This window comes from Balaenoptera borealis, assembly GCF_965194805.1.
Source record: "Balaenoptera borealis genome assembly, chromosome: 15".
NCBI lineage: Eukaryota > Metazoa > Chordata > Mammalia > Artiodactyla > Balaenopteridae > Balaenoptera > Balaenoptera borealis.
In genome coordinates this window covers 36,571,474-36,715,272 of record NC_138871.1, presented here as the reverse complement: position 1 = coordinate 36,715,272, position 143,799 = coordinate 36,571,474, and the positions used below count along the sequence as shown (strand labels likewise).

Below are 143,799 nucleotides of genomic sequence, written 5' to 3'. Positions count from 1 at the left end.
TCCTTTTCAGTGTTCAGGTTGTCACAATCTGGCCAATGGGAGTCCCAGAGATCTTTGCAAGCATTTTTGCTTTTTCAAAACAGTAAGATTTTCTAACCCACTTCTGCTTTCTCTGCCCCAAACATAGAATAATAGACTCAGCTACTCTCCAAGGAGCCCTGGTTCCTTTTAGCAGCAAGTCATACTAGAGACCATAATCTGGGTGCTTTAGGGATGGATACCAGCTTGCTCCCTAGGAACACAGGTGGAGACAGCATCACTACTAGACCACTTTATTGACAGGTAGATTTGGTGTATCTTTAAAAGATTTCATTAGTCAGCATCCAGTCAGGAAGACAGAAATCACACTAGGAATTTCCAGTAGGAGAGATATAAGATAGACGATTAATTACAAAAGTGTTAGGTAGCTGGGGGGAAAAAGGAAAGAAGGACTGCTGAGGTAAACCAGAGATTAATAACTGAGGGCACAGCTGCCACTGGGCTGGGGATCAGAAGGGAAGGGGTGGTGTTACCAGAAACCAGAATTGCAGAGGAGGGCTGGGCAGGCCTGACACCCAGACCTCTCCCCACAGGTGTGCGCTGGGTCCTGCATGAAGGCATAGGTGGGTGGGGCTCTGAGTGATGAGGAAGACGTGGCCCCGCTGACGGGGGCACCTCCAAGGGGCTGCACGAGACTGGTGCTGGGACGGTGGAAAGAAGCTAGAAGCGGAGCTGGAGCTGTCCAGGACTGCTAACCATCTCCCGACAGGAGGCAGGAACAAGAAAACAGGCTTCTTTTCCTTTCTTCCACCCTCCCAGTCCCCACCAGAACCACAGGAAGCCGGCTGGCCAGGGAAACTGGGAAGTGTGGCTCAGCCCGAACATCACAGAGAGGACGGTGGCCTGGACTGGGGCACAATAGTGGATAACCAGTACAAAGGTCATGAGGTCACCCGGACCTTCCAATTAAACTCCAACTTCTTTTTTTAAAAATTGAATTATAGTTGATTTACAATGTTGTGTTAGTTTCTGGCGTATAGCAAAGTGATTCAGGTATATTCTTTTTCATATTCTTTTACATTATGCTTTATTACAAGATATTGAATACAGTTCCTTGTGCTATTATCTATTTTATATATAGTAGTGTGTATCTGTTAATCCCAAGCTCCTAGTTTATCCCTCCCACTCACCCCTTTCCCCTTTGGTAACCATAAGTTTGTTTTCTATATCTGTGTAAACTCCAGCTTCTTTAAGTCCTCTTTTCTAAAAAAACAGTCTTGTTTTGGTATAAAATATTTCCTGAGTTACTAGTTTCTCCAAATTTCATATCATTTCTTATCAATTTTAATATATCAAATATATACGTACACACTGTCATATAAACCTATGTACTTAAATATCAATATAACATTAATGGACACTATTACTTACTAGTATCCATTTATATTTTACTCAGAGTCTGACCTAGGCTGGAATTACATTCCCTTCCTCTCTCTCTCTCTCTCTCTCTCTCTCTCTCTCTCTTTTATTGTGATAAAATATACATAATATAAAATTTACCATCTTGGGACTTCCCTGGTGGTCCAGTGGGTAAGACTCCGCGCTCCCAATGCAGAGGCCCCAGGTTCTATCCCTGGTGGGAGAACTAGATCCCGCATGCATGACGCAACTGAGAGTCCGCATGCCGCAACTAAGACCCGGCGCAGCCAAAACAAATAAATTTAATTAATTAATTAATTAAAAAAATAAATAAATAAAATAAAATTTACCGTCTTAACCATTTTTAAGTGTACAGTTCAATAGTGTCAGGTATATTCACACTGTTGTGCAACCAATCTCCAGAACTCTTTTCATCCTGCAAAACTGAAACTCTGTACTCTCTAAACAATAATTCACAATGCCCCCTCCTCCCAGCCCCTGGCAACCACCCTTCTACTTTCTGTCTCTCCAAATTTGCCTACTCTAGGTGCCTCATAGAAGTGGAATCATACAATATTTGTCCTTTTGTGACTGGCTTATTTCACCTAGCATAATGTCTTCAGCGTTCATCCATGTCGTAGCACAGGTCAGAATTTCCTTCCTTTTTAAGGCTTTTTAATATTTTGTTATATATATATGTATACACACCCACACCATTTTGTTTATCCATTCATTTGTCAATGGACATTGCTCGCTTCCTCCTTTTTGGCTATTGTGAGTAAAGCTGCTGTGAACATGGGTGTACGTTTCCCTCCTCTTTTGTAATCTTCTTATAGACCCTGATTCTATAGGAGTGACTCTTAACATGTCAGACCTAGCACTTTCTCTCATTCTAAAATGAAGTTCATAAGTAATATAGCCTGTCTACCATATAATTTCAGGAAAATCAATATAATAAAGTATCTATTTCATTGTGAGTAAATACCTGAGAACAGTCACACAGAGCACATAACAAAATAGTCAAATGTTTGCACGTTGCTCGCGGTGGACACAGCCACGAACGTTCAATGTCTCAGGAGCATTGCATTGGAGATTTGAATACCACAAGTACCGTTGCCTGGTGGCATGATTTCCTAATAGGGGTAACCAACACAGTAAAGTTTGAAACAAAGCAATCTTTTTTCAATGTCATGGCAATTGTAATCATAGAAAGGCAGTGCATATTTATGTTGGACAAAGAATACTTGATGTTTCTGTGTAAAACAGAATTAGGTTCTTGGCTCAGATCATTTTAAACAGATTATTCCCCATATAGGGCATTGAAAATTGGTGAAGAACACACAGGATGATTTGTCATGCAGGATGGTCCAGTGATTTGCAAGACATCTAGCATCTTTAGCCCATGCCACTAAATGCCAGTAGTACCGCTCAGTCATGAGGACAGTCAAGGAATGTCCCTAGACATTTCCTAAATGTCCTCTAGGAGGCAGCACCACACACATTAAGAACTGCTGCTCTAACTTAGGTGTCCATCGACAGACGAATGGATAAAGAAGATGTGGCACATACATACAATGGAATATTACTCAGCCATAAAAAGAAACGAAATTGAGTTATTTGTAGTGAGGTGGATGGACCTAGAGACTGTCATACAGAGTGAAGTCAGAAAGAGAAAAACAAATACCATATGCTAACACATATATATGGAATCTAAAAAAAAGAAAAAGGTTCTGAAGAACTTAGGGGCAGGACAGGAATAAAGATGCAGACATAGAGAATGGACTTGAGGACACGGGGAGGGGGAAGGGTAAGCTGGGACGAAGTGAGAGAGTGGCATTGACATATATACACTACCAAATGTAAAATAGATAGCTAGTGGGAAGCAGCCACATAGCACAGGGAGATCAGCTCGGTGCTTTGTGACCACCTAGAGGGGTGGGGTAAGGAGGGTAGGAGGGAGACGCAAGAGGGAGGAGATATGGGGATATATGTATATGTATAGCTGATTCACTTTGTTATAAAGCAGAAACTAACACACCATTGTAAAGCAATTATACTCCAATAAAGATGTTAAAAAGAAAAAAAAAGAACTGCTGCTCTATAAGTAACTAGAGTCTCTGTGTCTCTATTGAAGTCTTAACCAATAAAGCTGTGTAACTGTGGCAAGCATGAGGAAAAAAACCTTGCAGACTTATTGGGCTCTTTGGCCAATTAGTGTGCTCTGAAATCCACTGCCAAGTTTATGCCAAGGCCATGCGTCCCACAGGTTGCTCCAGCTAATGGCTGAGCACAGTGGGATACTAAGGCCAACCTGTTCCTGGAAGGCTTGAGACTCCTCTGACAGCTGACTTTGCCTTGAGGTTCCCCGGTAGCCTTGCTGACCTTTCTTGGCTGCACGACAGGCTAGGATGTTTCCACCCAACCTTCCTTCCCTCTTTCCTTCACTTGGGGTCAGACTTGCATCGCCCTCTGACAGCTCTGCTAGTTCCACTCCCTCTCTATTTTCTCTCAGAAGCGTCTCCACAATAAAATCCTTGTACATTTTATCCTAGCTTGGCATATGCTTCTTAGAGGACTTGGAGTAACATAGTAACAAAGAACCACAAAACCCCCATGGCACACAACAATGGGAGTTTATTGTTTGTGTTTCTGGGGGAAGGGTTGGGGGCTGCTGACTAGACAGCTCTGATGATCTTGGCTGGGCTTGCTCCCATATCCGGGGTTGACGGGCTGGTAGTTGATCTAGGATGACCTCCCGTATGATGACTGGGGACTCAGCTGGACTCCACACATCTCTCATCCTCCAGCAGGCTAGCCCAGGTGTGTTCTGATGGCAAGGGCGCAGGCACAAGAGAAAAGCCCAATGTATAAACCTATTTCAAATTTGTGCTTGCCTAGGGTCAGCTATACCCACTGGTTAAAGGAAATCATATAGTTGAGCCCAGATGGAGTTGTAGGACCCTGAAAAGTAACATGACAAAGGGTCGGGATACAAGGAGAGGTGAAGAATGGGACTATTTTTGTAATCTACCACAGTGTCCCTGCATTTTTCTTATGAATGAAGTACCACTCTTCAGTTTTTTAAAAAAAAAATTGTAACCCCTCTTAAAATAATCACATCATTGTAGAGTCACTTACTGGTAGAAAGGAAGCCTGAAATTTCTGAGTATTTACCAAAAGACTCTGAGTTATCCACACAAGGCTGTTTAAACTGGATAAGATTGCCATTACATTCATTGTCAAGTTAAAGCCATTTTCTCCTCCCTGCAATGACCCGATGCTGTGACTGCCCGTGACAAAGATTAGATCAGTTATAGATAGCAAATAATCTACATTTTCTTTGTACTTCAGAGTGATTTATTGAATTTTCAAACACCTTCCACACAAAAGTAGAGAAGTTCAGACATTATTTTTAAAATAAATTTGAGTAATTCAAAATTATCCCTAGGATAATATCACTTACTTGCATTCTTTCTTAAGTAGGAAAATCTGTTGTGTTACAGGTTGGTAGCCAGGAACTACATCTAAGCCGAGGTGCACCTGTGGCTTTGGGCATTGTGTATAAGCATCATTCGTCATGTGTGTGGCAGCAGAGAATGAGTGGAGAACCACAGTGCTAGCCCACAGTGACCTCTCTGCTCCAAGCCCCTGTAACCCATACCTTCCTACTAGGGTTGCTCAATCTGTTGTGCAACAAAGTGAAGGATGGAGGCTTTCCTTTCCGTTGTTTATTCTCTCTTGCAAAAAAAAAAAAAATGAACGTTTCGTAAATTTGAAAAAAATTTGAGCCTACAGAAAAGTTTCAAGAACAAAACAGTGAATCCATATGCTCCTCACCTAGTTTTACCAGCTGTTAACCTCTTGCCTCCCATACTATCGATACGTTCTCTCTTTATATTCACGTTTCCCCTCTACCAAGCCATCCAAGAGTGGTGTGCAGGCACCATGGCACTTCACCCCTAAATAACTCTCCATCCTTTCCCAAGAATGAGGCCATTGTCCCAGTCCTGAGAACACTGTTGCCACACCTGACAAACTCAACATTAAGCTCAACATACAGTTTACATGAAATTTGCCTAATTGTCTGAAAATTATCTTTCAATCCAGATCCCACTGCATTTAGTTGTTATATCTCATTAATCTATTAACAGGAAGAATAAAAAATAGATGCCTGGGTCTTACCCTAGAGCTACAAAAACAGAATTTCCAGGGTTGGAGCCCAGGAATCTATCCTTTTAAAACTCTTTCTGATGACTCTGATGAGAGTCGCGTTTGGGGATCACTGAGTTCTACCCGGAAGGTTCATTATCTTTTCACCTGTCTATGGCTGTTTTCCCAAACAGATTTCAGTGAATTCTTGTGCCAGGAGTAATAAATTGCTGGGAGAACTATAACTCATTCTAACTGTACCCTAACCATTGCCCCTCCCCTCTAATCCCACCTGCTTCTTACCCCTTAACATTATACTCAGAAGAACTTGAGTGGCTGGTTTTGAAGCCCCAGCCCTAGACCTTATCTTGGACTTCTCTTTAATTCCAAATTCTGTTAATTCAATGACCTTATACATACTTTTGAATTGAATAATCTGGGGTGGGGGTAGGGGGTGTGGGAGGGAAGGATGGGCTTGTGGAAATGCAGATTTCTAGGCCCTCCTCTGGGCTCAGGAATATGCATTTTAGTCAGCTCCCTAAGTAGTCCATACTCCCTTTTTTTGTATGTCATTCTAAGGGCCTTTCAGGGTGATTTATTCTTAGCAACTCAGTAAACCTCTGGTTGTGTCGTTGAAATAAACCTCTATGCTTAGAACCCTTGGTCACAAAACAGACAGCAAAAGAACTTTTCTTCCTGTCTTTTAACTCATCTCTTTCAATGCTCCTATTTGACCAATTCTCTCAGAAGAAAATGTCCTTCACAGAGCCTTAGCTTTTCTCTAAAACCATAGAAACAGGAATCTTATTTCTGCCTCACCCTGCCTTTTACTCCCACTCTGACCAAATTCCCTTTTAGTGTTGACTCAAATTGTTTATCTGAGTTTGTGCCTGACCTTTTGGTTCTAGTGACATCTTTATGGCCCCTTTTTCCCTTTTTTATTTTTTCTTTTTGGTAGGTAGAGATGATATGGAGGGGAACCCAGAGGATTACAGATTGTAAAGTCACCCACACTTTGATTCCAGTATGCCACTTTGAACTGAGCTGTCCATCATGGGAGAAAAAGAACTTATTTATTATTTTGGATTTTCACCTTGCTTGCTCTGTTTGCTAGGTAATCTGATCTATGTGAAAAGCAAATATTCTTTTTTTGAAAATCACATTGCATTTTCTGCAAAGCTGTGTTTTTCTAACATGGAAAGAATTGAGCTGAAGTTTAACCTTTTTAATATAGTCGTTTTAAAATATCTGGTGTCTCTTAGTAAAGGTAAAGAAGCACTCTAGAATCCAAATTTGCCTGTGATGAAGAATACAATTTTCCTTTTTCAGCCCATTCATTGGCAGAAAATAATTCCTGCCAGATGCTTGATGCCACTAGCAATTCTAGTGAAATAATGTGGAAAATACGAAACTGTCATCAGATACAAAGTTAGAACAGAGATAATCTCTTTACCAGAAGAAGCCAGCATGTGCGTATGATGCCGAATCCAGCCTCTGTACCCCGACACTGAGTTAAATCTTGGAGACAGAGTTCTGGGTGACGTAGAAAAGAATAGGTTTATTACTTTGCCAGGCAAAGGGGGCCGCGGCAGGCTAATGCCCTCAAAACTGTGAGTACTGACCTGGAGGGGGTAGTGAGGAGTTTTATAGTAATGGCTCAAAGAGGGCGTGATCAGCTCGTGGACATTCTTCTGATTGGTTGGTGGTGAGGTAAGTGGGAGTCAGCAACATCAACCTTCTGGTGCCAACCGGTCTGGGTCTACCTGCTTGTGGGCAGCATACTGTTAACTTTTCCCACCTGGTGGAGGTTTCAGTATCTGTAAAGCAGCTCAAAGATATTGTTATGTGTATCCCTTGAGGGGGAACCAGGACCCTGTCCCAAGGCTACTCTGTAGTTTCTTGACTATTCCTCCCTTGTCTCCACATCCCCTCCCTTCCCTAATTAGCAACTGTTTAAACCTGCCCTAATTAGCAACTGTTTAAACCTGCCCGTTGGAACACAGGGAAGGTCATGGAGGCTGAATGAAGCCTATTTCCTGTTATCAAGAAATGGGGGACCCAGAAAGGCTTTTGTGCCCAGGAGCCCCACAGGGTCCTGCTCGGTTTCATGTATAATATTCATCGATACACGAGTATATTGGGAGTGATAAACAGTCACTTTGACAAGGTAGGAAAAACACCATTCTTATCACCGCGTAAGTAAAAAATCCATATCATTGCTTTAATGAGGGAAACTGATTCTTCTTCACGAAGAATGAGATATCCAGCCAGCCCCAGCTGTTCTAACCACACTAGCCTAGGTGCCAGGAGTGTGAATGAAAGAGTCATTTTGGACAGTCCAGGCTCAGTAGATGCAATGTGTAAAAGAACCAAGGATCCCAGTGAATAGCCAGAACTGAGGCCACAGGCATATGGCCCCAGTTGAGCCATCCCAGCCGTCTCCAGGCATTAAGCCACCCCAGCTGAGGCTGCAGTCAGCATGGAGCAGAGATGAGAACCTCTGCTATGTTCTCTCTGAATTTCTGGCCTACAAAATTATGATCATAGGGCTTCCCTGGTGGCGCAGTGGTTAGGAATCCACCTGCCAATGCAGGGTCATGGGTTCGAGCCCTGGTCCAGGAAGATCCCACATGCTGCAGAGCAACTAAGCCTGTGCGCCACAACTACTGAGCCTGTGCTCTAGAGGCCATGAGCCACAACTACTGAAGCTCGCGCACCTAGAGCCCGTGCTCCGCAACAAGAGAAGACACTGCAACGAGAAGCCCGCGCACCGCAACAAAGAGTAGCCCCCGCTCACCGCAACTAGAGAAAGCCCACACGCAGCAACAAAGACCCAACGCACCCAAAAAATAATAAATAAATAAATAAAATAAATTTAAAATATATATATAAGAAACTTGTTGTTATTTTATGCCACAACATTTAGAGTGGTTTGTTATGGTAATAGATAACTGGAATAGATGTTGAAGAGAGGATTTGTATTACTTGGCTTTTGCCACAGTAATGCATGACTCCAAAACTCAGTGGGTTTCAACAACAGTATTTATTTTTCTGACTCATGGGGCTGTGCATTGTCTGGGGTGCTCTCCTTTTGGCTGTGAGGGGGCTGGGCAAGCTCAAGGCTGTGGGCTGGTTTGAGACACACTCTTCTGTCTTTGTTCTGGTGTCAGGATGAAGGTGAAGCATCTACCTGGGGCACACTGGGTGATGGGTATTCAGGAGTCCAAGTGCAACTCTGCAAAAACATTTTACTCCTCTGCTTATTTTATTGGCCAAGTAGGTCACATGGTCAAGCTCAAAGTCAAAGGGGTAAGTACACTCCCATCCAAATGGGAGGAAGAAGAAAGGAGATACTTGCTGAACTGTACTCCAACCTATTGAGAGATTCAAGCATCAGATGATGGTGGTGGTGATAGTGAGTGGTGTCAGACTGGCCCAGTTTTAAGGTATTTCTGTAATTTGGTACTTATACATCTAGAACCCAGAGAGAACACTTGTGAGTGTACTGGGGGAAGGTGTCTAAATACAGGGATCAATAATTATTTATTTTATTTATTATTTCATAAATAATGTTTCTATTAATAATATAAATATTATTTATTTATCAATTTATATGACTTATTGATACGAAATCCCTACAAGCAGGAGGCATGTAAAATTATGAAAAGACAAAGAAAACGTAATAGAAGAACAAAAGGAGAGGGATTTAAAAAAAGAAAGGAGAGAAAAAGAAGGCAGAAAATGAAACCCTTTACCAGCTGTTGGGGAGGCCAGGAGCAGACACCTGTTTCTTGGTTTGCCTCATATGTAGGCGGAACTGCTACAGGGCAGCCAGTGCCTGAAAGAAGTCCCAAGAGACCAGCTCCTCCTTAAGGAGAGGTTTTGCTAATTCAATGACAGATGCATCCGGCATGGCATAAGGCACCTCCAAACACTGCTCTCCCACTCAGCACCATACTTACAGCCAATGAAAGTGCCAAAAGTGCAGGGAGTTCCCTACTGCCAGTTGAGGGTTAACTATTAACGCAGCTGTGAAGTGCGTGGGACCAGCCCAAAAAGCTACGGGCAGCAGGCAGAGTTAGAGAAAAGAGGCGTTAAGAAAGGCTTTGGGAGAGAAGTGGTATCTGAACTGGAACTGGGTGCAGAGGCCAGAAAATGTGGAAGCAGCACAGTCTCATTTTTGTTGCATGTATAGAAGGCTGGAGAGTGAGCTGATCATGGTAAATCTTGAATGCCATGTTGAAGAGCATATTCTTAGTTCAGTGGGAACCCTGAGAACTTTTGAACAAGAAGTAATCTGGGGCTTCCCTGGTGGCGCAGTGGTTGAGAATCCGCTTGCCAAGGCAGGGGACACGTGTTCGAGCCCTGGTCCGGGAAGATCCCACATGCCGCAGAGCAACTAAGCCCGTGCGCCGCAACTACTGAGCCTGCGCTCTAGAGCCCGCGAGGCACAACTACTAAAGGCTGCGGTCCACAGCTACTGAAGCCCATGCACCTAGAGCCCGTGCTCCGCAACAAGAGAAGCCACCACAATGTGACGCCCGCGCACCACAACAAAGAGGAGTCCCCACTCGAGACAACTAAAGAAAGCCCGAGCCAATCAACGAAGACCCAACGCAGCCAAAAATTAATTAATTAATTAATTAATTTTTTAAAAAAAGAAGTGATCTGAAGGAGTTGTCCTCCAATATCATTCTTTCCTACTTCTGTGGTAACAGAAGCCCCAGTTTTTAACCGGGTTTATGCCTGTGCAAATTAAGATTAGCTTTCCTAACTTCTCTTGCAGCTAGGTGTGGTCATGTGACTGACTTCTGGTGAATGAAATATAAAGGAAATAGTGTGTGCAACTTTTAAGAAGTGTTCTCAAAGGGAGAAGGCATTGTTCCTTTTTTTTTTTTTTTTCCTGCTGGATGGAAGCCCAACCTAATCCTAACAAGCATATTATTCATGAGGAAGATTGGCCTGGGGCAAGGCAAAATATAGGATGAACACTGGAGGTGGGACGATCTTGATAGTTGAGGTAAGAAGTGTGGAAATAAGAACTGAGCCAGTATAGCAGCTTTGGGAACGGATGGGAGGGGAGTATGGGATAAATATTGCGCAAGGAGTGTCTGTGGGACTTGGCAATTGGTCAGGTGAGAGGAGACACCAGGAAGAATCAAAGGTCATTCTGAGGTTTCAAGCAGAGTTGACTGGGAAGTCAATGATGCTGGTAACAGAAATAGGGGAATCAGCAGGATGAGCAGGCATGAGGAAGGCCACCAGGAGTTCAGTCTTGGACATGTTGAGTTGGGAATGCCTGCAGAATACCCAGATGGAGATGTAAAGCAGGCAATTGGAAATGGCAAATCCTTTGCATAAAAGTGGTAGTCAAAGTGAAGGGAGGGGCTGGTTGGCAAAACAGAGAGTGTGTCTGTAGAAATTCCTCTTTCTTCAGTGCACACAGAAATAAACTTTGCTCTGCAAAACCAGATAAAAATATGTAAGCTCTTCACCTGATTTGTACCCCCCTCCCTCAGAAAAACCCTACAAACTCCAGTCAACAGCTGGCTGGCTGGCTTCAAGCGATGAAATCCTCACTGTCTCAAAATGTGGACATCTCCTTAAAGTTCTTTACTAAGGCATATTGATTTGCATAAATATCTGTGCTGACATGTTTTAAGATGACTCCTTTTCAGCAAGAGATCTGTAGTAAATTGTCTTCCTCCTTAATTCAGGTTGGCCACACATAAGAAGGCTTCCCTTTCACAAAAGTCTTAAAAGAACAATTCCTTTCAAAAGCAGAATGAAAAAAATATGAAAATCTAATAAATGTGACAGTAAAACGACTCTGCAGAGGTTTCTCTCATATCTGCCGTGACCAGAGCAGATGTTAAAATAAATAAAATTTGAAATAAAAAGTAAACGAATCTAATGTGAACATTAAGGAACTTTTTTTTTTGGCCAAGACACGCGGCTTGTGGGAGGGATCTTAGTTCCCCGACCAAACCCAAGCCCTCAGCAGTGAAAGCTCGGAGTCCTAACCACTGGACCGTCAGGGAATTTTCTAAGGAACCATCTTTTCAGGCTGGCTAAACCGCTGTCTGCACTATTTTCATACGATGGCTGGGGCCCAGGGGATGGAAAAGGTTAAAACCCAGTGGCTTGTGTGTTTCAGCTGAGGTTACAAGGTAGAAACGCGACTGGAAGTGGTGGTAAGAGCTCTGTTCCTTCTCGAAGAGCTTTGGTCTTCAGCTCACATACCGCATACAGCTTCTTGGCGACCCAGGGCCTACCCCGACGGCCCCAAGCCACGCGCCTAGGAGCGCGCCCAGGATCCCCTCACGCGAGGACCCTTCCTAGGAGAGGCGGGCGGGCGGGCTCTGCGGCGGAAAACGGGCCGCGCGGGGGCGACAGCACCAACCTTGTTGACAACCTCTCCCTTCCCCCAACACCCAGGACAGGGAACGCCACCGCGTTCCACATTCTCCCCGACCCTCTGACCCAGAGGGCCCAGACCCCGGCCGGCCCGAGCGGCCCCGGCAGGTGCCAACGAGCCCTGGCTGTCCCTCAGGCCCCGCCCCCTGCCCCCCCACGCGGTCGTCGGGATTGGGCCTCGGTTAGAGGGGCCTCCTAGGCTGCGGGCGCCGGGACTGGCCGGCTACACCCGCGCCCCAGCGGCCTCAGTAGGCGTCCCCGGCCGGGCCGCCCCTCCCCCAGCGCCGGTGGCCAGGAGCCGGGCGAGGGGCTCGCGGAGGAGACTCGCGGGCGCTGATTGGCCAGAGCCGAGGGGGCGGGGCGGTGGGTGTGAAGGGGGCCGGCCCAGGTCTCACAGAGCTCCCCCTCTCCTCCGCATCTGCGAGCTCCCTCATTACATCATCTTCAGCCCGTGGTCGCCGTGCAGGACTGGGCGCGGCGCGATCCACTCAACCCGGGGCTCCAGCCCGCTCTCCCGCGTCTCTCCTGGCCCTCCCCGCACCTGCTCCAGGGCCAAGACCGGGAGAGCCCCGCGGGCTAGCTCCCAGAACCCGCTAGGCTACAGCTAGCGGACCTCGGCAGCTCCGCCTGATCCATTCATTGAGAGCCGCGTATTTTCCCGGAGCCCCAGTCCCCCGCCTCCTCCAGCTCGGAGCCGCGGGTAGCGCCATGGAGAAGAGCAGCGAGACCAACGGCTACCTAGACAGCGCCCAGGCGGGGCCTGCAGCGGGGCCTGGCGCGCCGGGGAGCACGGCCCGACGCGCGCGGCGCTGCGCTGGCTTCCTACGGCGCCACGCGCTGGTGCTGCTCACAGTGTCCGGAGTGGTGGCGGGCGCCGGCCTGGGCGCGGCGCTGCGTGGGCTCAAGCTGAACCGCACACAGGTCACCTACCTGGCCTTTCCTGGAGAGATGCTGCTCCGCATGCTGCGCATGATCATCCTGCCGCTGGTGGTCTGCAGCCTGGTATCGGGCGCCGCCTCCCTGGACGCCAGCTCTCTCGGGCGCCTGGGCGGCATCGCCATAGCCTACTTCGGCCTCACCACGCTAGGCGCCTCGGCTCTCGCAGTCGCTTTGGCGTTCATCATCAAGCCTGGATCTGGCGCGCAGACCCTTCAGTCCAGCGACCTGGGTCTGGAGGAGACGGGGCCCCCACCGGTCCCCAAAGAGACAGTGGACTCATTCCTCGACCTGGCCAGGTAACGTCCTCCCTCCCCCGCCAGCCGACACCTCGCCGAGTGCTCAGTGGGAGACGCCAGCTCTCTACTGCACTCTAGTTCATACTCATACACCCTCATGTACTCCTAAGAGTTCATTCTTAGCTGGCTGCTGGTGGCCTTTAACATTTTTTAAATATCAAAATAACGTCTGGAGGCTTTGCATATTGACCACACCTTTGCAAACGTCAGCTGGGGCGCACCTGACATTCTCAAGGATCGGTACTGCATCTTTTAGCAAGAACCAGTCCTACCGTTGGGTGGGAATGTGTTAGGGAAGAGGCAGCGGTCTCACCTGTACTTTACTCCTTACATTCTCTGGCTGCCCACACTAGGAAAAATGTTCCAACCACGCCCCAATATCCTCACCCAATTTTCTCCCCCAACGGTGCCCAAAAGCTTCTGGGAGCATTGGTTAAATTTTGCCTGTTGGACCATTCTCGCCTGTAATCTATGGCCTCTGTTTCAGCCCTTTGGCTGGTAGGAAGCTGGCAATTTTTTGAAGAGTTGTCAGCGGACCCAAGGATAACAAGGCTGGAGTTAGTTAGTGCAGGGCTCGTTGCCCAGAAACATGCCTCTCCTGGGAGCTTGGGACAGGTTGCTGTCAATCCCCATAGTCAGGACCATGGTACAGTATTGTGAGTTTTAAGGGGCTTTATTTGTGGGAAGATGTGAATTCTAGAGAGGAGAGAGAAAGAAGCATCTTCACTTAGCTTTGCCTGCTTTTTGTGACTCTTAGAAGTTGCATTTCATCCCTTGAGATGTAATGTAGTTTTTGTGGATTGGCCAAAGCCTCAGCCTCTTTTGGCTTCTCCATTAGCCCAGAGTTCGCAGATGGGAAAACTGCAACCTAGAGGCATTTACTGACATGGCCAGGTTCAGCTGAGTGAGGAGCTCAGCTGGCTCCCCCTCCAGATTTCCAATAATTCTGGATTCAGAGCCTTGGACATATGTTTTGTCTTGAGTCACCGAAGCAAAGCTCCTCATTGCTGAGGCTGTGAAAAACAGCAAACTCTGGGCAAAGTGACTTGACTCCCTGCTGTTTCTATTTCTCCTTCTGGAAAATGTGATGACTGTCTGCCACTTAAGAGTGTTCATTTAATTACAACAGGAATTCCCTGGCGGTCCAGTGGTTAGGGCTCTGCGCTTCCACTGCAGGGGGCACGGGTTCGATTCCTGGTCAGGGAACTAAGATCCCACATGCTGTGTGGTGCAGCCAAATAAATAAATAAATAAAATTACAACAACAACAAAAAAAAAATCAAAGGAATTTACATTGAAAAAAGCAAAAAGCAAAACCTCTCTGATGAGGGGGACCAAAAAGTTCTTACCAAAAAGACAGGTGGAGGTGGCCTATTAGAACTTTGATGAGCTACAGCGTTTGTCTAGTGTCTGGCAGCTTGATATTTGGAGGCTTTAAAGATCCTTAACGTTTGAGGACTAACTTTTAAGTGGGTACTGAAAAAGTCTACTGAGGGTGAGAGTACCTTTGGCTTATTACCTTCAGCGTATCAGTCAGGGAGGGAGATTGTGGGGTTAAGGGAGTCTTTTTTGCAGGGATTAGTGGCTCGGAGTGTGGATGCTCTGACCTGCTGGTGGTACCCCGTAGAGACGCTAGTAACATTCTTTTATCTCCGAGAGAGGCAATGGCCAAGAAACAGGGGGCAGGGGGTGGGGGTGAAGGAGGGGTTACCTTATTCCACCAGCCCCAGAAGGGACTTATTTCCTGATCATGGTTTTCTAGTTTTAGATACAAGCCCCTTTAGCTCCTGCTTCTGAAGTGAATGACCCATCCTTATGGCTTAGCGGTCAGTGTAAGTACAGACTTTCGGTGACTCGGGCCACAAATACAGGGAAGGACCAAGAGAACATTTGTCGTAGCTTGTTGGGGGTAGGTAGTGTTTCATAATGCTTCCAAGGGCCAAACTTCTTTAATTCAGCAGCTCACGGTTAAAGGTAGGGCAGGTGGTATGAGGAAACTGAGACAGAGATTAAGTGATTTGCTCAAGGACACAGAGTGGTTTGTCAAAAGAGAGATTAGAAGAACTATGGGTCTCATGCCCCCTCGTTCAGGGCTCTATTTCTCCCACTCTTCCCTTCCCCAAGTCAACACGCCATAGAAATGAGGCCATGCTGGTGGCCCAGTCCCATCTCAGAAATGTTTGCTCTGATGCGGATGTAAGGGTACCAGGTAAGGGTATAGTCGGCTCGGGGCAGACGCTCACTTCTTGTAAGCAGAGGAGTTGAGCCTCTTCAGTGAAGGAAAGCGAACGTGCAGGTTGGATTTGACTTTCTCACTGAGCAGCTTTTGAGGGGAAATGGAGTCCTGAGCCATGTGGAAATGCTTCCTGGGTCTGGGGACTCTCTGGGTAAACATTTTAAAATTGCTTCCATCAAGGAAACCTCACGGATGCCAATTTTATGTGACTCCAGGCATGTTCCCTGGCAAAGGCAGGGCGCAGTCCTTTCTGCCTGTGGGCAAGTGAGTGAATATGAGATTCTGTGGGCAAACACCTCAATGATCCCGCAGGCCTGCCCCTGGTAACTGCCTAGAACTTAAACGCCTGGAAGGAGTGGGGAAAGTCTCAGATGACTGCTTGCAGCTGCCGCCAAGGCTTTGCTCAAGTCCACAACCTTTCCAGATCGTGGAGTGCCCCCAAACTCCCACTGCGTCTCTCTGCCATGATTTCTAATTTAGTTTTTCAAGATGGAACTACAAGTCAGAGAGACATGACGCTAATAGACACTGATTATGCCTTTTAGGAAATTCAGAATGCCGTTGCCAAGTGGTTTGATTTCCCAACACAGTGTATTAGAAATAGCATAGCAGACTGGGGCATGGGGGTGAGGCTAGAACAGGCCCTTTGAGAGCTGAGAAAGGACAGTGGACGGCAACTGGCGGGTGGGAAAGTCACGGTCTCCTCTTGAGCAGCCCGAGCGCCACGCTTTGGAACCTGGAAGAGTACAGGACTCAGTACTGGGTGTGACCCAAAGTGGCTTCTAAGCAGGTCTTCAGGAACCCAGTCATTGTGGAACTTCTTGGTCCCTAACAACGCTTACTGATTGTGGGTCCTAGGACATGTCCATACCTTTCTGTGCCTTGGCTTCCTCATCTTTATAATGGGGATCATGAGAGTGCCTGCCTCCCAGGATCGTGGTGAGGGTTAAATGAGTTATGTCTGTAAAGCTCTAAGAATAGGGCTGACCCAACAGATGCTTGCTCGTGTTATAAATGGGGCAAGATTACAGAGCAATTGTGTTTTTTTGGTTCACATGAGTTAATGGGGATGGCTCTCTCTTCATAGTCTGAAATAAATGAGAGTGAGTGGGAAGAAAAGGATGTTTGGGACCTCAAGATGACTTGAAGCTAATGTAGCCTTTAGGTATATTGGGAATCACATGCAGCCTGGAGAAAAAGGTTAACAGTGACTATGGTTTGGACTAATATAATCAACACTGTAGGAAATTTGGAAAATGGAGAAAATCAAAACTAAACACAGAAGAGCCTTCCATTCTGAAATGGGGCAGAAATCCTCACATATTCTCCCCAACATCTCAGTTTCTTTTTCCCCTGCATGACACGTGTCTGGTCTCCAAAGGTGACCTCAGTTTTCTTCACCTGTCAATGGAAAGGATTCAGGCAACTGACCTCAGACATTCCTCTGAGTGATAATATTTGTGGTTTTCAAATGGAAAACCAGAGGCTTATCTGCCAACGAGGCAGGTAGCTCCTGGGCCCGGGACACTGTCTACACTAGCAGCCAGAAGAATGGTCCTGGGCCACTGTCTTGCAGAAGGGGCTACCATGTGCCTGGTAAAGACAATTGAGATTTTACCTGTCGCCCAGTTTTCTAGACTTTATTGCTTTTCTTGTGCTCATTTTCTCAACAGTGGACAATGTTTGGAGCCTTTCCCTTCACACAGGGGGGCGCTGGGGACTTACTTTCCTTCCCAAGAACTGGGTGAATATGATGCTTCTCAGGCTGCAAAGAACACATTTCTTCAGTAGGCGCGAAGAAACCTGTAGGCAAGATGAAGACTCTTAGTGAATCTAACATGGATCCAAATTAATGGAGGTTTCTCAGCCTAACTATTCACTAAAAATGGCAGCTTAAAATATTAAAAAAAATTTTTTTAGCTCGACACCATGCCTGAATAGTTCAGAAAAGAACATAAACCCAGAGAGGTAGTGTGGATAGTGATGAAGAACAGACACTGAAGTCAGCTACCCGGTTTTGAATCCAGCTCTACCACTTACTAGTTGTATGGACAAGTCACTTAGCCTCTCTGTACCTCAGTTGCCTTATCTGTAAAATGAGATTAATAATAGTGTAGCTACTACCTAGACTTGTTATGAGGATTAAATGAGTTAATATTTGAGTGTGTTGCTAATATTCTAGGGTGTCCCAGCCTCTCAGGGACAGCTGAGGGCTACTTGATACAGGCTACTCTTAGCCTTATTTCTTCAAACGTCCCCCACCCCAGGGTCCCAGCATTAGCCTTTCAGGCTGGAATCTAAAACTGGATGTGGGCCTCAGAAAGAGGATAGGTTACTCCCCTACCCCCCACTGTCTCCATAGTGTGAGCCCATCACCCCCAGCCCTTCCTCTGCTCCCGGCCTTGTAGGGGGTACCAAGATCTGAAGGGGCACATCCCTGTTAACTGAACCTGTAACAATAAGCACTAGGGATAATAAATATTTATCAGGTGTACATAGAGTGTCGTATCCTGTTCCGAAGAGTCTTTGAAATTTTCATAAATTCAGTAAAGAATTTTTGAACTTAAATGAAAGGAAATACTTTTGGAACAAAAAAATACACGAAGCCAAAGTAAATTGTTTTACAGTCTTCTCATATGGAACAGGGAAATGCATACCACCCTTGACAATAGGATCAGAAGAACAGCACCAGATGTATGAAGAAGGAACATTTCTGAACTTTTTCATGGTGTGAGCTGCACGAGTCTGTACAGTACCACTAACAGAAGTTCTGCTTTCAAAACTTCAGGCTGAGCTCATACCAGTTTTTCTGCCTGCTTTAAGTAATGTGTCCAGAGGTTCCTAAAGCACCGGAAAGGCTCGTCCATTCATTCTCTCCCAATTTGGTCTGACTTGGGTCTCTGGATTTAGTAGTACAGTCTTGGCATTTTTTGCAAATGTTTCTGACTTAGACCCACTATGAGAAATACATTTTAAATAATGACCTATCCACATACAGACACCTTCACTCCCACATATACAATCTGAAACACAAGTCCTACAAAACAACGTTTTAAGTGTGATACATGCTGATCTTTTCTACTCTGTCCAATGTATTACATCTTTTATAAAATGCTGGTTAGAGCCAGGAAATTGATTCCATGGCCAACTAATGTTTGAAAGACTTTGGTCTAATGTATATCTGGTATTATGTAATTCAAGGAAATTTCTCAGGGTCAAATAACAGAAAAATGACATATTTGAGAATTTAAATAAAATGAGGAGCCTCAATGGTTAGAAGCACCCTAATACCCAGTGAAATTGAGTGCTGTGCAGAGGTAAGCTTGAGAAGACCATTTGATCCTTCTGATTTCCAGACCGTGGATCTCACAACTCCAGATCTCTACTATCTAATATGATAGACACTAGCCACAAGTGGCTATTTAAATTTAACTAGTTTAAATGTAAATAAAATTTAAAATTCAGGGACTTCCCCGGTGGCGCAGTAGATGAGAATCCGCCTACCAGTGCAGGGGACATGGGTTGGATCCCTGGTCTGGGAAAATCCCACATGCCACAGAGCAACTAAGCCCATGTGCCACAACTACTGAGCCCATGTGCCACAACTACTGAAGCCCACACACCTAGAGCCCATGCTCCACAACAAGAGAAGCCACTGCAATGAGAACTCTCCTGAATACAGGAGAGCTCAGGAGTAAGAAAAAGCCCGAGTTCACAGCAGCATCTTGCTTAAAAGTCAAAGGAAAGAGGGATAAGCAGAGAGAAGAACAAAGTCAGAGGACTGACACACCTGACTCTAAGACTTGCTACCAAGCTACAGTAATCAAGACAGTGTGGTGTTGGCAAAAGAATAGACAAATATGTCAGTGAAACAGAAGAGAGCCCAGAAATAGACCCACGTAAATATGGTCAACTGATCTTTGACAAAAGAACAAAGGTGATACAGTGGCACAAGAATAATCTTTTCAACAAATGGTGTTGGAACAGCTGGACATCCACACATAAAAAAAACGAATCTAGACACAGCCCTTGCACCATTCACAGAAATTAACTCAAAATGGATCACAGATCAGGGCTTCCCTGGGGGCGCAGTGGTTGAGAATCCGCCTGCCAATGCAGGGGACATGGGTTCGAGCCCTGGTTCGGGAAGATCCCACATGCTGCCGAGCAACTAAGCCCGTGCACCACAACTACTGAAGCCTGCGCACCTAGACCCCATGCTCAGCAACAAGAGAAGCCACTGCAATGAGAAGCCTGCGCACCGCAACTCAGAAAGCCCGCTCGCCGCAACTAGAGAAAGCCCCCGTGCAGCAACAAAGACCCAATGCAGCCAAAAATAATAAATTAAAAAAAAATACTTCTTAAAAAAGAAAAAAAAGTGGATCACAGATCTAAATGTAAAACACAAAACTGTAAAACTCCTGAAAGATAACATAAAATGACCTCTGGTATGGCAATGACTTTTAAAATACAACTCCAAAGGCACAAACCATGAAGAGTAGAGAAAAATGTTTTGCCTTACTCCTGCAGCCTTGCAGCCTTGCCCCTTGGCGGACACAGGGGTGTGCTCCTGCCCCTGCTTCTGGCCTGTGGCGACCAGGGGAACTGAAGGAAAGGAGTATGATTCTGTGGGTTCAACTCACTGCCTGCAGGCGATTCCTTCCAAGGGATCAATATTTGAGAGCTGAGTAATGTAATCTAAAAAGAGTTCAGTCATCCCATTGAATGTACATATTTTTTTTTGGTTGTCAAATCTCCTTTGCAGTTAGCACTGGATCTTTTGTCCTAACTTTTTAAGCAATTTTGAGATATGATTTACATACAAAAGATGCATCCATTTCAGGGGTACAGTTCAATGAGTTCTGACAAATAGATAAACCATTTAATCACTACCACAATCCAGACACTGAACATTTTTGTCTCCCATGACCCTTCTCAGCAATTCCCACTCTTCATCCCTGGCCCCAGGCGGTTTTGGATAGAAAGTTTTGCTTTCTATCACTATGGATTAGTTTTGCTTTTTCTAGAGTTTCATGGTGATGGAATCACTCAGCATGTACTTTTCTTTGTCTGGCTTCTTTTGCTCAGCACGATGTTGTTGAGATTATCCACGTTGTGTATATTAGCGGTTGATTCCTTTTTATTGCCAGGTAGGATTCCATTGTATGTATTTATCATAATGTTATTTGTCCATTCATCAGTTGATGGACAATTCAGTTTTGAGCTATTATGAATAATGCTGTTATTCATACAGGTCCTTTTTGCAGACATATATTTTCATTTCTCCTGGGTAAATGTCTAGGAGTAGAATTGCTGGTTCATATGGTAAGTGTCTGTTTAACTTTATAAGAAACTGCCAGAACACATCATGTTCTTAGGAACTTGATTTTTTGGCAGGAGTCACTGTTTTGAGTCTAGTATTGAATATACCCCTCTGTTCCCATTGGATTTTGTAGACTAGATATTGTAGACTGACTGTCTGAAAACAGGTTGACCAAACAGTGGCTGTTTGGTCTAGAAGTTCTGGGTTAGGGTCCGTTCTGGGTGAGACAGTATTGGGTTATTGCTTATGCTGAAGACACCAGGCAGGTCAACAACTCATTCCTGAAGGATGCGAAGTATTTGCAGGGGAAATCGTCCCCCATGGAGAAGACAGAGGGCTTCTAACCCAGCTCTTTCCTTAACTTCCCTGTCTTCTTAGGGAGAGAAGCAGGTGGCCAGCTCAGTCTGAGAACTACTGTGGTGGATGCAGAATGGGCGAAACCTGGGCTCAGGGCCTGTTTCTGCTTCTAACTAGTATAGCAAATGGAAATGAGATACCAAACTTACCCCTACAAGACTGAGAAGGGTGCTTTGTAATGGAAATAAGAGGCAAATGTAAGTTGCTATTCATCTACACACTAAAGAATAGTCAATGCAAATGCCTAGTCTGTTTCTGCCTTTCTTTTAAAGTAAATATGCTTGTAATAGGAATCAAACTTCAGATCACCATTTTGCAGTGGTTAATTCAACAGAAGATCACATTTTGTCTGTTTAAATACAGGCGTGTACTTTCGGGTATTCTCTAAGTATGTTAAAAGCAATTCAGGTTTCATAGACAAGCAAGATGGGAAAGGCTGAGTTGCAGTCTCTAGATGCTGGCTGTCTATGGAAGCTTCCTGAGTGTTCTAATGAAGTCATTTTTGTGTCTCGTTAACCCTTTTGGTGGGTGTATTCATTATCTATTGTTGTATAACAAATTGCCACCAATTTAGCAGCTTAAAATCACACATATTTATTATGCCATAGTATCTGTGGTATCAGGAATCCTGGCACGGCTTAGCTGGGTCTTCTGCTTCAGAGTCTCTTATAAGGCTGCAATCAAAGTGTTGGCTGCAGCTAGGGTCTCATCTGAAGGCTCAACTGGGGAAGGAGTCACTTCTGAGGACTCGTGGTTGTTGGCAGAATTCAGTTCTTTGAGGTTCAGACTGGGAGCCTCAGTTCCTAGTAGGCTGTTGGCCAGAGGCCACCCTCCATGTCTTGTCATATGGGTCTTTCCAATATGGCAGCTTGTTTCATCAAATATGCAAGCCCAGAAAGCAATAAAGAGTGTCTTCTAGCAAGATGGAGGCCACAAGTTTATGTAACCAAATCACAAAAGTGACATCCCATCACCTTTGCTGTATTCTGTTGGCTAGAAGCAAGTCATACCCATCCCCCACGCCCCATGACACACACACTGAAGGGGAGGGTATTACACAAAGGTGTGACTACCAGGAGGCCTCTTAGACTCTGCTTGCCAAGCTGGGCTACAGTCAGACCTGCCTACCTCTGAAACCGAGCACATGCAAATAGTTGCCTAGAGATTCTAGTGCTATGAACAACTCAACCACAGAAGTAAGAATTAGTGGATAAGGTTGGCACAAATTGTAAAGGATGGTCTTCTACTTTTCTAGACTTATTCTTATAGGAAGTGGGTAGAACAAACGGATTATCAGTAGGATTTTCTTGTATATCATGACCAGCATCTGTACAATATATGACCCAAAGGAGGCCCTCAATAAAAACTGTGTGCATGAATAGATTTTGGTTTCAAAATCTAGCTTAACTGGATCAGTTCTATTGCTCTCCTTTTATAACAAATATTCTATACTATCCTTCATCCTGAAATGAAATCCATAAATAGAATTTACCTACACACATAATTTCAAACATCAATATGACCTGACTGTAATATAAAAAACCCACCAGCTTGGTGGTTGCCAGAGGCGGGGGTGGAGAGTGGGATAAATAGGTAGAAGGGGATATTATATATTTTTAAAAATAGAAATAATAATGTAAGTATGCTATAAAATTTTTAAAAAGAAAAAATACTAATGGAGAGTAATTTATAATAAAAATAATGTCAGGATGTGAATGCTCTAAACCAAAATGGTTAGGTGCTTGCTTCTGAGTTTAGAGTCACCATTAATGGGACAGCTTTACATTCAGACTGATATTTAGCAGAACAAATGGCTGGGACCTGGCACTTCCCCCTGAACACACTCCCCCCGTTCCAGGAGTGCCCCCCAGTTATTACAACAACAAAACACTCCTTTGGATTTCACTAGTGGGCAGTGCCACTCCCCGTTGAAAACCACTGCACTAGGGCTTAGCCTCTAGGGGAAAGGAAAGTGATGCAATTATTCCGGTTTCCTTGGACACAGCTTACCTAAATATCCAGGGGGAGATGAGGATAAAGCTCAGTGCACTCAAAGTATCTATTGGGGTCCTGCAGCCGAAACACAGTTGGGTGCTTGGATCAAGCAGAAGATGGCAGTAAATACTGGACGTGGGGAAAGAGGGAACCCTGTGTGTCAGGCTGTCAGGAATGGGCATCTTAAAGTGGGCACTTTGAATGCCGAATTTTAAGAATACTGACAAAATGCTTTCTTTTCCAACAGAAACCTGTTTCCCTCAAATCTTGTGGTTGCAGCTTTCCGTACGGTAAGCTTGATGCTTTGCTAAAAATATGAAACTTTGGGGAGGGGTGGGTTACGTATAAATTACTGCTATAGAGTTAGGTAAGGTGGAACAGGGAGGGTTGCGTTGTTAACAACACTTAGTATCATTGGCCTAAAATTTATAGATATACCCCTGGAGTGAAAACAAACAAAACAACAAGAAACCAAAAATTTTTCCAAAATATCCCACTAGTTCCAGCATCTTTTCGTATCACCTAATACTCTCAAATCACATTTTTGGGAGCTCTTAAATATTTTAGATTTTTTTTTTTTTTTTGCTGTACTGTGTGGCTTATGGGACCTTAGTTCCTTGACCAGGGATTGAACTTGTGCCCCCTGCAGTGGAAGCACCAAATCCTAACCACTGGACTACGAAGGAATTCCCTAGAATTTTTTTAAAATACATTTTAATCTTTTTTTTTCTGATTATAGGGATAACGTATGCTCCTTGCAAAAAATAAAAATAAAGTGCAAAAAAGTAGAAGAAAATAAAAATCACCCATAATCACTACCTAGAGCTACCCATTAACATTTTGGTATACATCCTTCCAGTATGTTTTTTCTATACATGTGCACATTCACATGATTTTAAAATAATTATACTACATAACATTGTTAGTATGTACACGTGCTACACATATTGTTCTGTAACCTGCTCTTATTGTTAATATTTTCTCATGTCGGTAAATATCCTTCTGCATAAGTTATTGGCTGTATTCCACTGTATGAGAGTATCATAATTTTACTCAACCAGTCCCTTGTTGATGGTTGTTTCCAGTTTTTCACTAATTTTAGCAATTCTTCAAGTAACTCCCCTGCAGCCATGCTTTATATAGAGAAAGAATATAAAGGTCTAGATTAGATGGACTAAACTGATTGCCTTTTTCAAGCCAAGACTTTTCTGTTTCTACTTACAGCCTCTCTTTAAAACAAACAAACAAACAAAAACCCTGCATATAAACATAGCTGTGACTTGTATGTATAATGTGAGCTAGGAGAAAAATACAAGGTTTGCGGGGCTTTCAGTGCCTGGCACAGAAGGTGTGGGGTGGGTTTTGTTTGCCCTTCCATCCTTAATCATGGGACAGCTGAACATCTCTGCCCGTCTGAAAGCTTGATAAGTCAAAGCTGAGAGAGAGCAGAGCTCTTTAAAGGCCAGTTCAAAGCAAGCCTCTGGGTCTGAACCCTCTAAGGGGCTCCTCTTAACAGTTCAGAAGCCAGGTGTCCTTAGAAGGGTCAGGAAGGGTGTCTTATAACAGAGTCCCCTCAACGATAATGCATACTGCCCCAGGGAGACAACTGTGTGCTTCAGGCAGAAGTGTGTGAAGTCAACTGCAGGACCAAAGTTGGAGGGACGTTTCACCTCTGATGAGTGGTCTCCCAGAAGACTCAGCCCGAAAATGCTGTCTTGCCTTCCAGCCTTTGCTTTGGGGAGTGGAGGCTGAAGGCAATTAGAAACAGATGCTGAAAAGCAGTCAGGCTCAAATAAGTTCTGGAACATAGTGGAGCATAAATAAATGAATGAAAATAAAATAACACATCGAAAAGTATACTTCGGCATTGTGGAATGAATTCCAAGTTTCCCCAAATAATATGAACTCTAAACTGTTTGAGATATCAAACCATCAGCTTGAAAGTGTGCAGACCTTCTCCAAACCAGTGACCAGGGGACATAGGAAATTCTCCCCATTTCCTTGGCTTCCTAAATAACCAGAAGTCTGGAGTGCATGCTGCCTTGGTCTTAAGTAACTTTTGTACAGTCCTCAGAGGCCCTTGTCAGGCCAGCCAAGTGAGGAGTGCCCAGAAGACCTGGAATGAAGAAGGACAGAGTAGCAAGAGGCCCAGCATTCCTCTCGGTTCCTCCAGGTGGTCTTCAGCTGTGAACTGACAGGAGTTTTTCTTTCTCTTGTTCACAGTATGCAACCGACTATAGAGAGGTGACCCACAACACAAGCACTGGAAACATAACCCGTGAAAAGGTAAAACTTTTTGTGAGATCACTTGTGGCAAATACTTATAACACAAATAATGCTTCATAACGGAAGGAGCATACACGATGCCTGTTTTTCTCAGCCGGACTGAAGACTTTGGGGTTTGAATGGGCTGTTTGAATCACACGGGTTAGGTTTGCTCCTTTGGCCATTTACCATCTTTAGTGGATCCATTTCATTGAATTGGAACTACTGCCCCCTTTCTTAAAAAAAATAATTTTATAACACCCCTTCTGCTATTCTGAAATATAATTAATAGGTGATTTAACCTACCCCTGCACGTAGAATTTGTCTTGGGGGTTTAACTCACTAAAACCATCATTCATTCACAAGTATTTTTGAGTACCTGTTGTTTACCAGACACTGAGCTAAGTCCCAGCCTTCATGCTATATAGCTGGAAGGGACAAGGGACCTCAAGAATTATTCAGTCCAGCCACGGAGCTGCCATGGGGAGAAGGAGGGACTTTGCCCTTCCCCACCCCCTAGCACACCTCTCTAGGGCTTGAGTGGCTCTGAGTTCTACCAGCCTTTCTTTTTTTTTTTTTTTTTAATTTAATTAATTAATTAATTTATGGCTGTGTTGGGTCTTCGTTTCTGTGCGAGGGGTTTCTCTAGCTGCGGCAAGTGGGGGCCACTCTTTATCGCGGTGCGCGGGCCTCTCACTGTCGCAGCCTCTCTTGTTGCGGAGCACAGGCTCCAGACGCGCAGGCTCAGTAGTTGTGGCTCACGGGCTTAGTTGCTCCGCGGCATGTGGGATCTTCCCAGACCAGGGCTCGAACCCGTGTCCCCTGCATTGGCAGGCAGATTCTCAACCACTGCGCCACCAGGGAAGCCCCAACCAGCCTTTCTTTGATTGAAAGAAAAGTTCTCCTTTTTCAAAAAAGTCGAAAGCTATTAGTTTAGTCCATTTCACTTCATCTTGGAGATGCAGCACCTGAAGCTCAGAGACGTGATTTAGTATCACAGCTGGGACTAGGATTCAGACTAGAAAGCTGGTAAAAATGCTCTTTTGGGTTTTACCACGCTGACATGTTTCCTGTTCAGAATTTCATAATGTGTTGTGATGGAATAAAATGTTCCTCTAACATATGCTTAGAGTATGAGATTCAGCACTGCTGGAAAAAAAGAATACATTATACCTGTACATTTTAAGTCAGTGATTTAGGAAAGAATATCCTGAAAATAGCCATGTTGATTCTGAACATCTTTTTTGAAATTCGTCAGTGAAGAGACTATGGTAAGAGCCTAGCAACAAAGAATTTGTTGACATTTAGGAGGCAAAGTTACAATCACTGACTCTTGATCTGAAGGACCTTTTCACCAATCAGCTCTTCTTTTAAAAGCAACCCTTTGAAGTGATTGTCCAACCTCTAGTTGAATATATCCAGTGATGACGAGCACTCTACTTTCTGCTTCAACCTATGCCCATTTTGAACAGCTTTCAGAGTTAACAACTAGGTGAAGATTTTGTTTGTTGACTTCCATATCCTCAGACTCCATCTCCCCTTGAGTTTCCTGCCCCTTGATTTGTGAAATCGCTGAGGGTTAAAGAAAATATGAGCCTTTCCTCCTTCCAGGCACAGTGTTTCAGTCTGGCAGAGACAACGAGCAAATCCATTCTTTAATTCTCACTCATCCGTTGTAAACTTAGATCCTTTGTCCCTTCTGATCCTACAGATCCCCATTGGCACCGAAATTGAAGGTATGAACATTTTAGGATTGGTCCTTTTTGCCCTGGTGTTAGGAGTGGCCCTAAAGAAACTCGGCTCTGAAGGAGAAGAGCTCATTCGTTTTTTCAATGCCCTCAATGAGGCGACGATGGTGCTGGTGTCATGGATTATGTGGTGAGTGTCACCCTGCCACCTGCTCTCTCTCTCTCATTTCTCCTGCCATCCAGAAAAGAACCTGACTTAGCTGTTCTAGGTCACCCCTATGGGACCACCTGGCCCAGTTCTCTGTATGTGGTTGATGTACCACAGGCCAGTCTTGGTACAAGGGGTGAAGGACCTCAGAGAACCAGGCATGTGTCATGGTTACCAATCACTTCCTCATCACCCACAGTGACCCCTGGGTTTTATCATTGGAGATTTATCTATGAGTCCCACCACCATCCCATATCACATGGGATGCCCATATCATCTTGTGGGGCAATGAATTCCATAAATTTGCTATCTGCTGTATAAAACAAGGCTCATTTCACTTTAAAGGATAGACTTCAAGCTTCAGAAGGGCCCCTTCCTATAGTATTTTACAACATGGAGGGTAAATCCATCTTCACTCCATACATGTATGTAAACTTGGAATGGTCTTTCCTTTATATGAATGTTTCTTTATGTAATATCAATGAAAGGGTAATTGTTTAATAAAAACCATCAGATTGATTTCTGGCTAACAAGGAAAAAGTTGACAAGGTCTCTCAAAGTAACTTCTCAGAAATCATACCGATTTCAGTGCCAATGCCTCATAAGCTTTATCCTGCTCTTTTACTCAAGCCAAACTTTGTGGGTTTTAGCTTCTACCCATTCGTTGCTGAGAAACTAGTTTATCCTTTCGTGCGCAAAGCATTTTCCTTATTGTCAACCCTTAAATATCCCAGAACGTCTCTCTCTTAGATGGCATTGGGATGGCAGCTGCACTAATGTTAGGAGAGAAGCCTGGAATTTGGTAAGAAAGTTTGAGATTTGGTGGGAAGCCAAGTTCGGAGCTTCCCCTGGTGGTGTTTATCTTGCTTAACCAAATTTTCTTGCTCACCACAAAATTCCAGAGTCTGACTCTATATTGCAAACATGACACTTCATATGACTGCTGTTGTTCAGGGGAGATAAATATTTTCAGAAAGGAAAAAATGTTTTCATCACGTCGAGTTCTTTTCCTGGCTTATTTTTTTAGTCTAAAATCCTCCCAAAGGTTGGATTAAAGGAAACTGTGCAAGAAAGTGATGTTTGTATGTTAAGACATTTGTTTTCAATCTGGAAACCAATTTACAGTCATTCCTTCAATGTGATGTATTAGTTACAGAAACAGATATTTGGAAGGGCAGACCCAGCTGAGTGTCTTAACCGCAATGAGAGACCCGTTGCCCAAAAAGTGCCTATGCATGCATAGGAAGCGGGAGTGGTTATCAGAGGAGGGGGCTGGCTTGAGGATGGTCCCTCAAGATTTTGGCCTAATCTATAATGTTTTAATTTTTTGAAAGGAGAATGTTTTCATGTATTACTATGGGATTTTAAAATAATAATACTGCTTAGAATATCTCTGGGAAGAAAACTCAAGAAACCAGTGACATTGGCAGTCTCCTTGGAAGGAAGATGGGTGCTTGGGTACAGAGGTGGGAGGCAGACTTCACCCTTTTGTACCCTTTAAAATTTGAACCGTGTGACATTATTATGTATATAATTAAAATTCACAAATAAAGTCGATAGTTATAAAATTCTTCCTCAATTTATATTAAATTCAAAACAGCAGACTTTTGTTCTTTGTAGCGCCCATAGTTCATTTCTTCCCTTCCTTCTTCCCATCCTGCCATTAAAAAATTCTTCACGCTCCAAGAGTGTTCCCAGCGGGTCATTGTTAATGACTTTTTCCCACAGAATCATGTTTTCCAAACCACAAAGAATTTAAAACTTCACAAAAGGCCCAGCTTTGGCTCAATTCTGTATCACAGCAATTCTGCAAAATAGGTGTCTTTTGTGTTTCTAAGTTCTCAGAACAATCCTGAGCAAAGCTGAAAGTCAAGCTCACAGCCCCAGAGGCTTTGCTCTTGAAGAGTTCCTTGCCTTTCCACTTGGGAGCCCATATGGTTGGTTGCATTCAGCTGTTAAGGACATACAATATCCAAGGGGAAAGAAGTCTGTGTCCTAGTCCTGACTCCATCACCCACAATGAGCAATCATGTTAACTTTACTCAGTTTCATGGCCTGTAAAATGGGCACGATATACCCCCAACCTTTTCTGTTCCTTGGGGTCATCCTAGGGAGAGGTGAAGACCACCTAGTTGAGAGTCCCTGCGTTCTGTGACAGGAAAGGCGTACATCTCTCAGCCCCAGCATCACCACCCTTACTGACCAGTGCCCTTTGCTCGTGTCCTAGGTACGTACCTGTGGGCATCATGTTCCTGGTTGGAAGCAAGATTGTGGAAATGAAGGACATCATCGTGCTGGTGACCAGCCTGGGGAAATATATCTTCACATCTATATTGGGCCATTTTATTCACGGAGGAATTGTTCTGCCACTTATTTATTTTGTCTTCACAAGAAAAAACCCATTCAGGTTCCTCCTGGGCCTCCTTACACCATTTGCAACAGCATTTGCCACCTGCTCCAGGTGAGTGGGTTTCAGGTGCCCTTGGCTGCTCTGAGCTGTATTAATATGGAACCAGATGAGCCTGTGGTGGATGCACAACCATCATCTTGACATATTTTAATTTCTTGAAGACTCTAAATTGGTGTCATCTGATTTTTTTGTACTACCAGCCCCACAGTTCTTATGGAAGTGGATTTTTAGCATTGCCAGAATGAGGGATGGCCTCGTTCCCTTCTCCTATTGCTGCTTAGAGGTCAACTGGACCATTACTTAGTCCAACTGTGGGTCTTCACCCTAATTAGACCTCTGCCTAAGTGAAAGAAGGCAGCTACTTAAAACGCATTGCACGGGAATAAAGATGCAGACCTACTAGAGAATGGACTTGAGGATACGGGGAGGGGGAAGGGTAAGCTGGGACAAAGTGAGAGAGTGGCATGGACATATATACACTACTAAATGTAAAATAGATAGCTAGTGGGAAACAGCCGCATAGCACAGGGAGATCAGCTCGGTGCTTTGTGACCACCTAGAGGGGTGGGATAGGGAGGGTGGGAGGGAGGGAGATGCAAGAGGGAAGAGACATGGGGACATATGTATATGTATAACTGATTCACTTAGTTATAAAGCAGAAACTAACACACCATTGTAAAGCAATTATACTCCAATAAAGATGTTAAAAAAAAAAAAAAAGCATTGCAGGGAAGTTTCTAGAATGATACCTGCCCAATTCTTTCTCCCTTTGGTTGGGTGAATTATTTCCTACATATGACCAAGGCATCCTGGTGAGGGATGCATGCTCAGCTCTCTAGGAGTCCACAATATTGTGGGATTATCTCATTTAGCACAAAAGATGGACCTTGTCATTATTAGAAATCCTTCACAAAAAAATTGGGCTTTCCATGGGCTTCCCTGGTGGCGCAGTGGTTGAGAATCTGCCTGCCAATGTAGGGGACACGGGTTCGAGCCCTGGTCTGGGAAGATCCCACATGCCACGGAGCAACTGGGCCCGTGAGCCACAATTACTCAGCCTGCGCGTCTGGAGCCTGTGCTCCGCAACAAGAGAGGCCGCGATGGTGAGAGGCCCGCGCACCGCGATGAAGAGTGGTCCCCACTTGCCGCAACTAGAGAAAGCCCTCGCACAGAAACGAAGACTCAACACAGTCATAAATAAATAAATAAAAGAACGTGAATTTCTTAAAAAAAAAAATTGGGCTTTCCAAATACATTAAAGGAAACTTTCAAGGGATGGCAGCACATCGTTTCACTCACACATTTAGTTTTTGCCTCCCTACTGCATGTTTCCTCCCATCCTGACTGGCTATGTACATGACAAGGTCGTGCGGGGAAAGAATGAAGGAGGTAAGTTTCTCCAGCTTAGGCAGAAACAAGCCTACTCTCAGCTGTGCCAGCCACACCCTGCAGAATCTGCAGAGCCCACTGGAGAGAGCGGCTCTTATTCTTTGTAATCTAGGAACACAGTTACTCTTTCCAAACTCTCAGAGCCATCTCGGCTTCTTGGTCTAAAAGAAAAAAAAAATCATAGTTTGCCTTTTACTTTTTGGGAGGAAAAACATTCAAGAGAGGAGACGCACATTTTGTACCATGAGACAATGTGTGGTTCTTGAGAAATTTGGAACAGGGGTATCCAGGTTAAAAAAAAAAACAGGTAAATCTAAGGAGTCCAAATTTGAATACTTTGGGAGTTAACAAAACCCCACGTGTGACAGAAACTCTGCAACAATTCTGATATTTCTCTTATTTCAAGGGGAGAGTGCCATAAACTAGGATGGCGCTAATTGCTCTGTTCCCAGGTCTGAGCTGAGGAATATGTTGGCCTGGCCAGGAAGGACTGTTCTCATGGTTGGTTGTTTGCGTTTCCAGCTCTGCAACCCTCCCCTCTATGATGAAGTGCATTGAAGAAAACAATGGTGTCGACAAGAGGATCAGCAGGTTCATCCTTCCCATCGGGGCCACTGTGAACATGGACGGGGCGGCCATCTTCCAGTGTGTGGCCGCAGTGTTCATTGCCCAGCTCAACAACGTGGAGCTGAAAGCAGGCCAGATCTTCACCATTCTGTAAGTTCTGTAGTCTTTCCTTCATCATTAGGCCTGGTTCAAAACTTGAGGTCTTTTTCTTGCGATTTCCTTTGAAAAACTTCATGAATACCAATCTCACCATGATTCGGGTGTCTCATGTGTAAACTGAGAACAGCGTGAATTCATTACTTGGAGAGAGTGGAACCTCTCTCAAGGGCACAGCTGACAGACTCCAGGGTTGTGTGGTTTTCAGTTTCTAAGCCATGGCTGCCATGTTCTGCATGTCTCTGTGCCCCACTCATACTCTGGGCTAATGGCTGATCCTGCTGTCCCATCCCCTAGAGTGACAGCCACAGCGTCCAGTGTTGGAGCAGCAGGTGTGCCAGCTGGAGGGGTCCTCACCATCGCCATTATCCTGGAGGCCATTGGGCTGCCCACTCATGACCTGTCTCTCATCCTGGCTGTGGACTGGATTGTGTAAGTAGCAAGTCCTAAGGGCACCAAATAAAAGAAAGTCTGTATTGAGCTCGCTAGAAGCTTGGCACTCCGCTGGCCTGGGGCATGCAGAGAAACTTAAAACATATCATTACTGAGAACTTGCTCAGAACCTTCAGAAAAGCCAGGGGCCCAAAGGTCTATGGAGATTGTTGGCTGCATAGGGGTCATAGCCATTGGAGCAGCGAGCCTTCGGGAATATTGTCCTTGGCCTGGAACATCCAAGGAGTGATTTCTGCAAGGGGAGAAAAGATGAGCCCAGCTAATGCGAATGCCATGGCTTGGGCTCAGGAGCGGAGTTGGGAAGGATCTGTGATCCAGATGACCATTACCAGGGCTCCCATAAAGGCACAGAACAGTTTCTGAGTGTTGCTTCCTTGAGTCCCATGATACCTTTCTCAGATACAAACAATACCTGTTTTATAGGGAAGGTCCGCTGAGGTACTGATGTTGGACAGTAGAGCATGTGAATAAGAAAATGAACACTGGAGCCCAGGTACCTGGGTTCAAATCCAAGCTTTGCCATTTACTAGTTGTATGATATGAACCATCCTTGCTTTGGTCTGCCCATCCGTCAAATGGGGATAAGAACAGAACCTACACCAGAGTTATGGTGGAGACTAAATGCGTTAACACACGCACAGCACATAGAAGAGTTCTAGGCACATGGAAGAGCATTCAGTCAACACTGGGGAAGAAAGACATTCCTGGCCAGGCTAGTCAGAGCTGGGCATGGGATACCCTAAACACTGGAGCCTGGCCCTGGGCTCGTGGCTCTACCCATGGTGGTTGGGAATGGTGGTTTCCAATCTTGTGTTTAAGCCCTGGAGACTTGAAGGGGCTTCTCAGAATCCCTACAGCTCCTCGGGGGTGAAATGTGACATGTGTCTTGGAGACCTGCCTTGTCCAGAGAGCACTTGGGAGGGAACTCAGTCCCTGCGATGGTACGTTGCGGTGAGCTGGACGAGACCAGAGCTGCGTGTCAGAGGCCCTGCCTCCTTCCTCACACCGCTGTTTCCTCTACGTGGGGAGTGCAGGCACGAAGGGGCACTTAGCCAGGACGAGGGACACAGGGCGCCAAGTGGGCTGCCCAGGCGAGACCTGCAGTCACAGGAGTCCTGTACCACGGTGACCTCTGATTCCACAGCCCTCAGCTTCTCCAGTGCTGCGGGCAAGGTCACATTTTCCCCCTTTCTTCAGAATGGGCACGATACTTCCTCTGAGCCCCAGGGATGGGGGATGGTTATGGGGCTCTGGGAAGACAAGCTTCTGGAAAGGACAGCACTGTTCTCTGTGAGATGGTGTTTGCCACCAGCCAGGGAAAGCATGTGGAGGTTACAATTCAGTAGAGATGCAGTGTCAAAGTGAGACCAAGAAGGCAGGTTCCCACAGCGCAGCCGTGAGTGGGAGAGAAGCTGGACCCAGGACGGAATCTAGGCTATCATCCCGGCTGTCTGTAACTTTTATACGATGGTGTCTCACACATGAAATGCATACATAGAAAGATTTCTGGAAGGAAACAGATCCAGAGGTCAATACTGGTTCACTCAGGGTTACGGAGTATGCGGGGGCGGGGTGACTTTTGTTTTCTCCTTTGTACTTTTCTTTTTCCCAAGTTTTCTTGAGGATCTGTTAGTTTCATAAAAAGTATTTGGAGAAAATCACTTTAGCATCCAGTGAGGCCCTGTGCCCTTACTAGCTTGCTCTCCCTCAGTGTCACAGCTTCCTGGCGGCTCAGCCCAAGGTGACATCCGCCCCCTGGTGGCTGCAGGCAGCATTGGCGGTAATGCCTGCCTGTTCTCTTCCCCCCAGGGACCGCACCACCACCGTGGTGAACGTGGAGGGCGATGCCCTGGGTGCAGGCATCCTCCACCACCTGAATCAGAAGGCGACGAAGAGAGGCGAGCAGGAGCTGAGCGAGGTCAAAGTGGAGGCCGTCCCCAACTGCAAGTCGGAGGAGGAGACGTCACCCCTGGTGACACACCCAAACCCCACCGGCCTTGCGGCCAGCACCCCTGAGTCCAAGGAGTCAGTTCTGTGATGGGGCTGGGCTGCCAGCTTGCCTGCTGGGGATGCCCGCCCCATCGGTCCGGTCGGCAGACCCGGGCGCCGCCTTCACTGACTTTTAGCCTCCCGTGCAATGCTTTGGCCCAGTCACCGGTTTGAGGATTACGTCCCAGCACAGGCATTGGGCTTCCCAGCGGGAACTGGTTCCCAAGGACCAGGACACTCTGCCATTTGGCTTACCATGTCTAGGTGCAACTGTGTACACCCCAGCTCTGTTTGGAAACACACCCTCGAGCTGCCGGGCGTGGGGCATAACAGGCTCACAGGACCTGGTGGTTAAAGCTTGGAAAATGCACATGTTACTTCACTGCACCCAGGAAAGCTCAGCATTGGGTGCTTTCCGGGCAGACCTGGACGGGTGGCAGTCATCTGTCGCATTGCCTCGTGAGCCATAGTAATTGGAAAAATTCCCAAATTCATAGCCATGGCTGGGATTCGTTGAGCTGGGCCTCAGGTGTTGAGAGTCTACACATCGGCGTGACTGGCTTCTGGGTCACTAGGCTGGAGGCGCTGCACGTCGTCGAGTTAGAAATACTCCATGGTGTTAGCACTGCTAGGGTCTCTGGTCAGTGGCACTAAGTAAACAGTTACATTCTGAAGTCCAAGAAAGGAGGGGGATTACAGGCTGCAGGGGGAAGGGAAGCAGCCTTATCAGGCCAGGACACACACACACACACACACACACACACACACACACACACACACACACACACGTGTCCCCATTCTGGCCCCAGCCTTGGGGAGGTTTTCTGCCTTCATGACCTGGGCCTATGTCAACACTGTGGCTCTATACCCATCCACTCTGATTTGGCAACAGGCCAGAGAGGGGCCCCCTCCTCTGGGGAGGTGTGGTGTGGTCATCACATTCAGGACCCTGGCTGGTCTAGCAATAGATTTTAATCCAACTAGACCCTCCCTAAAATGCTGCATTGCAGCAAAAACAAATATTTAAAAAACCCCACAAACCCACCCCTTCACTGGAGTGAGGTACCCCTGTTCCCAGATGCCCTAGCTTTGGCTGATTTCCATAGACTTGGTTTCCTTTCCCTCCAGGACATCAAAGTGTAAATTTATAAGCTAAATGGTCCACCTGATACTTACTGACTTGAGCTGAACCTAGGGGAGGGGGCTTTACGGAGAGAACAAGCATTGCCCGGGACAGGGAAGGAAAACCTAAAAGGCACTAGACTGCTATTTCTCTGTGGCTGTTGGTGTGTGTCTGTGGGGTAACCTGCAGCAAGTCCTGGAGCCTCACTTTACCCCATTAGTACAATGGGGCTGATGTCACCTGCCTCTTACCTACCTCAGAGGGATTTGGTGAGGCAAACTGAGTGAATCCGCGAAAAACGACCATTTCGCATTTTGCTTCTTGGATATCAAGTGCTAACACCCCCGGACCCTCCTTACTGTTACCTAAGTGATACCTAAGTTCTCCAGGAGGCTCCTTCTTCTGGGGAGGACAGCTTTCATGAGCAGGACTTTGTTCTGTGTGCAGGAGCAACTTTCATCACGTCACTTGTTCTCTTAGTAGTTTCTTGTTAGCATCAAATGCAGCCTCTTCCTGATGTCCTTCATCTTTTTGTGAATTAACTACCCCATCTCCCAGCACACTTCTGGGTACCTGACCTCCCTGGGACTCCCAGACCCAGGCACCATTTCTGCCACCACACACTGGCCATTAAAACTCCCAAACTTTCATTCCCTTGTCACAACTGTAATGGGGGGAGGGGGGACAGAGAGAGTGAAGCTCCCCTGTATTAAGACTGGGGGGCATGGGCCTGAGCGGGATGGGTGGGGAAGAGCCAAGGGGCACAGAGCAGACCTGGCCAGTGGGTAGGCCCTTTTCCCTTCAGCCCTCTTTAAACCAGCTAAGTCATTCCCGTCTCCTATGAAGCAGGAGTGACCAGGAGCTGGGCTGAGAGGTGCCTGGAAGCCTTGACCCTCTGGCTTGTTGCTGATGCCTTCTGTTTTCAAAGGGGAAACAATCACATTGATGGATCCCAAACTGCAAATGAACATTCACTATTTTTCAGGTGTCACTAGATCTCATCTTTCCTTCTTCCACATATATACATGGCCATGTACGTACACATACATATATGCAGCATGTATGTGGGAGGTATACATGCATGTAACATCTGTATGTATGTGTGTGTGTATATTTTAGCTCCAGTCCGGGCAAGTTTGAATTTGGACAGAGGTGGACTAACTGCAAGTTGCATGTCTTTGGCATCCTGATTTTCCTGTTCCTAAAGGTGAATTTTACAAAACATGGACAGTAGAGCTGGACAATCAGACCCAGGGACTGCTCATCCTCTATCCTGGACCTGGGATTGCGGTGAGGGGAGCGCCGTGCCTGGGGAAGGGTGCTTCCTTGTAAAATCCAGATGGTGATTGCTCCCCTTCCCTTGGCTTTCTCCCTGTTTTTCTGTCTGCAACAGGAATCAGACCAGGAGTGACCCGGCTGGGGAAAATGCCACTTTCTCATTGTCTGAAGATGTCTCCCCTGCTCTTCTAACATGTTGTCGTAAATACTGTTCATCTCTGACTGTTTTGTATGTGTGACACTTGCCTTAAAACATAGCAGTCCTCAAAAATGAATACAGCCTTTCTACCAGGATCTGCATGTTCCTTTATTCCTTCCTTGTGTTTTGAAGTGGTATTTACTGGTGGAGCTCTTCTAGGGGAGGGCCTGGGGGTGACTGAATTGATTTTTTTTTTCTAGGAGCGTTTAGCCAGCACGACCCCCTGAGGCATGGCGGGCCACTCAGGTGGCAGAGCTGCTGCAGGACAGTCACTGATGTGACTTGCCGTGGTGAGTGTCCAGGCTCCTGGGCACCTCCCACTCAGCACTAGCACTAGGGATCCTGAAACAGTGAGTGGTTTTGCCGCATACCTCCATAAAGTCAAGTCTCGTTAGGACAAGTAGGTCAACAGGCCTTAATTGACCATCTACTGTAAGCCTAGAGTCAAGCTGGAAGAATGCCCCAGTCTGTAGAATTACTGAGAAAGTCCCTGCCTAAAACAGTTGCCCATGCCTACCATCCTTGCCACCACACCCAGCCCATTCTTTTATATCATCTCATTTTCAGTGACACAGCATTCCAGCACAATTAGGGAATTTAGAAACCTCTTATAATACGATTATCCTACAAGCTCCCACTAGCAGCCTTAGTTTTCAGACCCTGGGGCCTTTGAAGGAAGAGATCTCCGTTCTTACCTGGACATTTCCAGCCCTTCATATAATATGGAAACCGGTTTTATTTTCTGGGCAAGGCCCAAAGGGGTGAGGAGAGAGTCTGCACAGATCAAGGGCCTGATGGGGCCTGTTACTAATGACAATTTAGATTCCCACCTTGGAGTGTGGCTGCCTTGATTCTCTGTTGTGCAGAGTGTTTGGAGGCTGATTAGTACTCAGTGATTCAGCTTTTCAATGTAGTCAAATCAAGAGGAGCAATTCCACGAGCCACCTCTTCCCAGGGGAGCAGAAAGGGCACTGATCTGTTTGTTGGGTCACCTGAGCCTGCTCAGAGGAACTTCCCATGACATCGTGAACGGCATAAACGATGGAGCAAGGAAGAGCGTGCACCGTCCGGGTACAGTCCCAGCTCTGCCGCTTGCTTGCTGTGTAACCCTGGGCACGATAACCTCTCTGTGCCTCAGTCTCCTTGTCTTTAAAATGGGAATAATAATCCTACCAATGGCATAGGCGTGTGAAGAGTAGAGGAGCTGATATACGTAAAATGCTCAGAAGAGTGCCCAGCACAGGGAAGGTCCTCTGTTAGTGCTGGCTCTCAAATCAGACACAGAGTGGCAGGAAAGCTTCCCAGCCAGTCTGTGGCCCTTTGCATCAGGCCCAACAAATGGCATGTCCTTGTTTGACCCTTTTCCCCTTGGAGAGACAGAAAGGAAGATCTATTTCAACTAGTAGGCCCCTCTGCCGATCCGTGCCTATGTGGTATGAGAGCATGCCCATTTTGAACATTTGTCCTAAAAATATTTGGATAACTGCTTAAAGGGAGCTAGGCTTTATAAACAGGTGTCAAGATGCACTTGAATGTCCCTTATACACAACTGAAGCCCTCTTCTGGAAAACTCAGGCTTTCCTTTCTTCAGCTATATCCTCCCAAGTTGCAACTCCGAATGCAGACAGCTGCTCCCAGCAGCGCCCTGCCTTCTCCACAGGAATTTGCTCTCCTGGGCTAAGCTCATTCCCTTTTCCTCATGCTCAGGGGAGGCAAAGGCAGGCTTCTGGTCTGCCTCCCAATCTCAGAGCCCTTGACCTGCAGGCCCCCTTACTTGGGGCTCTCAGTGAGTGAGTGAGCACATTAGCAAGAGGGAAATCTTGTCAATTGAAAGAAAATCTTCCCACCTCAAGGGAAGACTGCCATGAATCCCCACTGGTTTTTCATCTTTTCAAAGAGTTGGAACTGAGTAACCTAAAATTTCTTAAATCAGTGTCTCAAACCTACATTATTTCCTAGGAGCAATATATAAAAGAGTGTTGGGTTAGATTTTTTAGCAGATTTAGGATTATTTGGAGCTAGACACGAGACTGAGATGATAGTCTTGGGATTCTTAGGGTGGTTTGTACAGCGGAACTTCCCCAGGTGTCCCCTAGCTCCACCTTTAGAGGGAAAAGAAAACCGTGCATCAATCTCAGGAGTGTTCCTTCTTTGAAAAAATTTTTTCAGCGAGTGTCCTGAGGTCAGTAGAGATTCAGTGTCTCTTCACTTTTGTAAAAAATAATACCTTTATTGAGATATAATCCACACACCATAAAATTCACCCCTTTAAAGTATACAATTCAGTGGTTTTTAGTATATTCACAGAGTTGTATAACCATCACCACAATCTAATTCCAGATTTTCATCAGCCCAAAAAATAAACCCAGGACCTCTGACAACCACTTACCTACTTTCTGTCTCTATGGATTTGCCTATTCTGGACATTTTGTACATGTAGATACAAAATGTTTCTTTTATAGATACATCCCAGATAAAGAGAATTGGTGTTCAAAATGTAAACACTGCCCACCTTCCCACTACTTCCATTCTCCCCCCACACACCCACAGGAGAGCCTGTAAGATCTCGTTAATCATCAAATACAGATTCAATCATTTTAACCTATTGGGGCAAAAAAAGGAGGGGGTGGATTCCTGGATTAATAATGGATTAACGGACTTCCCTGGTGGCACAGTGGTTAAGAATCAGCCTGCCAATGCTCGACATGGGTTTGAGCCCTGGTCCGGGATGATCCCACATGCCACGGAGCAACTAAGCCCGTGCGCCACAACTACTGAGCCCGTGCGCCTAGAACCCTCGAGCCACAACTACTAAAGCCCGAGGGCCTAGAGCCCGTGCTCCGCAACAAGAGAAGCCACCGCAATGAGAAGCCCGCACACCACAACAAAGAGTAGCCCCCACTCGCCACAACTAGAGAAAGCCCGCGCACAGCAATGAAGACCCAACGCAGCCAAAAATAAATACATAAATTAATTAATAATAACGGATTAACCAGAACACTTAACTAATTTGAAGAACTTTTCCCCAAACATGTATAACTGATGAAGGTCTAGGTACCCAGACCACATGTTAAGTTACAATGTGGTCTGGATCCAGGCAACTGAGTCTGCTAACATTCTACTCCCCGCACTGTGTGGTTCCATGCCCAGCACCAGGCACATCATATTCTTTGTAAACGATGCCCCCTGGAGTTATGCAATGTGCAGACTTCATGGTTGTACATGGCAGCCCTGAACTCGGGAGGTGAGTTGCAGTTAAAAGATTTGACTCACGCTCAAACATAAAGCATGTGGAATACGTCTGCCCTGTAAAAACATTTTTTTTCCTTTTCAAAAGTAGTGGTTAATGCGTCTCAGAGGCAATGAGGCTGAAGTTAAGAGGAACATCCTTAATCAACTTCCCCGGTCAGGTTGGTTTTCCTGTTAGCGTGCCTGTCACAAGGGTTTGTTGCCAGCCTCTTTGTAGCATGAATGTACATTTTATCGCTAGGCCACAGAGCACCCTGGGCTGCTTGGCTGGGCTGCTCACAGGCCCTCCTGACCTCCAGCCAAGCCCATGTAAGAGAAGCAATCTCATGACAAAAGGATCCTGTGAGTGGTGGCCCACTCCATTCAGTCCTTCCAGAAACACAAGAGCAACAACGGCCAGGACTGAAAGAGGCCAGACACCAAAGAGTGCAATGCGCTGTGTGGTGTTATTCCATTTACACCAACAAAACTGACCTACAGAGTTAGAAGTCAGTTGAGTAGCCTGTTCAGGTGGAGAGAGGGGGTGGTGATTAGAGGGGGACAAGAGGGGCCTCCAGAAGTGCTGGCTATGTTCTTGATCTGGATGGGTGTTTGCTTTGTGATAATGAATTAAGTTGACCACATATATTTTATATACTTTTCCAGAAGTGAGTAATACTTCATTAGGAAAAATAATAGGGGTGGGGAGCAGGACCCAGCAGGAGATCCAACTCTCTGTAGGGGGTTCCCAGTTACTTTGGGTGACCATGTCTTTTCTTAGGTGTCCTGTGGCCCACGGGAAATGCTCTCAGCTAATTGCATCTTGGTCATCTAGAGCAGGGGTTCAGCCAACTGGCCTCCACGTCAAATCCAGCCTGCTTCTTGCTTTTGCGTGGCCCTCAGGCACTGCTCCAACAGACAAGCATTGTGAGCCATGGAGACCAAGCTTGGGTGGCCCCATCCACTGGGTCGGGGCCAACTCACCCATTAGGCACAGTACACACAGGGCCGAGGGCCCACAATATGTGTAGGAGCCCACAAAGATAATTTATTTTAAAATCAGAAGGAAAGCATATAGCCCATCCTGGATTATATTTGTGTTTATAAAATATAATCACAGTTATAAAATATAATCTTTAATATGTGCTTATGGTGGAAGGGTCCATGTGACAGAAGGCATGTGTGGCCCTGGTCCCCGTTCCTCCCTCCACTCCCAGCACCAGCCTCCCTGGTTGGTGGCCACATCTTACCCCTGCCCAGGGTCCACAGTGGTCACCACCTGCATGTTGGGGACTTCCCTGTTGGCAAATGCTGGGGACCAGGCAGTAGAAGTCCAGTCCAGGTGTTGGCAACTTGGCAAATTGCCTCCCCTCTGGTCAGTGGCCCAAGTTGAGATGACTGAACTTATGCTCCAGGCTCAGGTGACACTGGCAGAATGAAACAGACTGTGGCAGCCCAGCCTCCCGCCCCGTCTATCAAGCCTCTCCCCATCAGGCCAGTGGCTCTCTGTCCTGAAAATGTCTCCAAGATGATGGCACCTCGGCATCAAGGTGTCCACTCCTGGGAATGGCCCACCCCAGGCAAATGGGGTAGGATGGGGCAGGGCAGGAATTTTCTCTTCTGTTATATAAGAACCTACACGATATCCTCTATTTGGCCCTTCTCCCAGAAAGCCTAAATAACTTACCATCTGGTCCTTTATGGAAAAAGTTTGTCAACTCCTGCTCTGAAGAAAATATATTCCCTCTCTCCTGACCGATTTGCCACTGGTATGGTTTGGTGGAAACTGGAAAGTCATGTAAACTGTGCTGTAGTGTTCAGCCCAGGAAAGAGGGCCCAGCCATCTCAACCCTAGGACAATGGCCTGAGGTTTGTTGGTCGGCTGGTTGGAAGTTTTACTAGCTGGAAGACAAACAAAGGCACGTATCTCTGGGAGACTCCAAGAGGGCCCCCAGCAATCCCTGCCTGCAAGTATTCGTGCCCTGGTGGAGCTCCCATCCACACCAAGAAGGCCTCATTTGCGAACGAGTCTTGTAACCGCAAGTTGGCCTCCAGCCACAAATGCTACTTACTAGAAAAACTTAAATCCTCAGACACCAATAGTGAGAGGAGAAAAAGCCACATTCATGAGAATAAATGAGGCAAAGTAGAAAGTCCTACCCAGTGGTTCTCATTAGAATCACCTGAGCTTAATAAATGCTTAAGCCCCACCCTCAAAGAGTCTGATTCGATTGGTCTGGGTTTGGACCTGAATAATTTTCATTTTTTAAGTCCCAGGTGATTCTAATGTGCAGCCAAGGCTGTGAACTGCTGAGCTAGTGATTTATAATAAATATAGATTTGGTCGTTCAGGTGACCAAAATCTACTTCTCATATGGAGTTGGTCTTCATCCGCAGTTCCTGGCTCACAGCTCCCCAAACGCTTGGAATTCCCTGAGTGCTAGGAGCACGGCGGCATCTTTTGTCATAGTATTTGATCTCTTGTGCTCAGTTCCTGAAGTTGCTTCAGAGCCATAAGGGTGAAATGAACGTCCTGTTGTTCATAACCAGCCCCTTTCTACAACTTGGTTTATGTTAATGACGTGACTTTTGGAAAGCACCTAAGGATGGGAGCTGGTTGCCAGGGGAATCAACCGGTATTAGAGGTTGGAAATTTCAATCCCACCCCCTAACTTCAGGGAGGGGAGACGGGCTGGAGGTTGAATTGATCACCAGTGGCCAATGATTTAATCATTTTTCTTTAAATAAATGCCATTTATTGTATGTCAGTATCACAATAAAGGTGTTAATAAGATCTAAATCTCTTCCTCTACAAAAATCGTATCTGGCAAGGTAGTATGTAATGAAGCCTCTATAAAAACCCAAAAGGACAGGGTTCGGAGAGCCTCCGGATTGGTGAACACATGGAGATTTTGGGGGAGAATGGCACATTCAGAGAGCACAGAAGCTCCACGCCCCTTCCCACATATCTTGCTCTACGCATCTCTTTCATCTGGCTGTTCCTGAATTATATCCTTTTATAATAAACCTGTAATCTGGTAAGTATTTTCTGTGAGCCCTAGCAAATTAATCAAACCCAAGGAGGGGACCAAGGGGACCCCTGATTTATAGCCAACCAGTCAGAAGCACAGGTGACAACCTGGACTTGCGATTGGCATCTGAAGTGGGGGCAGTCTTGTGGGACTGAGCCCTTAACCTGTGGAATCTGATGTTCTCTCCTGGTGGCTAGTGTCAGAATTGAGCTGAATTTTAGGACACCCAGATGGTGTTGGAGAATTGATTGGTGGTGTGAGAAAACCAACCCCCCTCCCACCTGCACACTGGGATTTGGTGTTAGAGTTGGAGCTAGCCACGTTAGTCCTTTCTTAGCACAGGTGCCTTCTCTCAGTGTCTAGTCAGTGCTATTGACATGAAACATCTCTAGGCGGCCTTCAGTCCCTATATTCGATTTTCCTGCCATGTGTCTTTTTGTGCAATAAAAGTATACTACATTTAGCATTGTTCTATGCAAAGCTGATAGTGCCATTCACATGAGGAATTACAGTATTGAAGAATAGGGTTAACATAGATTTTTTTTTAACAATACCCATTAGCAAGTAGATGGAGTATTTTACGCCCTCGGCTGAGAGCCCTCATGGCATCCTGTACTGTAAGCCCTGATCAATGAGCACTTGTGCTTTGTTTCTTCATTTTGAGTCATGAAAGTCAATGTGTTCACTACTCCGTGGTGTTTATGTTCTCATGGTAATAGCTGTCAAAAAATATCCAAGTGACAGTCCTGGAGGTGTCACAAAAGTGCCAAGGAAGAGTGTCAGCTGGCTTTCAGAATGAACACCTTCAGGGAACTGGATGAGGAAACAGCAGAATCTGCAGTCAGGTAGGGAGTGCTAGAACCTCCCTGACTGATACGCATCAGAGCACATGGGAGGAAGAGATCCAAACAGTGAACAGGAACTAGAAGAAAGGGTAACAGGAGATTTGTTACAACTTCAGGGGATTTAAAGAGAATGATGTCACATTTTCTTGAGCCAGCCTGAATAGCTTTGATTCAGACAGAGTAACCTATTGGTAAGAGTTCCGAGTTACAGACAACAGAATCCACTCTAGTTACGAGAAGCATCGATTACCGGCTGTTAGTAAGAAGCAGAATTTCTGAGAATAATAGGGAAACAGACAGGTTGCTAATAGCCAGTAGCCAGGAACAATGCAGCTAAGAGTTATGAGTTCTAGAAGAACTGTTCTAACAGAAGTTCCATTGCTGGCACTGCCCACTGCCCCACACCCTGGCTACAAGGAACCAGGCAGTAGAACCCCGGCCCCAGCTACTGCATCTCGACGTCCCAATATAGCTCTACCCTGTATTCCTCACTTGCACCTTCCCAGGTGCACCTTTTAAGTTTCACACAGGTGCCTCTGCTCGGCAGAGCTTCGAAGGAGTCTGGAAAGGGGTTTCTAGGTTTTCAGGCTTTACTCCTGAGGGAGTTACAATGAGACTTGAGGGGTCAGTGGGCAGGGTCTGCTACAGCTCCCCTTTACAGGACATATCTCCCTACTCCAGACAAGGTCTGGATTCCCCTAAATGCCTGCATTATGACGCATGCAGATCTCCACAAGTGAACAAATACCACAAACCCTCTCATGATACTGCTGCCCACTAGCCAGTGGGTGTGTCTCTGAGGTGTCGCCATCTTCGTTCAGCAATATCTGTTTTACAGCTATTTGAAGCTTTACTTCCCCTTGTTCTTTTTTCTCTCAAATGAGTAGAAAACAGAGATACGAGAGTAATGATATTTGTGATAAGAAACAAAGTTCTCATAAACTTAATAAAACTGAAACAAAGACTAAAGATTACCAGTAGTGCCCAAAGAGGTCCACCTATAGCCTCAGTGAGACCCTTTTACGTGACAAAAAGATCAACATATAAAGAACACATCCTTCCTGGGAATGGAAACCCCCTTGTAATGTGGAAGGCTGTTTTTTGTTTTTTGTTTTTTGTTTTGGAGTTCTGAGTATTTATTTAGATAATACTGTATAATACTAAATTATATATTATACATAAAAATTAATTTATAAAAATATAATTTATTTAATTATACGTTTTTGTAATTTAATTTTTTTGAATTTTTGAATTTTGTTTTATTTATTTTTTTAGACAGCAGGTTCTCATTAGTTATCCATTTTATACATATTAGCGTATATATGTCAGGAAGGCTGTTTTTAACTTTTGCACATTATCACTTGGCTGCATTTTCCGGGCTCCATGAATGTATGAAATGTAGGTATGTTTCAGCCTACAAAGAGAAGCAAGAGAACAGGTGTGCAGGGGAGAAGAGAGAGGAGCCATTCACTGAGTCCTTGCGTGCTGCCCCGCCCAGCACTCTCCACTTCGGCCCATCAGCTGCCAGTCCAGCCCCTCCGCAGGTACCAACACCTCGCCCAGGAAAGCGATAAGTCCTGTTCTCAATCCTCCGTCCTTTTCTCCGACTCCTGCTGGTCCAGGGCCCGCTCGGCTGCCTGGGAGTGAAGTGAAGACGCCGGGGAAGGGCGGGTGGCCGCTGAAGGAAAGGCGCCCTCCTCACCACAGTAAGGAGGGGGATGGAGGGGTGGGAGGGGTTGAGAGGCTGATCCACCTATGCGGTGTCTACTGTGTGCAGGGCGCCTTGGGCTACACAGAGCTGGACGTCTGTCCTGTGTGTGTTTCCTTCTTTGTAGGCTACAACGAAATCTCCTTTCATTTTCTGATACAGTGTCTTCTCACACTTACACACCTATTTTCCCCTGCGTCATTTCCATGTGAAGGACAGTGGTGATTTCTAATAGAGCGCAGAAGCTTACATTGCTGAGGAGGCCACCAGCATGCCCCATTAGACAGCCTTTTGTGAACAGCAAACTACTGGCCCTACAGCTAAATTCACCAGAAAATAGGGAGGAAGGGAGGGAGGGAGGGAGGAAGGAAGGAAGGAAAAGAAAGAAAAGAAATGGTTGGGAACTTCTCCAAATAACAAAAGCTGGTTTAATTGGGGGCCAGTGGAGTCATTACCGGAGCTAGGGGGCCACCTTGTGGCTAAGTATTAAAAAAAATGAGATCCGGGGTTTTTTTTCCCCCACGTCTGAACACCAGGAAAAAATTTGCCAAAATTTGCCAAAATTCTGCTCAGAATGTTCAGTTGACCTTCCAGGCTGGAATATTTAAGCCAAAGTATGTACCTGGGTCGGAATCATCAGTATCACCTGGGAAGTTATTAGAAATGCAGATTTTTAGACCCACCCGAGATCTACTGAAACTGAAACTCCTCTAGGGGTGGAGCCAACCACCTGAGTTTTAACAAGCCCTTCAGGTGATTCTGATGCCAGGTAAAGTCTGAGAACCACCAGTTTAGACCAGTTGGATAAAAAAAAGCATCTCCCTGGGCTGGGCTAGCATAACAGCTTGTACTAATTGTTATATTGATTACAATTATTGTAGGATTTAATTCACTAATTCATGCATTCAGCAACTATTGGATTTCATTCATTCAGCACAGATTTATTGCATGTTTCAAGAGCAGCAAGAAAGCTCATGTGATGGCAGCAGAGCCGCCAACAGGGAGAGTGGAAGAAATGAGTTTGGAGAGGCAGGCAGGGGCTGTCTGTGTAGACAGTCGACCATGATGAGACGTGGTGTGTCATGGGAACCACTGGAGAGTACAGAGCCGGGAAGAGACAGGATAAGACTGTCTTCTTATAAACAATCACTCCAGGTACAGATAGAGAACAGACAGTGGTGGAAGTTGGGGACAGATAAGGAGCTAAAACAAAACTCAGGAGAGGGAGAGAGGTGACCTGGACTGGGGTATAGTGGCAGAGGTGTCGGCTCAATCCTGGATGGATTTTGAAGGTGGGGTCAGCAGGATTTACAGATGGATTGGATGTGAGATGAGACCAAGGGAAATCTAGGATGACTCCAAGGTTTTGTGCCTGAACAAAACTATATTTAGTGAGAAATAAAGTGCCTACTAAAGATACACTTAAGATATATCTCATAGTTAAAGATCAAACGTTTTAGTAGGAAAGACAAACTGAAGATTATGGGTTTTTCCTTCCACACAATTTACCTAATTCTTTGTTTTAGTCAAAATATTTCATCATCTCTTATAAAAATGTGTTTTAATTTCAACAAGTAGCCTGGAATTTCAGACAATACTTTCGTACACTGGTATCTACAATGAAGGTAGGGGTTGTACTTAAGGTTATCAAGGGCTGTTCTTCATATTAGAAGTGGAACTAGAACTCCTTTATCAATTTGCTACTATTGTTCTTCCTGCGGTACAAATCAGCAGCAGTTATGTATGCCTGCAAACATAAATTTTGATGCATACTAGAGCCGCATCCCCCATTTAATTCTGTAGCCAGACTCCTGGCTACCTCAGCCATTTGGAACTCAGGTATGAATTCCCAAACTACACTCAGTGGCTTAAGGGATGTGTCTAAAATTAAAGTTAATGATTTAATAAGCTTAATCATTTGATTTCCTTTGGCAAACTTCCATTCTTCCCAGGTTTAATCCAATTCAGTAAATGGTTATTGGGTGCTTACTGTGAGCAGGGCACCCTATTAGGCTGCTATGAGGAGTGTAAGAGGGATAGAGAACAGACTACAGTTACAAGGTGGGGACGTGGGGAGCAGATATGCTGACTGCAGCAAGGAGGAGGAAACGGGAAGATCACCATCTAGAAGAGAATCAAAGCCTCAGGGCTTTTGAATTAACACTAATAACAGCAGGTAATTAAATAGCCCCTTAGGCTAGATTACAGCCAGCTCAGTGCCTGAGGTTTCCTGACAATGATTCTGAGTCATAAAATTTTTTTTAAAAAGTTGTTAGTGACTGGATTTCCTAGGACAGGGAGTGATATAAGACATTAAAAAAAGTTTAATCAAAATAATTAGTATTTAACATAAAGAGGTTATTTTTTAGTCGCCTATATGATTAATTAAATCTATCTAGCTTTCATAAGAATCAATAGGGGGACTTCCCTGGCGGCGCAGTGGTTAAGAATCTGCCTGCCAATGCAGGGGACAAGGGTTCGAGCCCTGGTCCGGGAAGATCCCACATGCCGCAGAGCAACTAAGCCCGTGCACCGCAACTGCTGAGCCCGTGCGCCGCAACTGCTGAGCCCGTGTGCTGCAACTACTGAAGCCCACACACCTAGAGCCCGTGCTCCACAACGAGAGAAACTACCCCAATGAGAAGCCCGTGCAACACAATGAAAAGTAGCCCCCCCGTCACCACACTAGAGAAAAGCCCAAGCGCAGCAGCGAAGACCCAACGCAGCCAAAAATAAATAAATAAATTTATTTTTTAAAAAAAGAATAAGATGTTATTAAAAATGTGCCTGGAAAGTTCTATTAAGGAAAAATTTGAAAACTGAAATCTTGACTGGCCAAATATCAATAGATGGTTAGTCTTTGGATCTTTTCACATTAATGGGCTACAGGCTAGCCAGAGGTGTAGGTCTGGGAATAGAGAGGGTAATTGCTAACTTGTTGTTGTTGTCACCTTGTGTTCTTTCCTTTAAAGCCTTTTTATTATGGAAAATTTTAAATACACACAAAAGTAACAGAATAGCATAAAGAACCTTTATGTGCTCATTACCCACTGACCAATTCCATTTTATCTATACCCATCCACATCACCCTCCTGCATTATTTTGAAGCAAATACCAGACATCATATAATTAGCCATAAATGTTTCAGTATGTATTTCTAACAAGTAAGGACTCTGAAGAAAATCCCCCAAATTCCATTATTGTATCTAAAAAACTAACAATAATTCTTTAATGTAATCAAACTTCTAGTCAGAGATCAAATTTCCAATCACTTTATAAAATTATAACTTTTAAAAGGTTTATTTGAATTAGGATCTGTATCAGGTCTGCACTGATACCGATTGATAGGTCCATACGTTCCTCACCCCCCTCACCTCTACCCCATTTAATACTTTTTCATTGAAATGAATTTGTTGAATACAACAGGGCTTTTGGCCTGGAGAATTTCCCATAGTTTGGATTTTGCTGATTACAACTCTGTGGTGGCATCATGTATTGTGTTTCACTTCGCCTTTGAATTTCTTATAAATTGGTTGTAGGCTCGTTCAGATTCAGGTTCAATGTTTTTGTAAAACAGCTTCCTAAGTAGTAGTATATTCTAGCAGGAGGCTGGCTGTCTCTTTTTGTTCTGACAAGAGGTGTTGACACTCAATACTTAGATCCTTTAATATATTAGGGCTTATCAAATGGTGATAGTCTAATTCCACCATTCCTTATATAGCACTGAAACAAAGAAAACACCCTTCATTTACTCTTTGGTTACCCAGTGGTACAGTTCAGAAAAACAGGATAAATGCTTGATTCTTTTTCTTTATTTACTGGTTTTCAAAACACTGAGTTGATTTCCTAGCATCCTCCAATCAGGAACAATACACTTCTTTTTAGTAGCATTGTTAACTTGTAACTTTAAAAATATTTGGCGTGTTTTAATCCATTGCAGTTTTTATCTTTATTAAGGCTGAAATCACCCCATCTTTGGCCAGTGGGAGGCATCTCAAGTTGGCTATTGAGTCCTTTTGGGATGACTCAAGTCATCTTTGAAAGTTTTCTTACTTTCTGGTATGACAAGACCTTCCAGGCTCATCTCATATATTTCCTGGAGCCAACAATTTCTCCAAGGACGACTGGTTCCTTTCAAGGGGAAATGAATGGTATTTTGAGATGTATTAATCATGTTTTAAATTTATGATGTTTTGACATCTTGGGGAGCCTTGCTGACTGGCAGGAGACTGCCTCTCCCAGAGCTAGCTAATTCCTAAAATAATAAACAACTCACCTGCACTGTACCTTTCATATGCAAACCAACAAACCCTTAGTCCATACTCCCAACCACCTACTTTATCTAACTCTCACATACCAAGCCAATATTTCCCCTGCCCCAAATCAACCCAGGGCCAGGTACCAGACAGCTAGAGACCATCCCAGAGCCCACCAACATTATTCAGACTATTCAGTCCTAAACTGTTTATCCTGCTCTGCCTTGCCTTTCACACAGAAAACACAGTAAAGGCTCTGGACCATGCTGTCTCCTCACTCCTTATGCCTTCTGTCAAAACCTGTTGCTTCCCCACATGGCCCAGTGTGGTGTAACATGCTCCGCTCTTGGAAAATGTTAGTAATAAATTCTTTCAATGGCATTACCTCACTCTGTCATCACTCAGTCACCTCCATAAATTAATATCCTGTGGGTACATTTTAACACATGATGCCACAATCTGGAGGCTAGGAGTGCTCATTATTGGTATGGGTTGGTCATTATTTCTAGGTCTTTTCCATGGACAGAGCTAAGAAATACATTCTGAATTCATCCCAATAGCTCCTATTCAAAATCAGGACCATAGCGATTTTACTTGACCTCTTCTGCCTTACACCCATATCACCTTTCTCCCACGCTGAGAATTCTGGCTCTCATTTACTCTGGGAGTGACAGAATTGCAATGTTACATATTGTATTGCTTTATCATACCGCAACAAACACAACAATCTGAGAATAATACTTCTGCTAGCAAAAACATGATTACTTTACACATCTTAATACTTTCATTTTGGCCGTTCTTTTTTTGTCCTCAGGGTATATTGGACCAGGGATGTACACTTAGGGTTACTGTGTTTTACACTTAGTAGAGTTCCTTCTCTGGGTAGTTATCCCCAAAACTGATTTATTTTTTACTTTTAGGGATGACTTTAAAATTTTAGAATGTTATTTTATATTTATGTAAGTCATTTACATGGCTCCAAAGTCAAATCTACAAATGAAGTTATGTTCAGAGAAGTCTGGCTTCTCTGTCTTTCTCCTCCCACATGACCTTGTTCCCTCTGTCCCCATAGGTAACCATTTTTAAATTTTATTGATTATTCTCCCATTATTTGGTTTTTAAATATAAGTATATGCATAATATATAAGTATATATATTTAATATTTTATATATTTAATATGGTTGTACACTTTTCTCTACCTTGCTTTTCTCACTTCACAATACATGCTGAAGACCACACCATGGTAGCATTTAGAGATATTCTTTTTTTTTTTTTTTAAATAAATTTATTTATTTATTTATTTATTTATTTTTGGCTGCCTTGGGTCTTCGTTGCTGCACGCGGGCTTTCTCTAGTTGTGGCAAGCGGGGGCTACTCTTTGTTGTGGAGCATGGGCTTCTCATTGCAGTGGCTTCTCTTGTTGCGGAGCACGGGCTCTAGGCACGCAGGCTGCAGTAGCTGTGGCACGCGGGCTCAGTAGTTGTGGCTCGCGGGCTCTAGAGCGCAGGCTCAGTAATTGTGGCACACGGGCTTAGCTGCTCCGCAGCATGTGGGATCTTCCTGGACCAGGGCTCGAACCCGTGTCCCCTGCATTGGCAGGCGGATTCTTAACCACTGCGCCACCAGGGAAGTCCTAGAGATATTCTTTATTCCTTTCATGTGGATAGCTGTCAACTGTGATTGAGTGCTTGGTTTACCATGTGCCAGGCACTGTGCTAAGTGGCTTACACAGATTATCCCATTTAATCCTCAGAACAGCCCAGTGAGTTTGGCACTATTGCCATTTTACAAACAAAAAAATTAAAGGTTAAGTGATTTGTCCAAGGTCACCCAGCTGAAAAGCAGTGAATAATCTTTTAAGATAGAAACAGGAAATGGGTAAATTTTAGGCCTACATTATACATGTATTTCTTTCTCTCTAGTAAAACATAGAGTTAGAGAAGCCATTTATACCAGTGAATTGGTAGACATCAGTGCCCCAGAATACTCAGAAGCCCTGAGTCGTTTGTAAACAAGGATTCATGGAGAAGTTTCCATGGATGCAGAGGGCTTATCAGGCAGGCAGAAAATTTAAACAGACCCATAAAATAACTTGAAAACCATTTTTTAAAGTTATCCTGGCATGTGAAAAAGAGCAACCTACTGTGTAGATTAATTATATATATAAATGATGAGGTAACTTGGAATCAGTGAGAAATCAAAGTAGACAAAAGTCATCTTGGAATTGTCAATTCTTTGCACACAAAACCAGAGATATGTCTACAGACATGCTCCACCTCGTTCTTCATTTTACTGTTGTTCTTTGTTTGTTTTCTCATAGGAGAGTCTCTTTCTGCCATCAGCTGTAGTTGGCCTCTACCCAAGGGCAGGTGGGCCAGACTGTAGAGAAAGGGGAATGAATGGCTGGTGGGGTGCAAAGATACCCCAAATGGTATCTGTCTCAGGCCTTATAATGCTTTGTATCTTAGTTATTTGTGTGCTTATTTTCACCTTTTTGAAAAATTGTTAGCAAATGTAGGCAGTCCCTCATACACTCACTCCCGTATACCTTCCCCCATCTCAGCGTAGCTAGTGGACCAGGGCGGGGCACTTGACCCAAAGGGAGCCAATCAGACTCTTGCCGGACTTTGTGGTTAGGACCTGAGATGTGGAGCGGCCTTTGCTGGACACTCCTGATTCTCACCCCCATCACCACGACTCAGTATTCAGGCCAGCAACTGAGGAGTTCCTCTACTTCTTCTCTCACCTCCTACTCACCCACTTCCCACCCATCAGTAAGTCGATCATGCTGATTTTACCTCTAAAATAGGTCTCAGATTTGCTTGGTTTCTCCATCCCACGGTTGGCACCTGTCTGGGTCTCTGCCATCTTTCACCTGGACAATTGCAGCAAGTTCCAAATTAGTGCCCCTTTTTCTCGAGTGATCTTAAGATGTGAATTGGAGTAAGGCTCACCCCTGCTTCAAATCCTTTGGTGGCTCCTCTCTGCACCCAGAATGGAATCCACACCCTGATTCAGGAAGCCCTGCTACCTCTCCTGCCTCATCCAGGCAGCTGTGCCCTTTGCCCACCTCACTCCAGCCACCTGGCCTTGTGTAGTTTCCTCAAGCACCTGGCACTTACCCACTCACAAGCCTGTGCACATCAGGATGCCTGGAATTCCTGCCTTCCCCCTGCCCTTGTTGGCTCCTCATCTCTCCAGCCTCGGCTAATGTCACCTCCTCCAAGGAGCTTTCCCTGACCACACCATCTAAAGTAGGTCATCAATATTTTTCTTCTCTCAGCACCTCGTTTGTTTCCTTTCTGGCACTTAGCATAATGTAAATCGTCTCCCTAACTACACTGTAAGCTCCATGAGGGCAAGAACCACACCTATCATGCTGGCCATTACATCATATCCTCTTGGGGAAATAAGGACAGACTTTGTATGAGTCAGAGTTCTCCAGAGAAACAGAACCAATAGGAGATATAGAATGTGTATTACTCAGTCTACCTATTCAAATGCTGGTCTCTTCCATAAACACCCTCCTAGACACACACCCGGAAATAATGCTTTACTAGCTCTCTGGGCATCCCTCAGCCCAGTCAAGTTGACGCGTAAATTTTACCATCACAGGCTTCAAAGAAAGAGATGGCACTTGGGGCGAGTGTGCTGCATCCCCTCCTCTTTCCATTTAGGACAGCCGCACCTTTGTTTTGTTTTGAGGGAATCACCCCTCATCTATTTCAGGCACAGGGTTTGGGTTGAAATGATCCCAACCTCAGCACCAGGGAAGACTCTTATTCGTTTAGGTGCATCAGCACATTTCCGTTCTCATCACCGTCACCACCACCACCATAGTGATTGGTTCAGGAGTGGGTGAGTATACAGTGGAAGCCAAAGAATATCAAGATATGTGCTGGGCTTCCAGGCAAGAAGCTTCATCTTCCTTTTATTGAAGCAGCTAAATGAGAACTGCTCCCTCCCTTGAACCATGCAGGGTGAAGATGTATGATGTGGGACTGCTGCAAATGATTTTGCTACCATGGAAGGGGAAAGCCTGCTATATCAGTCAAGATCCCAGCGGGAAATAGAAGGCACACTCAGTGGGGCAGTTTGAGGAGCAATTAATTAATGGCCTATTTACAAAGGTAGGAGCAAGGTGCAGGGAAAACTCAAGGAATAGTAAAGTATCTTGGGGCCGTTACTACTCTAGACCCACAGAGGCTGGTTACTGGAATGCAGAGACAGCGAGCACTGTGTAGAGACTGTCACCTCATCGGGGAGGGATGTGCCCCGTGAAAGACAGAGGTTTGATAAACACCCCAACCATCTTCTGAGCTCTTGCTGGTGCTCCCCACTGGCCAAGCCCAAGTGGAAGGCAGAGAACACAGGAGCCCACTAATGTAATCCAGGTCAGCCTCCAAAGACATGGCGCACACCTACCACCGCTAGGAGAGGGGAGAGGGAGCCAACAGGGAAGAGAGGGTGTGTGAAGACAAGCTGATCCTGCAAGAGGCAGAAAAGAAGGATAGAGCAAAACCAGGTCACTTGTGGTGCTGAGTTGCTGGATCAGGCATCACCTGAAGCTACATACCTCTGTGTTTCCCAGTTATATGAGCCAATAGATTCCCTTTATTGTTTGAGTGTCACCTGAAACATAAAGAGCCCTCCCAGATGTAATGAGTCTTTGAATATGATTGAGATTTCAACAAGCAGACATGGGAAAAGAACTTTCCAGAAATAGGGAACAGGATAAGCAAGACAAAGGTAGGAAAATGAGGGACATGTTTAGGGATCTATGTTTGGGTAGGCAGTTGGCTAGAACCTATAGGTCGAGTAGAAAAGTATTAGGAGAAGATACTGGAAAGGTCAGTTGGGATTATAGAGTGAAAGCCCTAGAACTTCCAGGTCAAGGGTCTGGGAGCTCCTGCAATTGGCAATGGTGAGGCATGAAAAGTTGAAATGTGCTTATAATAATTATTTTCTTTATGGTTTCTTTGGGGTGCTGTGGAGAGGGGGGCACTGAGGCTGGTACATGTCATTGTGATTAACGTGATAGCTTGAAAAATCAGTCACCACAAGGCAGGAGAAAGGCTAGATGGGACTCACCTGCAGAACTAGGCTGAGGGCTCTGTGGCTGCCGTGGAATCCGATCCTGCACCCTGCTAAGCCCCTCTCCTGCCCAGGTTAAGCCGTTCCCACTTCCGGTGTCCTCCCATGAAGCACCGAATGGTCGCCCACCTGGCTGTAATAATCACTGCAACGGTCAGCAGCACACCCGAGTGCTACTCCTTGTGCTGAGGAAGCTGGGTGCTCCTAGCAGACTGTCAGAGAAGTTTGGACATAACCTCACCTCACACTCCCTTTCTCCTGGCAGTGACTCAGCTATTTACTTCCAGGAGTGGAAGGAAACAGTCTGACCATCAAAATATGAGGGACATGAAATTAGCTGGGGACTACGCATGATGCCTTATTTCGAATACATTTATTCCCTTGGAAACCAACAAACTCAAGTTACATAATAAAACTATCAGTCCGTGTTAGTCTACTCAGGCTGCTATGACAAAATACCACAGACTGGGTAGCTTAAATAACAGAGATTTACTTTCCTGATTATGGAGGCTGGGAAGTCCAAGATCAAGGTACTGGTCAATTTGGTTTCTGGTAAGTGTTCTCTTTCTGGTTTGTAGACAGCCGCCTTCTTGCTGTGTGCTCATCTGGTCCTTCCTTAGTGCATCCAGAAAAAGAGAGAGAGAGAGAGCTCTCCAGTGTCTCTTCTTATAAGGACACTAATCCTATCAGATCATCCTTATGATCCCATTCAACTGTTATCACTTTCTTTCACCAAGTACAGCCACACTGGGGGGTAGGGCTTCAACATGTGAATTGGGGGTGGGGGAACAGATACATTCAGTCTACAGCACAATTAACATAGTGATTAAGATTGCAGGTTGTGGAACCAGGTTGCTTGGGTTTGAACCTTGGCTCCATCACTTACTTATTGTATGGTCTTAGGCAACTTACTTTATCTCTGTGCGCCTCAGTTTCTTCATCTATAACATGGGGATGAAAAAGTACATGAATATCAATCATAGTATTTAATGATAATAGTGAAACTGTTGGTGATTAAATGAGATTTATTAATATGTAAATTCCTTAGTTCTGCCTGGTACCTTGTAGATGCCCATGAAATGTTAGCTACTATTATTGTAATGGACATTAGAAGTTTCAGTGGAGGCACCAAGATACAATAGATTTTGGATACTAATGTGAGTTGTGAGTTAGAATAATCTGTAGGATTTTCAAAGTAGAGGGCTGAGATCTATTAGACAAATTACCCAGATCAAGTGTATCAGAGAGTACTGGTGGTTGGAAATGAGAATAATTTCTGGAGCATTTCTTTAGAGTAACAAAGAAAGGATGTGGCAGTCATTAAGCTATGGTCTCTCAGCTTCAAACCCACCCTCTGCACTAGGCTTTGTGATTCCTGGTGGCGACTCTCCTTTGCCAGCTGCTCCTTTTAGGCTCTGCCAATAGGGGGCGATAGAGGAGCTCGCAAGGCTGGAGCGGGAGGAAGGGCTCTTCCCCTAAGTCAGCTTGTTTCTGTCGCCATCACCCTAACGATGCTTCTTCACCTTGGCAGCAGCAGTTCGTTCCAGTAGCAGCAGTTGGTTCCAACGCACAGTTTTCCCCCCTCTCTCTGATCCAGCTAATCACACCCCCTTGGGCATGCAGCACCAGCTGGCTGGCACCCCGTCCTCAGAGGTCTGAGTTTCAGCTCTGCCGGCCCCTCCAGCAAGCTTCTCCATGTAAATAATTCCAACGGCTTCTCTGTGCTCCCAGCCTTGGGCACGGTAGTGGCTTCCCGTCGTTGCCACCTCCGTGATATCTTCATGCTCTTTTGCTTTTTCAGTTCTTCAATACCTCGTTAACAATTCTTCACGTTAAATTCTCTCGGTTAAAATAACAGATGTGGTTTCTGACTCCTGACTGGACCCTGACTGATGGGGTAGGGCAGTGCCTGCCTTTGCCCAGGCTAAGTGACAGGGGCTTCAACCAGAGCCCTTGGAAAGCCGGATGCGTGTCCCCTGCAGCTACGGAGGCAGAGTGGATGAGTGTCTTGCCCTCACTCAGGAAATCTAGAGGCAAGAGGTGGGCTGCTGAGCTGCTGTGGGAGGAGAATGAAGAATAGTTGCCTCTGCCCTGGGATGGACCTGCATGCCCAGTTTCTCAGGCCATGGAGAGTGAGAGTGTGTCTCGTGGACCTGATGGTAGCAGAGAGAAAGAGAGCCACTGGGGTTGTCTTACACCACCACCAATGGGGCCGTCTAGAGGAACATTGGAACCTCAGCCAAAAGAAGACTGAAGTGGATTCTTAGGGACTGTGGAGGGAGCAAAGAAACTGCTGAATTCCCAGGTCAAGAGAACTCAGGTGAAACCAGCAGTGTTGGGATTCTTGAAAGAGAACCCCATGAGAAAATCAGCTTTAAACACCTCCAGACCTGAAGAGCAGGAAGCCATCCTACTACAGTACCAGTTGAGTAAAAATGTACCTGGCCCCCTCCCACCTCCTGTAATCCTGAGGGTCCAAAAGCAAAGTTAGAAAGTTGGGGTGGAGGGGCTTTGCCTGGAGCTGGGGACAGGAGCAGACAGACGCCTCCGTCCCCGATACACACTGCGTAGCGCGCCCTTGTAGGGAGAGGGGAGAAGGCTTGAAACAATGTTTGGAGTTCTGATTATCTAGGACTGACATCTCAATGGCTAAACTGAGACTGATGTAGAGTGATGACCTCTTTTTACTTAAAGTAACTAGAATAATACCGGGGCTTGCAGGGTTTAATGCAGATGAATGGGGAAAATTACTTAACACCCCACTCCCAAAAGGGATAATGGGATTTAAAACTAAATTTGCTGTTTGGATTATAACACATAAATCCATCTTCTTCAACATACAGTTAGACTAATAATGCTGATAACACCGTACTTCCTATTAATAAGGCATTTTATTTTCTCTAGATAGGAGAGGTTTACTGTCCCCCAACACTCTCTACAGGGAAGATGTGTGCCTTCGGTCAGATTTGCGCTTTTCAAATGGGTCAGTGTCCCCGGTTTTTTTTGTTTTTAAAGGACTGGAAGGTAGGAAAGAGCTTTGGTAGAAAGCCCCAGGAAATCTCTTTGAGTTCTGTTAAATGTTCTCTTTTTTCTAAGTGCATTGTCAGAAACAAAAAAGTACTTCAGGCTTAGGGAACTCAGTTTTGCAGTTCACTCTGCACCTGGTCAGATATATCAGTGACCAACCTGGAAGGAAAACTTCCCTGATTAGGTAAAGGTCTAAAACCCTACAGTGGTAAAAAGAGAAACTCACTGCCCTCCCACCAAGCTGAAGCCCCCACTATGCAAGTCAGGAAGCTTCTGGAAGGCAGAGTCCAGTACAGAGAACATCTCCATGGATGTTTGGCAGATGAATACGGTGCTCCCACCCCATCAGTCAACAGTCTAGGGAGCTTTTTGCACAAAAGGGCCTCCACCTTGTGGTCATACTTGAGAACTGCACCACTGCCCAAGGGCAGCAGGATCACCACCCCTCTTTTCTAGTCCTTCTCATACATGTGGGTCTCTTAAAATAGTACAACAAGATAAACTCTACTGCATGGAACCTCCTGCAGACACCTTAAACACAGTTTCTCTCAAACCACATATATTCTTTATTCTCCAAGTCATTATATCCTCTTCTATCCATATAATAGGTTTTCTTTAATTTCTTCAAAGCCACAATAGGCCAGGTGCTTTAAAAACATTTTTATATTTAATCCTGACAGTAACCCAGGAGACTAACATATGTTACTATGGCCATTTCACAAGTGAGGAAATCTAGGCATGTGGGCTCAGAGAGTTTCAGTAACTTGCCCAAGGCCACACAGCTAATTAGTGGGGGGTGGAGGGCTGGGATTTGAACTAGGTCCATTAGATCCATGACACAGGCTCTTTCCACCAAAGCTCACTGCTTCCTGATTGATAGGATTTTCATCTACCCAGTTTTGAAACTGGAAATTAGTAAGGTGCTCTTGGTTACTCTCTCTCCTTCACCGATAGGCAGAGATGGTTTACTGACATCACCTCCTAAATGACACTGGAATTTGTCCCTTCCTCTTTCCCCACTGCCATAATATTATTTTGGCCCTTCCTCATGTCTCATATGAAATACTGCAAGAGCCTCCCAACAGGTTTCCCATCCCTCCCCACCCAACCTCACTGGGGAGAGGTCCTAGTTTTAAAATCTAAATCTGAAAAGTCACAAAGCTTCCAGAGGACATTAGGTCATATGTATCAAGAGCCTTAAAAATGTCTATACCCTTTCAATCAGTAATTCTTCTACTTCTGTGACTCTACCTTTCAAAAAGCATCCCATAGATAGAAAAAGCTAAGTGCGCAAAGATGGTCGGGGCAGTATTATTGATGTAGTGCATTAATCCCCTCCAAGTTTTTAAAAACTCCATTATGGAATAAATTATCTAAATCACGTTAATTTCACCTCCAAACAACAGGAAAGTCTGTCTCAGGCCATCCTTGGGAGGCCCTTGGAACACCCTGCCATTATGGGTCGTCCCTCGTCACTGCCAAGGCCCCCAGTCTCAGTTTACCTGGTTCCCTCAGTTCGAGGAGCCACTAGCTTACATGTCACCCTTGGGGCATGTGGAGATTTGGTGAGGTTGGGAACCCCTCACCGTTCCCTCCGAGGTCACCCAGCCCCTGGGGTGTTGTCAGGGAGCAGGGCGCAGGTCCTGCCTGTCACAGGAGCCTGGACCCTTCCCCCAGCCAGAGGACATCTATTATTTTGCAGAAACCCCACCAGCGCCTCTGCTCAGGTGTCCCTCAGAGCCATTTCCTGTCTCCTCTCCCCACTGTGCACTAAATCACCTCAGGGGGGCTAGACTTTTGAAAACAAAGCCAGGAATGGACTGTTTCCTAGGCAACTTCTTTCATCTCGCCACAAACCTCCCCTGAGGAAAGTAAACACAGAGCCTGCTACCTGCTTGAGGAAGGGGAAGAGGTAAAAATGGTTGAAGGAATAGATATTATTACAGCCGTGGCCCTCTGCATTTCCAGCTTTCTAATCTCTTCCATGCCGGTGGAAATCTCTTTCCTGTCTGTAGCTTTTGCTATATCATGTCTGCTGATCTAAAACAAATAGACTGCCAGATTTTTCTCCAGCAAAGATGGGTTTATTCGGGATCAGCCAACATTTGCACGTCAGGGTCTGCAAACCTGCTGTGCAAGTTCCCCACGGCAAGGGAAGGAGAACACTTTTATAGAAGGGAAAAGGAAGTGGGGAGAGCTGTAGTAAACAGAGTCCATGGCTTTTCCTTCCCAGGAAAGAAGAGGAGTCTCTTCTTCCTGTTGGGCTCCGCTATGGTCGCAGGGTGGGAGAGCTCCCCATTCTGGTCTCCAAATTATTTAATTGAGGTTTCTGCTTATTAATTTTTACATGTGTATATGACCAGTTATCCCATCTTCACCTCCAGCCCTGACTTCTGAACTTCAGCTCCATGTCTCTCTAAGTGACCACAGATCAGCACCACCTAGACGTCTCACTTTCACTTTATGTCCAAAGTCAACCTTTACCCAAAGTCACTTTCTCTGTGCATATCTTATTTTTGTCAGTGAGATGGAGTGTATAGGCCAAGCAAAGTTCCTTCCTCGACACTATGCCCTTCCAGAAGCATTGATGCCTGCTGAAGCCCCAAGTTTAGGGGCTCTTTTGCAGAAGTTCTGTCTGGTACCACCTCAGAGGCAAATAAATGGACTGGAAGGTACCAAATAAAAATTGTCACTCGCCATCTGGTTCTATAAGAATGACGTCATTAGCCACTGCAGTCGCTGACCTTCAACACACCCTGAAAGGAGTTCAGGGTGGAGATCAGGAATGAGGCCCTCTGTGCTCTGGGAAAAACTGGCAGAACAGGTCTTCAGATAGTGAGATATTTTCAGGAGGAGATTTTATGAGCCCAATTTCTTATATCTCCTCATACCTAGAAAAGCACTAAAATCATTAATGGAGACATCTACGCCTCATGACTAACAGCAACCTTCTGCCAAAATGTGTGCTTAAGTGCAGGTAACCCCTTCACCCAAATCACATACATACTGACCTCCTACTCTACGTCTTCAGAGCAGTTCCTCAGAGCTCTCTGAGAGGCTGTTTCCCAGGCTGGAGTCCTCATTTTGCCCCCAGTAATACTTAACTCACAACTCTCACATTGTGCATTTTTTTTCAGTCCGAAAGGGAGGTCTGTCCCAAGGGCATTGTATGCTAGTGGCCAATCTAGCACTGCTGAAGTAGCTTAAAGTGAAGGCACTGACCAGTGAGAACACCCTCTATTAAGTAGTGGCCGGCCAAACTATCAGATCATCTCTCTGGGAGAGACACAGATAGATGGGGTTAATACTGGCAGGAGAGTAGAAGTAGAGATAAAGATAGATAGTAGTTGAGCTACCATAATGATGTTGACTGAAAAAAAATGCACAATCTAAAAGTTGAGAATTATGTTTTATTCAGTGGACTTACTGAGGACTTAAGCCTGGGATACAGCCTCAGATAGCTGAGGAACTGCTCCAAAGAGGTAAGGGAGTAGCCAGGATATATAGGAGTTTCTGCAAAACAAAGAAACAAACAAAGAAACAAACAAAACCCCAGGTAGTCAGAACATCAAAAGATTACTGCTAATTAAAGAAAACCAGACATCTCAGGTTAATGGATTTAGCCCTTTTCTAACTATAGGAAGATGCAAGAGTCTGGGCTTATTGAAATTATTCCTTTGATATGCACCTTAACTACCTAAGGCCAGTATCCTGTTTTTCCTCATCCTGAATTCCCCTAAGGGTACACCTACCGGGGCAGCTGTGGTAGCTGATGGCTTGAGAGCCTCAACATCCTTTGTTTCCTGAAATGGCAGGCAACATTCTTTGTCTACAATAAGTACCCAAGAATTTAAATTAAGTCATCCTAACTCTCTGTGGATCTCATTCTCCCCTACAGCAGGTAAGCTTTCCAGACAGTTGGGGAACAGAAGAAAGTACAGGAGATGTTTTCTCTTCTCTTCTCGCTCTCCCCGCCCCCCCACCCATCTTCTTTTTTCCCTCCTTTCTCCTCTTCTTACTTTTCCCCATTTTTTCCCTCTTCCCCATTTTTTCCTCTACCTCCCCATCATTATTATTTTTTGGTCTACCCAGCATCTGAATAACTTTCCCATCAGAGAGGAATGCCCCATTGCATGAGTCCTGGCAGAAGGCAGGAACACGGTTCCCACTGTGGAAGCTGAGAAAGCCAGGTGGTTTCTGGCCCTACACCTGGAAGCTTGAGCTTGGGCACAGGACGATCCTGCTAGTGAATCCGTTGAGAAATAATTTACTGCAGGAACATCAAATGTCAGCAGTGGCTGGATTCAGTATGCAGGGCCATGGTGCCAATAGCAGTGTGCAGGCCAAAGTGTCCCTGTGGTGAGAAAAACTGCAAATGCACAGAAATATTAAAAGAGTACAATAGATATATCCTTTACTTAGTGAATTAGTTCTCTATCACTGTGAAACAAATTACTCCAAAACAGCTACTTAAAGGAACAAATATCATGTCACAGTTTCTGTGGATCAGGGCCCCAGGCACTGCTTAGCTGGGTGTCTCTGGCTTAGGGTCTCTCATGAGGCTGCAGTCAAGGTCTTCAGACTCATGTGAAGGCTGGTCTGGGGAAAGATCTGTATTCAAGCTCACTCATGTGGTTGTTGGCCCGATTCTGTTCCTCATGGGCTGTTGGACTGAGGGTCGCAGGTCCTCACTGGCTGTTGGCTGGAGGCCTCCCTAAGTTCCTTGTCATGTGGACTTCTCCATGGAGTGGTTCACAGCATGGCAGCCAGCTTCAATCCGAGCCAGTGAGGGAGAGAGAATGTCCAAGACAGAAGCTGTAGTCTTTTTGTGACCCAAGCATAGAAGTGATATCCTATCATTTCTGCCACATGCAGAAGCCAATCACTAGCTCATACTCAAGGAAAGAGATTACACAAGGGTGTGAATTTCATGGGGGAAGGACAGGATTCATTGCATGTCATCTTAAAGGCTGCCAACCACAGATTCATTGATTGTTAACAGTTACTATTTTTATATAGATATAGGTACACACATATACTTTTTTTTGTTAACCAAAAATGAGTTATAGACATCAAGACATTTACCTCTAATTACTTCAGCATGTGTCTCCTAACAAGGAGGACATTTTCCTATATAACTACAATCTTAATAATAGTGCTATAATATCACTGCCCCCAAATTTAATAATAGTGCTATAATATAATCTAATATCAGCCCAAATTCAACTCTCTCCAACTTTCCCTCCAAAATCTTTTATAGCTCTTTTTTCTTTTTGCTCCAGTATTCAGTTGAGGTTCCCATATTGTTTTTGGTTGTTTAATCTATTTAGTCTCTTTTAATCTAGAACAGTTCATCCCGATACCATCTGTTTCTATTTTTTCATACCTTTGACATTTCTGGAGAGTCTAGGCCAATTGTTTTGTAGAACATCCCATATTCTGGAGACAATTATTTCCTTATGGTGGTATTAAACTTGTCTGAGTATCCACTGTATTTCCTGTAAGTGGGAAGTTAGGTTAAATATTTTTGGAAAAAATACTTCTTAGGAGGCACACATTTGGTAGTCCCACTGTTAGTGATTTTGGTCACTTGGGTATGGTGATGACTGCTTGATTTATCCTTTATGAATGTGTAACTTTCCTCTTGTAATTAGTAAGTAATCTGTGGGGTGATACTTGGAGTCTGTGTGAATATCCTGTTCCCTAACAACTTTTCCCAATAGTTTTAGCATTCATTAATAATCCTTGACTTGGTTAATTATTATATTTGGGGTTGCAAATGGTGATTATCTATTTTCTTATTCCTTGTACACTTACCACTTTGTAAAGATGAACTTTTCTTTTTCTTCCCCTTTTTCTTATGTTTTGTTTGTTCGAGAATGACAATGGACGTACTTTTTAAATTATTATAATTGATTAACATTATTCTTTTTGATGTGCAAATTGTCCCAGATTTGGCCAATGACAAACTCTTTGAAGCTGACTCCTGTATCCATTTTTTTTTTAAAGCTTTACTGAGATGTAATTCACCTACCATACAGCTCACGCATTTACAGTGTACAATTCCATGGTTTTTAGTTTATTCACAGAGTTGTGCAGTCATCACCACAATCACTTTTAGAATATTTCACCATTCCACAAAGAAACTTGTTACCCATTAGTGGTCACTTCTAATTCTCCCCAATTTCCTTAGCCCTAGGCAACTATTAATCTGTTCTCTGCCTCTATAGATTTGCCTATTCTGAGCATGTCATATGAATGGAATCATATAATATGTGTTTTTTTTTTGTGACTGGCTTCTTCCAACTATGTTTTCAGGGTTCATCCATGTTGTGCAGCATACATCAGTACTTCATTCTTTTTATTGCCAGATAACATTCCATTTTATGGATATACCACATTTTATTTACCCACTCATCAGTTGATGGACATTTGAGTTGTTTCCACTTTTTGACTATTATGGATAACGCTGCTATGAACATTCATGTACAAGTGTTTATGTGAACATATTGTAAGCTCTCTTAGGTACATACCTAAGAGTGGGACAGCTGGGTCATATGGTAAATCTATGTTTAACCTTTGGAGGAGCTGCCAGACTGTTTTCCAAAGTGGCTGCACCATTTTACATTTCTACTAGCAATGTATGAGAGTTCCATTTTTTCACATCCTCACCAACACTTGTTATTACCTGCCTTTTTTATTATAGCCAACCTAGTAGATGTGAAGTGATATTTCATTGTGATTTTGGTTTGCATTTCCCTGAGGCTAATGATATTGAATCCATTTTTACCCCAGGTCCCTTTGGTCCCTTTGAGGAATTCATGTCTTATTTTATTTCCAGAAAATTGTCTTGTATTATAGTTTCATGGGTGTTTTTGTTTGTTTGTTTTTCTTCTCTGGGGACCCTGATGATACATATGTTGGCTCTTCTTTGTCTATCTTCTGTGTTTCTCACTTTTTCTCTGATTGTTTACTTCTTTTCCAAATTTATTTTTGGTTCTCCTGTGTTAATTTTTTTTCTCAATGTTCCTTACTGAAGTCTTAGTCTACCCCATTTTCCCTTAGACACCATATAATTTAGTTTTCATATCTCAAGATTATTATTTTTTTCTTCTTTTTCTTTTCTGAATCAGTCAATCCTCATTTCTCAGCTTTCTGTTTTGTGTCCATTTCTATCTTGAGCTTTTCAGTGTATGATTTTTTATGTTCTTTTTAGCTGCAGTTGCTTACCAAATGATATTTAATTCATGTTGAGTGCTGTGTTGCAGTATCCCCCTATTTTTTGGTTGTATTTTCATTAGCTGAAAAGGGTTGTTATTTTCTTCTTATAGTTGATTTATATGGATGGTGTTTGCTGTTTTCTGTTTACTTCAGAAAGTCCTGGATCTTCATGAACCAGAAATAACAAGTTTTTCTAGTGAGGGGAGATTACAGTATAGGAGGCCTAAGGTAAAATAATAGGTCAAGGTTGGAGCAAGAGGTTGGAAGTAAACAAGCAAGCAAGGAAGAGAGGAAGATTTCTTAGGAAGAAAATCTCTAGGGGAAAATGGCCATGGAAGAATATGTGATGAGTGTGAGCATTTTAAAACAATGGTAGAAATATGACACATTTGATGGAAAAAATAAGTATAGATACAATGAAATCTATGCAGTGAAAAAATCATTAGCTCCAGGGAAAATAAAAGTTTTAAGATAAAGAAAATATAACCATGGTATAGAACTTGGCTCAGCAGTAAACAATATTTACAAAGTCATAATGATATAAATGGTGTCTATTTTAAATTATAAAGATTGTGATATAGCAAATAAAAGGTGGATGAGAGAAAATGGGAAAGGGCTAAATTCTCATATAATAAAAAGTCAACAGATTGGTATCAAATTCATAAATCAATAATAACACAATGAGTATGTTATTTATAAATATGAGGATAATAGAAGAGAAAGCTAAAATTTTGAAAATGAAAGCCTCTAATAAAGGAGACCAAGGGGGTGGAATGGGCAGTGGACTCCTTTGTCTTATTAATCTTCTAGTACTACATGATTTTTAAAAAGAATACGTGCATATATTACTTTAATAACATAAGAATGTAATTTCAAAAAAAGATCAGTTCAAGTGCCAGCCAGGAGACAGTACTCTGAGAGTTTTAGTATTGTCCTGCTAGGTGAAGTGTATGTTCCGAACCAAGGACGAATAGAGTTTCTTCCTCAGCAGAATGCAAATGTCAGTGAACCAACTGGTTCACTGGTGAAAGTGGGTGTGGCACCTCTCAAATTATACCTAATGATTCTCCTCCAAAATTCATGCTTCCCTTTTACTCAAATCAGCTGATTTAGATATTCAAGTGCAATACTTTCACCAGAGCCTACAGCAATGGCTCCTGTTAACTGGAAACTGAGATTGAGGTGGTCTCCTCATGCCACTGGAGGTTACAGTGTTGGCTGGTGCCTGGTCCTGACTATCAAGGGGATAGAGGCAGGAGGGGTATGACTGGAACCCAGTAGGTCTCCTGGGACACCTCATCACTCCCACACCAGGGATACAAGTTAATGGAAAAGTACTGTACTACATATAGGCAGGCTCACCAAGGCAGATTCCTCAAGAATGAAAGTTTAGTTAACCCCACCAGGAAAGAATCCTGGGCAGCTTGAAGGTAACTGGAAACCTGGAATAGGTATTGAAGATGGGAAATCATAAATGCAAATAAAGCCTCATTACTAGTTTCAAAAATGAGGATTGTAGCCTCTACTTGTATTTCCTTTCTTGCTGCATTTATAAATGTAAAGTTTTTAGTGACTGTCTTTTTCTTTCATCTTCCTTCTCTTCATTATTGTATTTAAAGTTTATTAGTGATAGTTAACTCCAAAATTTAGTCTACATATTACAACACTGAAATAGGATGATGAGAAAAACTTAGAAGAAGGATGTGTTACCAACCTGGGTTCTTGGACTCTTCAATCAATAGAAATTGATAAGAGAACAGACGAGGAATTCAGGCAAGCCTTTACTGGGACTCCTGCTGTAGCACAAGGGAGCAAAAACAGGTAAAAGATTCCCTTGCTCACTCCCTGAGGTGGAGAGACCTGGTTCCTGAAATGGGGTGAGGATAGGGGTGGGTCGGTGGGAGCCGGAGGTATGGCTTAGGTGGTCTGCCCACCCCCTTGGTGGTGCTGTGAGCAGGGATCATGCGTGGTACCCTGCTTTTGCTCCTGGCACCTCATTAGAGGCAGTTGGGTTTGGGCCTTTTTGTATTTTGTTGTTCATAATTTGCCCCAACTACTCATGCACACAGTTATTTTTAGTCCCTTATAGTTTCTTTGTATTCTGTTGCTCAAGAAGATGTCTAGGTGCCAGCATTGCAGTAAAGGGTCCCAAGTCCCAGGTCCCAGCCTGTCTCAAATGGACCGTCACCTGCAGACTTGGACTTGGGGCCAGATAAAATGACTGATGAGACTTTGAACTGTTCTCTTTTGAGGAGGGCATGAGTGCATTTTTTTTGTTGTTGTAGGAGAGATGGTTGCATTGTGCAGCCTAAGAGATGGACTATAGTGGAGGTCCTTTTGGCTACCAGCACCTGAATATCCTTCTAATTTGGAGGGAGCCCCCCTACTCCGAGTCTTGGAAGGAAATTGGGCCCCTCCTCCCACACTAGAAGCCAACTGATCCAGTACAAGCCACAGTAGAAACCAGAACTCTCCTTGCTTGTTGGCAGTTAGAACACAGGAACATGACCTACAGTTAGACAAGTCAGTGGTCCTGCCCAAAACTTGAATCTTGAGTGAATACCTAACATCACAGAAGAGTTGAAAAATAATTCATGGTGGCATTAAAAGTACGGGCATACACCCTAACCAGAGCAGCTCAAGCAGCATGACTTTGGCTGAGTATCTTGCTGCCTGACCTTCCTGGATTTCTACCATTTCCAGACCTGATCCCCCAGGTTTTCTGATAATAAGGAATACAACCATACACAGCTCTAGGTTTACTTTGCTTAAGCTTAGAGGCACCTGAGGAAATAAACTCTCTGCCAGCCTCATTCTTTAAGATCCCAGGCAAGGGTTCAGACCATCTCAGGTTGGGTCTCTGTGAAGAAGAGGAAGGAGACTATAGTTGGCCAGGCCTGGGCTCCATGCCTCCTCACTCTCCACCTTTCCCGCCTTGGAAGGCCAGAGAAATGAGATGCCCCTAAAGAATAATCTGGTCCAGGGGATTTCAGACAATTCCTCAAAGGAAAGATTACTTGTCAGGCAAAAGCAAAAGATGCTCACAACACAAAAGTACAGAATGTCATAGCTGAAAGGAACCTCAGGAGTCATCCATCCTATGCCCTCTTACAGATAAGGAAACCACACAGGGTAGAAAATTATAAAGGCTATGGGAAAGGTGAACACAGATGCTGCAGAGTTCAAAGGAGGGAGCGTGCACATCTGGTTGAGGAGATCAGGATGGGATTTGACCTGGGATCTGACATACAGCAGGTATACTGGGCTGTTTTTTTGCTAACTTCAGAATTACTTTTATGCTCATAGTCTGCTTATCTCAAATTCCACCACCCAGGGCCTCCCGCCATTGCGGCCCCTCCCGTTGCGGGGCACAGGCTCCAGACGCGCAGGCTCAGCAGTTGTGGCCCACGGGCCCAGTTGCTCCGCGGCACGTGGGATCCTCCCAGACCAGGGCCCGAACCCGCGTCCCCTGCACCAGCAGGCAGACTCTCAACCACTGCGCCACCAGGGAAGCCCAACTTCCTTGGCTTTTTGAGAGCTTATTCATTTGGGCTTGATTTTGTTTTCAAGTTCCCTTCACTTGGATTTGGTGCTCTGGTTCTATGCTTGACCTGGTTACCCATTTGGACTTGGCCCCATTCTCTGTCCAGCTGGTTGTCTTGTCTGGGAAAGACCCAAGTCTCAACCAGTGGGATTAGGTGACACCACCAGAGGTCTTCTGTGTATTCAGAGAAGATCAGGGGTCACAAACATAAACATCTTTCAGTGTCAGGCAGGTAATAAATGTGTGAAGTGGGTGGCTGTTACTTAATACAGAAGTAGTGCTTGTGGGATTTAAATTCTTATATTAAAAAAACAAAAGCAAATAAAATCAACATGCTGCCCAAATAAAAACATCTGTGGGCTAGTTTCTGCTCTTGCTGTCAAAGTTTGTGACTCTTGGATTAGACAAAACCTCCAGCTGTCATGACAGGTTCTGGAAAACCCAACAATTTCCTAAACCAGGGGTCCTCAACCCCCAGGCCACGGACGGGTACCGCAGAGCAGGAGGTGAGCAGCGGGCAAGCGAGCGAAGTTTCATCTGTATTTACATCCGCTCCCCATCGCTCGAATTACTGCCTGAGCTGTGCCTCCTGTCATATCAGCAGTGGCATTAGATTCTCATAGGAGCGCGAACCCTACTGTGAACTGCACAAGTGAGGGATCTAGGTTGTATGCTCCTTATGAGAATCTAATGCCTGATGATCTGAGGTGGAGCTGAGGTGGTGACGCTAGCGCTGGGGAGCAGCTGCAGATACAGATTATCATTAGCAGAGAGGTTTGACTGCACCACAGACCATAATAAATCAATTGCTTGCAGACTCATATCAAAACCCTATCAATGAGTGGAGTGAAAACAAGCTCAGGGCTCCCACTGATTCTGCATTGTGGTGAATTGTCTAATTATTTCATTATATATTACAATGTAATAATAATAGAAATAAAGTGCACAATAAGTGTAATGTGCTTGAATCATCCCGAAACCACCCCCCCTCCCCCCGCCCCGGAAATACTGTCTTCCACAAAACCAGTCCCTGGTGCCAAAAAGATTGGGGACTGCTGTCCTAAACTCTCTGACGCCCAAGAGCTCCATGGTAAATAATTTGTACTCTGGAATTCAAGTTGCCCACAGCTGGGGTTCAGACATTTACAGACATGTTTTATGAACTGGCGAGGCATTCAACGTAACCCAGATTGCTGAAAGTGCTGCTGGGCAAAAGCATCAGAAGGCAGGACCGGTCTGAGAGGGGTTACCATGTGATCCTTTCCCCATCCCAGCCCGGTGGGACTCCGCTGAGTGGTACAAGCTAAAGAGCTATGCCACTAGGCTCCCAGGCCTCATGCTGGCGGGAGCAGAGGGGAGGAGGTGGAGGAAGGAGATGTGCATCATGGCCTCCTCCCACGAGCTGGATCCCACTTCCCCTCAAATTGCATTACCAATTTCCCATCGGACCAGGCTGCTCCGAGAGCCGCTAAGCAGCTCCTGGCTCATTTATCCACAACCCTCCCATCCTTTCCGAGCCTGCCTAAGTCCCACCTGCCCCCTAAGGCTGTCTGCAACCACCCGGCCTGGTGACCTCGCCCTCCTCCGGTGCTTGTGCCCCGTGACACCTGTTCAGGCCTCGGTTCACGCCTGGTTGTTTACATGCGAATGTAAACAGACGCACAAAGACTGTGGGTCCGCCTCCCTGGCAGCGGCGCGCCAGGAACACTGCCCGGCGCTCTGCGCAAAATGAATCAACGAATGCATGACTTCGGCTGTGGCCTACTCGCAAGGAGAGCGCCCCAAGTCACCCTCCCCTCCTCGCTGCTCGGGACTACGCGCCCTCTCGCGACCCCATTGGCCCCAAACACGCAAAGCAAGCGGCAAGCGCGGAAAGGCGAGGGAGGACTGCAGATAGAAGAAGGTCAGGCCTCCCATAGGCCAAGACGGTGCCAGGGGTGGGCTCTTCTTGCAGGAGCAGGTCGTGCATTGGTCGAGACTTCGGACTGACGGCTGGGATTGGTCGCGCGGCTCCAAAGGCGCCCTCCGCGCGGAGGCAGGGCGGGCCCGAAGGGCGTGGTCATCACTCGGTCCCGCCCCAGGCGTTCAGGACTCCGGCGGGAGGGCGGCAGTGTCCACCTAGGAATCCCGTTTCGGGGCCGCTGCGTGCGGCTGCTTTCGCCCCCGGCCCGGTCCGGGAGTCCGAAGGGTTTGAGGCGCGGTATGTAGCTGTCGGCGTACGGGCGCGGGGTTCGGGGGTCCGCGGCGCAGGGGGCTTTGGCCCGGCCCCCTCTGCCCTGCGGTCTCGGGGTCTGCGGAGGCGGGCCGGGCTGGCCGCTGGGCCTCGCGTCCCCCGCCTGGAAGGGCGCAGAGGCTTCGCGGAGGCGGGGGCGCCTCGTGCCTGAGACTCCATTTTGCAGTCCAAACGGCGGGTGAGGTTAGCGGCCGGGAGTCTAGGCGCGGAGGTGGGAGGCCGGCGTTGGAAAAGCCTGAGCGCCGCGAGGCCGGGCCGCGAGAGCGCGCGTGTCCGCGCATCCTCCGGTCGGAGCAGCTGCGCCGCGGGGCTGTCTCGGCTGCTGGGGACTTACTTTCCCTCGCGGCCTCGCCCTGGGCGTGTCTTGTTTACGCTGCGCGCTCGCTGGGCCCAGGTTCCCCGGGAGTTAGGGGCCCGCGCTGCTCCCGTATCTGGTCTACCGCAGAGACGCTCTCTCACCCGCTCAGGATCATTACCACTGTTAAGATGGAGACGAACGATGCCTTCTGGTCACCTTGAATGCAGCAGCCCCGCTGCCGAGGGGAAAAAGCAATTTGTCTCACTTTTTTTGCCTGAAGGGGCCACCCTTTCCAACTGTCATCGCTAGAACGGTTCTCAGCCCAGGGGCACAAGTCCAAAACCTCTTTCATGCCCTTTTAATTATTAGGTTGGGTTCGGTGTATTGTTTGTAATAAAAATGAGCGGAAACCTGCCAGTGCCAGAGCAAATTTGGACCTCACTGGGAATTCATTGGAGTGGGTGGGGGAAGGCGGGCAGGAAGATAGATGACATTCATAAATACCTTTACGTTCCTGGACCTAGGGTGTAAAGGGTATCGTTAAAAATGCATGACAAAATGTGTTGGGTCAAGGAGTCAACGATACAGGGCTTGGTTAAAAGAGGTAGAGGTCACCCCTTCTCATCCTTGTTCCCTCCACTACCTGGGTCGATCAGTTCTGGGCCACCCGGTACAGAAAAGAGCAAACAATTCAGGTTTCATGTCTTCTGGAAAGCTTTTTAAAGCCCTTGCCCTACCCCACAACTAATAATCACTCCCTCCTTTGCACAGCCTTCCATAGCCTCTGATTTTATACATCACACTGTATTGTGGTTTCCCCAGCCCGTAGCACAGTTCTTGGAACATAGAAGGCACTCAGTGATTGAAGGAAGCCAAAAGAAAACAAAAAATCAGCAGTGTAGCCAAAAGTTGACAAAATAAAAACTTTAATTCCTTTAACTCGGCCCAATTATTCTTACAGGCGAGGGAGACAGTTGAGCTCTGGCTCTCAAGTCAAATCAGACTTTAGCTCCGCCATGTTACTAACTCTATGGACAAGTTATTTAACTTCTGTATGCCTCAGTCTCTATAAAGTGGGAGTGACAATAGGTCCTACTCCATTATTTCTGAGGTTTAAGTAAAATATTGACATAAAGTGCTTAGCATAGTTCCTGGAACAAAGAAAATGTTCAGTAGCTGTTAGCAGTTGTTAGGATAAAAATAAACGTACTTGAACAGATTCACTAGTGCTAAATATCTGTATAGTATTTGACCCTTCAGGTTCTGTCTGCCTCTTGGTCCTTATCTGTTCCTTGATTTTAAAAAATCCCTTAAGCCATTCCAGACTTTTCCCCCCACTGTAAAAGTATTCCATGGAAGATTACTTGTTTATGCGTTTAGAGTACCTCTACCCACTGGAGATTGATGGAGTGCCAAATAACAATTTGGCCAAGTAGTACAGTAGTATTTGATGCACTCTTCATGTGGTCTGTTACTCAAAATGGTCATGTGAAAACAGAGGAGATGGGGGCTGATACAGCTGACAAAAATGTTGGTTCAGATGGAGGCGGACTTGAAGTGGCTTCTCTCCTTTTAACTTAAATCTGTTCTCCCTTAAAAACTGTCTCCTATCTTTAAAGTTGTTCACAAACATTGTGAAAAGTGGAAGAAGTCTTCTGGTAGCTCTAAAACTATTTGCCAGACCTTGAGGTGGCACATACATCCCCTAGGAGGATGTTGCCTCACTTCCAGATTTTCCTGTACCACTTTCTGGTCACAGGAAACAGGCTAAGTTGTCCATTTCCTTCCAGCTGTAGGTCCCCTTGGCATGTCAGTTTCTCAAATTATTTGGAGTCCCCAAAGCAAAGACCGTACCTCTTCTCACTTATAACTATCTCAGGAGAATTCTGGTCTCTGATTCTGCTTTTAGTGTAGTCACATGAATCTTGAATCCTTTCTAGGGAATACTGTTTTTTCTGAAGATGCCCTTCCAGTTGTGACATTCTATAATTAACCATTAAAAACCTGCCACAAGGTGTGAGCTTTTTCTAGTGTCCTGTTGGAAAGACCTTAAGGACAAGGACCATAATTTTCCTTCTTTGTATGCCTCGCATAAATAGGCGCTTGATGAATGGTTGTAAAGCCATCATAGTTCCCTTTCAAGGCCCTGAAACAGGCTTACTAACCTGGTGGTTCTGAAACATTACTGTGCTTACCAACCACCTCGAGAGCTTGCTAAAATGCAGATTCTGATCCCAAAGCTCTGGGGTAGTGCCTGAGAATCTGCATTCCAAACAGGCTCTGAGGTGCTGCATATGCTGCTTTTCCGTGGACTTTGAGTAGAAAGGTACTAACATAAGTATCTACATTTGCTTTTTAGATATACTGGTAAACAGGCTTTGTTTCCTTCTGGTATTGAGATGAAGTCTTGGATTTAGGAGTTGTTGGGTTTTTTTTTCCTTCTGTTTTTAACAGTTCCTCTATTTTGTTCCAAAAATGATTTAGGAATCTTTCCAAAATAGTTTCAGTGTAACAAGATTTTTAATAAAAGTGATTTGAGGCAGATAGGGTAAAAGAAAATTAAGAGAAATCAAAGATAAGTACAAAAGGTGAGTGCCTCTCTGTGCTATACATTTTACTTGGGTGGGACTACTGATTTGGTTCTGAGCTTCCAAGCAGCAAGAGCAAAGAGGAGAATATTTTTTGGAACCAGTTTTGCCAGTACCTATATAAAGTAAAAACAAACTGGCTACTCAGTGAAACAGCTGTTTCTATTACTGAGACCTGAGAATTCTTCTCCAAAGAGAAGTGTTCTTAATAGTATCTCCAGAAAATCAGTAAGATTCTTATCAATCTTCATACGATGTAGCCCAACAGACTCACGGAAAACTGTCAGTACAGTAAAAGCAATGGCCTGTGGAACTGCAGCCATGTGGTCCAGGGCCAGCTTCTTCAGACAGTAGGAATGATTTTTGTTACAGGGCAGCTGTTTTTCGGCCTTGCTCTTTGGTGGGAACAGTGTCCAGTTGATTGACATGTTCAGTCCCCATCATCCTCATACTTCGAGCTTTGTTGGATGGCAACAATCTACTGACTGCTGAGGAGGCCATAGAGCTTGGGGTTGAGGGGAGGGGTGGCTGGAAGCTCAGGTAAGATCCTTGTAGATGTGACAGTTGCACCTCTTTAAAGGTCATCTAAAGACCTCTCATGACAAGTTAGAAGACTGGCCTTGCTGGGAGGTTCTCTGCGGCCCCAGTCAGCCAGCTATTGAGTGCGAGTGTGAAAGGAGCGGAGAGCAGTCTGGTGGCAGCCTTCCCACCACTTTATTAGAGGGACCCAGTGTGCCTCCTAGGGCCCTGGAGGACTCTTTGACTCCAAGCAAGAGGTAAGGAAGCTGCCCCAGTGGCGGGGAAGGAAAGGGGCTACTGGGGCCAAGGATTCTGAAGACGGCGTCAACCTATTGCCAAGCTGTGGGAGATAAGTCTACCCCTTCATAGCTTTGAGCCTGTTCTCCCTTTTCATTTTGCTTGCTTTCACCTGCCAAGGAGGGGGACAGAACACTCAGGGTGACCTGCCCCACAGGGAAAGACAGGGCCAGTGTGGAGGGCTGATAGGCTGCAGGGCTCATACATCCAAGGAAGGAGCAGGTGGAACGGCGGCAGGTCCGCCTCCCAGTGTCAAACCTCCCGCCACAGCGTTCCCGGCACCCCCCCACCCCCCCGAGGCGGGCCTGGCCCTCTTGTGACTGCCCCTTTTGTTGACCTCCCCCGCATAAGTCTTTACCCGCTTTCATGCTGCCTCCCATGCCTGGACTGGCTTGTGCCTTTGAGCTCCGTGCTGCTGTCCATCTCGTTCCCCCAGAAGCCTTCCAGCAACCTGACAGTGCTGGGTCCTCCCCACTGGCCCCCTTTCCTTGTGGGTAGCTTTATGTTCCTAGAGAAAGAGTGGCATTGAGAGCCTCTTTGTCTGCTTCTCTGGCCAGATTCTGCCACTGTGTGTGCATGCCGTGACCACTGACACCTGTGGCCTCCTGCAGAAGCAGCACGGAGCTTCAAGGCTTTGGCCCCTGAACTGGTAGGGCTGGCTCTGTCAGGCAGCGCCTGGCCTCCGTGGCCGGTACAGGTGCTGTCTGTGCACTTGGCTACAGAGACAGGCCCTGACCAGAACCCAGCTTCCTGGGCGGAGTTGGTATTAATCAGGTTGTTTGGAAGGGGAGCTTGTGATGTACAGAATCGTGGGGAAAGTCTTTTTGATCAGAGGAGGATTGCTCCCTAAGTCGATCATTTGTACATTTAAATGGTTAAGAGAGGGGCATCACCATCCCCCCACACACACATGCGCGCACACCTCCCAGTCCTCTGTTCTCCATCCTGGACAGAAGCAAGTGGGAGGAAGTCCTGGTAGCTGTGACAGGCCTGCACGAGGGTGGTGCAGCAGGTACCAGGAAGCGTCAGGAGTCCAGGCTTACCCAGTTAGTGTGACCCCATACTTCTACTGTAGGGCCGGAGTAAGCCACGCCTACATAACTCCTAATTATATCTGGTAGATCATACGGTCTCTGCAGGTCCTGGAAACTAATGGAGAATTTTAATACCAAACTCCAGGTGGTCCCTAGAACATCGTGAAGCTTATGTGTCTTGTCGCTTGGTTTGGCCAAGCACAGGGCTGAACTGGTGTGTGCAGACCTTTCTCAGATGGGAGGCTTGAATTCATTGTTCGTTGTCTGTGCTCAGAGCTCTCCGGTCACTCTGTCCAATCTCCTGTTGCTTCCCGGTTAGGAAGGAGGCTGACTGAGGCCTCTGCCCACCAAGGAGCTGCTAGCCTCCAGAAACACTGTAAAATGTGTGATCAGAGAGCAGGGAGGACCCACGTAGAGTAGTAGGTTGTTTGAAGCTGCAGACAGCATAGCAGGTTGTTTTCATCTGAGCAGTCCATTGGGTGTTTAGGAAAGGAGTAAGCTCTCACTGGAAGGGTTCAAGCAGAATCCCCATCTCCACACTCACCCTCAGAGGGTTAGAAGGAACGATGATGTGTAAAATCTAGAATCTATGGAAACGAGGACTGGACTTTCATGCAGTATTACAGATGCCCACCTGGCAGATGCAGACAGAGTTGAGCCCTAGAAATCCAGAGCTTATACATTTGCTAGGCTGATGTTTTCTTCGACATGATTGATGTATTCAGCAGTCATTACTTCAAGGAGTTTCCCCTGATTATCTCGCTCCGAGTTGATTTCTCTTTTCTTTGTATTCTGTAGTACTTTACATAGAATTTGGAATGAACACTCATGGACTTTTTTTCTTTCACATGAATCTGTCTTAGTTCTCATATAAAACTCCTGTGGCACAGGAAAAATACAGCATGATTTGTTAGGCAGATTAATACGTAAGATTATGAAGGGACTGCGTATCCAGACTGAGAAAATAACCACCTATAATCTGTCTCTTCAGAAGTACCATTTCCATGAAAGTCACTGAATTTCAGACCTTCTTTCCTGGTTGCTGAAGGGCCTCTGGCGACACTGTTAACCTAGTTCAGGTTTGTATGTATACTTGAAAGTTATCTAGAGGTATATCTCCTGCATAGCTTATAATTCTAGCTCACCACTCACCCCCAGAATGAATGGATACCTTCTTTTTTGAATAACGAGATCCAGACAAGACAAATCAAAAATACATCATTAAAACAAAGACAGAGATCATTTGTTTGCACCCCTCTTTTGCCCCAGCATCATCTTATTCCAGTCCTGTCTTATGACCACACGCTTTAGTGGAGGGGGAGGGGACTAGGAGAGTAAAAGGGGTATTAGCCACCCGTCATGGCCCAACTCTGGCCATTGAGAGAATTTCTAGAGGTGGAGCAAGAAGTAGAAATTGGGGGCTGCAGGCTAGGTTCAGCCGTCACCCTAATATTTCCAGCTTGTGGGCTCAGTTTATTCCTATAATTGTGAAAACACAGTTTGCCTGAATCGTCTTCATGTGCAGTTTCTTAAATAGCCACTAGGTGAGGATGTGGCTCCATGAAAATCGTTCTCGGCAGGACTTGGTCACTCATCTCTTTGTCCCTGTACCAGCCTCTCCCCTCTTCTACTTTGTGTGTCTGTCTGTTTTGTAACTTGTTCCCCAGTTCATAAAGAGCTTGGGTTCTGGAGTCACACAGGCCTGGATTTGACTCTCTCTGAGAGGTTTCCCCCTCTGTGAAATGGGGATAGGAGGACCTGCCTTCTGCGGGAAACTGGCACTCTCAGGCCACCGGTGGGAGTATAAATTGATGCCACCCGGTGGAGGTAGAACATATGCCAGAAGTACGTGTGTGGGCCCCCTTCGCCTCAGCAGTTCTCCTTCTGACTGTTGGCGCTGTGGGTGTGCTAGCACGCGTGCAGTGGTGTGTGTATGTGGTTCACACAGCGTTGTGTGTAGTAGCAAAAGGTTGGATCTAACGTGAATACCCACCAGTAGGGGACCGGTGGAACACGCTGGCGTGCATCCTTACAGTGGAGTTCAGTGCTGGGCAGCGGTTAAGAAAAAGAGAGCGCTGTCTGTTTATTGCTAAGGAAAGATCTCCAAGATATTTCATTTTTTTTTTTTTAACTTCATACCGTATTTTATTTATTTATTTATTTTTGGCTGTGCTGGGTCTTCGTTTCTGTGCGAGGGCTTTCTCCAGTTGCGGTGAGTGGGGGCCACTCTTAATCGCGGTGCGCGGGCCTCTCACTATCGCAGCCTCTCTTGTTGCGGAGCACAGGCTCCAGACGCGCGGGCTCAGTAGTTGTGACTCACGGGCCTAGTTGCTCCGCGGCATGTGGGATCTTCCCAGCCCAGGGCTCGAACCCGTGTCCCCTGCATTGGCAGGCAGACTCTCAACCACTGCGCCACCAGGGAAGCCCGATATTTTATTTAAAAAAAAAGAAGAAAGAAAAGCAAGGTTCTGAACAGCGTGTCCTGTACAGTTTGCTACTTTCATGTAAAAAGAGGGGGAAGGATGAAGTAGATTTTTGTGTTTGTCTGCATATACAATCAAGAGATGAGAAACACACACAACTTTAATTAGACTATTTACCTGTTTTTGTGGCAGTATGTAGTGGTAAGCATTTTGCTTGATTTATATGAAAAAATACCTGCTTTTTCTTCCTCTGTTGGACTCCTTCGTTCCTTGCAAGGTGACTTTCTGCACTGATTCCGCCCCTCCCCCCGCAAACACTAGCTGACACTCAGCATGCACTGTGCACAGGCGCTGTCGTCATGCCCCGCGTGCCCTGGCTCGTTTTAGGAATGGGGACAGGGCTGGAGGGAGACTTACATGTGCAGTGTATTTTATATTTGAACCACGTGTGACCGGTTCAGGACAGTCATTCTTCTGATTAGTCCCTGCGCGCGTGCTGCTGGCCGTGAGAAGGAGATGAGAGTGCGTGTGACGCGTGTGGTGCTCTAGGCTCGCCTCTGATTGTCTGGAGCCTCGCCAGGCAGGCAGGGCAGGACACTCTTGTTTTCCGGGCACACGGTCCGCACCAGCGGTGGTTCCCAGTGTGAGGGCCCAGCAGGATGAGCCCGCGGCCCCAGCCTCCTCTGCCCTCTCCGGCTTCCCTGCTGCCACTGGCGCCTCCTCTTGCCGTCACCCGCCTTCTCGTCTCTGAGGACGTGGGGCTGTTTCTGGCCAGGTTTTAGCTTTGAGGTTGACCCAGTGCATTCCAGGCGGCCGCCCAAATCCCGGGCACTTGCGCTTCCCTCACCTCCCTGTCCAGATCCTCCTGGAGTTCTCTTCCTGCCCGTTTTTTGTCCCACCCCATCCGGTCAGGGCTCCTGGCAGAGCCCCTGCCTGCACACTCAGGCTGGGGGGTCTCCCTCTGTGGTCCCTGAAGCTCCTGTTGGAACGGTTCTGTTTTCAGATCCAGCTCCCAGATTGTTCCTTCTCTCGCCCCGAGTGCTCACCCTGGTACACTGCCCCCCCGCCCCGCCCCACCTGCCCGCCGCCTGCCCGGTGTGCTTCTCTCTCACTGTCACGTGCACGCACGCGGCGTGACCGTTGCCGTTGTTACCAGCTGGATTTCCACGGTTCCCTCAGTCGCCGGTTAACTGTAACCCAGTCAGCAGGAGGAGAGCTGCCGCGGCCTCCGGTCACGGGCCATCTTGGAGCCCCACAGGCCGGGTGTGGGTGCGAGGCTGCCTCTCGGCCGCCGCGGCCTGGAGCCGCCTGCCGCCGGGTGTGTTGCCACGACAACTGCTGCAGGCTGGCGCAGGGAGGGCCCAGGCCAGGCCCCTTCCCCAGCGGGGCTAGGCCAAAGCGACAGGGGCGGAAAGGCGACTTGAGGCGGGACAGACCTTGACTCTGATCGGGGCCTGCACTGAGCCTCCTGGCACCTGCTGCTGGGACTGCTGCCAGCCACGCGACAGCAGAGGACACAGTGACGTGCTCCCGTGTCCCCTGTGGACGGGTCTGGAGCGGAGGAAAAGCCAGACCTCTGTTTTCCTTCGAGGAGGGAGCCATCATTTGCTCTTTTGGCCAAAAAAGTGTTTGTCTTAATCATTAAAATGTAAAAAAACAAGGTTTCTTAGCCGTAGATGCAGAAAGCTTCTCTTTTTCTCTCCCCTTCCCATTTTGTAGGGAGCTGAAGCTTCAGCAGAGCCCTGATCTAGGAATATCTCGATGGCCCTGGGAGAAGAAAAGGCAGAGGCAGCCGCGGACGCGAAGGCCCCGTGCCCTGGGGGGTGGAGCTGCCCGGAGCAGGAGCTGGATCCTGCAGGACCTGCGCACGGGAAGCAGCTGCCCCACCTGGAAGCCGAGGGGGGCCCTGCCTCCACTGTCGGGGGTGCCCAGGGGCTCCCTGCCTGTCACGGTGGGGCTGGCCCTGGCCCCTCGGGAGCCTGCCAGCCGCAGGCCAACGGGGCCAGCAGGGAGCCGGCAGCGGGTGGGTCTAAGCCGGCTCTCAGTTCCCAGCTTCCCCCTGCCAGCCTGGGGACTGGAGATTTGCACTCCGTGAGAAGCCAGGTAGGGGCTGAGGCAAGTGGGGCTGTAGCTTCACCTAAAGCTGCCCTCTGAGAGTACCTTCCAGCACTGTGTCAGCATCTTACACGCTTTCCCAGCCTCCATACGAGGTGGGGAAGTCGGGGAGCTTGGGTGTGATGATTTCTGTTTTACAGCTTCACATGGAGAGTTGGGCTTTGGGGCCAGCAGGGGGCTCTGTCCACAGCATCTCCTGTTCCTCAAGAGTGTGACTGGTGACCTTTTGAGGATCAGGGAGGCTATGGCCAAGACCTACTGTCCAGAGGGCTAGGCCAGGGGAGCCCTGACGGGGGGAGCCATGTCCTGTTTTTGACTCGGTGATGTGTAGGCTTTACGGGGCCCCTGAGGAGATGTGGGAAAGGAGGGTCCGGGGCTGTGGGCTCCTGAGGGCTCTGAGACTGTATCCCCTTGGGACCCAGGGAACCTGGCGGTACCTTAGAGCCCCTATGGTGGGCAGCACCATCTCTGGGCAAGGAGAATTTTGGGGGCCTCCCTGATGACAGGGCAACTTCGCCTGATGGGAGTCACGTGGAGCAGGGAGTCCTGCCTGTGTCTGTGACCTCAGGCAAGTCACTGGATCTTTCAGGCCCTCAGTATAGTCGGGAAGGTTACCTGATGGACCTGTCCCTCCCATCTCTACGTCCTGTTATGTTCTGCTTGCCAAGGCCTTTCATGGGAACGGCTTTGATCTCTTCCGTGTCATTGTGGCATTGACCGCCACATGCTGCCCCCAGAGCCCCATCTTGGGAGGAGGTGCTGAGCTGACTGTCTGGGAGAAAACAGAGGCTAGGCCCACCTGCCTGGGGGCTAGGGGCGGTGCAAGGCTCGGGTACCTGAGTCAGATTCAGTGAGGCTGGCAGCACGTGAGCAAATGCAGAAATGGGCTGTTTCCTGAGTGCGGGTCTGGTGCTATTGTAACGCTGCTGTTTGTTGAGCTCTCACCCTGTGCTTTTCACCCTTGAGCTCATTTAATCCGCATTTCCTGAGGAAGCGGTCCTACCACTACCCCCGTTTTACAGGTGAGAGAAGTGAGGCTCAAAGTCGTACATCTGGAAGCTGGCGGCTAGGGCCTGGCCTCAGGTCTGTCTGGTTCCAACGCCCATGCCCTTAACCTCTGTGCTGTCCTGCCTGCCTTGGGGGCAGCCTCTTCACCGAGCATGTTAAAAACCTGAAGTGAAGAGGCTGAGGCGGATGACTCATTTTGCCACGCGTCACCGCTGGGCGTGAGCTGAGCCAGGTGGGCTTCCTGACTGCCGGGTTTGGATGCGAGTCCCGTCAGCGACAGAACGGTTGAGGTTCTGCCTGCCCAGGACACGCTTCTCAAAGGTTAGGCAGTGTGTTCCAACTTCAGCACGACAGAGCTCCTTGAGTTCTGCTCGCTCGCGAACTAGGCATCTGCGGAGGGAGAACTTCGGAAGGGACGGGGGGTGGGATCAGCTCGGGGCAGGCAGTCTGCTCCCCGGAGCAGGCTGTGTCTCCAGCCGCCAGCAGCACACTCTGTCTGACTCTTGCACCGGGTAGCAGGCTGCGTCTCCAGCCGCCAGCAGCACACTCTGTGATTCTTGCACCGGCTAGCAGGCTCTTCCTTTCAAGACCTTTCCTCAGTATCATCTGGGTCCCCAGAGAAAAGCGCCAACTTGTCATTGAGGGAAGAAATTTGACGTGCTTATTTTCACCTTTTCCTTCCCTCCTGTCACTGCAGATGGAGGAGACTAGGCTTTCTGCCTCAGAGGAGCTACCTCAGGCTCTCACCATTCCCAGAACCACTGCTCTTTGCTCAGGACATGATGCCGACCCTGACGATGACCCGTCCGCAGTGGAGTCGCCGCAAGTGCTAGCCCGCAGCCCACAGTCTCACGTCTCGGGGTGCCCGTTCCCGTCAAGGTGGAGGTCCGCCGTGAGCCCAGGTGCCACTGCACCTCAGTCTTCCAGCTGCAGCGTCTCTGCCTCATCCCTGGGCAGCAGCCTCCAGGGTCACCAGGAGAAGGCGGAGCCTCAGAGTTGCTCCCTTGCCAAGGTCTCCTCCTCCCTGGAGCTGGCTGTGCCGCCGTCGGCCCCCTCGGTGGTGGGGCTGGGGCCTCGGTTCCAGTGGTCGCCCCAGCCAGTGTCCTCAGGGGGCGATGCTCCCGGGCTGGGCAGGAGGCGCCTCTCCTTCCAGGCCGAGTACTGGGCCTGCGTGCTGCCGGATTCCCTGCCTCCCTCCCCTGACCGCCACTCCCCGCTCTGGAGCCCGAATAAAGAGTATGAAGACCTGCTGGACTATACTTACCCCCTCAGGCCCGGGCCTCAGCTCCCAAAACACCTTGACAGTCACGTACTGGCCGAGCCCATCCTGCAGGACTCAGGCGTAGACCTGGATAGCTTCTCTGTCTCCCCAGCAAGCACTCTGAAGTCACCCACTAATGTCTCGCACAGTTGCCCACCAGCAGAGGCCGCTGCCCTGCCGTTCTCAGGGCCCAGAGAGCCGATCTCTAAGCGGTGGCCCTCTGGAGTACCCCAGAAGCAGGGCAGTGTGGGGTTGGCATCTTGTAGCCCCATTGCCTCTACCCCCAGAGCCCCAGGCAGTAGGGACACTCCTTGGGAAAGCAGAGAGCCAGCCCTGAGGGGCATGAAGCACTGGCCACCTGTGGGCAAGCACCTTGAGCTGGGCTCTCCCCACCTGAAAACACGGGACAGAGGGTGGCCCTCACCCAGACTGGAAAGGGAGAAGGGGGCCAGCCAGGGTATCGGGCGCTTCGCCTGCACGGAGTCTGGGTGGAAACCACAAGAGGAGGTGGAAAGTGATGACGAGTATCTGGCCCTGCCCTCTCGGCTGACGCAGGTGTCTAGCTTGGTTTCGTATCTGGGTTGCATTCCCACCTTGGTGCCCCTGCCCACTGATGCTGCCGAAGGGCAGAGATCCCTGGACGTGTCAGACAGTGATGGGCCAGCTTCCCTCCCGTCGGACTCCAGCCAAAGCCAGCTTCCCTCTGGAGCTGCCCTCAGAGGGTCCCGAAGCCCTGAGGACCACAACCACTGTTTGCTGCGCTCCTTCGTCCGTGCAAGGGGCTCAGCGGGAGAGGGCGGTCTGGTGAGCAGCCAGGCCCTGGGGGTCTCCTCTGGACCGCTGAGAACACGCGCCTCCTTGCCGGCGATGTTGGACCAGCGGGCATTCTCGGATCCAGATGCCGAAGGGCAGCCTCCCAGGAGAGGAGGAGAGCAGGGAAAAGAGTCGCTCGTGCAGTGTGTGAAGGTAAACTCAGCATTTCAGAGGAGTCGTCTTTCTTCCCCCAGCCCACTAACCTCATAATAAAACCTAGTGACACTGAGTACTTATGCGCCAGGCACTGTATTGCACCTTCTCCTGTCTAATCCTCATGACTTTCTACTGGCGTTCTCATATCACAGTTGGAGAAAAAGGCAGTGAGACATGAGGTAACCTACCGGTGCACAGTTAGCAAGGGCTGGAGCCTGAGCTGCTAACACTATCCAGGCTGCTCCCCGAGGCACTTGACCTTGAGGATTAACGGGTACTCTGCACAGGAAGGACCTGTGCTCAGATGCCTTCAGGAAATACGGGCTCAGTGAAAGTGTTTCTTGGCCGAAGGACTTCTCAGAGCTTCGGTTTGATAAGGCGGTGTAACTGCAGGGTTGGAGGTATCAGATGCACCATTTCCTAGGCTTCTCTGTCACTGAACCTTCTCTTGCGGACCACCTGAGACTACCAGGAGGTGGAGCTAGTGCTCCGTGGAATAGGGTTGTCGGCCTCAGGCAGATGTGAATTTCGGCTCAGTCTCTTCAGTTTGCTCGTTTGTAGAATGGGGAGCTTTGCCTCTGTGGGACTGCTGTGTGGATTAAATGAAGTAATTCATGTTGAGCGCTTCACGTAGTCCCTGACACGAGGATGTTTGGAGCGTGGCTGTACACACACTCGGAGAGCCCACGGCCTGCCTTCCGGCTGAGCGCCCAGGTGCTGTGTCCACACGGCAGCAGGGCAGCCTGCCCGAGGGCTGTGTCCCCAATGGCGACATCACAGAAGGGCTTTAACCTGCCCCCCGATGTCCCGTGGATGACTTTATTTGTACGGTGGAGCAGGTAGGACAGGTGTTAGCGTGTGCCCTCCTTTGTGATGAAAGATTGAGAGAGACAGTGGGGTGAAGTGCTTGGGTCACAGCCACCCCTGATGAGTGGGTGGCAGGAGTCTAGGGCCCCAGCTCCCTGGGCGGGTGGGAGCAGAACAGGGACAAGCAGTTTTAATTCAGTCGTTTTCAGGCATAGGATCAGGTCAGTCACGATCATGGTCACGTATTTTACGTCCACGTTTTCCCCAGGAGCAGTTTTAGAGTTGGCGGTAGTGCTGACCCAGGAACTGGTCTCTGTGCCAGGCAGGCCCCTTCTGGGCTGTCCCCGTCCCTGCCCTCACCTGAGCTCCTCTGTCCCTACCTGTGGGGCTGGACTTTCTCAGACTGAGAGGGCCACAGAACCAGGTGCGCTCTTCTTATTGCCCTGGCGGAGGTCTGGAGTCACAGGGTGGGGACAGGCATGGAGGAGAGAGGAGACAACGCCTCAGTGGGGAATGCTCGCGAAAGGCGCACAGTCTGTATCCTGGGATTCCCCCAGGTATTTTTAGCCTTTGAAAATGTAAACAGCGGTTCCGTGTGTAACACCACGTGTTAATTTGTCTACACAGGCATTTTGCTGTCAGCTGGAAGAGCTGATCCGCTGGCTGTATAATGTAGCAGACGCTGCTGACCACCTGACTGCATCCAGGTCCAGCCTTACAGGCCTCAAGTCTTCTCTACAGCTTTACCGGGTAATATGTGGTCCTGGCATCTGACTGTTCACTCACGAGAGTGGTGGCTAAATTACTTGATTAGAAAGTAGAAGTTCAAATAACTGATGCCATGTATGTTGTGGTCCATTAACTTTTACCTGAAATCTAATCAGAGGTTCTTTTCAAATTCTTAGTGCTGAAAAACTGTAACATGTATGAGTTATTTCCCAGGCCAAATAGAATTTGAACAAAGTGCATTTTATTTATCCTCAATCAAAAATACTTCAGGGTTATTTGTGATGTGATTTTCCAAATATCTCACGGATTGATAGGCATAGATCTGCACTCTTCGGAAGTCATGAGTCACACATGGCTATTGAAATTAAGTAAAATTAAAGATCAGATTTTTCAGTTATCTGGCCACATTCCAAGTGTTCAGTCATCACATCTGTCTGGTGGCTACCATATTGATTGAACAGAGCATTCAGAACTTTTCCAGCATCACAGAAAGCTCTTTTGGACAACACTGACTGGATTTAAGGATCTGAGCAGCAATTGTACTGACTCCAGAATATACACAAGGCATTTTGATGGTATTTAAACAAAAATAGGATCCAGTTTGCTTCTGAAGGTATTTTTTGGGGGGTGGAGGTTGCCTCTTTTTAGATTTTGTTATTTAAAAAATCTCTTTGTGGATTCTGGTTAACTTTAGAACAGGTGTATTTTGGGTGACAGTTTGTGCTGTTCTGGCATAATTACCAGTATTTGAGCAGATACACACTCTAAGGGGCATCATGCCTGGGTGCAGACATGCTCTCATGGTAGAAAGACACCCTGAACGTCGCCTCTTGTCCTTAGCCTCCCTGTTTGAGGCCTGTGTCCCACAGATGACTGGGCCCCCTCCTGCCAATCTTTGCAAAATGACAGTCATCTCCCTCAAGCCAAAGACACAGCACTGAAAAGCAGCTACCTCCACGCCCCAACTCCCTGCCAGCTCAGACAAGAAGCAAGGGTCCAAGCTGGGAGCTGCGGCACTAACCAGAGGTGTGAGGGCAGGACAAGGTGGAGGGAGAAGGAAAGGCCGCCCGGCAGGATGGAGGTAGCACATCTCAGAGCAGCGGCCTGTCAGTCAGCCAACAACACGACTCCGCCGGCCATGTGAAGGCGCCGGCGCAGGAGTGTTTAACCGGGGCCCCATTTATCTGGAGGTAGAATCAAAGGGGCCTGTGAACATGGAAGGGAAGTTTTTTTAATCATTTTCACTAACCTGTAAATGAAGTATAATTTTTTTTTTTTTTTTTGCTGTAAATGTAGACAAAAAGCCACAGTAGTGTTAGCAGTACCTCTGTCACCATCAGAAATCACTTATTTTCATTTCACATTACATATAGTTATAAACAGTTATCTTGAATTATCATTCACGTGCATCACTAATTTGAAACTTAGGTAGTTACCAGACCTGCTGCTGGATCCTGTTATTTGACACGTTAATAAAGAAGCACATCCTAAAAAAAAAAAAAAAAAATTTTTTTTTTTTACGTGACCTCCATAATTTATTTTGATGTCCCAGTATACATCTCTTTATATTGTGTATCCATTAACATAATATTGTAGATATAGTTATTTTTAACCCTTGTCTCTTAGCCTGTATGGTAGAGTTCAAAGTGATTTACACACCACCACTACAGGATTTTTATTTTTTTAAGGTGTAACTGATGTTTAATATTATATTACTTTCATGTGCATAACATAATGATTTGATATTTTTATGTATTGCAAAATGATCACCTCAGTAGGCCTATTAACATTGATCACCATACATAATTACAAATTTTTTATGTGTGTGATGAGAACTTTTAAGATTTGTTCTCTTAGAGACTTTCAAATAAGCAATACAGTATTATTAATTATAGTCACCATGCTGTACCTTACATCCCCATGACTCACTTATTTTATAACTGAAAGCTTGTACCTCTGACACCTTTCACTCAAAAGTGTTCTGAATTGGATGATAATCAGTTACCCTAAGTATAAACATTAACTTTGACTGAAGTACCCACTGACTTCTAGCATGTCTGGTTGGCCAAGCCTTTCTCACCTCTTCTGAAGGAGTAGAGGTGGTATTTGTGGTCTGAACCTGATGCTAGTCTAGAAAGGGTTTTCTGGGACAGTTCTTTGAGTAGGAGAGCGTGGGATTTACTTGTGCCTGAGCCAGGGCCGTACCACCCAACTCAGAGCTCGCACCACACCCAGGCAGGAGGGAGGGCCTTTGTTTTACAACTTGGAGCCAACTAAAGTTTGCGGCGGTGGTGGTGGTGGGGCTTGCCTGGGTAGGCCAGCTGCCCTACCCTAGTGGGAACGCTGTTTCCTGCTGTATGGAGAGAGGCTGCCAGAGTTCCTTTCCCAGAGTACGCTTGAGGAAGGAGAGGAAGGCCGAGAGCAAGGGTCCTCTGTGTGGGACCCCCGGAGAGTATGTGCAGAGCTGGGCAGGGCCCACCCCGGGAGGCCCAGGGGCACCACCACTGTGCGGAGAGGATGTTGCCTGGAAGTTGCCCTAGTTGGATCTACCTGGGTGGCCCTTCTGGAGTGCCCCCGCCCCGCTCCCATCAGAGCCGGTGTCATGTAGAACAGCTCCATGCCCTCCGTTTTATCCCGCATTCTGTCCTCCTGCACCTCCACTTCCAGGGTGGTCGTAAGCAACTATCTTGCTCTGTGGGTAGAGCTGAGATCTGAGCTGGGAGTTACCCCTGCAGGTCAGCGAAGCCTAGCCCACTTGTGTCATCCACACAACCGTGTCACAGAGTGGGACCACACTGTCAACCCCTCCCCACACAGAATGGGGCTTGGCTCAGGCATATGTGTGAGCTACCTTGACCTAATATAAGCATGCACGCTTGTGTTCACATATTTTCACTTGTGACTCTTGTCTTACATACTTTGTCTTAATAACACAGTGGGTTCCTGGCAGCATATAAACTGCAGAGAGTGCTAAAGAATAAAATAATAAGTATAGGTATTAGGGCAAAGGAAAACTGAAGACAGGAATACAGTAAATCCAAAAGTAAAATTGTAGATTCAAAATTAAACTGCCAGTTTCTGCACCCTATACTAAAGGTGGTCATGGATTTGACTTTACCTCTTAGCAGCTAAAGGAAAAACCAAAAACAGCTACAAGGCTTGATGCTGCGAGGGGAAAAGAAATCAGCTGCTTAGGAGACTGTCAGCTTCCCTGACGCCTTCCCATGTCCTGAAGTCCACAGAAAGCAGGACATTGAGGGGAGGATGTGGGGCGAGGCAGCAGCTCCCTGTGGTCATGTAAAAGGCGTTGCTCTTGTGGCTCTTACTTACCAGGTCCGTGTTTTGAGACTCTCGTAGGCCTGTGAGTTTAAAGAGAACCCTGTGAGGTGTGGCACAAGCAGGAAACTCTGACTCCAGGCTGTTCGTGAGCTAGGCTCTGCCAGGGAAAAGAAAGCTTTTCTTTTGTCAAACTGTAAACAGAAAAAAGGATTGATTCTGTGTTTGCCTTGGGCTCAGAGAAGGTGAAGTTAAACTATTGTACTGTTTACTTGGATTCTGAAGACTGGGTGGGTTAAAGGGGAATCCAGCTACTGAACAAGGGATCATTTTTAATAACTTTTACGAAATGGTAGTAATGAAACTTTTTTCTTTTCTTTTTTTTGATATGCTTTAAGCAATTTAAGAAAGATATAGATGACCACCAGTCCCTGACGGAGAGCGTCATACAGAAAGGGGAGATTCTACTTCAGTGCCTGTTGGATAATACCCCAGGTGAGACGCTTGAGGTTTTGAATTAAGCCAGGGCTTAATCCCTCTCCGTGTAAGTCCGGGACCCACACTGTCACTGGGAAGGAGCCTAGTGCCAGAGTCCCTCCCATCCGTACCCGCTGCCTTCGACTCCCACAGCCGTCTGCCAGCCCCTCGAATCATCACGGCCCCGCAAGCACATGATGAGGCAGTCACAGCCCTGCAGGTGCTAAGAAGTTAGGCATTGAGCCTGCAAGAACGGTGCTCTCTAGTTTCTGCTTTTATCTTTCCTTGGTGGTGTCCTGGATGGGAATGCTGGCTTTAGTCCTGTCCTTGGCTTTCGGCTAGGGTGCTCACAGCGGGGAAGCCCCTAGGGTTCCCTTCCTTTCGCAGTGCAGGCTGGACCCCTCTCTGGTTTGGGGAGGGATTTGCTCCAGGATCTGAGAGCAGTCAGTCTGTTCTACAGGAAGAGACTGAAGGAAGAAGTGAACTGATGAGAGGGGACAAGTGGACAGCAGGGCACAAACTAAGCCCGAGCCCCTTTTGCAGGATGGGTTCCCAGGTTAGAAAGGTGTGAAAGTCACAGACTTTGAGAGTACATCTCAGCGTGCAGGGTGCAGGGGTTTACGATTGGCCTTGACCTTGCTGGGGGCAGATATGATAGGATGAGCTAGGAGAACGCTAGGTTAAAGCAGTGAACTGATGGACCACCCGCCCCCACCCCACCTCCCAGAGCAGTCGCTATTTTCCTGTAAGACTGAACAACCAGGTGTTGAAAGAGCCTGTCTGTATCTTGCCTCAGTTTTGGAGTGAAATGGGGTTTACGCTGGAAGCGAACAGCGTAAGCAGAAGTGGGCAGGCCCCACTGGCTTGAGATGGGACGAGGTGGCGCTTTCCTGACCAGAAGTGGTGGGCGGTGTGTGGTAGGGAGGTAGTGGAGACCAGAGTTTCTCAGCCTGAGCACCGCTGACGCTCTGGGCCGTGCGATGCTTTGCTGTGAGGGGGCCGTCCTGTCGCTGCAGGGTGTTCAGCAGCGTCCCTGGCCTCTACCCGTTAGACGCCAGCAGCATCCCCCCAGTTGTGACAGCCCTGAACATCTCCAGACATTGCCAAAAGTCCCCTGGGAAGACAAAACCAAGATTGAAAACTGAATGGGCAGAGGGGCTTTGATGGGACGAGGAGCCACTGAAGGGTTTTCAGCAGGGCATGGCTTATCCAGTGTGAATTATGTGAGCCCTTGGTGATCCCCTGCCTGCGGGAGGCCTTTGTCTTGGCTCTTCTGATGTTCTCATGCACTAGGGTTTTTAGGGTTTTTTGGTTTTTGTTGGGGCAGAAATCCAGTATGCCAGGCTCCGTTGCCACTTGTAATTACACCAATATTTTCTTGAATACTGTGTGCTGAAGCAGTTGGCATACCAGTTTTTTCGTTTCATCACAGCCCTGTGAGATGGATGCTATTATCGCTCTTATTTCACAGAGCTGTGCATTTGCCTTGGGCCACCCAAGGAGTGGCAGCCTGGCTTCAGCCCCTGTGCGCTGACCCCCGCTCAGGCTCCTGCACCTCTCGACACAGCAGCACAGAAGAGCTCAGTACCAGGACACTTCCTGGAGGCCGCGTGTAACAGTGGGCTTCTGACAAGCTTCAGGTTCTTGGACCTTCGTTTAAAAACTGATTCAGTAATACTTCTCAGTGCTTAATCTGTAATAACAACCCACTTTGCCCTCCTCTCCAAAGGAGTCTAGAGGTATTTTACTGCCCAAATAAGAGGCTTTAGGGAATTCCCTGGTGGTCCAGTGGTTAAGACTCGGCCCTTTCGTTGCTGTGGGCCTGGGTTTGATCCCTGATTGGGGAACTAAGATCCCACAAGCTGTACAGCGCAGCCAAAAAAAAAAAAAGAGGCTTTTGGGTATTTGGGTATTCTGTGGTTTCAGAGTGACACCCTGCCCCTCCCGACCCTCTGCTTGGAATAATCAGGAACTTGGCTGTTTTGTGAAAATCACAAGTTTCCCTAGACATTCACAGGGTCTCTCCAGCTAGGTGCACAACTCTTCTTTCCAGAGCATGCTGTCAGAGACAGTGGAGCCTGAGCACGGACACCTCCCGTCCCGTCCCACGCCCCCGCCCCCCTCAAGCTTCTTCAGAGCCTGCTTTCTTCCTCAGCCACAAGTATAACTTTAGGGACAGGAGGTCAAATTAATTCCTTCAAAACGTGCCCACCTCGGCCTCCAGCCAAAGGCCTCCCCAATGGCTGTCTGGCAGGTTTTCACAACATTTTGACCCAGTTACTTTGGTGCATGAGTTGACGGTCCTGTCTCACACCCTAATTTCTCATTATACTGGATCAAATAACTAGAACCCATTGGCATCAAGCTGAACCAGGCCCCTGTATGCATGTATTCAATTAAAACATCAAAGTCTCAACTGAGAAAGATAATTTCATCACTGTTCCCAGCTTTCCTTTTCTTAAAATATTTATTTATTTATGTATTTATTTATGGCTGTGTTGGGTCTTCGTTTCTGTGCGAGGGCTTTTCTCTAGTTGTGGCGAGCGGGGGCCACTCTTCATCGCGGTGTGCGGGCCTCTCACTATCGCGGCCTCTCTCGTGGTGGAGCACAGGCTCCAGACGCGCAGGCTCAGCAGTTGTGGCTCACGGGCCTAGTCGTTCCGCGGCATGTGGGATCTTCCCAGACCAGGGCTCGAACCCGTGTCCCCTGCATTGGCAGGCGGATTCTCAACCACTGCGCCACCAGGGAAGCCCCAGCTTTCCTTTTATTTGGAGCCAACCAAATGTTCTAACATTCTAAAATAAAAGTTCAAAAAATAAAGGTCCCCTGAATTCCACTGACCACTCACAGGAGGACCGGGCAAAGGTCTGGTGAATGTGTGAGGGGAGAACCCAGCCCATTCGCCCTTCCAGGTGAGCTGTGCCGCGTGCCCTGGCTGCATTCCTCGGCCTGCCTTGCTGGCTCTCATAAAAGTTGTCAGGTCGGCACTTTGCCCCGGCGATGCTGCACTGACGTGGCTTCCCTAGGGGCTGATCTCAACACAGCCAGCCCCTGTTCTTCTTCCACCCATCCGTCAGTATTCTCTGCAGATATGCAGCTTCCCCTTTCCCTTCCTCTGTTAGCAGATGTTGCAGCTGTGGCAGGAAACCAGGGAGAGTGTGAACACAGCTGATAAAGGCTCAGGAAGCAAAAGCAGCCTTTGTGTTTAACAAAGGAAGTAAAGTTTTTAAGAGAAAAAAACAAGCCCGCTGTGGGTGATGCACTGTGAACCTAGCCCATCCCTTCCTCAAATGAACACTTGACCTGTAGGGGATGGAATCTTGGCCTCACTAACCATCTTGTCTTAGCCTGCTTTCAGGTAATTTTCTTTTGAAGTCTGTTCATTTAGGACCCACAAAAAAGGGTTCACAAGCATTCCCATATTACATTACCAGATCACCCATATACGTGCTAAATGACAGTCCCACAGCCAACAAGCTGATAGGACCTGGTAGCAGGACCCAGAGTCCTAATCTTGGCATGTTGTTTTGTTTCATTTCAGACTTCTGCCCCACAGGATCTGGGTGTGTGCCCTGGGTCTTATCTCCAAAAGTCAGATAATTCCAGTCACCAGACACCTATGTCTCTGTGCCTTTTTGTGGATTATGTAACTCCAGAGTGGAGCCAGTGAAATAATTCTCTCAGCTTTAATCAGAAGTTAACAGCATAGATCCTCCAGTGCAATACAGTCCCTGGAGAGTCACTGTCAAAAAAAAAAAAAAAAGTGGACATTGTGAAACTATTGCTGTGTTCCTGTCTTGTATAAAGTGCTACACCCTTATATTTTCTTTTGAAACTAGACTTGCATTGTCTCTTTGGCCTGACTGCTTTAAACCTCATTTGTTAGTGTTAAAGGACATCCTCGGGAGGATCTCCAGGCAGCCCAGCGAGCTGGAGAGCCATGCGGATCAGCTGTATGACACTATCTTAGCCTCTCTGGACACACTGGCTGGCTGCACCCTCATCCCCGACAGCACGCCAATGGCACACAGGAGCGCCAGTGTGAAGGGGATTAGCCTGGTAAGTAGAGCAGCCCAAGAGAAGAACATCTGTCCTTGGACCCCAGTGCCCAGTTAGGGTACAGAGCTCCTGCTCTAACAGTTGGCTGTTTCTTACACACTTGTGGAGCTAAGAGCTGGTGAAACAAATAAGAGGCTGGGAGAAGCCCCTGAAACTGAAAAAGGGAGATGCTGCCATTGCCAGGAAGGGGGGGGGGGTGTCTTCCAGTGATGATGAAAGCTCACTGTGGTGCTTCCCATTACTCAGTTTCAGCCCTGCACCTGCTGAGGACTAGGGTGCTCTAGCTTCCATTGTCTATGGGAGACCCGACACTACCCGCACCTGCCACGAGAACAACTGCAAACTTTACCTGTACCTACTTTTTTACGTCTGCACATGTACACTTCTCCAGTACAAGCTGCCTCTGTTCTGCAGACTCTTCTCACCCAACTCATTTGGTGCCCCATCTCTAAGCAGCTCTTAACAGCACCAAGTACCCACGGGATCCAGAATTGCTGACCAGTCTCCATACCTCCTTTTCCTGAAAAGGCTCCCTTCCAAAAAAGGCTAGCGGGATAAGATGGGAGTTCCATGCCTTGGAGACTTAACAGTACAACTTTTTATCTCTGGAAAAGTCAAGCAGGAGTCATAGGGAAGGGAGGCCAAGAGAACAGAGGGATCGCTGCTGGCTGTGGGGTTGCCACTGCCCAACATGATGATTCCACAACTGGAGCATACTTTCTCTGAGACTTCCTCTCCTACAGCCAAAGTCTGGCGTTTAGCTCAAGAGATTTTCTGGGTGAGAATTCACTGTAGACAAAAGAAGGCAAAAGATAAATCCAGGTATATCAAGAGCAGGGGAGTCCCTTTGTTTGCCTCAAATAAATCTGAGCGGTAGTCATTTTAATTCTAAAATGAATGCAGGTGACTGCCGTGTCATTTCTTCCTCTGCAGCATTCTGCCTGTAACAGATGCTTCTCTTTCTCTTTCAGGCATCTTCTCAGGAAGAGATGTAATCTGTTAGCCAAAATCTGGCTATTGGGAAACTTTCAGAACTCCTTGTAAGAGCCATTCAATACTGAAATCAAGGGGGAAACTTTCATGTACTAGCTTTAAAATGCCTTTCTCTTCGCTTAAGTAAGGGCTGTTGAGTTACTATTTTTATTTAAAATGAATCCTTCCAAATTAAGGTTTTCCTTTGGTGCTTCTCTACAAAGAGCATGTAGCTTTGCGGTTGTTGATAAAATAATGCAAATAAGGCTTACAGGTCTTTCCTCTCCTCTGTCCAGTTAAAAAGAGGAGAGAGCGTTCCTAACTAGTCCACCTGCTGAGATCATTTAAAGAAGGTATGAGGAAGCAGGTACCCAATACTTGGTATTCTCAGGCATACAAGAGGATCCAAGAGACTGGTGGGCCAGGAACTTGGGTCTTTTCATAAAATGAAGCATAGGCTTATAAATTCCTCTTTGAAGATTGTAGAAGAGACTTTTAACTCTCCCAATTAATAGAAGGTTCTGAACAAATAGAACCTCTGTCAATTATTTTGGGCTGTTAGGATATCTTTTATCATCCTAAGTGCTCAGGGCTCCATCTGCCTGCCTAACATCTTGAAGGAGAATGTGTTAGGGACTTGGGGAACTGCCATTGAGCTTCAGCCGGACTATGGACTAATTATCCGCTTTAAGGAGGTGCCTTCCTCCATTCCTGCTCTCCCTTGGAAGAGTAGTCCAAGGTCAGAGAAGGGCATGGATAGATCACACAGCCTTGTTAACTACAGAAGCTAAGGCTGTCGAAAGTGAGGGGAAAAAGGTAATTCTTTGTTGCTTTGGGAGTTGACATGTAAGTATCTTGTAGAGAAAAAAAAAAATCTATGGATCAACCACTTAAAGCCAATTCTATGGCTTTTTAAAGCAAAATGATCGGCTATTGCTGGTAACTACAGATTCTGCAAAAATAAAAAAGCACTTAAAAAAAATTTTATTGGGCTGTGAATGAACATGGAAGGAGGAAAGCACTTTCCCCGTTTACTTTTAGTATTACCGTGGGCTAAGACTTGAGGAAAGGTTCTTCACACTTAAAGATCTTTTTTTCAAACTCCAGATTCTCATTTGAGGAGGGTGCTTAAGAAAGGAAGATCTTTTAAGTTTATAAAGAAATGAACAAGTCACCTGAACCCAGAGAAGGTAACATTAGAAGTTATTCTCATAAAGCAGACTTCTGATAGCCCCTCAGAATAAAACATTTAATACAAAATTAGCCTCTTTAAGAGAAATTGTGGACTTTAGTTTTGGGGGCTGAGCCACATAATCTTAACACCATCTCGTCCACCTCGGTGTAAACTAAAATCCTATGAACCTGACTTTTCTGCTTCAAAATTTCTCAGACTTTATGCTGGAAAATGAGCTGTAAGTTCTAATATTTAAAGATTAACTATGAAGTAAAACTATATATAATTCAACAGTAGCTATATAAAATGCAGTGTTTCAAGTGCCTCTGTTACGCTGGTATGATTTATCATAATGCTTAAGGGCATGATCAGAACTAAACTGTGTATTATGATGCTGCCATCTCTATTTTAATCTTGGTTCCACACATAGTGAGATTTAAAAAGACAGAACACCTTCCTAGCAGATCATTAATATATGTAAAATATTCTTAAAAGCCTAGAATTGGTTAAAAAGGCCTATCTAATGGCCTCTGTTCTTAAATTGATATATTTCACCTTCTCTCTGTGGTTATAAATTGGTACATGCCTTTCCAATGAATGTGTTACAGGATAGCCCTTGGGAGTTAAACCCATTTATTTACTAACATTTGATCGGCATGAAAGTAAGTCTTACTAGTCAGCAAAAAAATTGAAGATGACAACCCTATAGAAACTAACTGGCTGATGGTATTTTATAGCAGTTGAATGCTGAACATGCCATTCTACCATTCAACCTAATAATTATAATTAGCTTCAGCTGACAGGAATTTTCACAGACTATTTTATTTCGGAGTACCCTGTTTCCCAACAAAGTACTGCTTTTATCTAGAGATAATCTAAGATACTTTTGTTCACCTCCTTTGAAGTAAGGTGTGACTGAAGGGTGCCTACTCTGGACCTAGTTGTGAATGCCACTGAAGAGTATCAACACAACTGGTAATGATGTCTTCGGCAGTGCTGTAAGAAGTTTAAGACCCCCCTTACAACTCAAGCTGAAATTGTTTCTGACTAGGAAGACGCTGCCAGCAGCATTCCGTGAGCAAATACGGCCAGGTTAGATTCAAGTGGCCTGGCTGGCCAGTGCACTGTGGTACATAGTACCTTAAGGACAGCAGTGGCTTACAGTGACATATCATGTAGTTCCAAAATCCCAAGTTTACCTGTATTATAATTTCCTAGTAGTCCCCTTAAATTAGTAGAACTTAAGTCCACAGGGAAGTGGCAGTACTAGGAGCTGGATTGGCAGTTTCAAAACCTGGGTTCTTGTTGAAGCTCCATGGCTAAGCTCATCTGCAAATAGGAGACAGTGTCAATACAGGGCTGTTTTGAAGCTTAAATGGGAACATAAAGAAGGGCCGATGTAAAATATGCTGCAGTGGCGACATACGTGCCAAAGGAAATTTTGGTCCAAGGTCAAAGAACAGGAAGTTACTGCTCATACCAGAATGGCTATCATCATTCTGTAAGGATTCCCAGAGACTGTGACTGCTTAGGTTTAGAACACTCTTCACTTCTGTAAGCTAATTCATGGCAGCCACTTATATTTAAAATATGGCAAGCAATAATTCCCTTTACTGAGTTGAACGGATTATTAAAAGCCCATAATAGATTGAAATATTTGTACTTAAAAATGGGGGTAGGAATGGGAATCCCCCCCCCCCCCCCGAAACTGCATTTATTGGCAAATTCAAAATAGCAAGTAGTGAAGCATGCTGAAACATCTTGCAGTAAGCCCCAGTCTGGACTGCCATGGGGGAAAAAGAACGCTAGAATTTTCCAAACTAAGTATGTAAATGTGCTTACATCTCAAATTCATGTAATGCTTTTTGCTAACTCACCAAGAATAAGCTGACACTTTGAACAACTTGCTGTATAAAACTGAACTTGCTGTATAAAACATCACACTTCTAACATTTGTATCATCTACTTTAAAACACAGTTTCTGAATTCTTTCCCCCCGTATACTGTATTGATAAGGCAAAAAAACAAACCTTCTGAAGCATTAAAAAAAAATCTTCACCCAAATACTACTGGTAACTTGAGGAATTTTTCAGTTGCCTTATGTGAGGATGAATAGATCCAACAAGCACATCTATAATACAAAGTAAACTGTGATTTTATTGTGAAATTCTCATAGATGGAAAATTAAATTGAATATTTATTCTGTCCATTTCATTTTACAATAATCTTACCACTTATTTTTGTACCGTGTATTTCAATTGCCTGTTTAGTGAAAATAAAGAAACCTATAATTTTTGGCTTGTTTTAGCTTAAATTTTACCATTGAATTAAAGACCCCACCATGAAATGCGTTGCCAACAGCCACATCCCAAGCCCCTAAGTAAAGAATGTTTTGGCTGCTAGTTCAACCCCAAGGAAACAATCTTTCTTTGACTTCTATCACCTTAAAATGCCAGTGTTATTAGCAAAAGATTTTTGTTCCCCACAATAAAAACCAACCCTAGGATCTTTAAGGTCCTAGTTAACAAAATTTTCACGTGTGCAAAATTCGACTGAAATAAATATATTTCTCTCATTTATCATTCCCACCCAGCATTCCTGTTTTCAGCTAATTTTAAGGGATATAATTTCTAAAATTCGGGCAAAGAGTAAATTTCCTGCTTTCTACTTCAATGCTTTAACTCTCCTCCAACCTACACAGTTGTGGAGGATAAAAGAGCTGACATGTGACTCCAAGCATGGAAGAAACAATATTAGCACACGTTAGTCTAATCATCTGCCAAAAGGAAAGGTGTGCTGCTTTCCACCTCTACCACAGAATTAAAATGTTGATCAATGAAGCCATTTCAAATGGTTTTAGAGAAGGATCAGAGATAACAGGCTAGATAGCATACATCTCCCTGAACCACTAAGCTTGGTTAAATCCCTATGCAGCACGGAAGCCTCCCTACGTCATTTATTAGTTATATTATCTGGAAAGCATACTGGATGCTGCTCTAAGATAGGTCTACAATGCCCTGGTTGCACACACAAATGGCTGTTTTGAGTATAATGCAAGGCTCTATTTCCCTTTAGCCATAAGAATTAAAACAATACTTATCACCATACATTTTGATATTACTTCCAATAAGTACAATATTTATTAAACATATCTTCAGTTGTTTTGTTACATAGTGTGCAACAAATTACAATATTCTGCAGCCACAAATTATATGCAGAGTATGAAGAAACTATTAATCAGATAGTGTAATCTTTCCATTTATAACTCTACGAGGAAGAACTAGCAAATCAGATCTTACATATAACATCTCACTAAACTTTATGCATGGAAAGTGACAGACACTGGTTGTGCTGTTTGATACAAAATGGCTGAACTTCATCTTCAGAAGACTAAACCTGACATCTAAACATGCCAATATAAACATCAAAACAAAATATATTCTAACCAACCACGGGAAACAGTCTGGTATCAGGAAAGCAACAAGGATTACACACATTATTTTATAAACCAGCACACAAAGGTTTAAAACAGTTCTGAAAATGAAGTTAGCTGTCTTGAGTCAAGGGAATAAAAAAAAAGTCAGTATTGACCATTTACAATCTCTGACCTTTGTGGAGACGGTAAGAATCTGTTGTAGTGCAGCTACATACAGTACAATTCAGGCAATTTTGTTTTTTTCACTTGGGTTCAGATTGCAAATTCATTGCTGTGAGAAAAGGACGGAGGCAAATTTTAGCAGCAACCTCCACCTGACTGCTTGACCGGAGTGCTCTGAATTTTAACATTGGACTTCTCTGCACCACCAGCTGTTGCTCCAGGACCCATTCGCTTTTTAATCTCAGCTGCCATTGTCATGAAAGACTGTTCTACATTTGTTGCATTCTTAGCACTGGTTTCCAAAAATGGAATTCCGAGGGAATCAGCAAATTCCTAAGAGAATATATAAGGCACAATTAATTGAAAAATCTTTTTCACTTAGTGCATTTCATCATCTGAAAGGAGTGATGAAGGACTAAGTTTACTGAATCCAAGTAGACACTGCACAAATTATTACTGTCAAAGTATTCTGGCGCATGTATTTAAAAGCTAAGGTGGTTGCGGCCATTGTGTGACTCCATACCCATATATATAATTCAAATTCAGCACCTTACAATTCAGTTTGAAAATCAAACTTTAAACATACCTTTGCTGTTGTGTAGTCTACTACTTTCTTTGTGGTCAGATCACATTTGTTCCCTACCAACAACTTGTTGACGTTTTCACTGGCATAACGGTCTATTTCCTGCAGCCACTGTTTAACATTATTGAAGGACTCCTAAAAAGACAGGCATTTTAAAGAATGATAATATAGTTCTGGACACAACTGTTCTAATGAAGCAAGTGATAAACAGACACATCTCTCCTGACCTAAGAAAAGCTAGTGAGACAATCTAGCTACAAAAAAAAGAACTCTAATGCTGGGAAAGAAGTGAACTGACATATTAAAATGATGATACATACGTACATGAATAAGAAAACAGAGTTTGAAGGCTTGAGGATGAAAATGCCTTATCTGAGAGGGAAATACAGTTCAGCATTAAACTACAGCTCAGGCAAATCCAATTGTTTTGGAGTATGCCATTTATATGCACCACAAAACCTGGTTTTTGAAACGTGACAAAATTTTGGTTTATAAATAAGCCTACTAAATGTGAACTACTAGACATGTCAAAAATTATTAAATAAACGGGTCCAAAGTAAAGATGCTTGTTTTCTTTTCTATAGCCATATTTAAGGGAGGAAATTTTCCATTTTTAAATATTACAAGTCATTACTTGAGATTTTTAAAACCAGCAACATTTTTTTCCTCATGTTGCTATCACTCACCCAGTACTCCTAATGGTGCTGAATCTAAAGCCTATAATTCTAGCTATCTCCTAATTACCTATGATTTCATAGTTGAGGTGAGATTTAACATCTACAAGAATTATATATTCTAATTTTCAAAGTTCATCTTTCATTCTTTTCTTTGACAGGCAAAATAAAAGGACCCTGAAATTTTCTAACTTTCTGATCAAAAGAACAATTATGGCCCTCAGACCACATTCTTCACACTATCTCCACATCCCCCTACCTCCTTTCAAGAGCTCTCCTTTAGCTACTCACTCTCCTCTTAAAATCTTCCTCAAAGCTCATCCTATTTCTGAACCACATACTCCACAGGCAGAAGCCTCTAATCTTACTTTTGGCAATTCTGACAGGTCTAATTACCAGGCAAATTCCTGTTAACACTTAGCACCAAAAACACAGTATAAGCCAAACAATCCCAGTTCCCTACACACTCCTGACAAAATGATCAGTTATCTAGTTGATAATAAATATAACTTGGGTCCCTTGAAAGCAAATGTAAAACCAATTACTAAATTTCCTATTTACTAAAGGAAAATATTAGGAAATTTTGGTTGACCCATTCATTAGGTGTTCAAATGACGTAGGGGAGAAAAATAACAATGTACCTGTTCTTAAAAGATACATTGGTTTAAAACAAACGTTTTTTATGTCATTCACTTCCTTAGGGGTGGACAAAGTTTTCTGCCATATAAATGATACTGATGCCTTATAAGTAAAATAGTCTGATATTTATCAAATAGTAACTTACTACTTTGTCAGTATAACAATTTTTCCTGGAGCTTACCTGATCTGTCACATCATACACAACTATGATGCCATGGGCTCCTCTGTAATAACTGGAGGTGATTGTTCGAAATCTTTCTTGGCCTGCTGTGTCCCACTATTATAAAACAATCAAGAAATCCAAACAATTCCATTAAAACAGAGTTGGGGAAAAGGAGGGAGGAGGGAGAACAGTTTAGTTTACATAGTTGTGGACTACCAGGATTTGATATAGAAACATTAGCTCTCTGTGCTCACACTACTAAATTGCAGGGTAACTGCCAAATACCCGAAGGTCCAGAAAAGAAGGTAGTGTCTAATTTAGCTTGCAGTAATGCTACCAATACTATAATTATAAGCTCTTTGAGATCAGAAACTGTCATACTTTTCATACTCTCTACAGCCTTTAGCATTGTGCCAGGCTAGTATGAATGCAAAGACAGGCTGACTTGGTGTTAGGAAAGCTACTGGTCTACTAACATCCCTGTAACACAGTACAACTCTCACGCATAAGACAAAATTATTTGCTAGCACAATTTATCATCATGGAAAGCACTGAAAGGACCTAATTCAGATAACCACCAGTCAAGATAGCACTTTAGCCATCTCAGGAACAATTATTTTAATCCTAGGGAAAACAATGTAAGGAAGATGATTCCAAATACTTTTATAAAATTCATTTTAAGAGCAATTTACTACACTTCATTTAAGCTCCAACACTGGAAACAAATAACATTGCTACATTAAAGTTCTGGGTTAAAAAAAAACTATTAAAAATATCAAGGGACTCCCTGGTGGCACAGTGGTTAAGAATCCACCTGCCAATGCAGGGGACACAGATTCGAGTCCTGGTCCGGGAAGATCCCACATGCCGCGGAGCAACTAAGCCTGTGCGCCACAACTACTGAGCCTGTGCTCCTAGAGCCCGTGCTCCGCAGTAAGAGAAGCCACTGCACCTCAACGAAGAGCAGCCTCCACTCGCAACTAGAGAGAGCCCGTGCGCAGCAATGAAGACCCAATGCAGCCAAAAAAAAAAAAAAGAAAAATCAAGGAAACAGATTTTTAAAGCCACGATTTTAACCAGGGCAATGAGAATTTTGTTTAAATTGCTCCTAGACAATGTCCTTTTCTTAAAAAAATTGTTTAGAAAAGCTACCTACCCCACTAAAAAATACTGGTAAAAGATAACATCTTGATTGATGGGGAAATAACAGAATGGTTACTTAATGGTTACCATTAAAGAAACAAAAACAAAAAATGGACTTAAAGCCTAAGACAAGCGGAGATTAAGATGCAACAGCCTTTAGTGGGAAGCAATTGTAAAGTTTTGGAATATATCTGTGAACTTGACATTGATCCCCCCTAGTCCTAGATGGCAAAAAAAAAAAAAAAAAAAGTTCAGGAGCACTCAGTGAAATCACTTCCTTTTCTAAGACCTAGCCAACACAGAGCTGTTAAAAATAAGCTGCAATTTTGGGGAAATTTAAATACAAACTGGATATTAGATAACATTAAGGCATTAGTGTCAGTTTTGTTAGATGTAATAATGGTGGTTACATAGTAAAATAGAGATGCATAGTTAGTATTTCTGCAGTAAAGTATCATATCTATAATTTAACATACTGAGGGGGGAGGGTGGGGAGAAGTAATAATGAAGCAAATAATGTAGTAAGTTAACAACTGTTAATTTAAAACAAACAAAAGCCACCATAGCTTCATTACCTTTTTCGTCCAAAGTACTAGCCTATGAGAGTCAGGAGACTATCTAGATCTACTGTATCAGTAAGGAGCCTCAAGTCTTTCAGGATATCCTTGGAGAAGCATGACCTCTGGAGCCAAGCCAACGTGACTTCAAAACATCATCTTTAGCTTCCCGGTTATTTAACTCTAGGAAGAGTCACCTAACAGTTTCTTCGTCTATAAATCCCAGATACAGCTCACTTTACAGAATTGCTAAGTTTGAACTAATGCTTGTAAAATGCCTAGCACAACGCCTGATTATAGATGCTGCTCAATAAAATGTTAGTGCCCTTCTCTGCCCACCAACCCCTTTCACAAAGATAGCACAACAACAGGAAGAAAATGTTTCTGAATAAATGTTAACAAAGAATTGTAGCTGACTAAGCAATGGCACCCAAAGAGCAAAATTTCTGATGTCTCCTTGCCACTCTGAAAACTCTGCTGACTCTATATCCTACCAGTACCTTCCTCTGTAACTGATCACTCTTAATGTACATAATCCTCATTACCCCTCATAATCACAGGGTAACTGATTTTCCCGTGTTTGTCTCTCCCACTGAAATGGGATCTCCTTCTATGGGGCTGTGTTTCATTCGTCCCTGCAACCTTGAATCTATCTGAATGTCTGTGTAATGTATGCATTTCCATAAAGCTTCGAAAATGAATAAACCATCACAGAAAGAGGCCTTTCATGGTACGGGACTAGACTCTGTACATGCCCCGCACTGCTGAATGTTTTGTAATCACCAACTCTGATAAAGACCCAAATGGCACACTTGAACAGGAAAAGCAGAAAAGATAATTAAAATATAGATAAACCCAATCATTTTGAAAGACCCAGAAAACTTGGAAGGGTAATTCAAGCCAGGCAAGATGAAATGTAACAGGGTTGAAAGTAAAATCCTGCATTTAGATTTTTAATGCCCTCGTCACAAAATATAAGACTTAAAAACAAACAAAAAAAAACAACCAAAAACTTTAAGATCCAAACTAGTAGGTAAAATGGTTATTGAGATGGCAAATGTAGTAAATGCAGGTTTTCTTTTTATGTCTTGAATGGGCCAATGATGAGAAAATGGCATGAGTCCCTGAAGTGTAAGAGAAAAAAAAGAAATTCAGAGTCCAAATCAGCAGAGAATTTACCCCATGTAGCCACACTGGCTGGATTATATCTTTGTATTTGATTTTAGGAATCATATTTTAATAAACGGCACATATAAAATGTGAGAGTAACCGAAACCCAAATTGTAAAAGGTTCTGAAAACATGCTTCCAGATAAGAATGACGGACTTCAGAGGTAGAAGGTGTGGTAAAATCAATCTAAATGGCAGGCTGCCAATAGAAAAGAAATTAATCTCTATTAGGCAGCTGCAAAAGGCAGAGTAGTAAGAGACAGAAGTTAAAGGAAACTGGCTTTGGCTCAAAATAAAGAATTAATAACTAAGAGGTTATTTATAAATGGAACTAGCTGCTTTGAAAAATGGTGAGCTTCTCAGAAATGTTCAAAAAAAGGCACCAGATAGGGAAAGGAAATTCCTACTGAAGATGAAAGAAGACTGAGTGAGTGACCTATAAGATCCTTCCAGCCAGAGGAAGTAGCAATATATAAATGTTTCACAAAAATATACCCAAATGTTATGAAGACCAATGATCACACATAACACAATCATTTCACATCAGTAGTTACAGGCTTGGGTGCTTCTTTCTGAAATATTCTTTATGGTACCAAGTTGGCACTCTACATATAACGGGAAAAATCAAAATGGAAGATACTCTGTTCATTGGTTCAAAGTATTTCAAGGTATCTCTGATAACTACATCCTTGCAAGTCCTAATTTGGGATATCAAGGGTGTTCACTTGTATCAAAATCCACAATTCTTTTGTAATGTACCTTTCTTTCCTTTATCAGAGTCACATAAGAGAACAAATAAAAAAAATAATAACCTATCAAATATCCACTTGTCTGGGTGTGTGTCGCATCATCAGTAACAATTGTATATTGCCTAAAAGTTTACAAAGGGCTTTCACATACATTATCATACACACATACACAGAGCTATAGATTTGGTTCTCACAACTACCTTATTAGTTAGTAAATCAAGCATTATCACACTCATTTTAGAGGTAAGAAACTGAGTCTCAGGAAAAAGACTGAAGTAAGTTAAACCCATGACTCTGTAATAAATAGCAGAATGAAGACAACAAATCCAAGTTTTCTGACTACAAATTCAAAACTCCTTCCAGTTCAGGGTGTTATCAATTCTATATAAAGAACAGTCACTTGTTTTCTATGTTACCTCATACTAACAGCCAACTCTGAAAGATACCCAGAGATTTTTTTTTTATGACCATAGGTATGTCCACACTGGTAGCACCCAGACCCGTATTAAGTTTCTACTACAACTGCCTACTTCTAATTCAGGGCTGAGGATATAAGGATGGATAAGGGAATGAGGATGGCACAGGGACACAAAATATTGAAAACAGAGAGCTATGGGTCACTTGGTTCTGCTAGTAACTGTAGGCAAGTCACCGAATCTCTTAGCATCCATCTTCTGAGCTGTAAAATATGTAAGAAAAGCTAAGTTCCCTTCCAATAAAATTCTACTTTTCTACAGAGTTGGTACATACTATCTAATAAATACTCTTCAACTAAACCACATATGAAGAACCTCTCCTAGGTTTCTTCTAATGTTCCATAGTATTCAGCACAATAAAAGACATACGAAAATTGCTCAATATACTTCTGCTATAAGACAAGGTAAACCTCAACTTAGACCCCTTAGACCACACTGATAAAAGCACAAGAAAAAGAACTAGGACCAAGTTTGACTTAAAAACATGTATTTCTCTGCTTTATGAATAGAAAATTCAATGAGGAAGGTAATCATATCATTTTTAATCTAAACAATTCTTATTCTACCACTGTCATTAGATGAATGATTCTTAAGATACTTTAATTTTATTAACATATTAAAAAATAACAAATACACTCTAAATTTACCAAAATAATTTCCACAAAAATTTCTAGTCCAAAAATTACTTACTATTTGAAGTTTGATTGTTTTCCCATCTAACTCTATAGTTCTTATTTTGAAATCCACACCAATTGTGCTGATATAGCTTTCTGTATATGTATCATCCTGAAGGGAAAAAAAGCTAACAATTAAAATGAATGTTCAATAGAGTAAATAAGAAAATATAAAGTTAACTTTTATCTACAAAGCTGATAAACAGTTTATAAGGCGTAACATGCTGAGAACAGCCACTCCATCCTCTCCTGCACTCTGTTCATGTTCTGAAGACAAAGTGCTATTTAACAATGGTTTCTTCTTAAAAGATTTTTTTTTAATAGCTATTCTTTAATTTTTCTAAACATCTCTTGGCAAATTCTTTACATACATATAGAAAAAGGTTTTATATTTTCAATGATTATGAATGATTTTTCTAATTTTCTAATCAGTGGAACTCTTGCTCCTCCCCATCCAACTTATTCACCACAAAGCTATGATCATGTCACTCTCCTGAAAATTTTTTAGAAGTCAATTTTATTTCTTAGTTATGACTTTTTAAACAGATATAATTCACATACATGAAACTCACCCTTTTAAAATGTACAATTCAGTGGTTTTTAGTATATTCAGAAGGTCGTGCAACCATCACCACTATTTAATTCCAAAACATTTTCATCACCCAAAGAACACCCCATACCCAGCAGCAGTCACTCTCCATTTCCTCCTCTCCCCCTAGACGCTGGAAACTACTGATCTACTTCATGTCTCCGTGGATTTGCCTGTGCTGGACATTTCACATGAACGGAATTATATACAATGTGGCCTTTTGTGTTTGGCTTCTTTCACTCAGCATAAACTTTTCAAGGTTCAGCCATGTTACAGCATGGATCATTCCTTTTTATGGCTTCATTACTTTTCATGGCTGAAAAATAGTACCCTGTATGGATATACCACATTTTGTTTATCCATTCATCAGTTCGTGGACATTTGGGTGGTTTCTACATTTTGGTTATTATGAACAATGCTGCTGTGAACATTTGTGTACAAGTTTTTATGTGAACAATGTTTAACTCAAGGTTAAACTTTTAAAATTACACTTTTTTTTTTAAAATTGAAGTATAGCTGATTTACAATGTTGTGTTAATTTCTGCTGCTCAGCAAAGTGATTCAATTATACATATATACAAATTCTTTTTTTATTCTTTTCCATTATGGTTTATCACAGGAAACTGAATATAGTTCCCTGTGCTATACAGTAGGACCTTGTCGTTTTTCCATTCTATATATAATAGTTTGCGTTTGCTAACCCCAAACTCCCACTCCATCCCACCCCATCCTCCCCTCCCCTTGGCAACCACGGTCTGTTCTCTATGTCTATGAGTCTGTGTGAACCATGTTTTGAATCATGAATCAAACCAACTATAACAACAAACTTCTTAGACAACTAGGGAAATTTATTTTGTTAAGTCAACAAATGTATTTTATAGGAAAATGTCCAGTTCTTAGAAATACATATTGAAGTATATAAGGGGAAAATGACACACTTGGGATCTGCATTTGTGGCACTCCCAACAAAGAGAAGGGGAAAAAGGATTAAATGAAGCCAGTGTGGGGAAGTCTTGATAATGCTGAACCTGATGTGTACATGAGACTGAAACAAAGATCACTAAAGAATAAAATGTGATCAGAGAGAGTTCCAAGTGGCTAGAGGTAGCTATGCTGACTTATCCTCCACATATATTCACACTAATGCATACACAGAATCACTGGATAAAAGGATACTCTTGAAGCATTGAATGCAATTTGACAAAATGCTCATCATTAAATTAAAATTTTTTAATTGTCTAATTAGCATCAGGTACTATAGAAAGTGGATAGAGAACAAAATGAATGCAATAAACATTCATTCAGCACTCGTACATGCCACGTACTTTGTTAGAAATACTTATAAATGCTGTTAGAATTCTTATAAACCCCTAAATGACCCTCACTTGCGTGCCTCTGAGCCACTGCACATGCCCTTCCTACTGTCCAAATTCTCAGCATCTCCTTCTCCCCACTCCCAAGCTTTATCCCCCTACTCCCCCAGTCCCTGGGTCACATGGCAATTTTTATTCATTTTTCAATTCTGAGCTCAGGCAATACTGACTGTCCAAACATTCCCCAACTATTCAGCCAATAATTAAGAGATTCTTCCCTCTGTGCTCCCAAAGCTTATTATACATTTATCATACCTTTCGCAGCTTGTCTCTACTTCAGGGGCGTGAGAATCAGTATTTTCAAAATGCATCCTAGGTGATTCTACTGTGTAGGTAGTATGAAAACCTATGACTTAGATCAATAGGCATCCTGGAAAGGATTTTCTTTGAAGCACAAATACCTCAGGCTATAGCCATTTTCCTCAAGAGAGGCCAGCTTCTTCCCACCTACCTAGAATTGCTGATTTAATACTAGGAATTATTCTTAATTTTAATTAATTTTAAATATTTGCCAATTTAATAAAAATTAAGTAGTATCTAATTTTAAAGTCCTTTAAATACAAATAAAATTGAACATTTTTTTCATATTTATTGGCAATTTGTATTTCTCCTTTTGTGAACTGCCTGCTCATGTATTTGCTCATATTTCCATCAGAGCAAACATCCTTTCATTATTAATGTGTAAGTGTGCTTTATGTATTGAGAATATCACCCCTTCCTCATATATATTTTTTTCCTAGTACCATTTGTCTTCCAACATTTTTATGTGCTCAGCATTAACTTCAATGCAATCAAATTTAACAATCTTTTCTTTCCTGATTTTTTTCTGCGTTAGAAAATACTTTCACACAAGATTAAAGAGCCACCTAGGTTTTATTCTGGTACTTCCATGGTCTCATTTTTTAACCATTATATATAGTGAAGTTTTATATGTATATATATGGGATTCATTAATATCACTTATATCATCAGAAAAGTCATATTAAGTATTTGAGATGCTGTCAAGCTTGCAGTGGTGAATTTTAAGTTTTCTAAAATTCTAATTTTCCTTTGAAAAGCTTGAATTTATTATTACAGGCAGCAAATGCTGTTAGATATTTTCCTTGAAGTGATAATGTCTGTTCATCTGATAAAATGCGTACCCAGTACTCAATTCTACATAATTATAGTTTGTTAGTTGTTCTTTCAAGTTAAAAAAAAAATGTTCAATGAGAAAAGCAGCTAGTTTAGCTCAAAATGGAAACAACTATACAAGTGCTTTTCTTTCCCTTGAGACAGCCAACATACTCCAGTCTTCAGTAAAACTACTTTATGCAAACTCCTCATTTCTTCACACAGAATATTTAAAAAAGAATACTCGAGGATCACGATTTTTTTAATTAATCATTTTTAGAAGCAACCTAAGTGTCCATCAACAGACTGAATGAATAAAGATGTATACATACACATACATATACATACAATGGAATACTACTCAGGCATAAAAAAGAATAAAATTTTGCCATTTGCAACAACATGGATGGACTTGGAGGGTATTATCGTAACTGAAATAAGTCAGACAAAGACAAATACTGTATGATATCACTTATATGTGGAATCTAAAAAAATAAACTAATGACTATAACAAAAAAGAAATAGACTCACAGTTTGTTCATAGAGAACAAACTGGTGGTTACCAGTGGGGAGAGGGAAAGAGGGAGGAGCAAGACAGGGGTAGGGGATTTAGAGGTACAACCTACTCTATATAAAATAAAAAGCTACAAGGACATACTGTACAACACAGGGAATAGAGCCAATATTTTATAACTATAAATGGAATATAACCTTTAAAAATTGTGAATCACTATGTTGTACACCTGAAACTTACATAATACTGTACATCAACTATACCTCAATTTTAAAAAGTATGAAAAAAATTAATCATTTTTACTGTTTCATCAAAGACACTCTTAAATGAAAATGGTGTTTTTCCCCGCTGTGAGTGAACAGAGGTAAACACCATGACTATGAGTATAATTTGGGGCTTAGCACTACTTCAACATGGTGCTAATAAGGCACCGGCAGTTTTACCCACCACTGCTTTTGCAACATCAGACCAAAGATCAGTAGAGTGAAAAAAGGCAAATGTCTTTTGCCTTAGTACTAAGTAATTATTTACTTAGTAAATACTAATGGTTTAGTGTTATTAGGAAAGTAGTTTTGATCTCATGGACCCCGAGACGGTCCTGATAATCCCCACTGGTCCATACTCTTAAGAACCAATGATCTAGACAGTGAGAAGGAAAACATGCTAAATTTGAAGGCAGTTGATAAGACTATGAATAAGACTGTAGATTTTATTTATTAGGTTGAAAGTTATTTATCAGTTTGTAAATTTCAGCATATAGAACTCTATGCCATTGTCAAAAAAAGTTTGTACCAGACCCCACTTTTTCTTTTTATTCTACTAAAGTTTTACTTGAAGATTTGTTTTCCATCAAGTCACTTTCAACACAGACCTACTATTTTCCCCTTACCTCACTACTTATGTTGGAATGAAACACTGATCTCCAAGAAGAGTATTAGACACTCTGACTTTATAACTACACTTTGCTTGAATTTCTTTGAAGAGCAACAGCATTTCTTCTATTTAAGAGTCTAGATATCACTGGGGATGTACACTTGGAGGCTTTATATATGATATATAAATTCTGGAAGAATTAATATTCTGAATAAAACTGTTTAATCTTTTGTCTACCTAGAAAACATAAACAGCATTAATTTCTTTAAAAGCATTTTGATTTCAACTTACTGCAAACCTAAGAAGGAGGCAAGACTTTCCAACTCCAGAGTCGCCAATCAGAAGTAACTTGAATAAATAATCACTGCAAAGAGAAAAAGAAAATCACATTAATAAAAAGCATACTGTATTGTAAGTTCTACAACAACAAGAATATAGCCAAGAATAACAGCTCACTGAGGAAGACTACAGCTCCTGAAGAGCCCATGAACGGCCTAACAGAAGACCGAACAGCCTAACAGAAGACCAAACTGCAACAAACAGCAGGAGCCCTTTTGATGAATCACTGAACATGACAGAATTATGTAAAAATAAGATAGGCAATGCCACCCATGATCTCTAATATCAGCTGAACTTCCACTTCCAAGCAATGAATGAAAGGAAACATAAGTGATATGCATTCTTGGAGGGCCCAAGACTTATGCTAGAAAAATCCCACTCTTCTGCAGTAATACAGGCAGTTAACTTTTCATTGTTCTTGCCAATGAAACGTATCTCTCCTTCAAATTCCAATCTCAAGTCATTATTTCATAGCAATCCTCCAACGAAGGGCTTTTATGATCCTTCCCTAGCATCCACCTGGAATTCTCCCCCTTTAAAAAAAAATGGATCATTTAACTTCTGAAAGTCTATATTATAAATATCTTAAACTGGAGATGCAGTAAAATCAAAGGCTGTTTGTATAAATGCACAACTTTACCAACATTCTAAGCTTGTATTAAAGCATTCTTCAGAAAACACTGAAAGCTAGGCTATGTTTATGCACCTTTACCACTGCCAAACCTAACTCAAAAAACCATCCCCAGGCACGGACACATATACACTACCAAATGTAAAATAGATAGCTAGTGGGAAGCAGCCTCATAGCACAGGGAGATCAGCTAGGTGCTTTGTGTCCACCTAGAGGGGTGGGGTAGGGAGGGTGGGAGGGAGATGCACGAGGGAGGAGATATGGGGATATATGTATATGTATAACTGATTCACTTTGTTATACAGCAGAGACTGACACACCATTGTAAAGCAATTATACTCCAATAAAGATGTTAAAAAACAAAACAAAACAATACATTCCCAGGGATTCTTTCATGAACCTGAAGACAACACAGGGTCAGCCCACGGTCTCCAAAGGAATCTCTCATAGATTCTTCCCAACTCTGACCAGTTCTGTATGTTCTTTTAAAGCAATTTCAAAATGACAAAAAATCCAGAATTTACAGATTTTTTTTTAGAAGATATACATGATTCTTTATTTTCTTCCTTGTGATTTAGTTTTTAAAAAAATGCTACGTACTTAAAGTGAACCCCAAATATCACTTGCAAATGAAATGTAGATTACAATTATCAGATTTACATGTAAGCAAGATGTTTAGAAGTGGTTATCTCTGTGAATATTAATTAATCAACTGTTACCTAGGTTTATACAGTGATTTATGTATTACTTAAAACATAGCTTTCTGGTTTTACCGAGTTACCATAGTACACTTACTGTTCCTAATTATACCTAAAGGAAAGAATTTTTTTAAAAAACCAAAGTGCCATAGTCAGCAGCAAAATAAAGGTCACAGAAGGAAGTAAGCTTTTAAATAAGTCATTAAGAAGAGTTGATTGAAACACAGGATGAACTTAATAACTAACATCCTTTCCAGTTTGAGATCCTAAGGAAAAAAGGGAGTAGTGGGGATAATGATTATAAAAATTTACTCTTAATAAATTATTGATACCTAATACCAAACAACTTTTATTTTAGTCAGTACAGTTGCTGTGCTGACTCGCTTCAGTACTACTGATAGCTTTCTCTTTAATTAGACCAAATGAATTCTCAAGAATGCTGAACACTGAACATTAGCAATGAATTTACATTTCAGTCAGCAAGAAAAAAATCACACCACCGATACTACTACAATTACTTAGTTTTTAACAAAAATTTTGATACAACAAATGCCCTGAATTTACCAGTTTCCCTCAGGACAGTGCCAAGCGTCCAGTAAATACTCAATAAACATCCTCTGAATCAGTGGTACTGGACCCTTTTACAGTAAAAGACAGCACTGGGCCACATATGCTGCCTGTGGTATCATTCATTACCTTAAAGATCAATTTCTCTCTTTCAGAATAACCATAAGGCTGTAAAAAACATGAATGCTTCCTAACTGTGCTACAAGTTACATTATGATTTCAAGGAAATTAGTAGTCAATTTTTTAAAAAATCACTTTTCAATTATCATTCTTTTTAAATTTTACAAACAGCATTATTTTGAAACGTTATTTAATTTATGAGTTCCTGATAATTTACGGCTCAGAGCCATTGTAAATAATATGAAGAGGGCTTCCCTGGTGGCGCAGTGGTTGAGAATCTGCCTGCTAATGCAGGGGGCACGGGTTTGAGCCCTGGTCTGGGAAGATCCCACATGCCGCGGAGCAACGAGGCCCGTGAGCCACAATTACTGAGCCTGCGCGTCTGGAGCCTGTGCTCTGCAACAAGAGAGGCCGCGATAGTGAGAGGCCCGCGCACCGCAATGAAGAGTGGCCCCCGCTTGCCACAACTAGAGAAAGCCCTCGCAAAGAAACGAAGACCCAACACAGCCAAAAAAATAAAATAAATAAATAAATAAATAAGTCAGGAGCTCTTTAAAAAAAAATAATATGACGAGCAGAGCACTCTGTCCCAAATGAATCTTGCTAAAGAAGGCTATTTTGTTCTCCCCCAAACCATTAGCTTCACTAACACGGCAAGAGACATGGAGGAGAATGGCAAACAAAATCAACTAACAAACTTCTTGCCTTATTGAGTTCACACACCAGGAGACTGTGATCAACAGCATGTTACCTGCACTGGAATGTTTTAAATTACCTACTCCTATAGTACCTTATTTCTAAAGTATTAATATACAGGATGTAAAATAGAATTCAGATTTGAGATCACTTAAAGACATTTCTGTAACTATAATTTACAAAACAGAACACAGTAAAAATGTTGATAGGAAATATACAAATCTAAAGTTAGAAAGCTCAATATCAGAATTTTGGTACAAAGAGTCAAGAATAATTTAGCAAATAGTAAGATTTTAAATGTATTTTTCTTTTATTCTCAAGAATTTGGATTAAGTTTTCAGTCTGCAATACCATTTTGACTTAAGTGAAAAAATTGAATTATATCAGTTGAGAAATCTTTATAGAAGTACAACTGTAATCACCACTCACCTAAATCAGATAGTTCTAGTAAATCCTATCCACTGTTCCCAATGAGAATTTCCTCAGGTTTTTTTCATGTCTAATTTACTATGACAATGACACTTCATATTTTCTCCCCATAAGTAGTCTGGAGTCTGTTTTTCCCCACTCTTATGTTTAACATACCTATCTGTATGAAGGTAAACTGACTTATTCATCCAAAATGTAACACTGTGCCTTTTACAAAGGACTGTGCTAAGAGATCAGAGAACATGTTAATTTTGCGTTTTTAATCAGGTCTCTTTCATTGTGAGAAACACCTAAAGAATATCTATAGCCATCCTTGAGTAACATTTTGGGCAAAATGCTAGAGAAAAAAATTTACAGGGACATGGCATGTTAAAAGGACAAACACCAACTTCAATGGCCAAGGCAACAATTTGAGCCACAAAGTAAACAATCATGTACTGGATTATAACCCAAAGAATAAAATAAATATCCATGAGTCCATAAGTGTATAAATCATTAATTAAATAAATAGGAGAGGAGAGACAACACTTCCTTACACGAGGATTCAAACGAATGCATGTAGAAGGAATGAGAGAAATAGAAAATCACTGGCAGATTAACTGCTGCAGGCAAGATCCACTGATGAATGCTAAAATTAGTGGGTGAAACTTCAAGGAGAATTAGGATATTTGCACGGCCTCAAAATTTGTCCCCCCCCAAATATTTATTACTGCAGTGGTTTTAACAAATGCCCACAAATTCTTTGAACACTCCTTCCTCCAGGAAATGGAGCTTAGTTCCCTTCCCCTGAGTGTGGGTTCTTAACGACTGGTTTCTAACAGAGTGTAGGAAGGGAAAAATAGTAATTTTACACTGGAGAAACCTGACAGATGCCACCTTTACTAAGTGATCAACGTGAACATCACCAGCAATAAGTCATATTGATATCATGTACCTTCTGATATGATGTAATGAGTAGAGTGCTTCACCTCTATGGTATCTCTCTCCAAATCCATAACCCCAGTCTAATCATGAGAAAACATCAGACAAATGCATACTGAGGGAAATTTACAAAGTACCTAAACTCTTCAAAACTGTCAAGGTCATGAAAAATAAGATTGAGAAACTCACAGACTGAAGGAGGCCAACATGATATAACAATTAAATACAATATGGTATCTTGGATTAGGTTCTGGAACAGAAGAATGACATTAGTGGAAAAACTGGAGAAATTGGAATAAAAGTCTATAGTTTAGTTCATAGTTTACCAATGTTAATATCTTAATTTTGATAAATGTACCATGGTATATAAGATGTTAATATTGGGAAAGCTGGGTGAAGGGTATACAGGAATTCTCTGTACTACTTTTGCAACTCTTCTGTAAATCTAAATTTATTTCAAAATAAAAAGGTTTTAGAAAAACAAACTATGAGGACATTAGTGAAATAGGTACAATCTCGTTGAAAAGCTAGCCCCTGATATTTTTTAAACATGAGAGACATATTTTGTGTTTTCTCGAGTTAAATCAACAATCATAAATCATGCTGGATTCTGTAAAATAAAAACTTTGCTTTTGAGGCACAAGTATTTTTTGAGAATATTAATTTAAAGTGGAAATAATTCAGTGAGAAAGTAAGACAGTTAAGACTGACATAGATTAAGGCTCGATGGAAAGGGGCAGATTCAACCTTTTAACAATTGGATGGTGGGATGTCAAATATAGCAGCAAGTGAAAAATTATTTTTGCTATCAGTTTCTCCTTAAGTCTACTCCTGGTCTACTTCAGCAATACTCTAGATCCTCTATTTCCATTATTTATGATCTGAACATAATCGTGATACCCATGCCATTTTTGCATGTAAGCATTAATATTTTCTGTACCTTAAAAAATGTCACTATTGTGAGAGCATGAAACAATATTTTTAAAAAGTTACCAAAACCCATTTTGACTCAAAATTCTATTTAGGTAAAATGTTTTCCTTTTTATGAAGTTACCAAACTACATCTATAAAATATGAAGTAGGAGATGAATCTGCTTGTTGCTGAATCTAAAATACTACTCGGAATTCTATAATCTCAAAAGAGACTACTACGTGATACTGTTATGTAAAAAGATTATATACTATGTTTGTCTAGTATAACCCATTTTTGTTAAAAAAAATTTGTACACACATAAAAGATTTTGGGGAAAAAATGGACACTTTTAAATTGTACGATTACACTTGATCTTTTCTTTATATTTTTAAAAAATAGTCTGCAGTCAGACTGTATTACTTTTCTAACCAGAAAAAAAAATGTCATTTGAGGGGAGGAAAAATTTTTAATCAATGATTTATTCAATGACTGAACAACCTTACAAGTCCTTTCAGCATACCTGTCCTAACACAAATGACATCTAAGTAGGTAGCGTAGGTCAAGGTTGTAAGCAGACAGCACTGGCACATTCCCAATATAGCCACAAAGATATGAAGTCAACTTTTTGGATTAAATAAGAATAAACAGTTTTTTCTTCTTTTATGAAACAAAATTTGGATTACCAGACATAGTTCACCTGTCAATGAATATAAGAGATAGCTGACTGACATTAACACAAGTTTCAACTACCCTTTGGAAACACACCAAGGAAGACAAAAGTAAACAGTGGAAAACTATATAATTGTTTTTATCCAAACAGTACCCCCAAAATACAAATTTCACAGTGTCAGCTGTAAGTATATCTTAGAAAAGGCCTACTATTTTAAAAAGTTCAATGGAACCTAAATTTGTTCTCTTTCACCTAGAACAAGTTCACTTGCATGATAGGAATCATGTAGTTTTACCTTTTTATAAAATCATACTTGAAAACAGCCTAAAACTAAGCTTACATAACAAATTTAAAACAGAATCATGGTTATGATATTATGATATAGTGGCCAAATAAACTTGAATTCACTTTTAAACTACACACTAGTCTATTAGTCTTTGGGGTATGGAATGATTAATAAAACTTGAGCTGCAATAATTGTGCTTGACATCTACTTTTCTTCTTCACTCACTTTAAGTATGCTCCACAGAACACAATTCAAAATTGACCATCAGGGGACTTTCCTGGTGGTCCAGTGGTTAAGATTCTGCACTTCCACTGCAGGGGGCATGGGTTCTGGGCAGGGAACTAAGATCCCACATGCCATGTGGTGTGGCGGCAACAACAACAAAATTGCCCATCAGGCTGGATAAAAGAGGTAAGAACTTTTAGTTCCTTCATATGCTTCTATATCATTTGAATTTTACAGAGTACATACTACTTTTGTGATTAAATTAATAAAAAAACTAAATAAACCTTCAGCTATGGACAAAAGCAGCCTGTTAGTCAAAATAAACAATTACCAAGAATCTGAGAGGGCAACAGTCTTTCCACCATATTTAAGAAAATAGCCAAGCAATTTTTTAAAAACTCTCCCCATAACTGACCCCTAAAACTACATAAAAAAAAAATATTTAGAGACAATAGATTAATTTTCCAGGTTCCACTTTAGCTCTGTTTAAAACAGTGTTCCAAAAATCCAAAGCTGGAATTCTGAAAATGAGGGAAGCTTTGGTTGTTCTGAAGAAGTAGTAAGCCATACAAGAGGACAAAAGAGTAAATGGTCTTACCACGTACATAACAGCAAATATTTAGTGAAAAACGCACCAAGGAGGGGCTGTAAGTGTCCATACCTCCTTACCTTTCAAAGCCTGCATGGGTTTTAGACCTGGAAAGAACTGTATTTGAATTCAGGCTTCATCACATACTAGCTACAAGATCTTGAAGTAAGGTACTTACCTATCACCATGAGGCTCTATTTCCTCATCTGTAAAAAGGTTCAATTAGCACTCTCTACCACCCAATTAGGCTCTGGTCAAGATTATAAACATTGTCTCTAAAGCATTTAGCACAGTGTCTGGTACAGGAGCACAATAAGTGGCAATTATTATTATTTTTCCTTCCTCCCTCCAAATCAGGATGCAACCTGATGAAAAATCTCAAGAGCTACAGACAAAAACTTTGAAGCTATTTATCCAAAGTCTCAATACAGATGATGGATGGGTGACGAAGTATCACAGGAGTTTACCAGTATAATCTAAAGTAAAAGTGTAAAAATTACCAGCTAACAGTTATAAGTACTATGATCACAACTCCCAAAGTCTAGCAACACATGAAACAGTAACACGGTCTGCAGCAAATGTGCCTGCCTCTCCAGCAAGAGACAGGTGTTCTCTGCTTTACTTGCTTTTCTCACAGAAAGACATCCATGACTTTAAGGCCCCAAGTATAAGTATTCAAGAATAGTCAGGAGGGTAGAAAAACTGAGAATGGATAAGATAATTAACTTCAAGCCTAGAGAAGCTTTAAATATCAACCCAACACAAGATGTGAAGAAAGTCAAAGGGCCATTCACAATACATACCTCACAAACCCTTCTTAACATTTTTAAAAAGGCCTCTCCAATCACGAATTTTAGACAGAACTGACCACAAAAATGCTAGTTGCCTAATTAACTGGCTTAATTTTAAATTCCTAGAAGTTAACCACACACACTAAACTGGAAACAGCATACTTGGACTGTAAAATCACAGGCCCTTGAGTTAAAATTCCAATTCTACTGCTTCCTCTGAATGCCCCTGGGCAAGCCATTTAACTCTTCTCTGGCTCTGATTTCTATAAAATTAGGACACTATTTCTTCATACTATTAGGGGAAATAATGGACAGACATAAAACTTCTGACTAGTGGTGGGAACTCAAATTGTTATTTGTTGACCTTATCCCAAGACTAGTGTCAGGGCTTCTGGAAAGTCCTCCTCAGTGCTCTGTTCCTCTCCAGCTAAAGCAATATAACTAAAACTTTCTGTTAATAATAGAAATCCTAGGCCCCTTCTCCAAATCTTTTGCACTATTATGCCATCTTATTCTTTAAAAATATCACAAGATTTAATTTGTGCTAATACTGTTAAATTGACTATGCTTGCTTGAGCTTGAGTCTTCTTAACTGGTAAGCACCTGGGAGCAAAGTCTGTGTTTTATAATTAAAAAATAAAAACCCCTCAACTCCTAGCATAGTCTAACTGATAAAAGAGAAAGAAAGGGCTGGCTATTTTCTTTACCAAGCTTTTTTTCCAGGGAAATCAGATTGTGTGTGCGTGTGTGTGCGTGTGTGTACATTCACAGGAAGATTTTAAATATCTGTACTGAAAACATTTTTCAAATAGACAAGATCAGAGATCAATGTGTAATGATTAAATGTGTTAGAAAAACATTAAAATTGAAACCACCTGCATATATACATTACATATATTCTTAAATATATTCTAACATCCCTTACTGGAATACACGTGTCAACTCCTGCATAGCACTGTACAGTTTCCTCTTGAGACTCAGAACTGAGGCGGTACTAATCACGTTATAAAGAAACAGGCTCAAAAGGCATAAATGACTTTTATGAGGTAAGTGGTGGTGTGAACTTAAACCTAGGGTTTACAACTCTAAATGCTGGGGTTTTTTTGTTTTTTTCATATCTCACCACATTCCCTCAATGATATATACTCAGATATGATAAAAATGTCAGTAAACATGTTAAGTCCTACTTTGTATATAAAACCTATCAGAATGAATCAAACCACCTATGAACTAGCATAAAGACCTGACCAAATATAAAGAAAAGTGTAATTCACTGCTTAAATTAACTTAGAACATTTGTCTTAGTAGAGAATAAGTTAGTTCAGCTCAAAAGAGCATGGTAAATTTTGGAGTTCAGACTACATTAAGCTTTAGTAAGTGATGAACCCAGTTGCTCTTTATGAGGACAGATGCCAGCCACCAACCCAAAAATTAAGCACTAAATAATTATCCAGTGTATATTTGACAAAGTTGCTTCAAATGTCCTTTTATAAATCTGGCTACTTAACTATTTTTATAAATCCCATCTAATTCAATTAAGACTATATTACATATTACACTTGGCTAGGCATTTATCCTAATTACATCCATATGAATTTTAAGGTAGTAAAGATACTGCAGAGATGACATTGTTCTTAATGTGAACACTAATGTTCTGTGAACTTACTGTGCCTTTGTTTCAAGAATCTTGGAAACACTTCATATGTTAGTAACCTAATGAGAAACAAACAGGTAAGCATTTTAATAAAAGGAGAGGAAAAGCACAGACTAGGTCATCAAAACAAAGCCATGCCCAAACAAATCTCACATTTCGAAATTAATCAGTTCAGGATACCAGATTTAAAATTAAACTCTGTCCCTCTTGGGTTTCCACATTTCAAAAGAATTGGTAGTGAACATTCTCTTTTCTGTTTTCAATCTTCTAAATCAGGCATTCTTAACTTGAGGTTCATGAATAGGCTCAGGGAATGTGAACAACTTGCAACTTCATGCAAAATGTTATGAGTATGTATACACATAGGGAGCAGATCCACAGGGTTCGTCAAATACTCCTAGGGGTACATGACCATAAATGGGTTAAGAATAACTGCCCTAAATCAAGTTACTGGAAAATATCTATGGGCAGAGTAGCAAGGACAAAGAACAATTCCACTTAAGTACTATTGTTATTCAAAAAAAATACATTCAGACAAGTTAAATCCATCACTGTTCCTAGAAAACTTCAATTATATAATTCACTCAATTTCCTTTGTAAAGATCACTAGTTTGAGATGCAGACTGCATAAAATGCCCTGGGTAAAGACCCTAGCCAAGTAGCTGGCACAAAGAGTAAGCACGTGTTAAACAGTAGCTATTATTATTAAAAATAATGTTTCCAAAGAGTGGTCACCCTTGTGAGCAAAGGTAACACTACCTGTCAGAATTGGGAATCTATAAACATGGAACAGAGTAAACAACTGGAACCTATCAACAATCTTGGATTTAATAAAGTGGGGTGTTCTGACCAACTGAGCCATCAGTCACAAAAGTACTGATGTACTTTTGTGACTGATGGTCACAAAAAAGTAGAAATATTTCATTTCCTACCTCTCCTTTGTACCCTATTTCTTCACGTTTAAGTCAGTAAACAAACCAACAAACACTTGTTCTCTGGTTCCCTAAGGCCTCAGGATTATTTTTTTCCCCAAAATATCATTACACCATTACCCTTTTATAATCTGAAACATCACAGGGTGGTTCCAAAGAAAAGCCAAGACTTTGTTTTTTTTCCCTAAATTCTATTCCAGATATCAAAGAAGCAATCTCTTCTCAGCCCCACCTTCTACAAGAAAACAGTGGAATAGTCTGACTGTTCCCCTCTCCCTGTAAGATTAAAAAACAAAAGGGGCGGAGGGGACATTTTGCCTAAATCTCTTACTAAAACTCCAAAATGTAGTTCAGACAAACAGTGGTAAAAAGCAGGTAAGTTACACATCTAAAATATCTCACGCACTGGCATCCTACACCCATTTTCGGTTTCTCTTCATCTTAAAACACTCAAAGTATTTTTTAGCAAATCTTTAAAAATCTCAAAATCTTAAAAAGCATTTTATTTAACCCTGTTTTTATATATTAGGAAAGAGACAAGAGTAGGTAACATTAGCAAAAGGAAGCTATTCTTAACTATCAAAAAGGAAACTTAACTATTACAACTACAAATAGTAAAACCATCATATATGTACAATCAAAAGTTGCCAAGGAGAGAAAACACACACGGCCAAAGGACTGCTGATAGGATATGAATCCAGCAAGATGCTTAGCACTTGTTAATCATAATAACTTAGATAAATCACTAAGATTGCTTCTAGAATAAAAACTGAAATATTAAATTACTCAGAAAGCAAAATTCTCTTTAAAAGTCAACTAAACAGTCGGCAAGAGAACACTTGATTCTGAAGCTCTTTCACCTTTAAGACAAAAAAAAAAAAAACAAAAAAACCCTTGAACATGTAAGAAACCGTCAACATCTTATACTTTAACCTAATTATGATGAAAAAGAAGAAGAAAATTTTAAATGCAAAATTTCAGTTTCTTTCAATGATCCTTCAAGATCATCCATTCACACAAAACTCTTAAGATGGAAAGTCTATGTAGCTACTGGTAACTTACATTACCCAAAGAATTACATACACTGATTCTCTACGGACAATAATCATATTCTGAATAGTGAGAATACCTCTTCTTTAAACTTCTTTGAATTTCTCAAATCATTACCAACACGACGAAAAAGTCATCAAGGCAACCAACAAAAAGAAAATCTATTTTTAGTTGATTTCTGCTTCTTTTCTAATAAAAAAATTCTAACTAAAAATTATGTAAAAGGCAGTAATGATATACTTATTAATGAAATTACACTCTGTCAGACAGATAACAGAACTGATTAACTTGTTTTTACCTTTAAACCCTTAATTTAAAAGACAGATTTATTCAAGGCAGAGCGCTGGCAAAAAAAAAAAAAAAGTCAGATGTTCCTTGAGTCTACCATGACAGAAAACAAAGTTTAAGAGACTGACTAAAACTTAAGCCATGATATTTTAAAAAGTTAAAAACAAGGTAAATTTTTTTTAAACAAATTTTTTCTGCATTAAACTAGTCGATTCAAAGAGACTACTACATATAGTTCCTCCTACCGTAGTTAACTGGCATATTCATGATAGGTACACCTACTTTATTCTTAACACACTCCTTGATGAAGCGGCCAAAATTATTTTCTTGACACTAAAAAAAAAAAAATCTGCTAGAAGCTAATGGATTAGGAAAAATGCTTCTGGTATGAGAATAATGCTAAGTATTTCTTAAGCAGTGTGCTGAAATAATCACTGCCTGCTTCACCACCTAGCTCAGGAAAATCAAAATCTTTCCTCAAATCTCCAGAAAAAAAAGAAAGCTCTGATCCTTTCCATCTACTTTTTCCACCGCTCAGATTTCACTTCAGTTGCATTTTGTTTTTGTTTGCAGCATTTGTAATTCAAGCGAGTCAGTCATTACTCTTAATTTCTACCATAAAGATAACCCAGGGCCATCATTTCTCCCAAATCAGCCAAATAACATAGAAAGTAGTCAAAGAAAAAGCTTAAAATTTAATCATTGATTGACATATTTCTTATTCTCCTCACTCCCAAACCAAAAGCTTACAACTTAAAGATCATAAAGTAAAAGTATCCAGTAATAAAGCTAGCAACAGGTAATCGTATGTCAACCTACCTATATAAATCTAAAATCCTGTTCATTCTGAGAGAACCAAACTTTTTCTTTTGTCAAGAACACATTTTCAGTACCAAATTCAGCAGCACCCATAAAGCAGATTTTGAAAGTTTCTAAAAGGATTAAGATAAATAGTAGATGATAAACCAAAACAAGGAACATTTGGGGGTGCACCTGTAAACATTACCTAGTATACTATTATTTCAAATTAGCATATAAAGTATACGCTATAATACACATGTATTATAATGTACAATATTGTACCTGGCATATAATAAGTGGCCATAAATGTTAGCTATTAGGATAACACTGTGGAATCATGAAAGGCACTCATCCATTAAAAGTTTTAACTTAAGAAAAAAACATGCGATTTTAAAGTTTAGAACAAGGTTTTAAAGCAAATGGATTTGTGTTTGGGTGATTAAACTGTAAGAATTTCCTTCTTTTCTCTATTTTCCAATTTTTCTCTACTTTTATGATGGTAACAAACTATTAAAGATAAAAAGAAGAAACTGCTGAACTCAGATTTCTAAAAATCTGCTTGCTGGTTGCCTTTGTGACCTTCTGTAATAAAATACCACCTCCTCTCACCTTAGTACTTTTCACTAGTGCTTTTCGAAACGTTTTCCCAAACTCCTAGGTTATTTTACTTAAGAGACAGTCTAGAATATAAATACAGTAGCCCAGGTACAGGCACACTCAAGGCCATAAAAATATACAAATGATTTCTGGGACTGATTCTGTTGAGGTCATTAATCTAGAGTCCTCAAAAGAAAGAATGGTTTGGCACTCTATTTACTTAAGAATTACTACCCTTGCCATTTATTAACCATTCTTCTTTCTTCTTCCCTCTTGAACAATCCTTCTCACTCCCTCTGCTTCTCCAAATCTAATGCTAGTAACTCCCTTACTGGTTTGTTTTCTATAAGATCTTTCTAAACCCTACTAGCGAACCACAAGCCCATACCTTCTTTTAAAATTTTGTGGCTCCAATCCATGCCACACATCTGGAACTTGCCATACGTATTGGTATTTAACATATATAAAATCTATTTTTTATATTCTATTATAAGTTCCTTGCAGGTAAGGATTATATTCCTAAATCCCAGCACTACTGGAATGCCTCACATAATGATGTACACCATCTACAGTGCTCTTACAGTTTACGAAATTGTTCTACATATACTTGAGCCTCACAACTACCCGGACAGGAATAAAGATGACTGTCCTATTTTACAAAAGGAGAAACAAATTCAGAGTCTAAATCATTTGTCATGGTTCTGTCCAACTAATCTTCAAGAGCTATTTACAGTACTAAATATATGTAGCAAATTTAAGAAACTCCCTGAACAGAAGAAAAACCTCCATAAAATGGAAAATCCATGTACTTTACTGTTGCCAGGAAAGCTACTAAATTAGGGACCTCAAGTTCAACTCTGCCCAACTATGCAAAACCAACTTTGTCCTTGGAGCCCTTGATAAAAAACTGCCAACACAGCAAATCTGACACTACTAGAACACTGTCTTCAACTTCTTAAGGTATATAAAATTTTAATAAAATACTATGGCTTCCATTTAGAACAAAAAGGGACATTTCAGCGTCAAACCACAGTATTACAAAACTTGAAGTCAGAATGCATTTTGCAAGAGCCATGTGACACACACATGACAGTCAGCTAAACCCATGGGCGGACCTTTTAGGGGAAATGTTCAGCAGTAACTGACCAAAGCAGCAAATAAACTCAACATTTAGGTCAAACACTGATCTTTGCTTTAAAAAATTCCCCCGTTTCCCTCAAAGCCTTCTGACACTGAAGAGGAATACCAATTAAATCTCCTTCAATTATTCCTAAATTTCAATATGCAAACTGTAGAAGGATGTTTTTAAGGGCCATTAAGGAGAACCCAAGAAAGTCTTCCCAAGGAAAGCGAACACCAGTTCCCAGGAAAGGTGCCAGGTGTGTCACATCTGCTGTGATGACTTACTGAGTAAGCAAGAAAAAGAAATGCATTAACTTTTCATGACACGTCATGGAACCTCATTCCCTATCTGCAAGCATTCAAGTAGGTAATCCAAACCCTACAGATCTATCATAGAGCCCATTCGTTTCTCTTTCAACTTGAAAGCAAAGCCTTCCTTTCAGTTGGTAATATCACAAAGATGTCCCTAGGTTTTAGCGCTGGTGTTTTGTTTTTCCCTTGACCTACACATGGCAAAATGACTGTAGTGTCCTCAAAAAAATAAAAAATTCTCACAAATGCCCAGGTTTTGGGGACGGCAATGGGACCGCTGAGTTCGTAAAGAACTCCAGGAAAAAACTAAAAAAGAGAACTAAAAATTTTAAATCGCTTCTCACCATCTACCCATTCCCCTAAATCCCACGCAATCCTGAAAAGCATCCATATTACCTACAACCTGGCGCGGAGGGTGGAAGAGAGAGCCAACAAGCTCAAGATTTGCAAGTAAAGCTGGTTTCCACCCCGACGGCTCTGACAGCTCCGCAGACCGCGGGCGCAGGGTCTAACAGTGTCCTCTAGTAGAGTTCTCCCACCCCATCCCCTCCCTCCCCTTAAAAACAGGTCCTCCTTCAAAAGTCACTGCCTCCAAGAGAAGCTACCCCTTCCCACGACCCCACCACCGACTCCCCGACGCTCCAACCCCCTTACCAGACTGTTTCTCCGCACCGGCCTGGCACTCAGGCCAGGACTCCAACCAGACCGGGTCCAGGCCCGGGCGGCTCACCCCTCCGGCCCGATCCCTCCCCCCGACCGCCCCTCCTCCGTCAGACAATGGGGCCCGACTCCCCGCCGCCAACCTCTCCTGCCCCATCACCCCCACCTCACCCCGGCCGAGGCCCCCGCCTCCGCCCTCCTCGCCCCCTCTAAGCTTTCCCAAGCTGGCCCACGGACCCAGCCGACCGGTGCTCTCCTGCACTCACTATTCGGGATTCATGCTGGACATGTCACTGCAGCTGCCGCCGCCGCCACCGCCGCCCTTGCTGCTGCAGCCGCTGCCCTGACTCTCCGCGCCACGGGTAGTCGAAGGGAGAGGAATGAGATACGCTGTTCCGAGAGAGCAGACGTCTTCCCCCGACTCCGTCCCCTTAGAACACAATCAGCAGCCGCCACCACTCAGCTATCGCTTCCACCCAAAATGGCCGCCGGCGAACCAGGAAATAGGAAAGCCTTAGACCAAGGGGCCTTTACACAGCCCAAAGGGCGGCCGCACCGCGTGGCATGCCGGGAAAGAGAGTTGCGAGCGTGGCTGCGGGCGCTGGGGAACGACGGTACGGCGCCGCGACCCGGACTCAGCTTCCCGCCAAGCCCCGCGTTTCTGGCGCACGCGTACTTGAGGGGTTGTCGCCCGCCCTCTTCCCCCCCTCTCCCAACACCCCCCCGCTCCGCCCCTCCCTGCTCCCCTCCCCTCGGACTCGCTGGCTAGGACTTCGCTAGGACTCCCCCTAGCGGATTGGCTAAGGCCGAGCGGCCCTGGTGATGTCATCAGTGAGACGTGGCAGCCAGGCGAGTCAGCGCCCCACGGGGGAGGGGAGGGACTGAGGGCTGTGCTGGCCGCTGGCGGAAGAAGGGGATGCGGATCAGGGAACCCTGAGCGCCGGGGAGAGAGGGGTTGGAACCCGAGGGACGCCTGAGTGTCTAGGCGGAGGGAAGGGGGACTAGAGGTCTTGCCTCCTGTGCGCCTTTTGTTGGCCTGACCAGCTTGAGGCTTGAGCTTCCCGGCTGGTCCCAGGACCTCCGCTCTAAGGATGGAAGAAGAGTCCAGGGGCCTCTGCGGAAAACTTTGGGTCTTTGGAAAACACGAAGCCGTTCTTTCAGTTCTCTTCCTCACTCACCCAACCCCACTGGGTCTGGTCATCGACCAGTGTTGGCCGCAGGCACTACCATTTTCTTGTTTGATCTCTTACATTCCCTTTCCAGCCCCTCTCTGATCACGTCAGCCTGGATATTGCAGCAAGCTCCGAGTGGACTATCTGCCTCTGTCTCTTCTCTGCCGCATGCCATTTGCACCCATATCCAGACGTATCTTCCTGAAACAACATTTCCCTCCCTAACCCCACATCTTTCAGTGCCTCCACGTTGTGTGGACGGAGCACAACCCGGAGCCAGACAAAAACAGTGATCTTCCTGCCCTGGTTCCAGCCTTCGGGTTGAGTTATACTTATTTTTAGTTGTTATTTAATTCTGAGCCATTCTACAAGATTGACAAGTAATAAGCAATAGCGCAGATCATCACTATACAATATCTGGAAACTTCAGGAGTAATATTAACACTACATTTTTAAAAAAGCTTATTGTCTTAACAGCTCTCTTTAATCAGCTCAGGAATTTAAATCTCCACTAAACTTTAACACATTATCTTGGGTTACTTAATTACAAAGGGCATAGTGTAATACATTGGCCAAAGTTTATCTTCCAACTTGTTCTAAGAACCAAGAAAATTATCTCAAAAGAGTGGTTGCATGATCACTTTAAATTCCCATGACACCAAAATACGGAAAGAAGGCAGTTCTTATTTCTACCCATTTACTAACTACACCCCTTTAACGCACAAATTTAACGCATGCGCTTTAGTTGACTACCTCATCAAACAGTTCACTAGAATTCCTTCTCATCATGTTGCCTTCTGAAATGAACGTGGTCAACACATCAGAAGTACCCAGAATGGATCAACGATAGACGTCAAAAAGTGTTTATTACCCTAGACTCTCGTCCCTTCCTGCTTATTGTGATTTCACAGAAGAAAAACTCAGAATATCTCTAAAGAATTCATCTTGAGGGACTTCCCTGGTGGTGCAGTGGTTAAGAATCCGCCTGCCAATGCAGGGGACATGGGTTTGATCCTGCCACGCAGCACCTAAGCCTGTGCGCCACAACTACTGAGCCTGTGCTCTAGAGCCCGCATGCCACAACTACTGAAGCCCGTGCACCTAGAGCCCGTGGTCAGCAGCAAGAGAAGCCACTGCAATGAGAAGCCCACGCACCTCAACTAAGAGTAACCCCTGCTAGCCACAACTAGAGAAAGCCCGCGTGCAGCAATGAAGACCCAACGCAGCCAAAAATAAATAAATAAATAAAATTTATTAAAAAAAAAAAAAAAGAATTCATCTTGAGCCAAAGATAAAAATTCTAACCTGTTCCTCCCCTTGGAGGTATACCCCTATACTTTCTTTAATTACTTATTTCCTTTCCCAAGAAATAACTAGTAACTTTAACCTAAGCGAGAGTAGTTGTTAGATTTAAATGAAACATTGAAAAGCATGTAGTACAATGACTTTGGGAGCACTTAGTAAATGGTAATTACCTTCCTGAAAGTTTTTTTTTTGGCTGTGTTGGGTCTTCGTTGCTGCATGCGGGCTTTTCTGTGGTTGCGGCGAGCAGGGGCTACTCTTCGTTGCAGCGTGTGGGCTTCTCATTGTGGTGGCTTCTCTCATTGTGGAGCACGGGCTCTAGGCGCGCGGGCTTCAGTAGTTGCGGCTCATGGGCTCTAGAGCGCAGGCTCAGTAGTTGTGGCGCACAGACTTAGTTGCTCCGCAGCATGTAGGATCTTCCCGGACCAGGGATCGAACCCGTGTCCCCTGTAATGGCAGGCGGATTCTCAACCACTTCGCCACCAGGGAAGCCCCCTTCCTGAAAGTTTTAAGTGTACCTGCTGTATACCAAGGACAGAATGCCTCATATCATAGTTGTGATGTTGTAGTATGCAAGGAGATCAGAGGCAGTGGTGGATGGGTGTTTCCCACCCCGTACTACACTTTATATGTCATTTACATTAAGACTTCCTTCCCCCCAAAAGTGACAGTTTTGCTGATTCAAACTAATATATTTTATATTAGGTGTTTGAGTAGCTACTTTTATAGTTCAGATTAATAACTCTGTAACTCATTAAACTAGCACGAGCCCTGTTGATTGCCCTATTGTTAAATCAGAACTCTCCTAGGGCCATTTGGCTATTTGTTCTCTGACTCATTCTTTTCTTTCTTTCTTCGTTCCTTCTTTTCCTTTTCTTCCTTTTTCTTTTATTAAATATTTATGACCTGGCATGTAATAAATGTGCTTGGAACTTGTGCTTGGAACGATGAGGAATACAAAGGGGAATGATTACAGCTCTCTAGCTGCAAGATAACAACCTACTGAGAGAAAGATGTGTACACAAATAAGGCTTAGAGGGGAAAATGCAAAAATAAATTTAAATAATACAATGTGTATAGAGACAGAAATCAGATCAGTGACTGCTAGGACCTAGAAATGGGAGGAGGGAATTGTCCACAAAGAGACACAAGGGAACTTTTGGGTTTGATGGAAATACTCTATTGCTTCACTGTGGTGATGGTTAGTTACTCAACTGTATATGCTTGTCAAAACTCAGAGAACTATACACCTAAAAGGGGTAAATTTAATAGTATATAAATTATACCCGGATTATGAACCTGACCATCAAAAAATGATATGAGGTAGAAGTACAGAGGAGGGAAACAATTTCAACTCAAACTATTGGGAATGCCTTCATGAAGGAGGCAGTATTTGAATTAGGTCTTGAAAAAGAATAAAATTTTGATCATTGGCAGAGATGGGGGGAGAGGGAGCCATTTATCCCAGAATGACAAAAGAAAGTGAGCACAAGCCTAGAAATGTGAAGACACCCATGTGTTTAGGGAATGGTGATCACAGGTTCCACGGGAGTTGAGGTGGGAGACGGTTAGGTTAAGGTGAGATCATGGGGAGCCCTAAATACCTGCTAAGGAGTAGGCAGTGGAGAGCCAAGAAAGTTTCCAAGAAGGAAAGTGAGGTGATCAGCTCAGTATTCTAAAAGGAGCGCTCTGGAGTTCTGTGGAGACTGGAGGTAGGGAGATTAGTTAAAAGGTAATTAGATTCATTTAGGCAAGAAATGATGTGTTCTTGGGGAGACGCAAGAGGGAGGAGATATGGGGAATGTGTGTATATGTATAGCTGATTCACTTTGTTGTAGGGCAGAAGCTAACACACCATTGTAAGGCAATTATACTCCAATAAAGATGTTTTAAAAAAATAAATAAATAAATAAACAAGACAATAGAAATAACCAAAATGAGTAGATGTATAATGCATCATGAAATATCCAAATAATAAAGTACTGTATGAACATTAAATATAGTGTTTCTGAAGAACATACATTCTTCAGTGCTCATAAGTGAAAAATAAAAACTACATAAAATTTCTTTAAAATATAACCATTAGCATTTTACCTGGAAAAAAACCACAAAGAGATGATGTGTTCTTTACAACAGAAACAGACTCACAGACATAGAGAACAGACTTGTGGTTGCCAAGGGGGATGGGGGGTGGGGGGAAGGATGGATTGGGAGTTTGGTATTAGCAGATGCAAACTATTATATAGAGAATGGAAAAACAACAAGGTCCTACTATATAGCACAGGGAACTATATTCAATATTCTGTAATAAACCACAATGGAAAAGAATATGAAAAGGAATATATATATATGTAACTGAATCACTTTATTGTACAGCAGAAATTAACACAACATTGTAAATCAACTATACTTCAATAAAATAAATTTTAAAAGAGAGAGAGAGAGATGATGTGTTCTGACCTAGGGCAAATGCATATAGAATGGAAGGGAGGGGAGATTCCAGAGAAGAGGCGATAGAATCTGAAGGTGTGAAGGGAAGTGAGGGGCTAAAATTGGCCCAGAGATATCCAGTTTAACTGACAGCTTGGGAACAAGGCCCCAACCAAGTCAGAGAACAGGGGAAGAGGGGCTTGGAGTGAGGTAGAGAAGGAGGAAGACAGGCAGTGCTGTGTGGTTCGAGGTCAAAGTTAAAGCTGCCCTGGTGTGGAAGGACTAGAACTACCAGAAACTGCCCCCTTCTGAATAAGCACAAGAAACCAGAAGATGGCCAAAGACAAAGCCAGACACCTAGTTAAAGCGGTAAGGATAGACTTTATTCAGTAATAGCTATTGTAATAGGGAAGAGGGCCCAGTGTGAACTGAATTCAACAGTAGCTGAAACCCAAGACAGGCTTTTTAAAAGCTGGAGTGTGCTAAGGAAAAGGCACTGAGGAGTGATAAGGGGGTTGGTCCATGTGACTGGACCATCTGGGTTTGTTTATTGACACCTATCTAGAAGACCATAACCATAGTTGATTTACAGTATTGTGTTAGTTTCAGGTGTACAGCATAGTGATTCAGTATCTTTTGTGGTTCTAAATAAATTTTAGGATCATTTGTTCTAGTTCTATGAAAAATGCCATGGGTATTTTGATAGAGATTGCATTAAAGCTGTAGATTACTTTGGGTAGTATGGCCATTTTAATAATATTAATTATTCTAATCCAAGGGCACAGGATATCTTTCCATTTCTTTGAATCATCTTCAGTTTCCTTCATCAATGTTTTATAGTTTTTAGAGTATAGGTCTTTCAGCTCCGTGGTTAAGTTTATTCCTAAATTTTGTGGGGATTTTTTTGATGAAATTTTAAATGGGATTTTTTTTTAACTTTCTCTTTCTGATATTTCAGTATTAGTATATAGAAACACAATGCATTTCTGTATATTAATCTTGCAACCTTGCTGAATTCATTGATTAGTTCTAATTGTTTTTGGGTGGAGATTTTAGGGTTCTCTATATAAAGTATCATGTCATCTACAAATATTACTTCTTCCTTTCCAATTTGGATACCTTTTATTTCTTTTTCTTGTCTGATTGCTGTGACTAGGATTTCCAATACTATGTTAAATAGAAGCAGCAAGAGTGTGCATCCTTGTCTTGTTCCTGAATGTAGTGGGAAGGCTTTTAGCTTTTTACTGTTGAGCATTATGTTGGCTGTGGGTTTGTTGTAAATGGCCTTTATTATGTTAAGATATGTTCCCTTTACCCACTTTGATGAGAGTTTTTATCATGAATGGATGTTGAATTTTGCAGAAGACAAACTTTTTGCATCTTTATCACAAGAGGCAAGTTAGAGCAAGTTGTCCACTGAGCTGGGAGTAAGAGTTATCTCTTTGAATGTTTGCATTTCAAAGATATAGGAAGCAGAAAAAGATTTATAATTGCAAGCTTTCTAAAGTAACTGCTCTAAGAGGGGGTCCTGTGGCCTGTCTGGCTGTCACCAAGTTTTGGCTGGAATAAACAGTAAATTCTCCAGGCAGTATTGCGCTTCCTCAGGCAGGTATTTTAAGAGGGGCTGGGGTCATCCTAAGAATGTAGCCTCGAGCTGTTAGAAACTATCCTGGTGTTTGTTCAAATCTCTTGGTGTGTAGGGGTGAGTGGGTGGGGTGGGCGGTGTAGACAAAATCATTTGTGCTGAAAGTCCATAGTATTTACAGGCCAAGGTTGAGACCTAGTTGAGAAGAGGGCTCAAAGGAAGTTGACCAGATTTTGGCCAATGAGAGAGTTTTTGTCAAGACAGAACTCTGGCTTTAAGATGTCCAACAACTGGGCTTCCCTGGTGGCGCAGTGGTTGAGAGTCTGCCTGCCAATGCAGGGGACACGGGTTTGAACCCTGGTCTGGGAAGATCCCATATGCCGTGGAGCAACTAGGCCTGTGAGCCACAACTACTGAGCCTGTGTGTCTGGAGCCTGTGCTCCGCAACAAGAGAGGCCGCGATAGTGAGAGGCCCGCGCACCGCGATGAAGAGTGGCCCCCACTTGCCGCAACTAGAGAAAGCCCTCGCACAGAAACGAAGACCCAACACAACCAAAAAAAAAAAAAAAAAGATGTCCAACAATTGTGTGAGAACCATCCCTTTATTTCAATGACTCTAAAGTACCACATTTGATACAGATAGTAGGCAGCAATGGTGAAATATCTTAGTAAAGTTGGAAAAGGTTTCCAGGACTTGAACTTCTGTCACCACCTGCCCCTTCCTCCAGATACCCCCTCGCCATACCCAACTTTACCCTAAAAGTATATCCACAACACACATTCAGCTCATCCCCAATTCAGTTTAAGGGGTTGTCCACTCCTCCTCTACTTTTCCTCACCTCTCCCAACCTACGGAAGATCTCCTATTGCCTTAGGGCTGAGAGAGTGTTTCAAGGCGAGGTTACCACTTCACCTCTGCTTTCTCCCTCCAAAACAGGAAGGTGGAGAGGATGTAGACTCTTGCTTCCCTACATCCCCCCCCCATCGAGTCTTCTCAACCTTGCACAAGACTTGAAGCTGGATGGCATTGGCTGACCCATCCTGTTTCACTAAAATATGGTGGGAATCAGGGAACACTGGTACGGGAGAGAACCTTGGAGAATATTTACTAAAGAACACTTGATTAATTTTAGGCAAGAAAACTAAATCCTGTGGGTGAGTTAACGACACAGGAGGAGTAGAACCCATCCCTCCCAACTCGCATTCTAGTGCTCTTCCCATTGCCCTTAGGATTATTTGCTGAGGCCCCAGGAAAGGAAGTGTCAGAGGGCACTTAAAAAAAAGAGCACTGTCTCATCAAACCCAACCATCTTTTTAACACAATAGATGAAATGAAAACCAGAAGAGGACTCTACTCTGTTCAATATTTACTCTCTAGTACCCCCAACAGGGCTCTGAAAATTCCCAGAAGTTGGTACTATCTTCTACTTATTCTCCCGTCAGAATTCCACATATTCTTAAGACCCAACTATAATCACACCCCTTCCTGGAAGCCTTTCCTGTCCACATCAACCTGAAGTGGGTTACCTTTGCCCTCTTGTTTACCTCAGCTCTTTTTTTAGTGCTCACATAATTCCTCATACAAAGCTGTCTAATTCAGAAGCCATGATCCACATATGGTTATTTAAAATAATTAAAAGTAAGTTAAAAATTGCACTATCCACAATTCAGATGCTCAACAGTCACATGTGACTAATGCCTACTTTATTAGACCATGCACATTATAGAACATTTCCATCACGGAAAGTTCTATTAGACTACATACCATTAGTTATAATATTTTATGTATATGTTTTATTTTTTCCACCTAGACTATGAGCTCCATGAGGGCAGGGACCACACCTTACCAAACTCTGTATCCCTTCCCACCAGCACTTAATATAGTGATTTATACCTAATAAATATCCAACATATTCATTGATTGGGTCCTCAGGAAAGCAATTGCCTTATTAGTAAGCTCTAGGATTACTTAAATCATTTTGCTTTTTCCTCAGCCAAAAATAAATCTCAGTCCATCTTCCCAGAAAGAGGAACAATGCATCGAAGCCTAACAGATAAGAAACTCCTGTCCACCCAGGCATGGTCAGCAGGAAGAAAGGGCAAAGGAAGAGACTGGCTACAGTGTACTATGGCTGGCATGCATATCAAACTCCAGGCCTTTGACCCTCTGAAAAGAACTCTCTCTGAATGCCTAGTTCCTTGACTTCCACCTCCTGTGGAGTTGTCTCCAATGTGTAATATTTCTGTGTTGCCAAGACCACCACAGTGTTCAACAACCAGTAGGGCAGGCCACAGGTGTGTCGAATAAAATCAGATTGAAAATCCCCTAAATAGCTCTCAGAACCATTCCAGACACCCCAGGCCCAGAGTGACAAAGGGCTCAGCTAGTGAACTTGGACCTCCAACAGAGCATACCTCCAACAGCCTGACTTTCCCCAGCTCTCGGGTACCAACCTGATCTCAATCAATTGGACTTCTGGACTCAGTTACTAAAACCTAATCTCTCCCAGGAATCCACTAGCAAGTAAGAGTTGAACCATGCTTGATTCTATTCAGTCCAGTATTTTCTCCTCTAACAGCTTCTTTTATTTTCTAACTGTTTTAAGCGTAATACTTGTACCCTTGAGAGCAGAGACCTCCTTGCCATCACTGTCTTCCACATTTTTTGAGGTGATTAAATGAAGACAATGTTTGTGAAAGTGCCTGCCACGGACGGACGAGACCTCAAAAATGTCAGCTCCCTCTGCTGTTGTCTCCCTCTCTGGCATCTAGCCCACAGCTACGCCTCCTTCCCACGTTCCTCTAAGTCTCGCCCATTCTAAAGATGCAATTTAAAGTCCCCTTTCTCTCCAGGAGGTCCCTCTTGACCACCCAGTGGGAAATGATCTCTCTCTCCACTGAACTGCCACTACCAACATCACTGAGTCCTTCACAACTCTGCTGGCCTGGGTATTTTGTTAGTTACCCTTCTGTGTATGCTTCTTTTTATTTTTTTTATTTCTGTGGTATCATTTTATTTTATCTTTTTTAACATCTTTATTGGAGTATAATTGCTTTACAATGGTGTGTTAGTTTCTGCTTTATAACAAAGTGAATCAGCTATACATATACATATATCCCCATATCTCCTCCCTCTTGCGTCTCCCTCCCACCCTCCTTATCCCACCCCTCTAGGTGGTCACAAAGCACCAAGCTGATCTCCCTGTGCTATGCGGCTGCTTCCCACTAGCTATCTATTTTACATTTGGTAGTGTATATATGTCCATGCGACTCTCTCACTTTGTCCCGGCTTACCCTTCCCCCTCCCCGTGTCCTCAAGTCCATTCTCAAGTAAGTCTGAGTCTTTATTCCTGTCCTGCCCCTAGGTTCTTCATGACCCTGTATGACAGACTCTAGGTCCATCCACCTCACTACAAATAACTCAATTTCATTTCTTTTTATGGCTAATATTCCATTGTATATATGTGCCACATCTTCTTTATCCATTCATCTGTTGATGGACACTTGGGTTGCTTCCATGTCCTGGCTATTGTAAATAGAGCTGCAATGAACATTGTGGTACATGACTCTTTTTGAATTATGGTTTTCTCAGGGTATATGCCCAGTAGTAGGACTGCTGGGTCGTATGGTAGTTCTATTTTTAGTTTTTTAAGGAACCTCCATACTGTTCTCCATAGTGACTGTATCAATTTACATTCCCAGCCGTGTATGTTTCTTGAGGACTGTAAATTTCTTTATGTCTCCAGGGCTTAGCCCATAACAGATCTTCTGTAAATATCTAGTGTTTGACTTGTTTGTAAAATCAACAAATATATTTTAACAAATGTTCAATTATATTGAACACACAGGTGTTGTGTCTTTCTCCACGAGAGACTATATTCAGGACAAAGGCTGAATGTATAACACATAACAGTGACCGGCTTTTATCGACCACACCATTGACTGACAAATCTCAATGATGGCTCTTCTTATGCGGCCTGTCCCAGTGCTGCTGCCATGGCACCACCTATGGGCATAGCACCATAAACTTCTGCACAGGATCACTCAAATTTTCAGCTGATGCTCTTGTAGAGGGAAAATATCTTTTTCCTCTACTCATTTTAGGTTCATTGGCTAGTGCCCCATAAATTAGACTGATAAAAGACATTAACAGGAGAAAAACAAACAGAAGTTTATTAACATGTGCATTGTACATACACATGGGCGCACTCAGAGAAAGTAACTCAGAGATGAGTTTCTCACATGGGTGTTAGCACTTTAACAAAAGAATAATAAACTTTTAGAGAAGTGTCAAGAGGAAGCGAAAGGACTTTGAGTTTCTAGCAGTGGCAAATTGTGGAAAGGTATATATATGGGGGAACCAATGGAAGAAAAGGGCTAATTAGTGAGATTTGTTATGTAGATTCCTCTGGTGCCATCTCTGGGCTGATAAGGGTCTAGAATTGTCTCTGATGATTAACTTCTGTCCTTCCAGGTAGAGAGGAGAGAGTGGTACATCTTTACAAATTTATGTCCTGGTTTTAGGCAACTATGGGAGGGTAGAGACGTTTTCTTACATCTGCTTCTTCTCTATTGCCTTCAGCTGAAAATAATCCTTATGCCAATGTGGCATATTTTGGGATGGCATATTCTGTTCCCCTTCATTCTTCAATCAGCCAAGCCACAATGACATATCATATGCAAGGAACTCATTTTTACTCACTTTTCAAACAATGGCAACCTGTGTGGACAACTTCTATTTCATATAATAGCAATACTATGTAAGTAGGCTGAGCAAATAAAAATTATGATCTAGTAGATAAGCAGCTGTAGGACAATATGAGATCACCATAAGCACTCCATGTAAAATCCTGTATGACTGCATGATGTTCTCTGGAATTGGGCTAGAGTGGAAAGGTAAGAAAGTGGAGTTATCTTTTCTGAGTCACTTTGCCACAAGAGTCTCAGTCAGGAAGTCTCATCACTAAGAGTTGCCTTTGCACGCCACGAAATCCGTCTTGGTCTCTCATCTACTCTTTGATCCACTCATTTATTCAACAGTTGTATATTAAGCACCTATTCTGCTCTGACACAGACATAAACCAATGAACAAAACTGACCAGGTCTATGTCCTTACAAAGAATGTAAATTCTCATGAGAGGTCTATCAATGAACTACTGTATTTCCTCAAAGCTAAGGCATCATTGATTTCCATCATGGATTTAATAGCAGTTTTTCAAGAAAAAAAAGTGCTAAACGTGTACACTGATTGGATGTTAGCATCAAAAATGCCTCCCTGCAAATATCACCAAGGCAACGAGTTGCTATGACAAAACTCAGTTTATTGCTTACCAAAGTAAGGGAGAACACTAGACAGCCTTCACAGCATCTCAAAGAGGAGTAAGGGCAAATTGGGCTATTTATTGAACTTTAAAAGTCTGGTTTAAGGTGGGTCTTTCACTGAGGAAAGAGGGAAGTCTTGGTTAGCACTGGATAAGGATCATGATAAAATAGTTTAGGACTGGTAGACACAGAAATTGAGGCAATGGGCTCAAAGAGTCTTGGAGTATAAATTGTCATTTGATGCTTTATTTTGAAGAGTTTATGGGCCTTTCAAGAAGGCCCTGGAATCAACAATAAAGTCATTTGTAACTTTTATCTTCCTGGTCAAGAGTTTCCTAGAATAGTAAAATTATGTTGATGACAGCAGAGGAATAGTAAAGTCATGTTAATGTATGGAGTAAGCTATGTAGGTGGGCTTATAAACATGAGAAAAATATGCATCTTAGGAGAAATAAAGTGATTACACAATTAATTATTAATTATAATTGCAAAATATGTTGTGATGGACAAATATATGGTGTTATGGGAGCATGTAACTCGGGCACCTCACCTACCCTGCAAAGGCCAGGAAAAGCATCTTTATGGAACTTGTGTTTAAACTGATGCAAAATGATGAGTTTGGCTTGAGGAAGAAATGGACAAGTGGGGATGGGAGGATAATATAGCATGTGTAAAAGTCCCGTGGCAGGAAGGAACATGGTGTATTCCAGGACTTGTTGAAAGGTCAGCAAGGCTGGCGCACAAGGATTGAGAGGATAGAGGCACATAGATAAGCTAATTGGCTGGGGGGTGGGGAGGAGATTGCTGCCCACTGCTTCAGAATGATTTTTTTTTTTTTTGAGACAAAAAACACTTTGTGCTCTTAGATCTGAAGATTGTATCCCCAGAATCTCAATCTAACATTCTCAAAGCTTTAAAAGGGGTGACGAATGAGCCTCCATGCTAGGCTCATAACATCAGATTCAAACTGTTGCCCAGCAATAGCAAAACCAGTTCTAGGATATCCTCCTACACGAACTCAAACTTGTGATCAAACAGGTTGTCTTGATACTGGTCTGGAGATGTGGCCATGCCTAGGAAGCCAGATAAATGAAGGAAGAAGAGTAATTCTCATGTGTTTGATTTGTAAATGAGCTAGTCAACATTCTTTTTAAAAATCTGGGATTAATCATTCATTAATTCATAAAAATACTTCGTTAATGTCTGCTAGGTACCAGCTGCTATGCTAGTTCTTGAATAAAACCTGCTTCCTGTTTTTAAAGATTCTAAGCAATTGAGGATGGGTTTAGAACTACATGGTCAAGTGAAATTCTTTATTCAGGCTCTCTTTGTTCCAGTTCTTTATGGCTGTGTAACAAGCTACCCTCAAACAACAAGTTATTATTATCTTTTGTGGTTTTGTGGGTTGACTGGGTTCAGATCAGCAGTTCTTGCTTGGTGTCTCTGATGCAATTGCAGCTGTAGGTCAACTGGGACTGCAGTCATCTAACGGCTCAACTAAGTTAGACACCCCAGGTGGCTCACTTACCTGGCTGGCGGTTGATGTTGAATGTTGGTCAGGAGCACAGCTGAGGCTGTCACCCAGAGCACCTACATATGGCTTCTCCTCGTGGCCTGGACTTCTCACCGCATGAAGGCTGAATTATGAGAGGAAGCAGCCCAAATGCAACCTTCCAAGAGACAAGAGCAGAAGCTGTTGGGCCAGTAAAGGACAATGGGTGGAACTTCCCCAGTGTTACTTCTGCCATGTTCTATTGGTCAGAGAAGTCACAGGGCCTTCCCAGATTCATGGAGATGGAGAAATAGACTCCATCTCTTGAAGAGGGAGGGAAAAGGTCACATTGCACAAGAGCAAGGGGGTGGGGTGGGAGATATCACTGCAGCAACCTTTGAAAAGTACGATCTACCATATTAGAATAGCGATAATACTTGGGCAGAAGCTTGTGCCAAGCCTTATAAGAAGGAGGAGAGGCTTGCAAAAGAATAACGTGCGTGGCTCTTGCCTCTGAGGTGGTTGTTGGCAACGCTAAACGCTTGAGAGAATGAGTTAAGGTACTTCCAAAACTACATACCTGTCAGTATAGAGAAATGCACAGGCAGCTTCCACTGAGGAGCAGAAAAGCTCTTCTGAAAAGTGGAAACTCTGTGTAAAAACCCCAACTGGGAGGCCAGTTTGTATTATTTAAAGGGGAAAAAGTATAATCAGTTACACATCAACCCCAAACTCCTGATCAATCTTCTCAGTCAAAACTAAAACACTGTAATGCACCCATATATGAGTGACAGTCAATTATTTTAGGGTGTAAAATGCTTAAAACATTTCTTCCTGATCATCGGACAATTAATATGAATGTTTATAAATAGCTGCTCTGTGTCAAGAACTGTGAAGGATTTGAGATTTTTATCCCATTACAAGCTAACAAGTTAGTCTGCCACAGTTTTGTGGAGGCTGACCAAAGACAACTCTCCTGGGTTAGTGACAAAGGACACTTTAGCGCTTAGAGCAGCAGCAGTAGCCAGAGAACTATCATTTTCTTGCCCCGGTTCTCTGACTCCAGTTCCTACAGGTGTGCCAAAGGAAGACACTATCTTTATTATACTGCATAGCAAACAAACTTTCTGCTCTGGAGGGAGACCCTATCTCCATCTTCCCATGCTACACTATCCTTGAAAAAATAGTGCAGAACAAAAGCCTGTTGGTGCCTTTGCTCACAAGACATGAAGAAACATGAGAGACCCATGGAGAATTGTCTCCCAACGTTTTGTGGGCAATCAAATGCTATTTCCCGCGTGCTGCAACTACTGAAGCCCGTGTGCCTAGAGCCCATGCTCCGCAACAAGAGAAGCCACCGCACTGAGAAGCCCGTGCACCGCAACGAAGAGTAGCCCCCGCTCGCCGCAACTAGAGAAAGCCTGCGTGCAGTGGTGAAGACACAACGCAGCCAAAAAAATAATAATAAGTTAAAAAAAAATCAAATGATCAAACAATTGCTGAATCATGTGCCCCCTTTGTTGACATTTGGCATTTTCAAAATATCTACATGGAATTCTGATGTTCTAGCACTTGTTTTAGAATATAATAAGAGACTTTCCCTGAATATCATTTTATTATTCAGTTTCAAAAGAGAAAGAGAATGGGCAAGATACATTTTTTTTTCAGTCACCAATACACTGAAAACTGAGGCCATGAAAGGGGATGATGAGATCACCATCGAACCACTTGTTTATTTCTCCATTCACGCACTCATTCATTTATTCAACAAGTAATTATTTAGGCTCTGAGGATTTTGGAAGTAGAAAAGATAGTCATGTTTCCTGCTGCCATGGAGCTTATGGTCTAGTGGAAGAGACAGACATTAAACAACTAATTACACAATGAATTGTTGTTAGAATTGTGGTAAGTGCTCTCAAAGAGGGAAAGCTGATCCTACCTGGGGAATCAGGGAAGGCTTATTGTAGAGAGAGGCAGGTTAAAGGATGAGTGGTAGTTAATTAGGCAGCAAAGGGGGAAGACTGAGAGCAGTGAAAAGAGAGACAGCCGAGGACAATCCCTGGAGATAAAACACTGAAGAACACCCTTATTTAAGGGAAGGTAGAGGAAAAGAAGCCCACAAAGAAGATTAAAAAGTAGGAGCTAGAGAGGTTGGAGGAAAATTAGTATTTAAAAAAATTGTCCGAAACTTTGGAAATGAGGTGAAGAGGGCGACTGCATCTTCTTTCTTTTTTTTAATTTTTTTTTTTTTTTTGGCCTCACTGTGCAGCACAGGGGATCTTAGTTCCCCCACCAGGGATCGAACCCTCGCCCCCTGCAGTGGTAGCACAGAGTCTTAACTACTGGACCCCCAGGGAGGTCCTTGCATGTTCTTTCAGTGTTATGGTGAAGCACTATTTAACAGGCCCACCCAAGGATGATTCAAGTTTTGAGGAGAATGTGCCATGTTTGGCTTTGCTCTTTATTACTAATTAAGGACTGAGACTCTGTAAAATTACTTACTGACATGTGAATTTGTGTCTGGTAGAGATTTGAATAATTTATTTCCACTAGAAATGGCATGCTGATAAACTGGCTGAGGGAAGAGGGACTGGCTTACAAAGTTCCTGAATATTTAACAATCAGCTGGTATGACCCAGCTCCAGCACAACACGTGGCAACCTCAAAAGTTATGGTTTATTACCCTGTAGGACGTTAACCAATTTTGTCTCTAACCTCGCAATATTATTCTAAAATTCTTTTTTTAAAAGGATTATATAAACTCTGGTTTCTCAAAATACTTTTTGAGCCAGCTCTACCATCTTACTTGTTTCCTCATTAATTAATGAATTGATTACATCTTGACACATTTTCATTTTAGATTTGTATAAGGGTCATGTTTTTAAACTTTTTTGAAAATTATATTTTGATCCTAAGGGTGTAGCTTCTTGGAAACCAAGGTAATCATTTATAGTCAAGAATAATGGGGGAATTCCCTGGCAGTTCAGTGGTTAGGACTCCACGTTTTCATTGACGAGGGCCCGGGTTCGATCCTTGGTCCGGGAAGTGGGATCCTGCAAGCCGTGCTGTTCGGCCAAAAAAAAAAAAAAAGGAATAATGGTGTGTCACAATGGAAACCACTTCACACCCACTAGGATGACTAGACCAAAAAGTCAGATATTAACAAGAGTTGTCAAGGAAATCAGAACTCTCATACAGCACTGATGGGAATGTAAAGTGGCTTATTACAGGTGATGTTTGTTTGATCCCTTGGTTAAGATAGTGTCTGCCAGATTTCTCCATTATAAAATTATTACTCCCCCCATACTCCATTTATTAGAAGTCAGTCACTAATTCCAGCCCATATTCATGAGGAGGGGAATTCTGTGTTTCTGGGTTTTTTTTAACTTAAAAAAATTTTTATTTGTTTATTTGGTTGCGGCAGGTCTTAGTTGCGGCAGGCGGGCTCCTTAGTTGTGGCTCATGGGCTCCTTAATTGCGGCTTGCCGGCTCCTTAGTTGTGGCGTGTGAACTCTTAGTTGTGGCATGCATGTGGGATATAGTTCCCGGACCAGGGATTGAACCCGGGCCCCCTGCATTGGGAGCGTGGAGTCCTAACCACTGCACCACCAGGGAAGTCCCTGCGTTTCTGGTTTTAATCTTTGCAATGAAGTTTAGCCCCCAAATTCTATGCTTCTAGGCTGTTTTCTATAGTTATACAATTTGAGGGGAACCAAGAAGTTTGCTAAAACTAATCGTCTACCTATCTTAGCCTATGATTGAAATTCTGAAATTAATGAGGCATTCCTTGGCATTTTGTGTTGCTTATATCTTTCAAAATGCAGTCCTTTCTGGGAGAATCAGTATTGTGAATGGGTTGGAGTTTTGGATTTAGAAGGATGCTTGGAGACCAAATAGTGCAACCTCCCATACAAAATGCAAACATTCCTATTGTGTGTATGCATATGTAACCTGAAATTGCCTATGTGGTTAGACCTTTTTTTGTCCTTTGCCCTGCCTTGAGACCAGTCATTTATTTCCTTATACATATACCCCCAAAAATTGTTCCCAAAGCATTGTTGAGTCATATTGATTTCACTGATATTTTCATGGGGAGACGGAGCCAAACAACAGAAAGTTCCCATCAGACATCTTTGTTCTCTTTCTCAAACCACTCCTACCTCAACTGACTATTCCTAATCTCCTTCCACAGTCTGTCCCCTACCTTACTCTCCATGCCCTCTATTATCCCCATCAATAAACTCTCAGCATCTTCCACTAGTAAAACAAAACCCCAAAGCTGGTGAAATGGCCCCTGGGGTGGATCTTAAGCCTGCTTGTCTCAACTGGGTCATACCTCTTTGAGACAAAAAGCTAAGAACTCTGTTCCCAAAGAACCAGCATCTTGCCAACATCTCTAGGGGCATCACTGGACTCCCAAAGTCCATCCTTAACCCCACTCTCCAGATTCCCAGTGCTCCACTTCATCCCTGACAGCTGGCCATTCACCTCTGCTTGACCATGTCTGGGAAATGGAGTCCTTAAGTAAATCTGTTCTCTGCAGTGACAAATAATAACTCAAGTTCCCTTCCATATCACTGCTTTTCCTATATTTGAGGACTGTCATCATAACCCTTTTGGTTTTCTGATTTTTCTAAGTAGCCTCGTTTTCTTCAGTTATTTCCTAATGTGATATGTTTGTATAATTTTCACCAACCTCAACACTCCTCATTGGATATAAGACCAGTTTTCAGAGGCCTTTTAAAATGTGATACCCCTAATGAGATTCTACTTCACACCCATCAGATTGGCAAATCTGACAGTACTAAGTGTGGCAAACTGCTACTGGGTAAATAAATTGAAGGATATATCCATCAATGGACTACTATACACGATTAAAAGTCAGTGAACCTGAGTTACATGTATCAATACAGATAAATCTCACAAATGTAATGTTGATCAAAGTGTCAGAAGGAGGGACTCCTCTGGAGGTCCAGTGGTTGAGACTTCGCCTTCCATTACAGGGGGGTGTGGGTTCGATCCCTGGTTGGGGAGCTAAGATGCCTTGCAGCCAAAAAACCAAGAAACATAAAACAGAAGCAATATTGTAACAAATTCAATAAAGACTTAATAAAAAGGTCTACAGGGGCTTCCCTGGTGGCGCAGTGGTTGAGAATCTGCCTGCTAACGCAGGGGACACGGGTTTGAGCCCTGGTCTGGGAAGATCTCACATGCCGCGGAGCAACTAGGCCCGTGAGCCACAATTGCTGAGACTGCGCGTCTGGAGCCTGTGCTCCGCAACAAGAGA

The 143,799-nt window shown here is 43.7% G+C and overlaps 3 protein-coding genes and 1 long non-coding RNA gene across 13 annotated transcripts; 2 read left to right on the top strand and 2 right to left on the bottom strand.

The window, feature by feature from the left end:
• The first annotated feature begins 12,377 nt into the window (after positions 1-12,377).
• SLC1A4 (solute carrier family 1 member 4) lies at positions 12,378-36,930 on the top strand. 3 transcript variants are annotated; one of them, XR_014234697.1, is made up of 10 exons: positions 12,378-13,199; positions 23,358-23,400; positions 25,334-25,396; positions 27,087-27,253; positions 29,499-29,732; positions 31,593-31,787; positions 32,091-32,225; positions 34,056-34,218; positions 36,478-36,565; positions 36,752-36,930. XR_014234697.1 is itself a non-coding variant. In XM_082356491.1 (9 exons), exons 1-9 carry the CDS (start codon positions 12,673-12,675, stop codon positions 36,496-36,498), a joined length of 1,548 nt encoding a protein of 515 aa, XP_082212617.1. In that variant the 5' UTR covers positions 12,378-12,672; the 3' UTR covers positions 36,499-36,930. The 3 variants fall into 3 exon arrangements, 2 of the variants coding, with proteins under 2 accessions (XP_082212617.1, XP_082212616.1); XM_082356491.1 differs by having other exon boundaries at positions 36,478-36,930; XM_082356490.1 differs by having other exon boundaries at positions 34,056-36,930.
• Positions 36,931-51,189: 14,259 nt separating this feature from the next.
• Positions 51,190-69,753, bottom strand: LOC309611736. Its single transcript, XR_014234711.1, has 2 exons — positions 68,767-69,753; positions 51,190-68,584 (listed from the first exon to the last, which is right to left on the bottom strand). It is a non-coding gene; the product is annotated as an uncharacterized lncRNA (long non-coding RNA).
• Positions 69,754-70,847: 1,094 nt separating this feature from the next.
• CEP68 (centrosomal protein 68) lies at positions 70,848-97,327 on the top strand. 7 transcript variants are annotated; one of them, XR_014234696.1, is made up of 8 exons: positions 70,848-70,991; positions 79,903-80,286; positions 82,004-83,533; positions 84,971-85,093; positions 88,747-88,843; positions 92,713-92,885; positions 93,857-95,047; positions 95,941-97,327. XR_014234696.1 is itself a non-coding variant. In XM_082356486.1 (8 exons), exons 2-7 carry the CDS (start codon positions 79,945-79,947, stop codon positions 93,878-93,880), a joined length of 2,289 nt encoding a protein of 762 aa, XP_082212612.1. In that variant the 5' UTR covers positions 70,848-70,991; positions 79,903-79,944; the 3' UTR covers positions 93,881-93,925; positions 95,941-97,327. The 7 variants fall into 7 exon arrangements, 6 of the variants coding, with proteins under 6 accessions (XP_082212612.1, XP_082212611.1, XP_082212610.1 ...); XM_082356486.1 differs by having other exon boundaries at positions 93,857-93,925; XM_082356485.1 differs by having other exon boundaries at positions 93,857-93,925; positions 94,965-97,327.
• RAB1A (RAB1A, member RAS oncogene family) lies at positions 89,584-125,730 on the bottom strand. 2 transcript variants are annotated; one of them, XM_082356494.1, is made up of 6 exons: positions 125,476-125,730; positions 110,210-110,282; positions 105,473-105,568; positions 100,707-100,802; positions 99,216-99,347; positions 89,584-89,939 (listed from the first exon to the last, which is right to left on the bottom strand). In XM_082356494.1, the coding sequence occupies exons 1-6, from the start codon at positions 125,496-125,498 to the stop codon at positions 89,847-89,849; spliced, it is 513 nt and encodes a 170-aa protein (XP_082212620.1). In that variant the 5' UTR covers positions 125,499-125,730; the 3' UTR covers positions 89,584-89,846. The 2 variants fall into 2 exon arrangements, with proteins under 2 accessions (XP_082212620.1, XP_082212619.1); XM_082356493.1 differs by lacking the exon at positions 89,584-89,939 and adding an exon at positions 97,169-98,962 and having other exon boundaries at positions 125,476-125,723.
• Between the last annotated feature and the right edge of the window lie 18,069 nt (positions 125,731-143,799).

Bases quoted from the DNA above. Each gene is read 5' to 3' on its own strand.
- CEP68 (XM_082356486.1), top strand. From the start codon at position 79,945: ATGGCCCTGGGAGAAGAAAAGGCAGAGGCAGCCGCGGACGCGAAGGCC. The intron at 83,534-84,970 runs GTAAACTCAGCA...TTGTCTACACAG, and splicing joins CGCTCGTGCAGTGTGTGAAG to GCATTTTGCTGTCAGCTGGA. The intron at 85,094-88,746 runs GTAATATGTGGT...ATATGCTTTAAG, and splicing joins CTTCTCTACAGCTTTACCGG to CAATTTAAGAAAGATATAGA.
- SLC1A4 (XM_082356490.1), top strand. From the start codon at position 12,673: ATGGAGAAGAGCAGCGAGACCAACGGCTACCTAGACAGCGCCCAGGCG. The intron at 13,200-23,357 runs GTAACGTCCTCC...CTTTTCCAACAG, and splicing joins TCATTCCTCGACCTGGCCAG to AAACCTGTTTCCCTCAAATC. The intron at 29,733-31,592 runs GTGAGTGGGTTT...TTGCGTTTCCAG, and splicing joins GCATTTGCCACCTGCTCCAG to CTCTGCAACCCTCCCCTCTA.
- RAB1A (XM_082356493.1), bottom strand. From the start codon at position 125,498: ATGTCCAGCATGAATCCCGAATA. The intron at 105,569-110,209 runs GTAAGTTGAAAT...TTTTCCCTTCAG, and splicing joins GCCTCCTTCTTAGGTTTGCA to GATGATACATATACAGAAAG. The intron at 98,963-99,215 runs GTATGTTTAAAG...ATATTCTCTTAG, and splicing joins TAGACTACACAACAGCAAAG to GAATTTGCTGATTCCCTCGG.